Raw genomic sequence first — 129,282 nt, forward strand, 5'->3', positions numbered from 1 at the left:
GAGGCAGTTCTGAAGGCAAAAGGGGGTCCAACCCGTTACTAGCATGGTGTACCTAATAAAGTGGCCGGTGAGTGTATATATATATATATATATATATATATATATATATATATATATATATATATATTATTAGCAGGACGACCTGGCTTCGCACAGGTATATTACATTTCATGTTTGTGCAGTGGGGCCCCATAAGAATTGTCCAGTTTTGCACTGGTGTATATTGTATGTGGTTTGTCTGTATGCCCATAAGCGTCATGTGATTATGTGTATCTCATTTTGGATATCAGTGAAAAAACTGTGATCAGTTGTTATGGATACCTGGAGTAAAGCTGTATCTAATCCTCCCCTGTGGGGTATTGTGTGAAGAGGCACGTATCTAATCCTTGTTGGTGTAGTACTGTGTGCAGATGCACATATCTAATCCTCCGGCGTGTGGTACTGTGTGCAGACGTGCTTATCTTATGCTCTGGTGTGTGGAACTGTGTGCAGACGCATGTATCCAATCCTTTGGCATGTGGTACTGTGTGCAGACGCGTGTATCTAATCCTTCGGCACGTGGAACCGTGTGCAGACGCACGTATCTAATCCTTCAGTGTGTGGAACTGTGTGCAGAAGCGTGTATTTAATCCTCTGGTGTGTGGGACTGTGTGCAGACACGTGTATCTAATCCTCTGGCATGTGATACTGTGTGCTGATTTGTGTATCTAATCCTCTGATGTGTGTATCTCAGTTTGAATATCAGCGTTGGATTGTGCATGTGGAGTGACCGTGTGTATTGCAGTTGGAATATGAGTGAAAGTCTTGCAGCTTTGTATTGGCTAAGGGGGAGGGGGGCATTGTGTTTGGAATGCTGTATCTCAGCAACGGTACGTCCGAGCGAGTTGGAGTCTTGTCTTAAACCTTCCCGGATACCTGAAGTATCTCTGTACCAAATTTGGTGAAGATCAGGACAGTCGTTTGGTTTGCAATAGAGAACAGACAGACGGACGGACGGACAGACAGACAGATAAAAATTCATTTTTAGAATAGATATAGATATATATATATATATATATATATATATATATATATATATATATGTATAGGCATATTTATGAATAGAAACATTATAATAAATCGAGTGCCAGTGTGGTCCCGTTCATGGATGACGCTGATGTAAGTACGGTGCAGCGTTGGGAGACGTTACAATCATTTTACGGTAGCCGAGCATTGATCTAGTCTGATATTTCCTATCCACTGTCTTTCGTGAACAGCATGTTACACGCTTATCTTGTGCTCAGGCTGCTGATACCAAAGATAATTTACAAGGACTTGAAAGAAAGACAATCAGATGTTGATAAAATTGCGACTACTCTGCAAAGTTTTGTTTATCACAAGAATGTCAAAGGTTCAATAATGATCCAATACCATGTCTGGTTTATATTTGAGTAGGTTACAAGGAGGTCCCTGGCCGTGTGTCCAACAATTCTGTAGAACATTCAGGATCCCGAGCGATGTTTGACAATCATAAAATAAAAGCTGTCATGCAGAGGGGGTAGGTTTAGGTATTCTACACCACATGGCAACCTCTGAACTTAAAAAGTTGTGTTACGTTGGTCCTCCTGGGAATTTCTCATCCAGTTGTGTACGCGGAACTTGACAACTTTCTTTCGAAACAAACAAAAATGTTACAATTAGGCAGATGAGGCTTGCTCGGTGAGTCTGCCATATATAAACTACCAATCCACAGTTTCAGACCGCAAAATGCACCGTGTGATCATGTCCTTATGATAATTTTTACATTTTTTTATGTAGATTGTGAGCCCCATATAGCCCATACAATGTATTTTTTTCCCCCTATCAGTATGTCTTTGTAGAATGGGAGGAAATCCACGCAAACACGGAGAGAACATACAAACTCCTTGCAGATGTTGTTCCTGGCAGGATTTGAACCCAGGACTCCAGTGCTGCAAGGCTAACCACTGAGCCACCCCTAATTTTCACATTTTTGACATGTCACTTGGAGTTTTTATTTCTGCCCCACGAAATCTATGAGCAGCGTCATACTGACAGTACAAGCCGTCTAGCCTTCTACATATATATGTATACTCAGATCTGTCCCTTTATATAAATAGGGATAGGGGAAATAGCGATAGTCCTGAGCTGACTATGAATTGGGGATTTTAGATGCCACCATACTCCTTAAATCCCTGTCTGACCCCGACATTTATCTAATGTGTATGTCCAGCTATGGTTGTGGCACCGTTGTTGAGAATGACAGCTGGAAGCCAGAGCAAGATGGACATCTGTGCAGAAGGTGACTTGGAGAGGAGAAGTTGTGGTAGCCACTGCTGAAGGTAAATAAATAGCCCTCTTTTATTTACAATCACTCCCCCTCGCCATCCTTCAAGTCCTCTCCAAGACAGTCAGCAAAACTGAATGGTGCAGAAGGCTTGATAAAAAAAGCTGTCAGCCCAGCGGCCACTGGAGTCGGGATAATCCAGGGACTCAGTATTGTGTGTATTTAATGAGTAACTAAACTGACAGCATGCATAGTAAAAACTCACATTCCTCTACGCCCCCTGACACCATCCCTATCACCCCTTTCATTATGTCGCCCTCCCCCTGTCTGTCAATCTCCAGCAGAGCCTGTGTTTGGTACCCTGTGACTACATACCCTCCACTTTATAAGACGTGCCGACCCACCTTGTTCTGACATGGTGGCTACAGGATACAAAAGCTGGAACATGAGGCCATGAAATGCACATTCCTGGTTCTAATTTTGGTCTGGATTTCGTAAATTAGAATTCTGGAGCATTTGGTGAACACTACGATGGGGATTATGTTGTGGGACATGATTCCAAGTTTTGGGAAATGTCTATCGCTTTTGTTTTTCCTATCAGTGTGTCTTTTGTAGAAAGGGAGGAAATCCACACAAACACAGGGAGAATATACAAACTCCTTGCAGATGTTGTTCCTGGTGGGATTCAAACCCAGAACCCCAGCGCTGCAAGGCTAACCACTAAGCCACCGTTTTGCCCGTCTATCGCTTTGATCACTTTTTATTCAAATTTTTATCAGATGCAAAATGGCAATTTGATCATTTTTCTGCAATTTTTTTCTTTATTTTTTTATTTTACTGATATTTTTACTTTGTTTTTTAATTGCATTTATTGGACCCCTTAAAGGTCCAGATCGCTAATGCAATGCAATGCTAATGCATAAAGCAGCCTGTCATACAAATGCATGCCAGACAAGCCTGGGAGCCTTTAAAAGGCTACTGACTGTCAAGGCAACGGGACACCGGCCTTGGATCTCTCTCAAGAAATCGGTGATACCCGACAAAATGGTGGCGACAAGACAATGCCGGCAAATAGCAGCAGGTAACGGTCCCTATTTACTTACCGATCCTCGCGCCTGCTTACGGCCGCATGCGCTTCCCCTTCCTCGGAGGAGGCTTTGAGCAGGAGCCAGGATAGGTAAGTGAGGCTGCGGGCCCACAAACATTATCATTATACTTGGGGGGGGGGGGGGGGTCTTTTCAAACCCCTAAGTATGATAGGAGGCCCAGGAGTGGTGAGGGAGCATAAAAAACACTGTTACTTACCTCTCCTGACTCCAGCAGGCTTTCGGGCCTACTTGGTGACGTCATAGACGTCACGTGGGCTGGGCCTGTGTCCTTATGCATTGCAACGCAAGCCCTGGCTCAAGTGACGTCTCTTCCATCATTTAAGATGGCCGACATCAGCGGGGAGTGCGCCGGAACCAGGGAGAGGTAAGTAACAGTGTTTTTTATGTTTGTATTTTCCCCTGGGTCTCCGATTATCATAATCTGGGGTCTGAAAAGATCTCGGTCGGTCGAAGTTTTCAGGAGGTGGGGGAAGGGGCCATGTCAAAAGTTCACCACCCGCCATTCCTACGCCACTGTATGGAATGATTGTAACTAATGACCGGATTGATGTAAATGTGAATGCAGCTGAAAAGTCACTGGTACTGTAATGAAATCTGACTCTGGCGGGGTAGGTTTTCTTAGGTTTCCATTTTTGGCTAGTTCTCTTATCTACCCCACACAGAGTCTATGTGCGATCACAACTAAAAAAAATTCCTTCTGGTCTGCTAGTAAACTTCGGTTTCATAGACAGCTCGAGTCCAGCGTATCAGCTATCACATACTGATCTAATACTCCATGATACTTGTATACTTTGTCCTGGGACGTGGCGTACGGTATACAACATGTATTTATTGTAATACCCTTTACATGCGGTGTTACTATTGGGTTTTGAAGACAATAAACTTCTTCTTATACTTTTTCTCATCTCTGTTCATGTAAAAGATTCAATCTACATAAACATTAAAGTAACGGCAATGTTATCATTTTACAGGTCCCGCGTTACATCCCATAAAACAGCCAAATGCTGCAGATTTCCACTGGTTGCAATCGTTGAGAAACTCATTGACAAACATTATTGTAAGTTTATCTGGCATCAGGTGAAAGTAGACAACGCAACACTTATCGAAATGCAACTTGGAGAGAAATTTTAGATATTGAGCCAATGTGTTTGGAATTGTCAATCCTTCCACGAGTTGTGAATGTCACCAAACAAGTGGAAGATGAGACTCCACGGACTGTTATACCCCAAACCCCCCACCCCATATAGCAGTCACCAACTAAGAGGAAGATGAGACTCCATGGACTGTTATACCCCAAATCACCCACCCCACTCCCCCATATAGCAGTCACCAACTAAGAGGAAGATGAGACTCCACGGACTGTTATACCCCAACCCCCCCCCCCCATATAGCGGTCACCAACTAAGAGGAAGATGAGACTCCAAGGACTGTTATACCCCAAATCAACCACCCCACCCCCCCATATAGCAGTCACCAACTAAGAGGAAGATGAAACTCCATGGACTGTTATACCCCAAACCTCCCCCCCATATAGCGGTCACCAACTAAGAGGAAGATGAGACTCCACGGACTGTTATACCCCAAATCAAACCCCCCCCCCCATACCCACCACTCGACTCCAACTCCCCCCCACACACTTTACTAGCTTTCTCAATGCCAAATATCTATTCGGACGTGCCAATAAAGCTTGTTTGATTTGATTTGAGTTGAATGCAGTTCTAGGCTAGAGCGTTCACACAAGTGTTTTTCACAGGGTTTTTCTGTGGCCAGATGTTGCATGTTTTGCAGTGGTGTAACTAGGGATGGCAGGGCCCCGTGGTGAACTTTTGACATGGGGCCCCCTCCCCGACCAAAGCCAAAGACCTCCACCAACCGCCCTCCCCTCCGCATTTCTGCACACACTATTATGCACCATGACAGGGGGGCCTGTGTCACGACACATATGGCTCCCGGTCATGTGACGCGCAGGACGTCACACAAGTAGGCCTGAAGCCTGCCCGGAGAGGTAAGTAACACTGTTTTTTATGTTCCGTTACCTCTCCTGGGCCTCCGATCATTATTATTATCATCTCACTGTGTGGGCCAACTCATCATGGCTGACTCCGAACTTTAATTAAGGCCTCTTACAGACGACCGTGGCCTTGATTAGTGCGCTATACATGTAGTTCACGGATAGCACACCGATCCATTCATTTCTGTGGGCCGTGAATTACACGGTTAAGTGTGTGGGCCGCAAACTATAGACTAGGTCCTATTCCTGTCCTATTTTGTGGCCCTGCTTCCATGGCTCCACGGTTGTGTTCAACTGGCCTAAGGGTGGGTGCCCGTATAACTTGAATAGATGTCGCCCATCTCTGCAGGCAAATTATCTTCAGGGGTATAAAAGGATCAGCACTGAAGTGCAATATGATTGTTTGGAGGACTGTTGGGGGTCCCCATGCACATTAGATGGTCACCCGGTCCCACGGAAGGTGATCAGCATAGCCAACTTTTCTCAAAAGTGTATGAGGGCCTCAACAGAGGACAATCCAAGTGAGGAACTCTCCTACATTAGCTCGCCATGGCCTCGTAGGTGTTGTTTCAAAATATTCGAGAGAATTTAGTGTCTTCATATGCCAAGGATAATTTGCCATCTCTTATTCTCCTGTGAAATCTCAGCAATGTTAATATGTTGATGTATGGCTACAGCTACTCCACCCAGCAGTTTAAAATACACCCCAAATGTGACATTCTCTTCATACACAAAGGTCACCACATTTTGTTTGGAAGAACTTACTTTCTCTTTGGTTTATACATGGCACCTGTTGGTCATCACAGAACCAAGTCAACGTCTCCAGCCTTTGATTAGAAAGATCTAACAGGCCCGGCTGCCTCTCAGCTTTCATGCACCAAGACTTGTGCTGGTCAGGACTGTAGGAGGCCAGAAGGTCTAAGCTCAAGTGACCATCCTAGCACGGCCAGGGGTCTGACATCAGAGGGAATCTGGAGTCTGACAGATATAACACAAGGTGACAAACACAAACATATGTCAAAAATACAGTAGCAAATAGCTGGTAAAGAGAAGATGCCCTGCACTATCCATTAGGCAAGACCCTCTTTAAAGTGTCCCATTCATAACACAACTATGCCTCTCATCCTTCTTCTGTCCTGCTGGGTGGATTCTCATGTTCCCCTATTACAGTTTTGGTTTTCATGACCTGTTCTCCTCATAGTCATGGAGGACCATACCGTTTTACTAATGGAAGGGGATATACTATTTAACCTAAAAAACAATTCAGTTTTCGGAGTCCTTGAATGGGTTAAAAGAGGCCTCCTGTTATAGTGATCTGTAAAGAAAGCAGCAGGAGATACCCTTAGAGCCTTGCACGATCCATTTTTTGCTAATATTTGCAAGGTTCGACTACTCTTAATATACTCCGTAGCTTCTTCAGTTCTCAGAGTATAACACATGGAGATCCAGGGGAGGTGCTGCCATATAACATGACACCGGTGTAAAGAAGAACAAATAGTAGGTAGGGGGCACTAGTAGAGATTCTGCATTGGAGTCTCCATTTATTTAGTACTGAGCACCAATCCTCACTTCCTCAAACAGACATATCTAAATATTTGCCGGCCATTGTCACCCCTGGGGTGCCCTGTTACTATACACTTGTTTATGACTCTTTGGGCTACTATTTCTCCTTTCTGAGATGCCAAATGACATAGGGGGTCTGACAAGCTGGAAATGTAGGCATATTAGCACCCTCGGAGACAAAAAAAGATGTGTTGCCTTATGGCAAGATTTACACCTACAAGGTAACTCTCACTACAAGACATTTATAACTACTTAGACCAAATCCTGAAACAGGATTAAATTGTGAAAGGTCTTTGTGGAAAAAAAAAACTTTATTCATCTATGTCTGGAGGTTTATGGAGAAAAGGTCTCTCCATTCTGCAATGAATAATGGGTTATGATTGTATACATACAGTATGGAGAATGGTTTACTTACATGTGGCCACACTACCAAAGTGTCTATAGCTACCCATTACTCCAGTTATATGTTTTACCATCTGCCATTATGAGATGGTATCACAGGACAGTAATAGGAGGCATGATAGTAAGATAAGATAATCCTTTAATAGTCCCACCATGGGGAAACTTAGCAGCATGGATAATACAGTAATATATAAACAATAAAGAACACATACAAGGTCAGAATAGCAGATAGAGAAGATACTAGGAGTCATAGCAACTAAGAAGAAAAAGAAAGACTTCAGGATCATTTAGTTCTCTGTGAGGAGTGATCTTCACTTAGCCTGATGTTGATTATACAGCCTGACCGCGGTTGGGAAGAAGGATCTCCGATAGCTCCTTCTCACACTTGGGGTGAAGCAGTCGGTCACTTACAGTCCTGCCAAGTGCAATCAAGGTCTCATACATGGGGTGGGATTTATTCTCCAGCATGGAGGTTACCACAGACAGTTCCTTCTGTCACCCACCACCTGTACTGGGTCCAGGGAGCTCCCCAGGACAGAGCTGGACCTTCTAGTCAAATCTATTTCTGTCCCTGGTTGATATACTGCTCCACCACTAGGCCACACCGTAAAAGATGGCTGAAGCAACCACAGAGTTGAAAAAAGCCCTAAGAAGTGCCCCAGCTCATCCAGGTGATCAGCCCAGTCCAGCTTATTACTGAGGAGCACACCCAGGTACTTATAGGTCTTGTATATCTCAATGCAAGTACCCCGGATGTCCTCTGGATTCCGAGTACACCTCCGCTTACTAATGTCCACCACCATCTTCTTGGTCTTCTCAGCATTAATCCTGAGGTGGTTTCGCTGACACCATTCCACAAAGTTATTACAGTACATCTCTTTGTAGGCATTATACTTACAGAATTGGCAAAAGCAGTAAATGCTAGTTTTTGAAGTTCCAATGTGACCAACTTGTACCAACATATGGAATTTACCATAAAGAAGATGGAAACTCACAAAGCGGAGACCGGGCGCAGGTGTGAACCCGCCGTCCTATAGGTTTCTATTGTATAGTTGCTTATCTATCCCAATAATGACTAGGTTCAATGTCTGCATATTGACATTATGTACATCCTTAGGCTCCAGGCCCATGTCGGTGACTTGTAGAACAGAAATACCAGGATTCTTGCACCACCATTCAGCTTCTTGTACTTGGCTCTACCCTTTGCCTGATACCTTGTGATGCTTATATTGCATGGGTTGGCAGCAATCCACCTAACCCCACCTTGGCGATGGAGAGGGGGCGATAATTATTTGCTTTCTCGTAGTAACAGTTGTTGTCTCTCCCTTGGATTATTCCTCTGACAAGTACTATATATTCTATTACTGCCATACAGCGTCAAGCTTTATTCTACTCGGATTTCTTCATTGTTCTCTTGCACCTGTCCATGTTGTACTGTAGTAAAATATGTCTGTTGTTAAATGTAGTTTATGGCCGTGATTGTGAGAGCCGCGGCGCTTATCTTCATCATACTCCCACTACTTTACGGCTTATGGGTCCAGTATTTTGCTGCCATATAACGTGTCTGTTTCTTCTGGTGTAAATGTACAAATGCATTAGTTACAAGTCAGATTGTAATTGGTAACATCTGGAGGGATTAATTCTAAACCCCTTCGGTAATTGAAACCCTCCCTGAAAATACAAACACTGAAAACAGAAAGACGCTACACATGTGCTTGGAGGAAAGTTTAACATAATCGAGGGAAAGTCCTTAAAGAAGCTTTTATGTGTCAATGGAGCCCGGCGCTCCGAAATGGCCAAGTGGGTAATGGTATTGCTGCCCAAATGAATGAAACATATCATAATCTGAGATATAATATCCGGAAGCTGAGGCCAAAAAACGGGTAGCTGTGTCTGAATGCTGGTGCACTGCAACGGCATCCAATTGCGCACTACGCTCCGGATTAGTCCCAATGAATGGGCCTAGTCGGGAGGAGGGAGTCAAAGACAGAATTATAAAATCGAAAGGGGAAAGTAAGGGGAGAATATAAATTTTAAAGCCAACCTAAATCAGGGGAGAAAGGAGATTAAGTAGCACCATAGTTTACATGGGCAACAATAAGTAATATCCAAGGATTCGCCCGAGGGGGAGGGAGGTGGTGGTGGGAACTCAAACCAGTCATATGACTAAAGCTGAAGGCAATATGGAAGTCCTGGGATGCGAGACCTGTGGACCCAAGGTGCCCATACCTTATAAAGACCGGGCAGGTATCAGAAATGATGGAATTAAGCATAATGGTATCAACCCGCCTCATGTCCTCAGTCACAGAGAGCTAGGATTTTCTCCAGCTAGCGGCAATATGGAACTGAATGGCCAATAGAATATACTGGAGAAACGTAAATTGGGCGAATTTCAATATAGAAGGCTTAAGATTAGTGTAACTGCTGGGTAAGTGGACCCGAACTATGGAGAGCTGAACGCTACTGTGAACCTGGTGTAAGGCCACATGCTGTGAGTTTGCAGTGGGATTTACATCGTGGACAACCCTCCGTGGACCAACCTGAGCCAGAATCAGCCAAAATCAGGTTTGCATTGCAAAGACCGAAATCTGCGGTTGAACACACAGCAATGTCACATGTCGTGCTATTTGCGTGCTATTACACTTGTTCTGTACTTTGCAGTGAGATAATTCCAGGGGTTGGGGGTTCCACTTTCTCAAACACTGAAATATAAACAGGGCTGCCCCTTATATTGGAAGATGGTTTGCCTGGCCCCCTTTAATGGTGTATGGTCATGCAGTACCTCCATATAATTTGGTGCCCGGGTAGTAGTGTCATACATTGGACAAATATCACCGCCATTAAATTGCAATGCCAGTGATGCGGACAAACTTTAGTAGTTATTCCTAACTGAGAGTTGCCCAAAAATAGAGTAGCAAAAAAACACGAGAAGTCAGTTCAGAGACGTCAAACTATGCAAAGAATGTAGATGATAAGTTGGTATAAAGTAGGTGTCTGCAGAGTGCGGGGAAGTGAGTAATACTACATTGTTTGCGGACAACCTATTAGGACGTTACACTGCAAGCTGACAAGAGAGACAATGACCCAGAGGAAATGTCAGCAAAGTGTGAAGGTTTGTCAATATACTGTGTGATGTCAGGTGCAAAAAAGAGAGGGAAGGGGACGGTAACAGGTGGACCAGGACAGGTTCCTTCCTATAGACCATGCCTCAGACCCGAGGTGTCAGTTCCCCTGCCGCTTTGTTGCTGGTGTTATGTAATTACACCATTCTCTTCATAGTAACTTTCCAATTTCCAAATTCTGCAGGTTTCTGGTGGAAGACATCCATTGTCACGTATTTAATAGTTTCTACTGAGTTTCTGTTTCACTTGTGGGACCTTCAATACTCATCGGTCTAGGCAAGTGACATGGAAGACTCTGGAATATGTGGGATAAGAGGATGAGAATGTAATTCAATGACGCTAGGGGGCAATTTGATAAAGTATAGACTCCAGACGTTCTTCAGGACTGTCTATCACTACGACTTCTAGGGTCACCCCCAACTATCCTTATTGTGCACACACCGCTCTTATACCCAATGTTTACTATCACAACACAATGGCGTTCTATTCTTATTTGTTACAGTTATAGGTTCACTGAACGATATCCTATTTTCCTACTATATTGCACAGATATTTGTAGGAGAATTTGTGGTTGATGCAGCTGCTGCAAACTTTTTTATTATTAGTTTTTATTAACATTTTTGGGGGATCCAAGTAAAAAAAAAATCATAATTTAATCATTATCTTGTGCAATTTGTTCCTGCGTTCACTGCGCATTAAAAATGATCACTCTATGTGGCTATTTCTGGGGGAATCTAGGTGGCCAAAGTACAAGTACAGAAAGTAAAAGTACGGCAGACTCTGCATGTCCTGTGGCCTGGTCCACAATGACATTTTACTATAGCCCATTGGTAGTGCCACAGCATTGGCATAACCTCCCCACCCCCCAAAAATTTTTTTTAAAAAAAATTGATTTATTATCTGCTCCAATAAAGGATATTTTTGGTATTTTTTTGGGTGAAAAGTCACTTCTTCTTCATCATTTTTCAATCTGACTCACAGTCACAAATGTGTCCCTCAAATATCAACTAGCCTGTATTACTTATAAGTCATCAGAGAGGACAATGTACCATTGCTTGTTGCTTCCTGTAGCTTTTAATCAGTTCCTGGATCCTGGATGAAGGGATTTTGGACCATTCCTCTTTACAAAACAATTCTAGTTCAGTTCAGTTTGATGGTGGCCGAGCATGGACAGCCCGCTCTCATATCATCCCACAGATGTGCAATGATATTCAGGTCTGGGGACTGGGATGGCCATTCCAGAACATTGTAATTGTTCCTCTGCATGAATGCCTGAGGATTTGGAGCGGTGTTTTGGATCATTGTCTTGCTGACATATCCATCCCCGGAGTAATTTCAACTTCGTCACTGATTCTTGAACATTATTCTCAAGAATCTGCTGATACTGAGTGGAATCCATTCTCTATTGCGCAGGTGCAGGTTGAAGTCAAGTAAACATGAGACAGCGGTACAGAAGATAGTGATCTTTGTGACAAGAAGACAAGTATGATGAGGCGGGGATGGGTTTGGAAGGTAGGGCTAGTAGTTCGCAGGCTAGCTAGGGAAACAGGGAGGGGATGTGAGAGAGGGAGGGGGTGGGAGTGAGTGGGGGGATCTGAGTGGACGGTAATGCATAATGCTAGTTATAGGCTAAGACAGGAGGAAGACACCCTTGATAACAAATGCAGCGGATGCCGCAGAAACCCAGAAATCATTCAAAACACTGCTAAAGGTATTTCAGTGCGCTTATTAACCCTTTAATAGCACTAACAGACCTTTTTTTAAATAAAAAATAAAATTTACCCGGAAAACCTCTTTAAGTTTTGGTTTGAATCTAACTTATAAGTAAGCAAAGACGTTTTCCATTCATTGACATATAAAGTATAATATATTGCATATGTCTTATTATCTGACACTAGCATAACCCTGTAAGGAGTCGCGGTTATGCCAGAGATAGCCGAGCGGTGTACTTGGCTTCTGTTTAGAAATCCCATAGAGATAAATGGAGCGGCATATGAGACATAAAGTCCAGAAGGATTATTCACAAGATGGATATCTGATATACAGAAGAATAGGAAGATCTATCTGAGCAGCTTCAGTCTACTGCAAGACACGCAAACATTAGGAATCACCAAGCCCCGTCCTTTGTTCCCCAGAGATAAGCACAGGGGTATTACAACGATGCTAATTCACCTTCCCCTGTGCTATAAACATATGTACGTGAAATGCAGATGTGTGAATGAGGCCTAAGCCTGGCCAATAATTGAATACTTTTTTTTATATATATATAATTTTTATTTTATGCTTACTTGTATAGCGCCATCATATTGTGCAGTGCTTTACTTTTCGCCAATCATGTCAAATGTGTATAACAATTATAGGCTGTGCTCACACGATAATTTTTTGCCTGAAAAAATAAATAAATATACAAAACAAATGCGTTTTCTATCTATCTATCATCTATCTATCTATCTCTCTCCTATCTATCTATCTATCTATCTATCTCCTATCTATCTATCTATCTATCTATCTATCTATCTATCTATCTATCTATCTATCTATCTATCTCCTATCTATCATCTATCTCCTATCTATCTATCTATCTATCTATCTATCTATCTATCTATCTCCTATCTATCTATCTATCTATCTATCTATCTATCTATCTCCTATCTATCTATCTATCTATCTATCTATCTATCTATCTATCTATCTATCTCCTATCTATCTATCTATCTATCTCCTATCTATCTATCTATCTCCTATCTATCTATCTATCTATCTATCTATCTATCTATCTATCTATCTATCTATCTATCTATCTATCTCCTATCTATCTCCTATCTATCTATCTATCTATCTATCTCCTATCTATCTATCTATCTATCTATCTATCTATCTATCTATCTATCTCCTATCTATCTATCTCCTATATATCTATCTATCTCCTATCTATCTATCTATCTATCTATCTATCTATCTATCTATCTATCTATCTATCTATCTATCTCCTATCTATCTATCTATCTATCTATCTATCTATCTCCTATCTATCTATCTCCTATCTATCTATCTATCTATCTATCTATCTATCTTCTATCTATCTATCTATCTATCTATCTATCTATCTTCTATCTATCTATCTATCTATCTATCTATCTATCTATCTATCTATCTATCTATCTATCTCCTATCTATCTATCTATCTATCTATCTATCTATCTCCTATCTATCTATCTATCTATCTATTGTAGTATCTATCTATCTATCTATCTATCTATCTATCTATCTATCTTTCTATCTATCTCCTATCTATCATCTTTAGGATGAACTTTCTATTGTGACTACACATTGGACTGTTGTCCTGATAAGAAATAGATATCCGGCTGCCTTTATAATGGATCTTGTATATGGGATTATTTCTGCACACCTCTATGCATATCATCTGTATTCTGTTATATATTATGGAGATATGTTTGTCTCATGTCACTGTTTGTATTACCAAATTGCTATGGGAAAGTGTTACTATAATAATGTGTATGTACTAACAAAGCTAAACTGCCCTCTACTGGACCATGTGTGTACTACTGGCTTCAGAATATTCTAGTTATACTCAATAGAACAGCAATAACCACCTATGAAATAATAATGCTGTAAGGTAACTTCACTTTCTGCAGACACAACTATTTTTAGGTTTATGTAGTCAATTATTATTTCCACGAATTTCTGCAACAAATCTGCTACATGTGAAATATAACCTTAGAAAAAATTCTGGTGGAGGTGGGGGAGATTTAATAACTTATATTTCCAAGTTTTCTGGACGTGTCCTTAGCTTTATAAGCTGGCTCCTTCTGTCTGAGTTCCTGCCACAAATACTCATACACAAACTGCAATGCCCCCAGAGATGTCGGCCATATATACTGCCATATATACTGCCATATATATGGCAGGGGCCGGGATTGGTAAGTGACGGTGCGGGCCCCACAAGCACTATTATACTTGGGGATCTTTTTGGACCCCCAAGTATAATGATCGGAGGCCCGGAAGAGGGCCTTACCTCTCCAGGCTCCGAGCCTACTTCGGCTACTTCGGCTTATTACCTATGTCACTATGTATCTACTAACATTATTATTATGTTTAGTTCTTTGCTACATCCTTATCACCTACTGACCTTTAATATTGATTTTATACTTCTGAAACAATTATTTGTCTTATTATAAGGTAAATTCAAATGAGCATTTACTGCTCCACCAGAGACTCTGCAACAGAAGCTCCAACACAAATGTGAACATCGCCTCATCTGCTAATTCTTTCTGTTTCTCTTTGTAATGTTTTATTATATAAATGTTTGTCCTTAGGCTTGGACGAGGCGTCTTTCCAATATTGACATATTTAAAAATGAAATTAGATTTAATACTCTGTCACTCTGATTATTGTGACACCCTGGCATCTTCATACAGCTGTGATGTCACCTCCCGGACCAGATGTTGGCAGCAGCTACTATCTGCCTTACCAGCACCACAATACCAGGTGAGGGGTACGATTTGCAGAAATGCAATTTATTTTCTGTACTGGATTAGCCAGAATACCATCCACTTTGCAGCGTTTTTGCAACTATTGGCCATGGCCTTAAAATCAGCCCCTAAATTTGCCCCTGTGGCAGCTCATGAACAATCATTTGCTAAATATTACTGTAAGTGACTCAATCCTGGAATCAGCACCTTTCAGATAGAGCAACATAAACCTGGTGACAGATTCCTTTTAATTATAATTTTTTTTTGTGGTATCCCTTTATAGTGAACATCTCGCACCAGCAACACCTGCACGAAACAAGGTCACTGCCAAAGGTGTTGCGTCATGAAAAATGTAAAGCAAGTACAGGCACCGGCAACTCCATGCCGTGACTCACTGCCAGCAAATCATAGATAAAACAACATTTTACCAGTGTTTAACAGTTTGGTTACATTCTCACCAGCCTATAAATCAGGCATGGATATTATTCTATCACCTGGTCATGCCGTTGCCCCTCCTATAGGTCTTCCTGGCAGTCTCCCCGAGTGCGAGAACCATCCCATCCCTTATGCTGTGCAGACTTGCTTCATTGCCTGGAGAACATGAGACATTATCTGGAAACATTGACCCGGTGTTTATGTATCAGCATTGTGTCAGTCTTCAGCCTAGTTTATAGCCTGTGAGGTTACCACTCTTTGTTTTCCCCATATTTTGTATATTTTCCAGCCCAAACCAGAATGAAGAGATTGTAGAGGTGCCAACAAGTTTGGGAACAAATATGCAAGAAAAATCACACTTCCTTAAAGGCTTATGCAAGATGTATTATGTATGGCCCCAGGTTAAGTAAGTGTGCCAAAATTCCTGCTTGTCAACTGCTGTTTGCTGTGCTAGAAACAAGCTACAAACTCCGTCTTCAAAGCCAGCCTTTGCATAAGATTACTTGGGAGCTTTTTGTGGGTTTGTACTGAACATATTGTGATTGTACTTACACGTCTCGTACATTCTGAGCGTGTTGCTGTAAGTAACCGTAAACTCATCGCATGTTTGGTAAGCGGCCTAATTGCTATTTCACGGCAGAAACAGTTGCCAGAATTTTTACCAGTTTGCCATTAATTTGGTGATATAGTTACTAATTTTGCATTAACATAATGCGGCTGGATGGGAACAGATTTAAAGGTATAACACAAAATATGTAATTGTATAATTGTATATAGGATTTATCTCCTACTCTATTCTTCAGATCCGAACCCCTGGCTTTGGCTCACTCCTTGTCTAAATATCCTTCCTGGTTTTCACCCACTAAACCCCATTCAAAGGGATCTGGTCTTTGTTGCAGAGACTATCAGGTCTGGTCGAGGTATAGATGGCAGCTGGCCAAAAGCAAGAGAAACATCAATGTCAAGCACCAGGGGGTCAGACAAAGAGCAGTCAGGTATGGATTGGAGATCTTTGGCAAACAACAGGTGTGTAAAGACATAAAACAAGCCAAAAGGTCTGGATGGGAAGCTCAGGTTCAATGTTCAGGGACAGGGAAAGGTTGTACACAAAACAGAATCAGGAGCAAAGTCAGAAAACAGACCGAGGTCAGTAAACGGCGAATGAGCTTCTAGCAGAGCAGAGAAGACTACGCAGGCACACAGGCCATGGGAAAATGGCCGCTAACAATACTGTGCAAGCGACCATTTTCGCAGTCTGTTCTGCCCAAGGCCTAGAAGTTACAAGCCTGCAGCGGAAGAAGACATTGAAGATGACGCTGTGGACAAAGAAGGAGGCAACGCTTGGAGACACTTCTCTGGCAGCGGTGGGGAAGCCTCCATCGCTGTTTGAGCACTGGGGCCCGCCCCCATCGCTGCAGGAGAACTCATTTGCATACTGGTAAAAAACGGTATTTCTAAGGAAGACCACGTCTAAAGGTAAGAGACGAATAGTCTTTCTAAAGGCTACTCCAACGTCTTATCCACAAAAAAAGGTTTTAATGGTAGAATCCCTTTAAGGATTGTCACCTTCGAGTCCTACCTAGATTCTCATCTAAGGGTTGCTTGTCAGTCAGAATGCATCCCATATTTCTTAAATATTTTCTTTCAAAAGGACTCAGGCCTGGTGTTACTTTCAGCTGCGGAATCACATGCGCTTTCTCTGTATGTTTAATAGGGGAAGAAAAACTCAATGAAAAATCATGTCAAAAACACAATGCATATTTTTTACGGTCTACAGTCTCTCACTTAGCCAGACTAGTTTCCCTACGCTGTGCTGATATATCGTCTCATATCAAAAGATCCCACCCCCTTGTCACCAATAGTGTTCGTGAGGGGTTCTGATACACTACAAAACATCTGGTATTAGATTCTAACACTGAATTATTCCAACAAAAAACCTTTCCTATCACCCCAGTCTTTTACATACTGCCCAAAATTAATACCCCCCCCCCCCAACCACCTGGTAGACCCATTGTTGCCTTTACAGGTTCAACCCACTCTCCTCTGGCAATTTACCTGGACAACTCACCCAACTATCCACATCTTTTCTATTAGACATATGTGATTTCCTCCAGACGATAACCCTTCGGGTTAACATTCTCCCATGTAGCATACTTGTCACCATGGATATGAAAAGTCTGTATACATCTAATGACCATGGAAAAGGCGTCTCTACTACCTATAAACTATTACAGACCTATTCACACTTGTCCAGAGAGCAAACAAGTCTCTGCCTATCCCTCCTCAAAATTATGCTTGAAGAGAATTTCATCTTTTTGGGGCTGTTATGTGCAAAAGAGGAGTACAGTAATGGGCTCCAATGTAGCCCCCCATTACGCCAATGCCTACACGTCTGCTTTTGAGGAACAGGACGTCTACACAGACCCATCGTTTCAAAAACACTCCTTAAAATTGCTACGCTACATAGACGATGTTTCCTGTATCTGACATTCTTACTTCCCTATTACAGATCTGTCCCTGATATATCCATTGCAGTCTCAGGCCTTACTATAACTCCTAGGCAGCAGGCCCGCTGCCTCAGGGTCATGGTTGACGCAGACCTTTCCTTCACCCCTCATATTGAATCACTCGCACGTTCATGTCACCTCCACCTCAAAAACATCTCCAGAATACACCCTTTCCTCACCAGAGATACACTAAAGACACTTATTGTCTCTCTGATTCATTCTCGCCTTGACTACTGTAACTCCTTACTAATCGCTCTTCCCCTCACTAAACTCTCCTCTCTACAATCTACTCTGAATGCAGCGGCCAGGCTCATCTATCAGGCTAGACGCTACAGCGATGCCTCCGGTCTGTGCCAGTCACTACATTTGCTGCCTATTCATTATAGAATAAAATATAAAGTTATCCCCCTCCCCCACAAGGCTCTCCATAATGCCGCACCTCCCTACATTTCCTCCCTCATCTCTGTCTACCGCCCAACCCGTGCTCTCCGCTCACTGAATGACCTAACACTTACATCCTCTATTATCAGAACCTCCCATGCTCGTATACAAGACTTCTCCCGAGCTGCACCACTTCTCTGGAATGCTCTACCCCGGACAATCAGATTAACTCCCAATTTCTACAGTTTCAAACGCAAACTAAAGACACATCTTATCAGGCAAGCCTATCACAATGTCTAACGTAAACCCTTAACCCTCCTCTGTCCCCGCTCCCACATTACCCAACATGATATGAGGCCATCTCAGGATAACTTTATAGGCCCAAGCTCCATCCACATGTTACAGGACACGACTGGTGACGGCTCATAAAGTTTTATGTTTGTGTAATGACAGTCTCCTCTATTACAGAAGTGTCTGACCTCTGTATAAGCAATACCGCCCCTCTACCTCATAGATTGTAAGCTCTTGCGAGCAGGGCCCTCAGTCCCATTGTGTGAAATGACGTTCTTTGTAATGTAACTGTCTGTATCTGAACCCTACAAATTGTACAGCGCTGCGGAATATGTTGGCGCTATATAAATAAAATTTATTATTATTATTATTATTACAATTTCGAGACTTCCTCAATAATGTCTGACCCGAATAAGGATTTAACCTCCACCATGACACTCCTAGGATTGACTTCCTGGACACCACCATTATAAAGACATGACCGACCACATTACCCTCCATTTATACAACAGACTAATCGCAACAGCTTACTATATTATACTAGCGGTCACCCCCTTTCCACCAAAAACTCTTTACCACCAAGTGGTGAGGGCTGATATAGACAGTACCTCTAAGGTTACCGTACGACAAGTCTTATGGACACAGAAACAAGGCACCTTTCCATGCCTAGGGTGTCTATAATGTCCCCATGTTATCAAAGTGGACAAGGTGATGCACCCATACACTGGGCAACCGTATCTCACCTCGATACACCCCATTCACGGATACTACACTGGTGCCTTCTCCTATGTCCTGCTTAAGTGCCCCTGTGGCCTTGTATATGTCGGTGAGACCATCCAACATGACTGGGGCCTTAAACCATGATAGTTTACAGACAATTATCTCTCCCGAGTCCCCATGAATAAGCATACTCAATTCAGATAAGTTTGCATATTTATTTCACAGTACAAGGGGAATAGGCTGCTGCCAGATATGTCTTATCCAATGGACATACAGATCCAACATGGACGATCTTTCTCCCATGCCCCTCACTATGAGATCTTCCATCAATGCTGCCACCCTTGATAGGTTTGGATTTACTCTAGCGTGGTTGACTAGCTTCTCGTGAATGGCCACTTTACATGTAGCAATATCACACGACAACACAAGATGTCGCTATAAAAGCAAAAACTAAGGCCGGATAGTGTGGGAAAAGTGACAGCAACTCAGGACTCGAAACAATGTAACATCGTGTGAAACATGCTGAAAAATTCTCACAAAGGAATCTCGAATATAACGTGAGTAATATGTTGACTATTTGTATTCCTACAAAGGCATGAGGACCCGGCGCTGGAGGAAAACCTTCAATCCTATTATTTTGCAATTTGTAAGACCATGCCAAGCAGCGAAGACCACCATAATACATCTGACAACAGCGTGCTGCACACATTATACCGCAACTTACTATGTACTATGTTTGTTCATTGTGAAGTAGTTATTTCATCTTATTTTACTATGAGAAAATGGGGAAAACATAGTTTACATCGCTCAGGAATTGCCATGTCCCTACTGAATGATGAAGATCGGCGGCCACAGCTGACATACACACATACACAAGGAACAGCTTCAGATATAGATTCCTTACAGTGGGGGCAACTGCAGGGGGACATTTAACTGTGGGAACAGTTGGAGGGAGACATTACACTGGAGGCAGATGGAGGGGGACATTACACTGAAGGAAGATGGAGGGGAACAATACACTGGAGGCAGATGGAGGGAGACATTACACTGGAGGCAGATGGAGGGGGACATTACACTGAAGGAAGATGGAGGGGAACAATACACTGGGGCAGATGGAGGGAGACATTACACTGGAGGCAGATGGAGGGAGACATTACACTGGAGGCAGATGGAGGGGGACATTACACTGAAGGAAGATGGAGGGGAACAATACACTGGAGGCAGATGGAGGGGGACATTACACTGGGGACAGATGGAGGGAGACGTTACACAGGGGCAGATGGAGGGGGACAATACACTGGAGGCAGATGGAGGGAGACATTACACTGGGGCAGACGGAGGGGGACATTACACTGGAGGCAGATGGAGGGGGACATTACACTGGGGCAGATGGAGGGGGACATTACACTGGGGGCAGATGGAGGGAGACATTACACTGGGGCAGATGGAGGGAGACATTACACAGGGGCAGATGGAGGGGGACATTACACTAGAGGCAGATGGAGAGGGACATTACACTGGGGACAGATGGAGGGGGACATTACACTGGGGACAGATGGAGGGAGACATTACACAGGGGCAGATGGAGGGGGACATTACACTGGAGGCAGATGGAGGGAGACATTACACTGGAGACAGATGGAGGGAGACATTACACAGGGGCAGATGGAGGGAGACATTACACTGGGGACAGATGGAGGGGGACATTACACTGGGGACAGATGGAGGGGGACATTACACTGGGGGCAGATGGAGGGGGATATTACACTGGGGGCAGATGGAGGGGGATATTACACTGGGGGCAGATGGAGGGGGATATTACACTGGAGGCAGATGGAGGGAGACATTACACTGGAGGCAGATGGAGGGAGACATTACACAGGGGCAGATGGAGGGGGACATTACACTGGAGGCAGATGGAGGGAGACATTACACAGGGGCAGATGGAGGGAGACATTACACAGGGGCAGATGGAGGGAGACATTACACTGGGGACAGATGGAGGGGGACATTACATTGGGGCAGATGGAGGGGGGACATTACACTGGAGGCAGATGGAGGTGGACATTACACTGGGGACAGATGAAAGGGGTCATTACACTGGGGACAGATGGAGGGAGACATTACACTGGGGACAGATGGAGGGGGACATTACATTGGGGCAGATGGAGGGGGGACATTACACTGGAGGCAGATGGAGGTGGACATTAAACTGGGGACAGATGGAAAGGGGTCATTACACTGGGGACAGATGGAGGAAGACATTACACTGGAGGCTGATGAAGGGGGGCATTACACTGGAGGCAGATGGAGGGGACATTGCAGGATGAGGCCTAGAAGTTAAGAATGGTAGAGCAGGATGCCAGCAGCTTTCTTCTCTACCATGTACTTCAACTGCATCTGCAACTTGCACACGCCAATGCAATTGAAATTGTCGCTTGCCCCTTCCTAGTTATGCCTCTGGTTAGAAGATATTGGAGTAGTGTCAGTACATCATGAGCATTGTTGAATTGTGTTGAGTTTCACACATTTGTTTTCTTGGATAATATAAACCAATGTTTTAGGATTTATTAAAGTTAGGTTTTATGGGTGACTATTAGTTTAATCCCCTTTGCCCCGATCACTAATGAAATGATGAAGCACCTTTTTGTTTTTGGCACGGCCCAGTCATAGTCATGATAGGACTTCTATTTGTTCTGCTTTTCCCTTGAGCACAGGCACATCTTGTGATTGGGAGTTTCCAGCGAGGGCAATAAGGAAGCTCACAGCTGTTCATTGAGCATTCAGACAATGTGGTCTTGAATGAAACTATAATCTGCCCGCAGGTTATGACACAGTCCCCGCAGCCCACAGAGACGCATGGGAAAGTTCTCAGATTCCTCACACTTATTTTATGAGAACTAAGCCGTGACCTGGCTTTGCAAATGTAGAAGTAAAAGTCAAAGGAAATGCCAACATTAAAGATGAATGCAATGCAGAATTGTGAATGAAAATATAGTATATGGAACTTGGCAATCTAGTCATTTAACCCATTAGTGACTGTGATTATTTATCATCTCTAGTGTAAAGGACGTCAGTTAATGGACAACTAATGAAAGTATTCTATTTTTTTTTTTATAATGTAGATTGAGCCCCATATAAGGATCACAATGTACATTTTTTCCTATTAGTATGTCTTTGGAATATGGGAGAAAATCCATGCAACCACAGGGAGAACATAGACTCCTTGCAGATGGTGTCCTTGGCAGTATTCAAACCCAGGACTCCAGCGCTGCAAGGCTGAATCACCGTGTTGCCCCTTGAAAGTATTCTGCTAAAGACCCCGCACGCACCTTCCTGCCTAGCGCCATGATAGGCTTCCCCGTGCTGTATGATGCTGGCTACATTATACACTTCCCATCCTCTTCTAACATGAGCTCAGCCCCCACCTCTGTGAACTCACTGGCACCTCCACATCACAACAAAAAGCCCTGAGATGTAACATTGGTAGATGGGGACATTGCCTAATAGATTGTCAGGGTAACACCGACAGATACCTGTGCATCGAAATACTGGAATTAATTTAATGCAATATGGAAGCAGTCAAAATACATAGTGGGAATATAAAAAATGATGCAAAAACCTCTTTTTTTGTATATTAAAAATTATTTTATTTTGTAAAAATAGTAAATGTGAATATATATATATATATATATACTGTATATATATAATATAATACACTATAATATACAGTATATATAATATATATAGTATTATATATATTATATAATATATTACATTTTAATGACCTGTAAATTAAAAAATAAAATATAATTGACAGTGAAAGGGAAATATCAAAATCAATGCAAAAAATGCAACAAAAAAAAGCATTTTCAACGGTTTTTTTTCCCACAGCGATTCACTACCTTGAGCCTTATCCAAAACCACAAAACAAAATGAGCGAATTGCTGCACCCCTTCCAAAAAATGTGTTACATGACCTGAGTTGTTCAATGGTACGGCCCATGAGCTCCTGCTGGATTTCTCTTCATTGACACTTGCGCATCCTTCACATGACGTACATTGAAGTTCACCTTAGGATACGATCGGTTTCATTCACATTTGCAATAACACAAACCATTTAATAGGTTGTTTTTAGATTCAGCTCATAAAACGAAAAGTAATGATTTCTGTACATTCCCAGGGACATCGATTGTGCGGAGAGTCTTTGTTATGTTACTAGACAATGAGAAGCCTTGAAACAAGAAACACGTCCCTGCCATTCATGGAGCTGACTTACTGTATAACCTGGAGACTAACACCAGCCATAGTTGGTGGCTTTAGCTTTCGTGTCAAGTTGGAGATGTGAGAAAAAATTTTTTTATTACTTATTTTTAAAATTACATTTTAAAGAGAACCTGTTGGGTCTATTGGGCCACTAAACCATCCACAAGTCCTAATGGACTGGTTGCTTAGTGTCCCAAATTGTCTTGTTGGGTGCCTGTATTTTGTCATCGGACTCATCTTGGGTGCTCCTGTGATTCGGGGACATCCACCTATGACTGCAAGCACCCGAGATATGGCGATTATAACAGGGACACTAAACCATATTTTTCATTCCTTTTGTGGCCATTTTTGACTTTGGCTTAAAAAAACGTTGCAAAATCTGCAATAAAATAAGCTGTGTTTTCGCAAAGTGGGGCCTCAGCCTGATAGTATTTTTAAGACAATTTAAGACCAAATTTCTACAGCCCGAAACAAATCTTGGTCCCGAACCACCCAAGATAAAATTGTGAGCCAATATAGGAATCACAATGTCCATTTTTTTCCCCTATCAGTATGTCTTTGGAGTATGGGAGGAAATCCACGCAAACACGGGGAGAACATAAACTCCTTGCGGATGTTGTTCCTGGCGGGATTCAAACCCAGGACTCCAGCGCTGCAAGGCTACACTGCTAACCACTGAGCCACCGTGTTGCCCCGAAAAGAATCTTGAGAGGTTTGTCCATCTCTAATCCCAGACCCTATCTCTAGGTTTCTTATAAAACTGATCTACCTTCCAAAAGGTGGCATAAGAGACAATCTTCCTTTTTGTAACAAGGAGAACTTACTTGCATATTTCTTTCCCAGAATTCCTAGTACAACATGTGTGGTCTGTAAGAGTCTACATCCTGCAAGGTGGCCTGCTAAGGGCTCGTTCACATCTGCGCCCGGTCTCCGTTCTGCAGGTTTCCGTTTCCTGCACAAAACAGAGGCAGAGGACGGAAACCTGCAGGACTCTTTCATACCTTTTCATTTGAATGGGTTTGAAAGGTGTCCGGCCGTGAGCGGCAGTGAGCGTTATATGCTCACCCGGACCCGGTCTGTGGTTTCCGTCTTCTTGCATGCAGAAGACGGAAACCACAGAACGGAGACCCGAACGCAGGTGTGAACCTAGCGTAAGGCAACATCTTCCTAAGGAGACATATTATCCCTTCTGATTTAGGTGCAACCTTACATCTGCTATGGGAGGAAGGAATGATGAAGTAAGTTGGATTGCTGATCATGGTGAGGCATTAGACATGATCTCATCTCATCTCATCTCCTTGGGTGGAACCATGAACTAGGACTTATCTAATGCATATGGCCAGATTAATATTCACTCGAATGACTCTTGTCACCAAGTCCCTTTACTACTGACAGTGAAGCACACTTGCTTTCCCTTAGATTTCATTGTCTGAATCTGTGCGGAAATTTCCGAAGCTATCTTGTTACGCCTAGATTTTCTTGCAAGACAAGCCTTTCGGATACCCAGTGTAAAAAGGCATAATATTAGGAGAAGAAGAAGTACCATTAAAATGATGATGCCAATTGTCAGGAGGCTTGGTGTTGTGTGCTGGCGGCAGTATTGGCTCGCGATATTAGTGTTATTGAGCGGGACACTTATGTTACTTTGTGCGTAGATACAATATGTGTTTTCAAGGTCTACAATATTGATTTTAGAAACCAAAGGGTCCGTCCACCTAACGGAGCAGCAGTCAAAGGAGTTGCCACTAACAAACACCTGATTCAGACCAACCATCCAGGTAAGAACTGTCCTGTCGCCAAGAAGACGCATAGAATTATTCTGAAGATTCAGTCTTTCCATCGAAGAACACGGTAGATTGGCTGGGATTGAGGTCAGTCGATTACTGGACAGATCCAGCGTCTTGAGCCACTTTAGACAGGGGAGGTTAGTCTCTAAGTCATTCATCAAGTTTCTTCTAAGCGACATTATCTGGAGTGACTGCCGAACCTCACGTAGAGCGCCTTCATGGATGTTTAACCCTATATTGTCTGACAGATCCAGAAAATATAAAGGCGTGTGTTGGAAGACGTCGGGCGGAAGGTGCCGAATGTTGTTGCCTTGCAGACTTAGATAACGCAGATGATAAGCCCCGGAGAACGTAGTGCAGACTTTTTCCGTTGAGTTGTCCATTTCTTCTGGAAGACAAAACCTAATGTCATTGTTTTTAAGATTAATTTTCTCAATTTGAGGCAGCGAATCAAAGAATCCTTGTGGGATGTAACGAATAGAATTTCCATGGATATCCAGTGTCCTCAAGGAGCGCAGAGCTGTAATCCGATTTCTGTTGCTCCGATGTGACGTCTCAGGGTAAGAAACATCTGTAACGTTCCATAGACAGTTCTCAGCCATGTTTACATTTTGGAGCGAGCTGACATGGGATAGAAATTGCCAAGGAAATGAGGTCAGTTGGTTGTAACTAAGATCCAGATCCATTATCTCTGTTAAATGGGAAATTGCGTTTTCTGCAGCACTAGGAAAATCCAGGTCGGCAACGGTGCCATACCAGGAGGTCATCTCCAAGTTGTCTTCTGTTTCATTTGACAAAGGGTACAAGTCAACAATATTATTTCTTGAGAGATTCAGATGTTTTACCACGTTGTTTTGGGGCAGAATTGGAAAGGTCATCAGGTTATTTCGGCTTAGGTCTAGGTTCCGTAATTGGTAGAATTCGTGAGACTTTTGACTTAGAAAGAACTTAAGCGAATTCGAACTGAGGTTCAGCAGATGTAGCTGAGGGAGATCAAAGCTTGAAATACAACCAATGGCATTGAAAGCAAGGTTTAGTACTCTTAGATACCGCAGGGAGTCAAGTGTACCTCGTTCTATCTCTGCTATGTAATTGTTGGAGAGATCCAACTCTATCAGCCGTGGAACCCCATCAAACATACCGGAGAACAATATTTCAATAGCGTTCCATGACAAATCCAGATGAACTAGAGAAGTTATGTCTGACAGATAGCAGCGCACCATATCTCCATCCAAGTTATTATTTGCAACATTTAATCTTTTTAGAATTTGCAAACTGTCAAGAACCCCTTTGTGAAATAAATAATGCTTGTGCAATCTGTTCGAGGCAAGGTTAAGAGACCGAAGCCGGACTAAAGCATGTAGCGCTCCGTAGTCAATGGTTTCCAGGTGATTATGTTCAATGTTCAGATGCTCGAGCTTGTTGAGATTTGACATAGATATATTTGTTAGCTCTTGAATGAGGTTATGAGACAGGTCTAGTGTCTTCAGATTGTCTGGCAAGTTCCTTGGCACAGATTGCATGGCGAGATGTTGGCATTTCGCTTCAGATAATTGCTAGGAAACAGAAAACACTTTAGAATTAGAACCAGATTTGTGAAAGATCAGGACGATCAGGAATAGGAGAAGAACCAAGACTAGAATAGGACAAATAATTTGCTCTGATATGAAACGCATAACTACCCGTTTCCAAAGAAGGGGACAGCGTCCATCATATGCCATTTGGCTAAGCCATTCGTTGTTACACATTGGCTTATATTTTCTCCAATATATAGATAATACAGGTATATATACAGAAATGTTACGCTGTCCACTCCATTGCATTGGTCTTCATTGTCATGCCCCACTCCTGTATGACTGTATGTCAGCTGTGTGTGCGGTGAGAACAGTCAATCCGTCTTTATGTAGTATATTAGATATGGGATACTTAATACTGTACCACTAGTGGTATTCTTCACCCCCTCCCCAATGTCAGGGAGGCCAATACGTTATCCATGTTATTCCGCTATTGGTAATGTGAATATATGCTAATAAGGTTCCTAAGAATTGCCTTCATATTCCGTATTACATACTTCTCCAGTCTTTAAATGGTCACTTTATAACAAACTGTGCAAATATCAGTAGTATGAGCAAAATATAAGACATTAATCCTATCATGTTTATTATTTTTAATATTATAAAATACATTTCCCTCTACTTTTTGTCTAAACTTCTTAATCACTCTAAAATCTCTACTGAATTCATTTTGGTTTCCCATGATGGACTTTCAGCATACTGAAATATCAAATGATGGCTGACAATTGAAGTCTATGGAGAGGGGAGGGAGGAGAAGCAGAGTGAGAGAGAAGCAGAAAGACACACTGAAATATGAAATTATGGCTGACAATTGAAGTCTATGGAGAGGGGAGGGAGGAGAAGCAGAGTGAGAGAGAAGCAGAAAGACACACACTGGAATATGAAATTATGGCTGTCAATTGAAGTCTATGGAGAGGGGAGGGAGGAGAAGCAGAGTGAGAGAGAAGCAGAAAGACAGACATTGAAATATCAAATTATGGCTGACAATTGAAGTCTATGGAGAGGGGAGGGAGGAGAAGCAGAGTGAGAGAGAAGCAGAGAGACACACAGACATAGTTTTGCAGCTAATAGTAAGTTTTCTATCTTTCCCCAAGTGCTTTATTCACATCAGTTTAGAACTTTCTGGTAATGTCCTTTATAGTGGTGATGTTGCTTCTGAGATTTAGGCTTCAGGTCTTCGGCCTCACATTATGTGGTAATGTTATTTGGGACAACTAGTATTCCAGCTAGTAGGCAGCCAGCAGTAAAACCAGGGCTGCAGCTATAGGGAGTGCAGAGGTGCTGATCACACCAGGGCCTAAACGGTCCCCCTACCCAACATAATGAGACTGGTATTGTTATCAAAATGTAAAAGTTACGGGTCCTGTTGCAGATTTTGCATTGGCGCCCAGAACTTACCCATTAGACTTTGACAAACATCACAGCTTAATAACATTGCATTGTGGTCTTATACTCCGTCCTTGTTACCTATATATGTTATCTGGATGATATTTATGTAAGTAAACTTTAGATTTTATTTACTGACTCTGACAATAACCCATAGAGCCATCTTTCCTTTATTGGAGATAGCGTCGCCTCCTTATTCCTGTGTAGTATCACTTCTGTACACATTTCCTTTGTGAAAAGAAAGAATATAACCACAGCCTTATATAGCTGCCTGAAAGTGACCTGATACATAATATAGAACATTATGCTATTTTCCTTGATTTCTTCTCATTTCTATAATTTCAGGGCTCACAAAGTGGAATCATCACATGAACACTCCCTCGGCACTCATGGGGTCCATGTATGAGCTGTATATTTAGTGTCGGGACAGATCTCATAACATACAATCAAAAATGTCTGCTCCAAATAAAAACAGGTTTGGTAGGGCTGAGCTGAGTCCACATCATAGGATCTCATCCCAATCTTACTGCTAAATTTACCTCTCATACGCTACATGCACAAAGATATTTGCATCAGTTTACCACTGTGGATCTGAGTGTTACCTCATTGGGGATATCAATATTACCGTATATACTCGAGTATAAGCTGAGGCCCCTAATTTTACCACAAAAAAACTGGGAAAACTTATTGACTCGAGTATAAGCCGAGGGGGGGAAATGCAGCAGCTACTGGAAAATTTCAAAAATTAAAATGGTCGGGGTTTTTGGGTGCAGTAGTTGCTGGAGAAGGGGAGGGGGTGTTTTGGTTGTCTGTCTGCCCCTTCCCTGAGCTTGAGGACTGTTTTTTCTTCCCCCACTTGGAATTCAGCCTGGCTGAATATAGGGGATCTGCAGCGCTCCTATTAACTCCTCCGACGGAACAGGAGCACTGCAGATCCCCTATATTCAGTAGACCGGGCACTTTCAGACACAGGGATACCTAATGTGTATGTTTTTTTTTTTGCTGACTCGAGTATAAGCCGAGGGGGGCTTTTTCAGCACAAAAACTGGACTGAAAAATTTGGCTTATACTCAAGTATATACGAGTATATATACGAGTATATATACGAGTATAAGTTCGGTCCAGGGCCAGAAAACTCAGGACGGGTCCTATTCCTGTCCAGTTTTGCGGCCGTCCCCATTGAATGAATGGGGCTGCAGAAGAATGTCTGGGGCCGGTGGATGGGCGGCACATGGATGACACAGCCCTTGCAATGGCCACACCGTTCAGTCGCGGCCGGCACACAGTCGTAGCCTTCTTATTCTCGGAAGCTTCCTATCAATCACATTTTGGTTATTGACCATTAGTGTTTATTTCTATAACCACTAAACCTAGACATATTACATCACTGCGGACACTATGAACATGTACCAAACATGTGCAAACTCAGAAAATGCTACGAACCGGTTCGGTTACTTGGTTCATAGCTGTCTCAGGATATCCTAAAAATAATGGCAGTGGTTGTACAATATGCCCTTTAATTGGGCCTGATTACGGTTGGTGGGGTCTCCTATTCTCCTGTGGACTCCAATCTCACTTGACTTTCAACTACATATTGCAGAGCTGGACACATATTCCCCTCCATTACAGTTTTTGGAAAATATGGAGAAACCCAAGCCCATAGACTTCTACAAGGAGGGCACATGCATAAAAAATGGACTGCCTCATTGGTTTCTAGTAAAGCTGCCCATATACATTAGCCTGAAGATAATCTGTATCTGATAAAAGTTATGAAGAATGTCCAGGTCATGTTTAACGTCGTCAAACGAGAGATCTTTCCAATATTCTCATATAAGAACATACCTGGACACACATTTGGGCAGAATCAGCACTAGCCATGTCCCCACATATGAGAGCAAGAGCGATATAGACCATCCATACGTCCCATCCCCGCGTTGATCCTCCTGCAGCCCTGGCGAGTCTCATCATAGCATCTGCATTATCTCTCGTCTCCTCTTATTATGACCATGTCTTGGAGGAAGGAAGTGTGTCTGGAAGCATCAGGAGCGAGGAGAGAGTCACCACTTGCTCTTGTCGAGGATATTTCTGTTTATTTTCTGCTGGAAGTTTTACACGATATATAGGCGTAAATAGCAGAAGGAAGAAGATGGCAATATCACCTTACAAATTCATACTAAAACCGAAATAAAGGAACATCAGCTGAATCGAAAGCAAGAACTGTAACTTCTCCATGTTTCATGTGTCACCTCCACATGTCCTTTGGCATTGGTTAGTATAGTACAGGACCTTCAGTGTTTTGGATGATGTCCAGTTTTGTCCAAGACAATTTGGACAGTTGTATGCTTATAACCTTATGGGGCAATATGGGAAGGCCTTTATTTGTTCCAGCATGACTATGTCCTACCATAAGGTCCAGGGTCAGTGCAAGAACTTGAATGACCCGCACGGAGCCCTGTGGGATGAAATAGAATATCTTTGGGAGTAAATGGAGATTGGGAGACAGATCTCTGTCTGACCTAGATGAATGACCAAATGCTATTGTGGGTGTAATATAGAACTGTCCCAAACCTTTGACCCTATCAGGGAAAAATTATTCTGCCCCCAACTAAAAAAAGTAAATCATTTTTTTTTTTTTGCTGACTCGAGTATAAGCCTGTGCTGAAAAATTTGGCTTATACTCGAGTATATGCGGTAAGTTCCGTATTTCTCCTTAACATGATAAGCCGCAGCTTTTGAGTTCTAGACAGCAGAATCTCAAGTTTTCTCTGAGTGCTGTGTAAGGGATAGATATATCATATCAGCAGGTCATATAATGGCCAGACACAGGCAGAGCGGCTTATCTTACAAAGGTTAGGATGAAACGCCGCCAGTAACAAGCGCCTGGATACGTTATTGTCATTCCGAAATATTTCATCCTTTTAATCTGTATTGTAATGTTGTTGTCGTCGTCATACACAACACGGCTGTTCTTATTTGTACAAAGGATACCATGTGTACAATGCCAGTTATCACGTACCTTTACACTGATGATAACCTCATGCCATTCCTCTTATTATACGACTTGGAAATCGAAGCTCAAGGATATAAACACTTTGCTTTATGCTTTTATTTAGGACCCATCATCAATCATTGACAGCAGTGTTTGGTTTCCAAGTCTTCTCCACTTTGGACATAACTTTGTGAAAACATAACGGCGGTCAGAGTCCAATTGTATGTTGTGGGGGGTGGTAGCTCGGCAAAGGTGCGGACCCAAACAGTCAAGACAGGGAGACTAAATGTGCAGCGAACTGGTTTATTTAGAGAAAAACAGGGAAGTAAATAAACCTAAACCTTGACTTCAGGTGCAAAATGAGCAAAACAAAATACAGCCTTAACTTCAGGCAAAAACTAAATAAAAATCCTGCTCGTCTGAGCAACTAACTAAACAGAACTGATAACCTATATATACCAGTAAAGGGGGCAATATACTGGGGTGTCAGTAAAGGGGATATTATACTGTGTAGCTGCCAATAAAGAGGATCATTTACTAAATAAGTTCAAAGAGGACACGTTGATCCAGGGTTTATATTGACTGCCAGATTGGAGTCGGGAAGGAATTTTTTTTCCCTGAAATGGGGCAATTGGCCGGAGCCTCATGGAGTTTTTTTTGCCTTCCCCTGGATCAACACTGTAGGGGATTGTAGGTTATAGGTTGGACTTGATGGACTGATGTCTTCATCCAACCTCATCTACTATGTAACTATGTAACCATGTGTTAAGGTTCTGTCTATATATATAATTTAACGGAACCTCTTGACTGCGTTAGTGGTTGCAGACGAGGTCCACAAGCCCCAGGAGGGTGGCCGTCTGCCTAAGCACGGCAGTAGTATGTCTGTGCGGTTCGAGTGTGAACAGGGAGCAACACACATTCACCAGTTAACTTCACTGGATGAATGTGTCTGCGCAGCTCCCAATGTGAACAGACTGCAAGGAGGCTTACGCCAGTTGGCTTCACTGGGCAAGTGTATTTGTGCAGCTTTAGTGTGAACTGGCTGCAATGCGTCTTACACCAGTTGGCTTCACTGGGCAAGTGAGTTTAGGCAGCTTTCAATGTGATTTGGCTGCAACAAAGGCTGCCAAGGGTTAAATGTCACCCCTGGTCAGCAACACAAAGGCTCCACAAACAGCTTTGGAGCTACAATCCTACTGGACAGTTCAATCAGGCTAATAGTTCACTACTGGCAGTACCCAGGAATCCTATCTAGAATCCCTGAACTGACAACCTGCCTTTCACAGGAACCTAGCCCTGACCTCCTGTCTCAAAGTTGATAGTCAAAGTGTGAGCACCCGGCGGGCGTCGGCTCACATCATATAAAGGCAAGTCCCCACCCACAGGGCAGTGGCCATAACCTCACTGGGCATGCCCAGTATGGGCCGAATGGGACTTAGCCTCTGAGCGCCTCCAAAATGTCTGAGCATGCTCAGTAGGGAGAGAATGAGACAGCCTCAGAGCGTCTCCAAAAAGTCCGAGCATGCTCAGTAGGCCAAATGCTGGACTTAGACTCCACGAACCTCACCGTCTGACGCCGAGGGCGACCCGCAGGTGGCGCTGTGCGCCGGAAGAAAAACCTGCGGGACCCCATCCTAACACCATGTAACTATGTATACTGTGGTGGCTAGTAAAGGGGGCAGTATTGTAGAGGGTTAGCAAAGAGGATAATATACTGTGGGGACCAGTAGAAGAGGCATTATACTGAGTGTGGGACAAATAAGGGGATTTTTTTTTGGACCCAATCACAGAACTAAAGATTAACAGGTCAGACATTTTGAGAAGGGTGTCTTTCTATAGGTCACCTCCGACAGCAGAGGCTTGGATCACCCATGGGTATATAGGAGTATACATGGGTTGCAGTATTTCTGACTAATATATGAAGAAAAAAAAATCAAAAGGGCCAAATTGCCTTTTTTTTCTGATAAAAATTTAATCAAAAAGTGATTAAAACATCACACATTCCCCAAAATGGTACATTTGCCCTGCAAAAAAACCCTACAGTCTGCAAGTCATGGGTGACGGAATATGGCGTCTCCAAGAAAAAAAATTTTTTGCAAATTTTTGGATTTTTTTTTTTTTTTAAAACTATATAAGGCTAAGTTCCTACACAGTGAATTTTTGCAAAAAATACTGCAGAAAAGACCATGGTGGAAGCACGTCGTGTTATATTTCCGCAGCATTTTTCACAGGTTTTTCTGCCCCTTTTATACTTCAGGATTGCCAGATGGCTGGATATTTGCTGAAAATGGACATTACAGGGTTTTCTGTTTCTTTTTAATCTAGATGGTGAGCCCCATATAGGGATCACAATGTTATTTTTTTTTCCCTATCAGTATGTCTTTGTAGAATGGGAGGAAATCCACACAAACACGGGGAGAACATACAAACTCCTTGCAGATGTTGTTCCTGGTGGGTTTCATATCTAGGACTCCAGCGTTGCAGTGCTAACCACTGAGCCACCATGTTACCCCAATGGACATTACAGTTTCTATGATTGTTAGATACCAGTGTTTGTATCCATCCTCAATGAGGGCTAGTTATCATCTGCTCCTTCTTTAGCCATAATTTTTGCAAGTGCACCTTGTTTTTTTTAGACAAGTTTTACTGCAGTGCTGTTTATGATGTAGCTGCACCTCCTGGCTATTCTATCTAGTGGTATAATAAATGTGCTCCATTGACTTCAATGTTAAAATCAAAACCTTCTTTTGGAATGATTAAACAGAATTGTGTTGTTAGCGCAATATTTGGGTGCCACATTTGATTTTTTGGCCCAGGCTCACAATATGTAAAGCCAGTCCTGCCAGTAGTAACCCAGACTGCACAATGAACAAACAAAATAGCCCGGCCCCTAATAAAGGTGCATTTTATAGATGTGACTCTTGATTAAGAACGGCTTTCACATGATCAGTATTTGATCAGTATTTGTTAGCGAATACCAGAAGTTGGTTCTCAACACAGAAAATCTGGAAATATTTCCATGATGCTTTTTCTCTGTATAGGTTCATCTACTGATTTTGTTTTCCAAACACTGAGACACCAAATACTGACAGTGTGAAAGGGCCTCAATGGATTGTACAGCACATCACTGCTGATATAGTCGGTGTCTTTGGTTAGGACTGGTATTGTACTAGGATGATGTGTTATTATTCCGCTGTATATCCTGTGTTTCTCACTTGGCGTGTATACAGACATCTTTACTATACAGACATGATACAATGTGAATATCTCAGTACAAGGCTCCTATTTCCTTCCTTATCACATCTACAGCAGGTGTGCCACGTGTGTCCACCAGGTGGAGATCAGCCTTTAGCTTTACCCTTGTCCTGCTGCACATTGCAGCACATCATTTACCCAGGACTAATGATCTGCGTGTTCTGTAGATGACGCTGAATTATTGTCCGCTGAAAAGTTTGCCTCTGTTCACACTGGCGTCATATAATAGGACAGATCACGCAGCAATTGTTAACTACAAGTTCTTGTTTTAGGCGAATGCCACGCGGTACGGAAACGCAGCCGAAATAAACGTTGCATTTTACAGTAACAGCAAAGGGAATGAGATGCCAACCGCATCTTGCAGAAAAAAAAATACACTGCAGAGACGCTGTGTTTTAGAAAAACACAAAAAATGCAGCAAGTCAATCGTATCTGCAAAAATGCAAACATTTCCCCTATAGATCTAACAAGGGAACAAACATAACGAAATGCACTGCAGAAAAAAAATGCAATGCATTTCCGCACTGTGGAAAAAAACGCGGTGCAAAAGCAATGTGTCTTTTTTGGGGCAACACAGTGGCTGAGTGATTAGCACTGCAGTCCTGGGTTCGAATCCTGCCAGGAACAATATCTGCAAGGAGTTTGTATGTTCTCCCCGTGTTTGTGTGGATTCCTCTCATACCACAAAGACATACTGATAGGAAAAAATAAATAAAAAGCAATGTGTCTTTTTTGCAGCATTTTTTTATTGCAGTTTTCATACAGTTTTGGAAACAAATTAGTTTGGAAGCGAATCGCGGTTTTTCCTGCAGCGCTTTTTACCGATTGTCAGCAGAGGTTTTCTCCGCGGACTTTCTCCTTCAATTATACCTATAGGGAAACCGCTGGCATAGGTCTAATTGACATGCAATGATTTCCAAAAACGCAACAGTTTTGGAAATCGCAGCATTTCCGCTGTGGGTATTTTTCTGCAATGTGCGGATGGGAACATCCCTCGGCTGAAAACAGATGCAGACCTAAGTGCTTTGTGTTTTCCTCTATTCGATGAACGTGAAGTTAGGCTAGGTTCACATCTGCGTTCGGGGAGTCTGGGGGGTCCTCATAGACTATAATGGGGTCCGTGTGGTTGCAGCGCTGTTCTCTCTGCTTTTTTCATGCGGAGAGGGGAACGAAATCCCGCAGATGTGAACCTGGTTATAAATGTGTGGATATTAAGCAGTGTATAAATAATAATAAATATTATTGCTAAAATATTTTTTTTATATATTTATGACTTTTCAATGTATTATGTTTACAAAAATGTTTCAGTGTTTTTTGATGATTTCACAATGTCATCAGGTTTCTCAGATCCCAGTTGTTCCCGTGGGATTTTGGCTGAGCAGAGATGCCGTCCATGTGCGAACATGGCAGTCCGGCGACTGCGCCAATTTGATCACCAGTACAGACATATTTTGTACATTAAGGCAACATAGCAGCCTGGTTATATAGCTGCAATCAGTGGTGTAACTAGGAATGGCAGGACCCCGGGGTGAACTTTTGACATGCCCCCCCCAACCGAACCCCTCCCCCCCCCCACATTCTGGCGCTCTCTATTATGCCCCATAGTGGCCCCTGCACACAGTATTATGTCGCACTGTGGACACCCATGAACAATTATTATACTCTGAGGTCTTTTCAGCCCCCAGGGTATAATAATCGGAAACTGAGAGGGGATACCAACGTAAAAACCACTGTTACTTACCTCTCCCTGGCTCCGCTGCACTCCTCGGTGGTGTCGGCCACCTTCAATGACGTCCAGGACGTCACATGAATCGGGATGCAGGCCCAGGTCATGTGACATCAGGGACATCACAGAAGTAGGCCTGAAGCCTGTCTGGAACCCGGAGAGGTAAGTAATACAGTTTGTTATGTCCCCTTACCTCTCCCAGACCTCCGATCATCATACTCAGGGGGGTCTGAGAAGACCCACAAGTATAATAATAGTGTTTGCGAGGCACGCGGTGTCACTTACTGATTCCAGCACCTGCCAGGATCGGTAAGTAAACAGGGCCCGTTACCTGCAGGAGCAACTCCAGCCGTTAATGGCCTATTAAGAAAAAAACCGCAGCGGTAGCGGCTGTCGCCGGGCCCCTAATGTCCCGGGCCCTGTACACTACAGAGGCATTCCGTTGCGGCTATGTTCACACGCAGAGTCCATTTTCTGCCGTGTGAACATACCCTAAGGCTCCCAAATGTCTAAGGAACTGGTTGGCTCCTGTGAAGTCATGGCGAAGGCCTGTAACAAAAAAGATATGGGGCCAGTGGGGAGCAGTTATAATACTTGGGGGGGGGGGGAGGGTCACACTGTACATTACAGCAGAGACTCGGTACAGTATCTGTGGCGGCTGCTCTGCAATACAGCAGCCGCCATCTTTAAGGAACCCGAATCTGCCACAATGTTGCGAAGGGGCTAAACCTAACTATAACTTATTTTTGGAGAAACACAGGTATAAGTGCAGAGCCACTGACTGATCTGACAGTCTATTTTTTGCACTCTAGCACCCAAATTCTGTGAGATTGTCAGTCTGACAACTGAAAACCGAAAACACTGGCCTGTATTTACTAATAGTTAGACAGTGTAAACTTAAGACAGTCTGAAATTGTGTCGGATTTATCACAGTGCTCGCCCATAGACGAATATTATCAGGAGGGGAGGGGGCGTTCCTCCCCACTCACACTGTACACCGCGATAGGCGCTGTTGTGAAGAAGGACGTACCTGACTGACTGTAAAGAGCTCTTTACCCGGAGCACAGATCGGGAAAACCGACAGCGTGCTGAATTCAACAGCATATAGAACTGCCTGTGCCCAAATTGGTGAAAGGTCCTTTAAGTATTTTTTGCAAAAAAACCATCCAAGCTGACTCACGCAGTGTGTTTTAGTCTAATACGCACTGACAAGGTCACTTTTTTGTTAACAAATACAGAAAAAACTCCAGTCTGTCTCACACAGTATGTTCTAGTCTGTTTTCAAATAGAGTTTAGAGTTTGTTTTTGTCAGAATTGTCACCAATCACTATGATATTACCAGCAAAGTAAAATAACTGCAGAAACAGTGCAGGGGACAGGCTAAAGGAGACATAGGAAAGACCACATGGTGGCTCAGTGGTTAGAGTTGTAGCGCTTGGTCCTGGTGTTCAAATCCCGCCAAGGGCAAAAAACCATCTGCAAGGAGTTTGTATGTTCTCCCCGTGTTTGCATGGATTTCCATCCCATATTCCAAAAAGACATACTGATAGGGAAAATGCACATTGTGAGCTCTATGTGGAGCTCACAATCTACATAAAAAAAGGAGAAGTAGGAGGAAACACTTGTGCTACTCACACCATTAACCAGTGCAAGTGCTAATAGTAAAAATGTGGGTGGCAACATCAACACTACTTCTGGTCTTGGCAGTGCTGTCAGAGATTTTAATTACTTTGGCATTGGCAGGGACCTGCACCTCACCAGCCAGTGACATCACTGACCTTATACTTACTGCAAAGCAAAAATCTTTTGACTCTCTTACCTTATAAACATCCGAATTCACATCATAACTATCCCATAGAGTAGACTTTATTGCAGCAGCGTCTAGATGGAGCTTACACGGTGTAGAAAACAGATTTGATTTACGCAATAGGAGAAGAAAATCGTTCCCCGCTATGAATTCTAAGAGAACATAAGATCTACCATTTCAGTAAAACTGACCCATAATGATCTTTGTAGGAAAAGTTCAAACCGGTGCTCAAACATCTTGAAAGAGTTGGCAAGTAGGAGTTTTCGAAGATCAAAGACTGACTTGTACAAAGAGTAAACTCTGAAAGCCCCCAAGGAACACTTAAATTAGAAGTGAATCTGATTTGGCGATTACAGCATACACCTCCTCAAGCACTTCTAATGGCTAATACCTTCTGCTTAATAAGAAAAATTGAAACATTGAAGAAAACCCTGATAATACATAAAGAAGAGCACGCAAGGCTGCATTCTAGAGAGAAGCTATCGTGTTATTCATTTATTGTGTGTAGTTTGGGGAAATTGAATTTTGCAGACCAAAGATCCTAAAAAAAAGAATATACAAGGAAAATTCAGTAAAGATAAGGGCCCTGTTCTGACCGGTATAAGCACATGTGGTTATCATAAATGACGGATCCAGGCAATTGCTGTACAATAGAAATGTGGGTGTTCTAACATGAGACTCCAGCACACAGCCCTATCGGGGGTCCAGGGTGGATGTATATTTCACGTTAGCCCTTTGTTTTGTTTTGTATCTACCCTTACGAACTGTAAGCCCTATACCCGCAGAGCCCTCTTTACCAATATACCAGTTTTTTGCACAAAGTCGGACATGCAGGACTTTGTGTCCATGCAAAAAAATCAGTTTCCCCGCGGAGAGGCTGCATACGGACTTTGCTTTAAAAACCCATTCAAATGAATGGGTTTTAAAACTGACCACTGGGAAGCCGACCTGTGTACAGTTTCCCTGGGGAATGGGACAGAGACCTGGTGGTCAGACACGGGCGCCCCCTTACTCTTACCAGTCTAGGTCAGTGAGCCCGAACTCAGAGCCAAGGAGTTATATCACTGACGGTCTAAGAGGACTTTTGTGCTTATTTTGAGGTTGATTCCATCTCCATTAATAATGTAATAACATATGGAAATATATTTAATTCTAAGCATCTCGTTCCTGCCGTGGATTCCTTGGCCGATTAGCCCCAGTAGGATGGGTTCTGCAGCGGATCAGCAAGTGAGATCTGCAGAAGAAAGGTGAAGCTCCAGAGGGTTGGAGTACTCTAAGGGTAAATTCACACAGAGATTTTTTGTCAGGATTTTTAGGATGTGTTCACCTCAAAATCCTGACCAAAAAGACGGCTCCCAATGAAGTCAATGGGAGCCGTTCAAGTGTTTTTTCCGGGAGCCGGATTGCCGGGAAAAAGAAGCGAGATGCTCATTCTTTAGGCTGAGTCGCCTCGCGATTCGGCCTGAAGACACTTCCTCATCCCGACTAGGCACATTCATTGGTCCTAATCCGGAGCGGAGTGCGCAACGTTCTCTTACCTTTATTATTCTGATCCGCGCCGCTGTTCCTAAAAAATTTCTTCTTTCTTCCATATGTAAATGAGTTTTCAGACAGCACATCAGCATCCCCTGTGTTGTCCAAAAACTCTCCAACGATGCCTCTCTCTTCTTCTCCCGACCGCCTCTTCACCGGATCATCGGCCACATCTTCAGCCAATAGCACTGACTGCCCTTGTCCGTCGGCCATTTTCCTGTGGCCTTTTACACCAGCGCCCGTTTGGCCACAGAAAAATGGGTGACAGACATGCGCAGTTGGCGCTTTTGGCTGAAGATGTGGCCGATGATCCGGTGAAGAGGCGGTCGGGAGAAGAAGAGAGAGGCATCGTTGGAGAGTTTTTGGTCAGCATAGGGGGCGCCCTCAGTACTATCTGAAAACTCATTTACGCTGGGGTCACACCAGCGTTCGGTCTCCGTTCTCAGGTTTCCATCTTCTGCTAGACTGGGTCCAGCTGTGAGCGCTGGTGAGCGTTTTATACTCTCCACAGTGAAACCGTTTTTTTTTTAAACCAGACACAAAGTCCTGCATGTCCGACTCTGTGTCTGGTTAAAAAAATCGGTTTCACCGCGGTGACCGCAAAACGCTCCCCAGTGCTCATGGCCAGACACTTTTCAAACCCATTCATTTAAATGGGTTCAAAAAACGCCTGCAGGTTTCCGTTTCCAGTTTCAGGCAGAAAACGTAAACCTGAAAGCGGAGACCCCGGGCGCAGATGTGAACGAGCCCTTACATATGGAAGAAATAAGAAATTTCTCAGGAACGGCGGCGCGGATCAGAAAAAGAATGGTAAGAGAAGGATAGACTTTCTTAAGGCTATTCTGACATGTATGTAGTTAAAAAAGGGATTCTAATGATAGACTAACTTTAAGGACACAAGGTAGTTGGGGGGTCATGGCTTGCCGACTTTTTCATTACGATGCCAATGCACTGAAAAATATTGGCACTTATATGGCATAGGACAGCCAAAAGATGGTCATGCCAGACAAGCCTGGGTGCCTTCAATAGATTATGGGCTATCATGGTAACAGGATGCCAACCCCGGTCTATGAAGAGGGGAGGGAGAGGAGTGAGCAGGACTGCAGGAGATAAGGGAAGAAAGACTCTCAATAGAAGAACACACTACTCACATCGGGCCGTCTCCCTACAGTCATAGATGTGGCTCCATACTCAACTCCTGCCATCTACTCAGCGGAATGGAGTATCGCCAAGGACCTGGTGCAACCATCCATTTGAGTGCATATGTGGCTACGTGCAGATTCCCATTCTTAGAACAGTTGATGCCTGTGGTTTTGGCAGCCTGACCATGCTTCATTACACCATTCTGGATAGCCAAGAACAGAACAAGACCCCCAAGAGACAACATATTTTATTCTTATCCAACAAAACAGTGAATTGACCTCTAAAGTCATCTTATGAGTAATGTGTGAGTGCGACGGTCACCTATTAATAAAATGGTGCTAATAGCGAATATAAAAATAATACAACGATTCACCGATCACCAGAAATTACTCGATATTAACACCTTATATAAGCCACCACAGATCCTTCTAGGAGCCGGTGCAAAGCGAATCACAAGGATTTAATATGATGGTATGTTAATCTGGTCGTCTACAAAGAACACTAACAAGGGAGCGAGAAGTGCGCGGCTCTCCGCTTAGCCGTAAATGGGAAATCTGTGGTATGAAATTCATTCAGCAGAAACATTTTTAAACCAAAGGAATTCATGCGAGAGCTTTTATGGAAACACTTAGTGATCACTCACCACAACGTGTCGTACAAGCTCATCGAGAAGGAATGACACGGAGTGCCAGCCATTTGTTACCATGTCCGCAGACGACAAGCTACCATTAACCAAAGGCAAAGGAACAGAAATCATGGACATCAAAGTATCCGTAGGGGAGATCCTACCATCTTGTCAAGTTTCTTTAGGATTCCATCTGGCATGACTTAAGCAATGCAATGTTGTGTGGCTTTCCTCCATGTACTTCAATGGCTAGAACACGGCAAAGAAACCACATACAAAGTATGCGACTTTGGCTTCCAGTAGTAGCAGCTCTAGGAACATTTGTTACCACTGCTGTTTTCTGTGGCGAACAGTATACGATGGTGATGGCGTGCGGCCTTATATACTCAGAGACCGGATTCAGCTTCAATTCTCATCAATTTTTTTTTGAAGATGATTATAATAAAATCAGATTTACCCCATAAATGAACAGGATGCAGATGATATTTGCAACACATGAAATGTACGCCAGCTTCTCTCTATATTTCCTATGGCAGTGGAATCGATCATGAAGCCCTTTAAGTTCCCAAAATGTCATGGTTATGGCGGTGGTGTATACCGGCGGCCAGTACATTACTGCTATGAAGAGCCACTTGGGAATTGGTATAAGAAATATGGCACCGGCAATGTTACAATAATGACTATTGTGTTGTCAGATACTGATAGAACACAGTTACGTTACGCTCCGTCACATATTCCACCCCTAAATCTTAAAGGGTGTCCCGGGGATATCATGTACGGTATATTGCCAGCTTTTCCATACGAATAGAGCTGACCCGCACATTTAGTTACAATGTTTCATGTGTCACCACGGACCATCATACTAGAAGTCAGGACGTTGGTAGTGTGATAGATGTTATTAATCCATAAGCAGTGATACATTTGTGACACTTTCTAATATACTCATCTTATTGTCATCTTCCTCACCTCCCAGCAGGGGTGCTATAACCATAAGACAAATGACAGTGTGTCTGCCTATGGCAGCTCCCTCACCATTCTGGATCCAATGAGATAGTCCCAATGTTGTTCTGTTGTCCCAGTTAATAGGACCTCATTTTAATCCTATTTGCCCTCTGGGAGCCATTCTATTGTGGGAGGGCATTAAGTGGCCATTATAATGTGCAGGGCCACTAAGGAGGCAATATACTCTGGGCAGACATTATATTGTGTGTTATACAACGATGGACACCATTACTGTTTGGGGGAACAAATGGACTTGGTAGAAATGGGAGGGTCTAAGGGGGCGCACAAAAAAAAACCTTCTGCACGTCCTGGAAATGTTGGGAGACCCGTCTACGCAGTGAGGTGGACCATGTTTGATACCTTAGACCTACTTTCTGCTAGCAGAAAAAGGAACCCATTGAAGTAAACGGGAGGCTTTTTTTCAGCACTAAATTTCCTCATTTTGTGGATAGTGGTTGCTTAAAAATGTGCGCACCTACCACTGCGAACCTGTACATGAGCTGGATCATAGACTGAATTGGATGAGACACGGTATTCCTGTGGATTAGTCAACTCTATATTATTATATACTGAACTCAGTAACAGAATACAGTATACTATACGTTCCCTCTAGTGGCAAATGTAAGCAGCTGGAATAAAAATGTATGTATATACAGGGCACGTGAATGTTACAAAGATAGGGTGGCTCAGTGGTTAGCATTGCAGCGCTGGAGTCCTGGGTTCAAATCCTGCCAAGGGCAACATCTGCAAGGAGTTTGTATGTTCTCCCTGTGTTTGCGTGGGTTTCCTCCGGGTACTCTGGTTTCTTCCCACACACCAAAGACATACTGATAGGGAATGTAGATTGTGAGCCCTATATGGGACAGTGACTGACAATATCTGTAACGCGCTGCGGAATATGATGGCGCTATATAAGTAAGCATAATAAATGATAAGATACAGTCAGGCCCGGTTCACATCTGCATTGGAATGGAATGGAATAGCGAACACATTAAAAAGTGGTTAGCAGAGAAACCACATGGACCCCATAGACTATAATGGGGTCCGTGTGTTTTCCATGCAGTGTTGGTACGAATCATGCGAGAGAAGAGTACTGCTTGTGGCACTTTTCTCTCCACATGATTTGTGCAGAAACCACACGGGGAAACACATGGACCCCATTTTAGTCTATGGTCCGTGTGGTTTTTAATGTGATCGGTATTCTGTTCGAGGGGCCCCAAACAGTCTCCCTGAATAGAATACTGAACACAGATGTGAACCAGGCCGAAAAGTGGTTGTCCAGTTTCAGACCATTACTAGCAGACCTATGTTATTGTTTGTATAATGAAAAGTGCTACAGTTTTCTAATATACTTTCTGTGTCAATTCCTCACAGTTTCCTAAGGGGGCGCTCACATTAGAGCTGCTGTCCGTCCATCAAAAAGCGAGACAAATCTGTTGGGTGTCTGTAGCAGCCTCTCTGCCATGAAACAAGTTTTTTTTTGCTTTTTTTTGCACAGACACAAAGTCCTGCAAGTCCGACTTCGTGTCTGTGCAAAAATAATGGTTTGCAGGTGGAGACATTGCATATGGACAACGGCGGTTTGACGGAGTCACCAAGGATGGACAGCGGCGCTAGTGTGAATGTCCCCTTAATCTCTGCTTGCGGCTATTCTACTTACTTCCAATTGTTAGTCCATGATCAGGTCACATACAGCCCTTCAGTAACTGGACAACCCCTTTAAGAAGTTGATTTGGACATCAATCTGACCATAAGAGGTTGAGCTCCATGTTAAGTGTTTGGTCTTACCGTGTATATATTTCAGCACGCTGCTCACTTACATGACATTGTATGTACATATCGGCCATTACGCACTCGGCAGTGGAAGGTTTTATTAATGTGGTCTCATTTGTATTAGAGACATTTTGTCCTTGAGTTTGATTATTTCATGATGAATCCGCAGCCATCTCCAATCTCCGGACAATGAATAAATAACATTTCTCTCCATGAATACAGGGATCAGGACGTACTTTTCTGTACGAAACATCAAAAGCCGAATTGTCTAATAGTTCTAAAATATAACCAGGGAATGGTGGAATAAGGAACGAGCGCTTACCGGGGTTGTCCAGCCAATATTTTTGGATGAATCAATAAAAAAACGACATACCTCACCCATTCCTGCTCAGATGCTGCTCAGGTCTCCCACCAAATTTCCTGATCCCTCTTCGCACACAGAAAATCAGACCTTGTCTTGGGCCCTGTGTGCTCGGAGGGAACAGGAGGCAAAGGCAAGCAAGGGACAATGTCAGAAAACCAACGTATGCAGAAAGCGCCACTGGTTACCCCATACAGGGGTGGTATAAAGTATTAGTATAAGGTGTCGCCGGCACTGACCTATAACGGGCCCCATGGAATAGATCTCCTGTCCCCGAATTCAAAAATTAGACCCCTCGAGCCCAGGTCCAATCCATGAGATTGAGTTAAAGCAGATTATAACCTATATGAATATTTATTATGCTCCTGACGAAGGGGGCCTGGATGTATGGAAAATCTCCCAAAAATATTTTTTTTTTAGGGTGTTTTTTGTATAAAATTTTATTTTCATATTTTTCATCCTGGGTTATAGCTGCATTTTATGTAATACATTTACTATGGATGAACTGGGATGAATTTGGAAATAGAATATAAATATGACTTATAAATATAAATCCTAGTTTAATAAATATATTGCCCTGGCCCAGGTCGAGGACAGCGCCACCCTCACCTATAGTTTATGTAACAGAAGATAGGGGGCGACAGTGGTTAGCACTGCAGCCTTGCAGCACTGGAGTCCTGGGTTCGAATCCGCCAGGAACATCTGCAAGGAGTTTGTATGTTCTCCCTGTGTTTGCGTGGATTTCCTCCCATTCTACAAAGACATACTGATAGGAGAAAAAAAAAAGTACACTGTGAGCCCTATATGTGATCAGAAGATAATAGAGGATCTAGTAGAGTAAAGGAGGACAAAGACCGCTTTATTCCACTGAACAGATTTTTGTTGAATGCAGAAAAATAATATTTTGCTTCAATAGAAATTATAGGGATTGTGTCATGAAGATGTTTCCCATGCACAGAACAGGGGATAAGTGTCAAACAGCTGGGAACCTTACATTCACTACAATAGGAGATCCCTGTGTCCCCTAGTATGACTAGAGCAGCGGCTGTGCATATCTGCTTCATTTATCTCCAGGACATTGCTGAATACAGCCGAGCAGTGAACGCTTCCTCACTAGTAGTCCTATAAATCTGAATTGATCAGCAATACACGTGCGTGACTGCCGCATCCTTCTAACTGGGAGACGCTGGACTCCCACCAAGCAGATACTTACTTCTAGTGGCGGTCTTGTTTGTAGGAAAACCCATTTAAGGCGAAAGCCCCACGGGGTGTCCGCAGCCAATAAGCACTGTGGGAGAAACAGTGGCTGCAACAAGTCGCGGTTCTTTCTGGTTTTGGAAATCGTGGCATGTCTGCACCATGTTTTTTTTCCACAAGGTGGGCATGGGATTTGCTAGAATCCCATCCACTTTTCCCTGATTGTAAAACACCACGATTTTAACCGCCATGGGCAAATTGTAGCATTTACGTCCCGTGGGGCCCTAAGGCTGAGGCCACACAATGCGGAAACGCAACTTTTTTTTGTTGCAGATTTTGTTGCGTTTTTTTGAACCGAAGCCAAAAGCGGCTCCAAAAGGAATGTGAAATATATCGGAAGTTCTTATACTTCTACCTTCAGCTCAGTCCACTCCTGGCTTTGGCTCAAGAAACCGCAACAAAATCTGCAACATAAAAACCTTACCCTTAGGACCCGTTCACATGGAGAGCGGAAGGGCGGATTTTGGCACCGAGCCGTGTCACTCTCAGGCCAAAATCCGCCTGCCATGACTTCCGACAGTCGTAGCTTTTCCCTCCGGAGTAGACTACAATGAATGGGCCGACTCCAGAGGTTGCTGAAGAAAGGGCAGCTCGCTTCTTTTTTCCACTAGCGATTGCGAGACAACCATTGTGAGGGCGCGGATTATGACTTGGATTCCGCGCCATAATCCGCCTCCTCTGTGCCCGTGTGAACGAGCCCTAACAGTACACATTGTGGAAAACCAGCCTAAAACTCTCCATACGTGGACTGTCTGTTGAATATGCAGAATATACTCCGCTTTTTTCTTTTTCTAAATACAAAAATAAAACACACCTATGGTTTAGAAAATCCCGCAATCCATACGGTTCTCCGTTCCGCCGCTACACGTACAGAAAAGACGACAAACTGATCAGACACAGCCTATTTATTTCTTGTTACAAAGATTTCTGCAACGCTTTCCTATCCGCGAAAATCCATCCGCGGAGACAACCTCCTGTAGATTCCCAGTGGCAGAAATTCCTGCAACAAATCTGATCGCACCGTAAACAGCTGTGTAAATGCACGGACAGAGCAGGTTCACCTACGGCCTGCGAGTTGCACGTTGTTGCCTAAAAATTTTTTTAAAAAATGCAAAAACTTGGCGCCTCCAGAATTAATGAGAGAAATATGAATTTCCATTCACAGAATGTGTTTGATGTGCTTTATGCGTGTTGTTGTTTTTTTTTCTAAAAAGCAGCATGAGCTGTGACATTTTCCGTTAGAGCTGAAGTCCAGAGTAGGGATCGAAAAATTTTGGAAAGAATTTGATGCGCTGTATTTTGTATTAATAAAATTATTTCTGTTGTGTATATATTATTTATTAAAACATAATGCGGAAAAAAACAACAACAAAAAAAAACAAAACAGTCTGTATTTCATTTTAAATCGATAAAATTGTCCACCAGCGTTGATGATCCCTGGCATGGGAAGTGGCCGGCTAGTGCAACAAGAATCCCAACCGTACTGGCAACATGGTCCTGCGCCACATCCACAGAATGGTCCGTATTCTTCTGAGTAATGCCATATCCAGTGCCATTCTCAGCATCAAAACCACCACTGATTTCTTCATGTCCTCCACTACACCCAACCCATCACAGGCTGCGACTTCTGCTAAGTCAAGTGGAATAGTAACACTATGTGTGGGCCTTAAAAGTTTTTGGCTTTTCTAAAAAGTTTATGAGCCGGGAAACTCTCCTAAACGTATGGCTCCGAAAAACGTTGTGTGTTTACTCATGTTGATGGAGATATCCGCATGGACCATCTTGACTGCGATCTTCTGTTTGGCTTTTAGGAGGCAGACTCCGGCGGTGTAGCAAGTATTGAAGTTGGTTTTCCCGGGTTCTATACTTCGTGTGCATTGCAGAAATGGCTTCTCATCAATCATCACAGCATAACTTGCAATATCTGTAAAGTTGATATAGTAAACCTGTGAGAGGAAAGTGCTTAAAGTCAGTTTTAAAACATACGATCCATTTTACTGGAACCAAAAATGCAAACTGAGAAAACTTCTATTGAGATCACGTCACTACAATTTGGCATGTAGCGGAGGCCAGCCGAACTTTGGCAATGTGTTCCCAGGACTGTACGGGAATTCTGAACCAGAAACACCTTTAGGCCCCACAGGACGTCCTGCAGCAAATAGGCGCTGCAGGAAAAACCGCGGCGGCAATGCATTGTGGTTCTTCACGCAGTGCATTAGACAGAACGTTTGCAGAGGTTTCCTCCGCAGACTTCTGTTACAGTTATACCTATGGGGAACCACCGGCGTTTCCGTAGGTATAATTGACATGCAGCGATTTCCAAAACTGTGCCGGTTTTGGAAATCGTGGTTTGTCTGCAGCGTGGTTTTTAACGCAACGTGGGAACGGGATTTGCTAGAATCCAATCCGCTTTGCCCAGACTGTGATTTTTCCCATGGCAATCGTGGCACTTACATCCCGTGGGGTCCCGGCCTTATAAAAACGACATGAAGTGGTTTACTCTTCTACAAAAAGGGAGGTCACTTCCTGAAAACCCTACATGTGTTCTTTTACAATGACAATGGACAAAGGATAAAAATCCAGTTTTTCTTCAGAAGCCGCTCCAAAAACTGTCCTGTACATGAAGGTCGATCTCTTCATATACTATTGAGTACGAGTCATGGTGGTAGCCAATATAACTATACATCTATATCACTATCTTACTAGATTAAGGACTCACATACAAGACCTGAACTTGGTGTTGAAGACAAGTCTTCAAGAGTCTCACCACAGGGGCCTAAATAGTGTTGAGCGAATAGTATTTGATTCCTAGTTTCGAATATCTTGCTCCCATAGGAATGCATTGAAGCCGGCCAGCGTGTTTAACCCCTTCGTGATCGGCCGCTCCCATGCAATTCTATGGGAGCGGGGCTATTCGAATCTAGGATTCGGTTACTATTTGCTCAACACTAGACACACATTTTTGATATCTGAATGCCCCTCTCTACCCCACCCATTATTAAGAGACATTGAATGTCCTTGCTATCCTGTGACAACCGGGGGTACGGAAGACCACTAGGAAAAGATTAGGCACCATTGTAAGCACTAGTGTAAGAGGGGATGATGGACAGAAAAGACAACGCTGTGGTTATTAAAAAGCACAGCGCTCATGTACAGGGGTATGCTGCCAATACCGGGAGGCGTTAAGTATTGCACTGTATCTGTTTGTACTTGGGTTTTTGTGGATATCCTATGAGGATGCCATGGGTAGATGCTGCCAATGGGAAACACAAAGGTATGGTATTGACTCCTACAGGCTCCTGACTTGTATATCTGGCAGTTCATACGCGTCCTTCGCTCAGGCTCACCTCTCCTGCACTCTAACCGAAATACAAGCCATAAGACTTCATATTCAGATGAAAAGTGACCATAAAGTCGGGGCTTATTTTTGGTAGACTGCAGGACTAAAGCCATCTTCTCAAGCCATTCATTTATCGTAGACGTCCTTTATTAATCATTTCTGTTATTGGTTATTTTATACTGACTGCCAGATTGGAGTCGGGAAGGGATTTTTTGGGCGATTGGCCGGAGCCTCATGGGGTTTTTACCTTCCCCTGGATCAACACTGTAGGGTTATAGGTTGGACTTGATGGACTGATGTCTTCATCCAACGTCATCTACTATGTAACTATGAACTGTTATATGTAAAATCTTGCTTCCCTAGCAAAAATTGCAAGCTAAACTGCGAAATGTAAGTATCTTCTCCAACATATGGACCTACTAGTTTACCAACAAGGGTACAGCAAGAGAAGCAGGGACATACGGGATGAGAGTCATGCAGACATCACTGATGATGCTCCTTATAAGACACATATAACAGGTTCTAAGATGTATGGCTTGAAGAAATGCTAATAAACCAACGAGGTGCAGCCATTATGGGTTGTATGAAGAGCCAGATTGTTCTCCGAGGCCTGGTGATCATCAGAAGTGACATGAACTGAATACGGTTATAACATAGTACTGAACGTCTCTTACATACATAGATTATTTTACGGTAGGTGACGAAAAGAGGAGCTAGGCCCAAGACCGTACTCACTTCTACCTGACTATAGATGAGGTAGGTACCATCCACAAGCACCTCCAGTTCTCCACTGCGTGTGTGCAGCCTAAAAACCTTCTGGTTAATGGTTATCCGGGACCAGTCATGGAGAACTCCACCTGAAAGATCTCAGTGTGAGAGAACGGTAGTCACTCAGTACATGTCAGTAGTAACAGAGCATCAGCACATTGTCATCAGTACACATTACAGACAAAATCCTAATATACACTGTCCCTATAGTCCACCAGTAAACACAACAGCCCCTTACCGCCTCGCCAGTCGCACAAGCCGCTATTACATTTGCCTCCAAGTTCAATGGGGAAATGACTGAAATCTTATGGAGGCAAAATATAGGCAGCATATACTCACTTTTGTCAAAACTGCCTCCTTAGCCGGGGGTCCTGTACATCCCCTTTATGTATACCTTGCACAATCTAATGCATTGTTGGTCACTGACTGCACTGTTTAGGACTACAGCCTGCGGACATTGACCGAGTCTCACATCAATGTGATTTCTAATAAATGGCCCAGCACGCCACCAGGGAAACAAGAATCCGACATACCAATTCCTTGTTCCCCTTGGAGATAAATCCCAGCAGCGGTCTACCCCCCTCTCTGTAAGGCCGCAAGCTTCTAAATACAGCACAAAGAGTGAAGAAAAAAGAAAAGCAACAATTGGTTTCTTACCATTTTTGACTTGTATTGCAGAGTCTTGGCCATGTAGGTGAACTGCAGCTGGCTGCAAAAGAACCGGAGCGAAAAAAACCACATGAAAACGACTTACAACGTTATCTGCTAAAAAGTGCAAAATAAAAAAATTTCAAATTCAAAAATCAAAAGGTAAAATATAATAAAACCAATCTAGAACTTGTAAATAAAACCTCGCCGATGTGATGCTGATGACCCATCTTTAGAATCCTAGACCGTATATCTCTAAGACTCTAAGGGCGGGTTCACATCTGCTCCCAGTCTCCGCTTTCAGGTTCCCGTCTTCTGCTAACAGGAGACGGCCACCCGGCAGATGGTGTCCGCCCGTGAGCGCCTTGCAGTCTCTGCGGCGAAACAGTTTTTTTTTCCGGACACAAAGTCCTGCATGTCTGACTTTGTGTCCGGTAAAAAAAAAACAAAACCAAAAAAAAAAACACAGTTTTGCCGCAGAGACCACAAAACGCTCACCGGCGGACACTTTGCAAACCCAATCAAATTCACCAGAGCGTCACCTTAAGCCTAAAGAGGGAGAACGGTCACAGACATATTGGAATAAACAATTGATGCCGTGGTTTTAATAAACTGTCACCAAAGAGAAGCCTAAAAGGCCACATGTCTGACCTGTATCTCTCTAGGACTAGTCCTGTCTCCAGACCCTGGTGAGAGAAGAAGAAGGATTGGTCACACAAACCAACACATTGTACCAATACGTCGTCTCATAATGTGTACTTACTAGAAGGCCCTTGATCTCCAGGTGGTCCTTGAGGTCCTGGGGGCCCAGGGGGTCCAGGAGGGCCCATAGCATTTGATCCCGGTATACCAGGGATCCCTGGGATTCCGGGTGGTCCTGGAGGCCCTGGTGGCCCTTGAGGACCTGCAGGGCCAGGAGGTCCTGATGGACCTGGAGGTCCAACTTTTTTTCCTAAAAAATACAAAAAGACATCTATATGGTTATGGAGGCACTGAGAAAAATATCAGCGACATAAATCGTCCTGTGAATTCTAAGTCATATATTATCTATGGTTTACTATGTAAGGATTGACAGAATAATACAATTAGGAATTATTCACTGATGGGTATAGAGGTTACACACCCCAATACGGGTGTGAGGTGGAAGGGTTCTTCATTCTGAATAGTCATAACCATGGCACACTGGAAAGTTCAGTGTTACTAAATCTATGTATGAGCATCCCAATAGTTACAGCTAGACAAAAGGGTTAAAATGGAGTGAAAAGTTTCCAGATCGATCGAATTTTAACGGGTTATTACAAGAGCATCACTTATTCCCCACCCACAGAATAGGGGAATATTCATCTATATGATGGAGGTCTATCCATAGGGAATCCCACCGATTTCCTGGTCCTTAATCCTCCCATTTCAATGTGACCGCTCTGCCATTTAACCATATACAATGAGTGGAGATAACCAATGACAACATTCGGCTTAGCCTCTAAGCGACTCCGACCAGATTAGGAGTGACTCGGGACCCGTTTTCATAACCAGTGGGTTCCCTACGGTTGAACACTATCCGATTACACAATTTTCCTTTCCATCTCTTGCAAAACTTTTTGTTTTATTTTAACATAATAAATAAGGAAAAAAAAATAAAAATATTCAATTAAAACATTCTTCTTCATCTCTAACACCTCTTCCCTCCCCAAAAGAGGCAAAACTAAACTAGAGTAACACAAATCCCATAATACTTTACTACCACTGGGGATTCACCTTCTATACATCTTTTAAACATATACAATGTAGTCAACCCAAAATCTAGTCCATGGGGTCTGTGGCTTTCATTGCTCACCACTTTTTAATGCGTTCGGTATTCCCAAGCGGAACGGATTACCAAACGCAGATGCGAACCGGGCCTCACACATTATCCCCATGTAGTACAACGAACAACTTGAAGATTGGGCATATTATTCAGCCGAATAACCGCACTAACTTGCCCATACCATCTTGTGCCCACGGTGTCCAAAGAATCTTTCCAATCCTACGGCAGTGCCAATACAGAATTATCATGTGGCTGTCAGGGAGGCAATCGGAAACATAAGTCTGAATAAATTTCGCCCCAAATTTTTATCTTCTCCAACCTTGGGATTGGTGTGGATCACCATAGCTATTCAGAGATGCAGGGGTTAGATACATGTAACTTTGGGGATAGTATAGGGACCTCCCCTCTAGGTATAGGAGGCTTTAAAAAAAAATAAAAAAATAATAAAAATCCTTCTCTTGAAAGGTCACGTGAATACACAAACTCTTACAAAATCTTATCACCGCCAGCTCCTCCTGCAATAGATCTCCTAAACTTTCACAATCCGCACTTAATGGGCTATTCTGTACTTGGCTTAGTAGAAAGGAGCTGATCATGGTCCTGAAAATTAATCAGGAGTATCCGGGTATCCGGCTCCGTAGGTATGATGGAATATTATAGACTGCGATCCGCGAAAAGGGTCACACAATAATAAACCTAAGGAAAGGTCAAGGGCTAGTAAGCTCTGCAGGAGACGGAGCAGGTGAGAGTGCAGACAGTATCTTTCCCAGGATCGACAAAGGTAACAGGGAAAGATCATCAGCTGTTACCCGGAGTCGTCCGGATATTCTGATAAAAAATGGCGTATTATAGAGGGCGTTCAAAATGGCAGCCATGTTCAGAATTAATCATATGAGATTAATGGTGATTTTTTTTTTTTTTATACTAATGACTTATCCACAGGAGGCTGCCACCACAATGCTTCACTGTAGGGAAGCCTGGATTTTCCCAGACATGATACTTAGAATTGAGGCCAAAATGTTCAATCTGTATTGCATCGTAACAAGGAACCTTGTGTCAGGGAGCTCAGGGGGCGTCCCGCTGTGCTCCGAGCACCACAGTGTTATACTGTTGATGCCGCCTCCTGGGCCGTTCCTTCATGTAGATTAGCTCATCCTCTTCATTGGTTAGCAGCCGCTTGTCTTTAGCGGGATCTAAATCCCGCACATGTGCTGTTCACACATATAACAAGGTGGCCGGAGGAGCATGCACCGTGTGCTCGGCCCAAACCCGAAGTGGCCGTGTGCACAGCGTATGCGTGGGATTTGGATCCAGGTGAAGAGCTAACCTGCATCAAGGAACAGACCAGGAGGCGGCATCAATGGTATGATACTGTAGTGCTCGGAGCACAGGAGGAACGTCCCCTGTGCTCCCTAAGCATCCTGCTCAATCTTGCTGCAGATCCAATGGCTGATCAGCCCAGTGCCACAAGATACTTGGCTGAAAATCTCTACTCATCTGGTGCTAGTCAGAAAATGGAGAGGAATCTAGAGTAGAAGTCCAATTCCTCTTCATTTTCTGCTGCCTGTACAGGCCCAAACCCATTTTATAATCCTGGGCAACCCCTTTAAAAATTTCAGCAGTTACTGCCTCCTGTATGAATGGAACCACAGTTTAAGCGTGCATGCTGCTGCATTCACCTTCATGGGAAGACTTAAAGGGATTCTATCATTAAAATCACATTTTTTCTCAATCACACGTAGGAATAGCTTTAAGAAAGTCTATTCTTCTCCTACCTTTAGATGTCTTCTCCACACTGCCATTCGGTATAAATCCTGGTTTTCGTCTGTATGCAAATGAGTTCTTTCGCAGCACTGGGGGCGGTCCCTAGTGCTCAAACAGCACTGGGGGTGTGCCCAATGCTGCGAGAGAACTCTCCAGCGCCGCCTCTATCTTCTTCAGGAACAGCCTCTCCCTGCATCTTCTCCCGGAGCTGGGTTCAAACTTCTACGCATGCGCAGTTGGTTCTGCAGAGCTGACTGCACAAGCACATGGCCATTTTTTTGTGGCCGCTTACCCCAGCTTACTGTATAAGCGGCCACAAGAAAATGGCCGCTTACACCAGTCGGGCATGCGCAGTCAGCTCTGCCCGAGGCCAGATGGCAGAATCAACTGTGCATGCGTAGAAGCTCTGGGAGAAGACGCGCAGAGAGGCCATTCCTGAAGAAGATGGAGGCGGTGCTGGAAATTTCTCTCGCAGCATTGGGGACGCCTCATCTGCATACAGACAAAAAACGGAATTTATACAGAACAGCGGCATAGAGAAGACTTCTAAAGGTAGGAGAAGAATAGCCTCTCTTAAGGCTATTCCTACGTGTGGTTTTAATGATAGAATCCCTTTAAGAGAAGCAAAGCACCATCTCCAGCAGTTCCACTTAACTAAAAAGAGAAGCTAAGCACATAAGTGACCTGCTGTACTATTCATATAGGACACACGACACCTTCAATCCCATAATGTGGATAGGGAATAATCTGTGATTACCATAATAACCCTTTAATGTTCATATGATATTACTATGCTTTGAATATTATTCAGCTGTAACAGGACTTGTTTTATATTTGTATTCACATACGAAAGCTTCACTGTAATATACAGCAGTTCCCATAACATCCCTGTTGGATGGCTGTTGGATATAGGGAGACTCATTACCTGGTGGGTCTCCCGCACTCCTGACACTAATGTACGGTTTTCTCCCTGTACTTTGCACAAGGAGGAAGCTGTAAATCAGATGAGGAGGGGGGAGAGGGCATGTGCATGTGGAATTTGCAAGCTTATGACTACGTAGGACTCCAAAGTGTAGGTCATGTACTGATAGGGTATCAAGGTTTTCATGAAAAGTTGAAATATGTTCAGGGTCTTGCTGTGTAGTCTGTTCTATGGCCGTATAAACCTTCATAAATTGTGTGATATCAGTTTTTCTTCTGCTGATAGCCTCATTATGGCTGCACCACATTTTGTAGTTCTGTCTAAGCCTGTGGCTGTGTACAATAAGGAGCAGTCTGCCTCCCCTATCTATTACTACTACTACTGGTTTTACATGCAATTCTGCCAGGAGTAAGGGAGCCTTCACACGGAGTAAGGGAGCGCGTGTATTTTTGCAAAATACACATGTAAAAATAAGACTCCCATTGACATTTTACAGGCGCATTTTTACACGTGTAAAAAATATCATTGAAGTCAATGGGAGTCTTACTTTTACACGTGTATTTTGCAAAAATACACGCGTGTTTACTCCGTGTGAAGGCTCCCTTGATAGCAAACAAATGGCTGAGAAAAGCCCAAGAGAACATAATGTAGAAGATCCTGGGACACTGGACTGCAAATACAGAACACAATGCAGCAAAAAACATCCCTAACACAGGAAGAGAGAAATCTGAGTACAATAAAAGAGATTTTCTGTCTGTAACTAATATTCGATCTGCAATAACACAGCTAATCACAAATTTATAGAAGTACATACATTACTTTACAGTCTCCTTACATTGTAGAAACCGTAGAAATCTCTCAGTGCCTGCTGTGCACAAAGAAAGGAGTCTGCAGACGTGATGTGACACAGCACAGAAAAACCTAATGGCAGGAACAGTCTCTGCTAACACAGGAGTGGAATCAGGGTCTCTGTCACTAATGTATGCTACTCTCATGCAGGGCAGTATAAACCTGATGATAGATTCTATTTAAAGGGGTTATCCAGCTACTGCTTAGGAAAGGTCATCAATATTAGATCTGTGAAGGTCCAACACCTAGGACCGACACCGATCAGCTGTTCCAGGTCAGTAAAGCTTACATATTGAGAGCCGGGGTGCTCACTCCCCATACAAACTGTAGCAGCAGGTTTTGGTACTGTAGTGGTACCCCATTGAAATCAAATCTACCTTAACCTGCCACTAAGGTTTGCATGGCTGGTGCACTGCTTTGGTGCATTACAAAGTAGAGCTCTGATTAATGCACCGTGCACTGAGCGTCCGTGTCTATCACATGACCATAGACTGATCTTTATCCAGTGGAATTAACAATAAATGGCAACTAGCAGAGATGGCGACAAATTGATACAGGAAATAGATTGGAAAATTGTGGAACTTTTCAAAGCTTTTATGAAACTGTCTAATAATGTAAAAATGTATAGGTATGCTGGCTTAAAAGCGGTCGTCAAAGACTAGAAAACGGAAAGCCAATCCGTAGGATAGGTCATCAATAGGAGACTGATGGGTATCAGACACCTGGCACCTACACTGATCAGCTCTCTGCTCCAATAGCACAACATTGTGCAGCTGATCAGTGGGGGTACAGGGTGTCAAACCCTCCCTGACTGTATCAATATGTAGTCTTAGACAACCCCTTCAGTGACATGGTGACGGCCTATTACTGTCCACTTCATTAAAGTTCTTCAGTATAGTGTTTACCTTGTGTCAGTCACACTACAGACACCGTACGTAAGCCCGGCCTCTGACATTCTCCTTATGTAGCCATTTCCTAAACACGCGCACTTACCTTTTTTCTTGTTTCTGCCTGAACCTGGATCTGAAAAGAGGAAAAATATGAGTCACAGAAACGTTCAATACTTGTCACCGCCACCTCTCAGGGAGAATAAAGACATCAAAAGAACAGAGACTTCCTAGAAAGCAGAGTCTCCAAACCTTCATATCCAACTCTAAAGCCGGCGGCGGACAGAAGGTTACCGCACACCGCGGCACGAATTACAAGTGCTACAGTCCTATGAAAAAGTTTGGGCACCCCTATTAATCTTAATCATTTTTTGTTCTAAATATTTTGGTGTTTGCAACAGCCGTTTCAGTTTGATATATCTAATAACTGATGGACACAGTAATATTTCAGGATTGAAATGAGGTTTATTGTACTAACAGAAAATGTGCAATATGCATTAAACCAAAATTTGACCGGTGCAAAAGTATGGGCACCCTTATCATTTTATTGATTTGAATTCCCCTAACTACTTTTTACTGACTTACTGAAGCACAAAATTGGTTTTGTAACCTCAGTGAGCTTTGAACTTCATAGCCAGGTGTATCCAATCATGAGAAAAGGTATTTAAGGTGGCCAATTGCAAGTTGATCTCCTATTTCAATCTCCTCTGAAGAGTGGCATCATGGGCTACTCAAAACAACTCTCAAATGATCTGAAAACAAAGATTGTTCAACATAGTTGTTCAGGGGAAGGATACAAAACGTTGTCTCAGAGATTTAACCTGTCAGTTTCCACTGTGAGGAACATAGTAAGGAAATGGAAGAGCACAGGGACAGTTCTTGTTAAGCCCAGAAGTGGCAGGCCAAGAAAAATATCAGAAAGGCAGAGAAGAAGAATGGTGAGAACAGTCAAGGACAATCCACAGACCACCTCCAAAGAGCTGCAGCATCATCTTGCTGCAGATGGTGTCACTGTGCATCGGTCAACTATACAGCGCACTTTGCACAAATAGAAGCTGTATGGGAGAGTGATGAGAAAGAAGCCGTTTCTGCACGTACGCCACAAATAGAGTTGCCTGAGGTATGAAAAAGCACATTTGGACAAGGCAGCTTCATTTTGGAAACAAAAATTGAGTTGTTTGGTTATAAAAAAAAGGCGTTATGCATGGCGTCCAAAAAGAAACAGCATTCCAAGAAAAACACATGCTACCCACTGTAAAATTTGGTGGAGGTTCCATCATGCTTTGGGGCTGTGTGGCCAATGCCGGCATCGGGAATCTTGTTAAAGTTGAGAGTCGCATGGATTCCACTCAGTATCAGCAGATTCTTGAGAATAATGTTCAAGAATCAGTGACGAAGTTGAAGTTACGCCGGGGATGGATATTACAGCAAGACAATGATCCAAAACACCGCTCCAAATCCTCAGGCATTCATGCAGAGGAACAATTACAATGTTCTGGAATGGCCATCCCAGTCCCCAGACCTGAATATCATTGAACATCTGTGGGATGATTTGAAGCGGGCTGTCCATGCTCGGCGACCATCTAACTTAACTGAACTTGAATTGTTTGTCCAAAATACCTTTATCCAGGATCCAGGAACTGATTAAAAGCTACAGGAAGCGACTAGAGGCTGTTATCTTTGCAAAAGGAGGATGTACTAAATATTAATGTCACTTTTCTGTTGAGGTGCCCATACTTTTGCACCGGTCAAATTTTGGTTTAATGCATATTGCACATTTTCTGTTAGTACAATAAACCTCATTTCAATCCTGAAATATTACTGTGTCCATCAGTTATTAGATATATCAAACTGAAATGGCGGTTATAAACACCAAAATATTTAGAACTAAAAATGATTAAGATTAATAGGGGTGCCCAAACTTTTTCATAGTACTGTATATGTACTGTCTCCTGGGGAAAAATAACATGAATAAAAAAAAAAAAAAAAAATCTAATATTTTATATATCTGGACTTTGGTGTTTTTTTTTTGCAAACAGATGAACGTTTGTAAATCCTTTTAAAGAAATTTCGAATAATGGTTGAATGATTTTGACCACAACTTTATTTGTATAGCGAAAGACTTGCACACACCGAGTCATAGAAGTTAGGAAGTAATACGATTGGAGATGGACAAAGACCGAGAAGGTAAAAAACAAACAACACCGAGCCGATCCTCGTGTATTACCACTGGAAGAAAATGTGGTTTAAATGTAGAGACAAGACCTATAAGGTGTCTTAGATTCTTTCATGGGAATTGGTTACCGAAATAGTCGTATGGCAATCACATGAACAAAACCTCTTCCCGATCACTTCTTCCATTGGTGAGATATTTGGTTTCTTTTTTTCGGATATGCTAATGGTGCCACAAGGGGTACTGGAATGGCGATATTCATATGGATGCCCAATTCACGTGGTCTCCTCTGAACAGCCGATATGGAGCTTTGTCTGCTGCGTGAACGATAATCCAAACACGAAGGTTGATGACTCTACTAGACTCGGCCTACAACGTACAAGCGGTTTGACCCTCTGCCTTAGAACCACATAATATATAAAAGCATTATACCAAGAAAATAACTTATCCCAGGACCTTCACTAATCACAAAAATGGGGGTTCCAGATTCCCAGTTTGGTGGTTGCACACTTTGGCTCCATTTATCCCTATCAGGCAGCAGTTCTGTATTTGGCAGTCCCAAAGAGTGGCAATGTCAATGTGTGACTGCTCCATTGAACTGGCACGTCCATTCTTGGTCAGACCTCACCATCTCAGGATCCCGATCCAACACTTATCTCCTATTGGAAATGGATTCCCGTTATCCAGAATCCGTGCTCGGAGCATCATGAGGAGGTCAACAGAAGCAAATAGTGACTAGAGGAGGCAGCACTCACTACACGGAACTGAATCATGGCTGAAATATCTGCAGAGTCGCCGATTATGCCAAGGCTGAGCCCAGGGCTGAAGCCAATTAGGGGCCTTGGCTTATATTCGCGTCGGCTTATACTCGAGTATATACGTGTATTTTCATTATTATGCTTTCACATTTTACTCCAAAGCCCCATTTTTCGGCATTGCACAAGTCAGTGCCCTCATAATAATAACATTTACTTTATTTAAGTTTTTGTCTTGATTGAAAAAATTGAAAAAAATCATGTCACCGAATTTTGACACCCCCATTTTTTTTTTATACTTTCATGCACAGTATATAACATTGTAGGTATTTTCTTTTTCCTGCCATGGCGTCCAATGTACGGGATAAATATTTTTCTATTTTAACAGGGATTTTCTAACATGACCATATAGAAAAGGTTTGTCTTCATTTTTTTTTTTTAAATTTTTATATGCAAACTAAAGAAGACGGGAGATTTCAACTTTTATATTTTAAAACCATGTCTAGGCTAGGACCCCACGTAGCAAGCCGCAACCATAAAGCGCTGTGGGAAAAAAAATCAGTAGCAAGCAAGCCTTCTCCAATTCACTAAAAATTATAATGAGAACGCAAGAGGAACGGACCACAAAAAGAGGCGATTTGGCATCAACGTCATCTTAGTTGAAAGACAACAGTCAGATGACACCAGACAAAGTCGGAGCTGCAAAGGAAGAGATAGAAGCGTCTTGTGAGAACTTCTAAGGGGGCATTCACACTGAGTAACGATAACTCGCGGAAGAATCAACGCTGATTTAAAAAAAAAAAAAAACTCCCATTGACTTCAATGGGTTTCGTTTTCCGCACGGAACGCATTGAAATCAATGGGAAGCTTTTTAACCCATTGATTTCAATGTGAAAGACACAGAACATTGTAGGCACTTATTATGTACCTTATGCACTCACTATCACCACCTTAAAATGCTCAGAATATTTTGCACCTATAAATGCCACTGAAGTTGGATTAGCAATGTATTATAAAAATAACTTCTAACCGGGAACTATAGGCCAGTGCTGGCGAACCGAGAGACCGAGTGCCCAAACGGCAATCCAAAACTCACTAAATTATTGCAAAGTGCCAACATGGTAATTTAACCTTAATACTGTGCGGATCCACAAGTGCAGACAATTACAGACCTGCAAAATACAGTCGTGTGAATGGGGCTTTACAGAGCTTTCAATTATAGAAACAACTTTGTACTGCATTTGGTGTAATTTTGAACAATTAATGTTCACTACTTACATTGCACAGATCTGTTTTATAGTGACCATGCAATGTCATTATGATCTGTAATAATATCACGTCTGCTATAAAACCAATAATGTGTGATATAAATAGTGAATGGCCCCAAACTCAGTACAATCTGCCCCACAGTGACCCCCACACAGTACAATATACTCCACAGTGGCCCCCCCACAGTCTAATATGCTCCACAATAGCTCCCACACAGTACAATTTGCTCCACAGTGGCCCCACACAGTACATTTTGCTCCACAGTGGCCCCCACACAATATGATCTGTGCCACAGATGGGTGCCCACAGAGAGAGCTCTGAATACCACCTCTGGCACCCGTGCCATAGGTTTGCCATCACTGCTATAGGCCATCTAATAAACAATGTACCCTTTAAACGGTTGTTCCAGCAATAACAATTTTCCATCTATTTGAAATATAGGGGGTAACTTGCTGATAAGTGGGGGTCCAATTGCAGAGATCCCCACCAATCACAAGATCTGGAATTTTAGCACACCAGTTTGAATGGAGCAGATGCTCTTTGTTGGCACAGCCATCAATGTCTTGATCCCAGTAAACCCCTCTAACAACTTCATATGTCAAGAACATGCTCAATGGGCTCTACCCAGCTTATGAATTACTTTAAAGGGGCTCTATTATTGGGAAAAGTCATTTTTAACTAAGCATATACTTGCATTGCCTTTAGAAAGGCTATTCCACACCTACCTTTTGTATATTATTCCCCTCAGTCATTTTTGAAAGAGCCCGCTTTTATTTATATGCGAATTAGCCAACAATGAGCAGCGGAAGTCTCTGTGAGCACTGTCTACTGTGTGTGAGAGCACGGAGGATGCTGCAGCTGACACATCAGCCTTCCCTGCTCTCACACACAGCAGACAGTGCTCACTGAGACTTCCGCTGCTTGTTGTTGACTAATTGGCATATGAATAAAAACGGGCTCATTCAAAAATGACTGAGGGGATTAATATACAAAAGGTAGGTGTGGAATAGCCTTTTTAAAGGCAATGCAAGTATAAAAATTAGTTTTCCCAATTATAGAGCCCCTTTTAGTCTGATTATTTTTGGTTATGTCACAAAAAATTATTTGGGGTTAAATTCCTGATCAGTGGGAGCCTGACTGTTGGGAGCCCCACCAATACCAAGAACGTCTGTGATTTAGCTCTGTTCAGAACATAGACATGGATGTGCAATGTGCCCCCTGCCCCACCAATACCAAGAACGTCTGTGATTTAGCTCTGTTCAGAACATAGACATGGATGTGCAATGTGCCCCCTGCCCCACCAATACCAAGAACGTCTGTGATTTAGCCCTGTTCAGAGCATAGACATGGATGCGCAATGTGCCCCCTGCCCCTTTTTACTTCAATGAGAGCTCTAAAATTTGTTGAAGTACAGCACTTGGCGCTCTCATTGAAATGTATACAGTGTGAATGCGCATTGTGCACCAAACGCGAGGAAAAAACCCTGTCCTTGGTAGGGGTCAGAGCCTCACGATCAGCAATTTATCCCCTATCCTATACATAGGGGACAGATAATATTTATGGTATATACCCAATCTAGTAATTCCAAGAACACACACAATTTAACCCACAGTGGAAAGAGCCAAACCACAGAAAACTAACGCCGATGCCGCCATCGTTTCTCTGTTTCTTATGAAGACATGTCATCTTTTAATGTGCGATATGGAAAGTCTCTGGAAACCATATTGTGAGCTCAGTGATCAAAGCCTTCGTTCCCGCTGCAGAGACCGCACCTAGTGGTCTAAAAAGTACAATAAAATCTTCATTATTTTTTTACTGCTTTTTGACGTCGCGGTGAAATAACAAGCGAGCCCCGGCGCACAGATCACAACGTAGGACGCCATTCATTACCGCAAGGCTTGCAATCAGCAAAGTTTTCTTTTGCCATACCAACATATTTCCCCTCTTAACATAATATATAGGATGTGATTAATGGCCGCAACACTCTGCACACAATGCGCAACGTGGGGCAAGATAAAGGATCCTGCACGAATTCCACAAGCGTTCTGACATGCAAGATTTATTTTGCTTGAAAAGTCACCGAACATTTCCATCGTTTCACACAACGTTCAGAAAAATTTCGGCTACGATTTCACTTTCACTTGCAGACACGAAAATCCTAAGAGCTGCGTGCTGAGCGGATAAAATATCGCATCTTTAGATCAGTAAACAGTGAAGAAAACTAATAACTAAGGCAAAGTGAACATGTGTTAAATGGATGGAACAAATTAGCTTCAAAGCAAAAAAAAAAAAAAAAAACACGCACAATTTTTTTTTTTTTTTTTTTAGCAAATGACAAGCTCATGTTTATTACAAGTATTCGGCTGTACTATGTTCCGGAGCGGAGTAAAAATAAATACGGCTATTGAATGCAGACGCGCTTTCTAGTATTAGGAGAGCTTGGAGGTTAGAAAAACACCCGGCTGCAGAGGCTCGATGGATTCTATTTTAAGGAGCTGCAGGAGAGAGCAGACATATTTTAGCATCTTAGCACTTGCTTTGTGCCCGATTTTTCGGTCTACAGGGCTCTGGTTTGCAGGACCGGCTGATATTTTTATTGTTTTAATTTTTTTTGTTTCCCTAGAGCAAGTGGTTCTCACCCTTACTAATGCCAGTATCCCTGTGTCTGACAGTGCCCGGTCTACTGAATATAGGGGATCTGCAGTGCTCCTGTTCCGTCAGGAAGGGGTTAATAGGAGCACTGCAGATCCCCTATAGTCAGCCAGGCTGAATTCCACGTGGGGGGAAAAAAACTCAGTCGTCAAGCTCGGGGAAGGGGCAGACAGACAACCAAAACACCCCCTCCCCTTTCCCAGCATCTACTGCACCCAAAAACCATTTTAATTTTTGAAATTTTCCAGTAGCTGCTGCACTCCCCCCCCCCCTCGGCTTATACTCGAGTCAATAAGTTTTCCCATTTTTTTGCAGTAAAATTAGGGGGCTCGGCTTATACTCGGGTATATACGGTGATATAATAAAATACACTGAGAAATCGTCTTTGTTCCCCAATTTGTTCTGCAAGCTAAAGCCTCTATAGAAGGGTTTCAGAAAATACGATCTCTCCATCTTGTTAAGGAATTGGGTTAATGATGTCATTTTTGGAACATGATGCATTTGTATGCCTTTAATAAATCTCCATACGAGTGTGTTTTAAGAGCGACCTTGATCAGGGACAACTTTCCAGCACTACCTCACGGACTATCCATCACCCTCTGAACTCTGTTTTATATTGTATAATATACTCATTTTACTCTATTTTCTGCCTCTGATCAGACATAATCTTTTTAGATTTCACTCTGGTTTCTAGTGCTACGCTATCAATTCCATAAGGGATTCCAATTCCAGCAAGGAATCATAAGCAGCTGGAGCCATTCTCAAGACGGGTCTTTATTATCCCTGCCTGTGAGAACCGTGCACCTAAACTTCTTATTGACATACATTTCTGGCATAAATGATGCCAGAAATCTGATGTGATAAATCTGACAAGGGCCCACCATGCCCTTCTTCAATGACACTGCCATGCTGGGGCGCAACTACCAGGGTAGCAGTGGTAGTGGCTGCCACAAGGCCCAGGATGTCACGATGCTTTTTGTTTTCTTAATAGGCTGTTACCTGCTGGAGTAACAACCAGCAGGTAATGGGCCCAATTTACTTACCGATCCTCATTCCTGCTTACAGCCACCTGTGGTGGCGTCTGTGAGCAGGAGCGAAGATCAGTAAGTGAGGCCGCAGGTCTGCAAACCCCACAAACACTGATATCATTATACCCGGGGTCTTTTCGTGTGGCAGGGGCCACTATGGAGCAGAATACTGTGTGCAGGGGCCACTATGGGGCAGAACACTGTGTGCAGGGGCCACTATGGGGCAGAACACTGTGTGCAGGGGCCACTATGGGGCAGAACACTGTGTGCAGGGGCCACTATGGGGCAGAACACTGTGTGCAGGGGCCACTATGGGGCAGAACACTGTGTGCAGGGGCCACTATGGGGCAGAACACTGTGTGCAGGGGCCACTATGGGGCAGAACACTGTGTGCAGGGGCCACTATGGGGCAGAACACTGTGTGCAGGGGCCACTATGGGGCAGAACACTGTGTGCAGGGGCCACTATGGGGCAGAACACTGTGTGCAGGGGCCACTATGGGGCAGAACACTGTGTGCAGGGGCCACTATGGGGCAGAACACTGTGTGCAGGGGCCACTATGGGGCAGAACACTGTGTGCAGGGGCCACTATGGGGCAGAACACTGTGTGCAGGGGCCACTATGGGGCAGAACACTGTGTGCAGGGGCCACTATGGGGCAGAACACTGTGTGCAGGGGCCACTATGGGGCAGAACACTGTGTGCAGGGGCCACTATGGGGCGGAACACTGTGTGCAGGGGCCACTATGGGGAGGAACACTGTGTGCAGGGGCCACTATGGGGAGGAACACTGTGTGCAGGGGCCATTATGGGGCAGAACACTGTGTGCAGGGGCCACTATGGGGCAGAATACTGTGTGCATGAATGCAATTTGTGTGGTGGGGAGGTCAGGGGGCTGAGTAGCCTCATGTCAAACGTTCGCCTTGGGGCCCCGCCATTCCTAGTTACGCCACTGGTGCCATGCCCTTCACTTTATCTGTATGACAGGGCCTGTAGTAACTGTGATAGGAGTTGTCTCCTGTCGCTTGGTGGAAAGTTTCTGTCCAACAGTCTTAGGGCCCCTTCACACGGCGTAAGTGCGCCGCTTACGCCATGTGAAGGGGCCCTTAGGAATTTCACCATGGAGGAAATTTGGGTGCCTGTGTGAGTAATACAAAGATTCCCATAGATTCAAGTAAAAAAAACATGTCTCCAAAACCCGATTTTTTTCCCTCTTACTCTCTAACAGTCCCGATATGATTTATAGAGATAGAAATAGAACAGGTGAGAGACAGACACAAAGAATTTCTTAATGGAGCAGATGGAAAATGTTAGATTTGGGTGGTTTTCCTTTAACAGGCCAGGCCTAGTAGATTATTTTTATCTATGTGAATGATCCAATATTTCCCCATCCTGTGATAAATTAGGAAAAAAGAATCCAAAATAATTCCTCTGAATGAAAGGGATTTTTCTGTTCAGGCAGGGTTGCCGCCGTTTCAGCATGGAGTCTCGACAGTGACATCACGATGACATCATGTGCCTACTGCAGCCAATCAATGGCCTATGATGGTCAGAAAGAGCACAAAAACCCCCCACAGTCCAATCTATAACAAAGGCTTTAAATACGTAAAATGTATTAAAAATCCAGGGGAACAGAGGACCTAAACGTTACGCCGACCTCCCTCTTTGTTCCGAAGGTGAGAAACCGGGATGGAGATTCGAAACGGATTTAGTAACAGAACCTTAAATCAAGAGCAGCGATACAATGGTAGAAAAGTAGTGGAAAAACCCCTCGAAGTCTGACATCCCAAATGAAGACAATATGCCGGGACTATTTCATCTTTTACGAGGCCAATTTATAAGTGCGCTTTTCAGAGATGCCGCTCCGTCTCGAGTCATGTCTGACATGATGAAAGGAACGAAGCACTTAGAATTAAGCCATCGACAACATTTAGGCATTACACTAGGTTACCCCAAGGTGTTAAATCTCGCAGTTTGTCACATTTTACTCGGCCTTTAGCCTTACCTAAATGTAAGTCATTGAAACGAGCCAGATGGGGAATCCATTTATCTATTAAGATATTTCCCAGGTAAACCTTTTGCTTCCTTCTAGGGCCGTCTCATCAAAAATAAATTGTATTACACCACATGTAAGCCAGAGCTGCGCTCTCTGCAAGCTTAGCACCTCCGTGTCAGTAACACGTGTGAGATGGGCTAGATCTGACAAGTGCACATTAAGATCACGGGTTAGCGCGTAGAAAGGCTTACACCTTTATGTTCGGAGGAAGCACTTTATAGAGGCTCTGAATTACAACCATTAACAGTCATAAAGCTGGTTTTAAGGCTAGCGAGCAGCGCTCATTTCATAGGGGCCCTTAAAGGGGTTGTCCAGTTTCAAACCAATATTGAGAGACAAACGTTACTGTTTGTTTGATAAAAATGTATAGAATGTTACAATATACTTTATCAATTCCTCGTGGTTTTCTAGGCCTACACTTGCTTTAGATGAAACTTCTAGTGGATGAAATTCTGACCATGGTCAAGTGATATCCAGTCCATGGTCATGTGATATTACAGTCCATGGTCAAGCGAGGGATACACAGGTGCACAGCTCGATACCAGGCAGCCATCTGATTACTGTGCTGTGACTGTAACGAGCCATGTACCTGTGTGTCCATCATATGACCATGGACTGCATACCACATGACCATAGACTGCATACCACATGACCATGGACTGCATACCACATGACCATGGACTGCACACCACATGACCATGGACTGCACACCACATGACCATAGACTGCACACCACATGACCATGGACTGCATACCACATGACCATGGACTGTATCACATGACCATAGACTGCACACCACATGACCATAGACTGCACACCACATGACCATAGACTGCATACCACATGACCATGGACTGCACACCACATGACCATAGACTGCACACCACATGACCATAAACTGCATACCACATGACCATGGACTGCACACCACATGACCATAGACTGCACACCACATGACCATAGACTGCATACCACATGACCATGGACTGCACACCACATGACCATGTTCAGAATTTCATTCACTAGAGGTAAGCAGAACTCTAGAAAACTATCAGGAATTGATCCAGAAAGTATATTGGAAAACTGTACAATTTTTTTTATTATACAATCAATAACATTTGTCTCTCACTATTGGTCTGAAAGCAGCCATCCCCTTTAAGGACAGGATCCCATATGCGTGTGTGATGGTGTGGTTTCGATTAAAGTTTTGTGTATTTTGAAAAATTCGGAGTGAGCGTGGGGCCTTAAACTACTATTCCCACCCACAATACGAGGGGTACCGGCTTGATCTATCCAGTTTCCAGGATTTCATATGCGATACCTTGCAACACGCATTCCCGTCGGAAAATCGCTGCAAATATTCTGTCCCCAATTCTTGACCTTCAGCTCAGGACTTATGCAAACATCCAAGCAACGCTGCACCCTACAAATGGGAGCTATGGAAACAGTGTAGCCTACGTGCCTGTCAAATTGAGTTACGAAGGTGTAGAAATTTCATGGCATTAGTAACAGGACTGGTCAATATGTGTCGCGGTGATATCGCACCCCTGACGTCAATTTTGTCAGATTGCAGTGTAGAGTGGGGTCTTGTAGATTCCAGGAGTATTTTTAGCTACCCAAATCTGAGAGTTTACACAGCCGCAAAAGTGAAACCATGCCTCATCTGTAAACCATGTGACATCAAGAATATTTGGATTGTAGGCGATAAAGGCTTCCAACCAGCCTCAGTACACAAGGCGTTTGTTTTTTCGTAACTTTTCAATTCACGCACCTCATTCACTCAGAGTTTCTTGGAGGAGCCAACAATCTGTCTTTAATGTTCTGCACCATTTCTTGAGGCATTTTTGGTCTGTCTGTCCCATGAACGCTGAAAAATGTTCATGTCGATTCCAGTTTCTAAATACACGACGTTACTGAGGCCTTACTGACTTTATCTCACACATGCTTTTACAAAAGTATAGGGAGACATGGGCCGCAACGGCTCCAACCGACTACACGCCCGAAGAGGCAGTGCAGGGTCAAACAGGTGAAACAACTCAGGCGTTCATTTCAGTTCCTTACAAGGGAGTCCCGATTCTCATTGGGGTCTCTAAGGGCAAGTTCACACTGGGTTTTTTTTTTTGGACTGGAACCTGAGGCAGAGGCCGCCTCCGGTTCCGGACCAAAAAATGGGTAGCCACGACTGAAAGCTGGTGCACTGCATCCAGTGGCGCACTCCACTCCAGATTAGGCCCAATGAATGGGCCTAGTCCGGAGGAGGGAGTGTCTTCAGGCCGAATAGCGAGGCGAAACAGCCTGAAGAATGAGCATGCCCATTCTTTTTTCCGGGAGTTGGAAGAAACGGCTCCCGGAAAAAAAAAAAACTGATCGGCTCCTATTGATTTCAATGGGAGCCCTCTTTTTGGTTAGGATTTTGAGGCGGATACGGCCTCAAAATCCTGACCAAAAAACAGTGTGTTAACTTACCCTTAGAGGAAGGGGGGGGGGGTTTCTGGAACTAGGGCACTGAATGCTAGTTATATGTGACCTTCAACAGCACTATATAGCAGTGTGTTTCATTGCGAACATAGTGTTATTTGTGGACTCTATGGAGGGATTATTTAAACATTCTTTGGCGGTATTATTTTATATTACGTGGCTTTTGGAATTCTGATAACTGTATAAAACGGGGGTTAGGGGGGCTACTTTGCTCATTGCCCAGGGTCCATTATCCATAAATTGTGCTAAAGCATAAGCTCAGATCTCAATGCTATGAGAAGCACAAACCTGTCCGACTACTATTATAAAATTCGGAGCGGTTAGATCAGGGGTAGGGAACCTTTGGCTCTCCAGCTGCTGTGAAACTACAACTCCCAGCATGCTCCATTCACTTCCATGGGAGTTCCCAGAACAGCAGAGCCAGTATGCATGCTGGGAGTTGTAGTTTTGCAACAGTTGGAGAGCCGTACGTTCCCTACCCCTGGGTTAGAGGTTGGATTTTCAAGTTTTCAATAATCCCGTCGACAGGCTCCTGCTTTTCTATAGCAATTATGCAAGCCTGGAGGCCGACGACGTACAATACTCAACCTAATGTGAATATCAAGGAATACTGTCCCAGAGGACGCTCGATCGTGAAAAGTAAATATAAAAGAGGGCAAAGGTTTGTGCAAAACCCAAGGATTATAATGAATTTAATTTGAGGCCACCCCGCAGCAATGTTTATCCACATCAGGCTATTATATAAAACTTTGGATGCACTTTGCAATGGCAGAGCCGCCTGTTTAATATTATTCCAGAACTAATGTAAAAGAAAACCGCCAGCGTCCTTGGTTTTTTTTCTGAGAAATTTCATAATTGTTTAAAATTTCCAAAACAAGAAAAAAAAAATTATTGCCTAGGCCGTCTATAAAAAAAATTCACTTCTCAGCCAAGAGCGGGGCCAGTCACGGGTCTCAGAATAGGGCAATACAGAAAGAAATTATATTTTATGTTTTGTTGTGTAAAATTAGAAGAACATGAAATAAAAACTATATAAAAAAATAATCATTGTGCCATAATTGTCCCACATAAAAATGTTAAAATAATTTAAAATGCCGTTTATACCGCAACGTGACTTAATAATGAAGCCAAGAAAAAACACACACACAATACCCAAACAAATCCAGCCCTTCTATTACAATACATTATAAGTGCCCTTAGGAAAAAAAAACAAAAAAAACAAAGTACACCAGATCTCCAAATTTGAGGAATTATCTAGCTGGATAAGACATCTTCATCCCTGCTATAAACGGGTCTGGCATCCCTGGCTTGGATCTAGATGATCATTCGGATACTCCTCCGCGTTTTTTTTTTTTTTTTTTTTGGGGGGGGGGGGGAGAGGGAAGACCTCCCCCCTGGAATTCTCTCTCATCATCTTCTTCTTCTTTTTGCTTTTCTCCTCTTCTCTATCTCATCTCATCTTTTCTCCATTCCTCCCTTCTTCCCCTTAGCACAGACCAATCTTCCCCTTTCAGTTTAAAAACGGCCGACCCTATTATACTTAATGGAGTCCGTGGTGTCCAAAATGAGTAGTTTGCCTATTGTGGTCCTCTGACAGACCAGAGCAACGGACAGGTTGGCGCAGATGTGACGTTCGCCTAAGGGTATGAAACCAAATTCTGCCATGTGAACTTTCACACGGCTAGCCACGACAGGATGCTGATGAAGTTCATCGGCATTCTGTCGTGGCATCCCGCTGAGTCTCGAACCCCAGACTCAGCCACAGAATCCACGGCTAGATAGGTCATGTTGCTTTTTTTTTTCCCCGCTACTGGCTAGCGGGGAAAAAAAAAACAAAACGAGCGTCTCCCATTGAAGTCAATGGGAGCCTTTTTTGCAGGCAGAATTTGAGGCGGGTTCCGCATCAAAATCCGCCTGCAAAAAGTTTGGTTTGAACTAGCCCTAAGATGGGAATACCCCTTTTAGGGCTAGTTCACACGTAGTTAGGTGTCGAGGAATTTGGTCAGGAAAAAAAAAAAATCTACTTCAGGAATTAGGAAATGTTTTTTTGGAGCGTTTTTCTGCCTCCCATTCGTTTTTGTAGGTGGAATCCGCCTGAAGAAAGGTCATACTGCGGAAAAAAAAAAGAAAAAAAAAAGAAAAGAACGCTAGCAGTTTGCATAGGACTCTATTGTGAGGAGCAGAATTTTGAGGCGGATTCCGCGTCAAAATCGGCGCCATTTTGCCCCATGTATACTAGCCCTAAAGCCAGATACTCTTCTTTTTTCAAACCGATTTCTCAATACGCAATTCTCCTTGAAGACTCAGCCACGCGCTCATTCATTCGCAGGGAACTACTTGAACATACACGACCGCCAATGAAATAAATGCAATATCCAAAAAAAAAGCAGGAGACATATTTTACATTTCTACAGTGCCACAACTTCTTAAGCGATGACTGTCTTCAATAATATGTTCTCTAGTTATGCAGAGGCAAATGAGGCATGAAGCAATTCCTCACGTCCCACAAATGTCATGAATCTGAAATATTTGTGTACATGTTTTAGGCAGTTTTAAAAATAAAATGTAAAAAAAGCGCCGTGTGTGTAAAAATTTTTTAGCTAGGAAACCCCTCTACCTAATGACAATGGAGATCTTGCACGGTGGCTCAGTGGTTAGCACTGCAGCCTTGCAGGCCTGAAGCCCTGGATTCAAATCCATCCAAATACAAGATCTACAAGGACATTGTATGTTCTCCTGGTACTCTGGTTTCCTCCCACACTCCATAGACACACTGATAGGGAATTTAGATTATGAGCCCTATGTGGGAGGGTGTGGACCAAGACAAAGAGCTGTGGAATCTGATGACATAAAACCAATGTAAAGTATCTGGTCTGCAAACAGCATGAAAGGTGGAGAGTATATGATGGCTAGGGGTCTGATACCGGGGACCCCCACCCATTATGTAAATGTGGGTTCCCAAGTGTGAATGGAGTGGCAATGTTCATCCACAACCACTGCTCCATATATTAACAGAAGAATGGCAGAGTACTCGGCTGTCCGTGTAGATCTCGTTTCTGAGAAACGGATCAGTGATCACTCAATTGGTGATCACACATGTGGCACAGTGAAGGTTATAATCATGTCATGTATTGTAAGCCAATGGCTGGTCAGGTAATGGAGGGGGTGTACATCTCACCCAGACTACTAAAGTGGGTGAGATGAGAAAACTCCAGAAAGAACGTTTCTCAGCAGATAACTATTGTCTGCTGAGGGTTATTTCAGAGTTCTGGTTACTGGGCTGGATTTTTAGGAATGGCGGGTAGGTTGGTAGTGGGACCTGTCATTCCACCCCCCTCCAGTCCACACTTTGGGGATGTTCCAGCAGCAACTCATCTGTGGAGAGTCTGCTCATCAAGGAAGCTTAAGAAGCCAGCTCCAGCAGCAGATTTTGGCAGAGCTTGGCTGGAGAGCCAACAGAGAGGTCATATTTTTGGAGCTGTGTCCTGAATGATTCTACTGGCTTTTGGATTTCTGTTATTCTAGGTGAGGTAACCTATTCTATGTTTAGTTAGTGCCTAGCCGGGCAGGGATTTATTTTTTAATTGTTTCCTTTTGTTGCTGCCCTACCTTTTTAAGTGAAAATAAACTCTACCTTTGTTTTGGACTAAAGAAACTGGACTTTTGTGTCTATGCCGCCCCACCTAGCAACCCCAGACCCTGACAATATGAAAAACATTGTTATCCTTAAAAGCTGAATGCTAGATATAGTTGCTTATGCTTGAAACTGGTATAATGTCATATGATAAGATTGCGCCTGCATCCAGGATGGGTGCAAGAAAAACAAATGCTTGGCTTGTTACCAAAAGACAGCTCCCCAAGGTTACCACGCAGGACCGGGAGTAGCTGGCTATAGATGGAAGTTTTTAAACTTGTTCTGTTTGATTGAGATGTCCCATATGAAAACTTACGTTGTTGTCATCTCTCTTCCTTTCTCGGCTACTATTTAACCCCACGTTGTTTTAATAAAAGTGCGTCAGTGTTTCCTTCTTAGTTGAGAGAGGAACTAATCCCAATATAGTGTGTCTGGTGTCATTTCCTTACTGCTGGCACTCAGCCTAATTAATTAGGACGACGATCGTGACCCCGGATCATAAACAAGGCTTTGACCTTATCAGCACCACTTCATTTACAATGACGGGATAGGAATCAATTCTGTTCATGTAATGGTTTCTGTATGAGGTCAAGTGCAATAGTAACTGGATGCTACCACTAAAACATCAGAGGTTTTGGTCAGGGATGTCAAGGTACCCTCCAAGTACAGATCTGGGACACACAATGCAGCATAGGAGACGGGGAGACGTAGCATCCCGGAGCACGGAGCCGAACGGGAAAAGGAACACACATGCATAACATTTATGGATACAATGATCATCAGTCACCACTTGAAAAATAAATCCAACTGTGGAACAAACAGTTCAGATGTTAAACAGGATTTAGATGCCTGAGTGTACTTGTAATGCATGTCCCAAATTGAAGTGAGACTCATGTGATGACATAAGTATACTCTTAAGTAGATCGGTCTGGCAAAGTGTCCCCATGTTACTTTCAGAAAGTATTGTGGTGGTGGTGGGGGGGGGAATCCATTCAGCGCGCTCTAATTCTTCTTAGCCCTGGTAATAATATGTTTTATAGGAAAGGAAACTGACTTATGGGTTTCCAAATCTAATATATGGGATTAAATGAACTAGAAAATACTTTCATACTGAACATGAATGTTAATCTACAGACAAAGAAGAAAACGCACACACTTTTACCAGATTGTATGTAATAAATACTTGATGTTCCCGTCTTTGGAACCATGAAGACCATGTGCTTTCAATCTCCCCCAACAATATTTTAAGCAGAAGCAGCGTTATCAGAAGTGGTGCCAAGTTCTGCTCGCATCAAACACACCTAAGATCCATCCTAGTGCCGTACCAAGTGACGGCAAACTATCTATTCTCACATCCAATTCCTAACGAAGTCTTCTCGACAAGTCATGGTGACGAAGGCTTCTTAGAGCTAGAATGTGTAACGTGAGAGGAATCGCCAAGGAGCACACGCTCGCTTCTTCAGAAGTAGTGAATAGGAAGTATATGGTTTTGATTCAGTTTGATGTGGTTTCCATCATGATCTCACGGAATGATCTATAACTGGACATAAATTCAACAAGACCAACACCAGATTTTGGAAATTTACATGGGGAACCCCTCTAGAAGACAAGTTGAGCCACTATGCCCATTTCTCCATGAAGAACAGTGGATTATAAAGGACCGTAGCAGAAGGACCCCAAAGTTTGGCTAGTTTTCCAGATTCCTTAAGACAGTGGATGAGTATTGCAAACCAGATAACACTTGTAAATGCCAGAAATCTGCCTCACAAAAACAATCTGAACGTATCCTTAAACTGAGCTCTAAACTTCATCTACAATGTAGGGACTATAAACCTTTTTGCTTTGTTCCTGCAAGTGAACGTCTGTTCATGGCAAAGTGTTAACGTGGCAGTAATGTGGTCAGAAGTTTGCAGTAGTATTTGGGTTAGGAGTGCTACAATGTCTGAAAAGGATCTGTCCAACCTTTCCAAAGGGTTGGGGTAACATGCTAATCAGTGGATGTGGGACCAGGCACTTTGCTAACCTTGGCGGTCCTTGTACTGTGCGACCAACCGCTTCATTCAAACCTCGGTGCAAACACACCCCAGTTCTCATGATCCATGGAGGTTCCAGTAGAGTGATGCCAACCAATCAAGTTACCCCAGTCCTGTAGATAGGGGGTAACTTGCTGTGGCTGGATACCTTCTTCAGGTGTGCAAAGTCTTACAGTCCACTTATATTGCATCAGTATTTGTAAACCAAAACCGGGTATGGAAGGAAAAACTACAATGGAAAGATTTGCATTTCTTCCATGTCTGAGTTTATCTCCTGCTTTTGGCTTACAAATACGGGTGACCAATACTGACCGGACCCCTGTTCACGTAATCAGAGAGAACCTGAATGGTTCTGTAGATAAAAGCTGTAGATAGGTTTTATAGTAGAAAGCTTGATATAACCCCTCTTGGCTGCCTTACCACGGATATAAAGTCAGGGCACAAATCGTAGTAATGCTGAGAGTTCAATATATCTCATGGGCAAAGTCCAAGTCACCATCTTGTTCTGGTCTTACACCTCTGACCCATTGACAATAGTAAAGATCCTTAAGCCGCAATTCCGAATTATATTTTATAGGCTTTAAGTAAAGCTAGCATATCTGAGCAGTTGCCTTTATCATACCATGTAGCGTACACATCTCTTACATACACTTCTAGAAAAGAGTTTTATACACATGTGAAAAATAAGAATCGAACAACAATTTACATAAGCTTTAAATGGGGAATCTGTCAGGTGCACAATGCGTCCCATACAAAAAAAATTATTGGTATGAGAGGTATTTTGGAACTAACCTTAGCTAAGGCCCGATTCACATCTGTGTTCGGTAATCCGTTTGGGAAGTCCACATGGGGACGCCCCGAACGGACTACCGAACGCACTGGCAAGCGGTGTGCAGTGAAAGCACACGGACCCCATAGACTATAATGGGGTCCGTGTGCTTTCTGCGCAGTGTCCGCACAGAACATGCAGATAGAAAAGTACTTCACGATCTACTTTCCTGTCCGCATGACCCATGTGGACATTGTGCGGAAAGCACACGGACCCCATTATAGTCTATGGGGTCCGTGTGCTTTTACTGCACACCGCTTGCCAATGCATTCGGTGGCCCGTTGGGGGGGGGGGTCCCGCTGTGGACTCCCCAAACACATATGTGAATCGGGCCTTGGGCTCTTGAGAAGAATTTATTTAAGCAACATTCCTTAAATGAAAACCAACCTAGATCAGCTGACTATGATCCTGCAAAGCAGAAGACACTATGGAAGATGACACAATCTTACCTGCCGTATCCTTATATTACTCCTATCCCTTTCCATTTTCTTTTTAATCCTTTAAAGATATGAAGCCCTGGAGTAAAAGCAACACTTACTCTCAGAGCCTTCGCTGCCTTTGTTCCGCCTCGTCCTTCGTAAAAGCCTGATGCCTTCTTCCAGATGTGATCGGTCTTCACTACTCAAGCTATTTAATAGGGCCATCTGTAAGAAAACGCCAAAAGAAAAACATGTGACATAGAAGATTTGTAGATAGTGCTTCAGCACATTCAAGGAGAAAGGTATATTTGTATGGAAGTGTGTCCAAGAACAGTGAGTGTGTTAGTAAGGAACATACAGAGGGTTCCCAAAACCTCAGCTTGGTAGATTAAACTATAGACTATAATGGGGTCCGTGTGTTTTCCGCACGAGTCATGCGGAGAGGAAAGTGGTTCATGGAGTATTTTTCTGTCTGCGTATTTCGTGCGGAAAACACACGGATCCCATTATATAGTCTATAGGGTTTGCGTGCTTTCATTGCTCACTACTTGTCAAGTCCCCAAGCGGACTACTGAATCAGCTATGAACCAGGCCTAAGCTCACAGTTCTTTGCAAGCAGAACCCGCTTCAAAAATTGCTGACCAACTCTCCCATTCATTTCAATAGGAATCCACAGATTTTTTTTTTTGTTCCTTTAGTTAAAGGGGTTGTCCCATCACAAGGATCCTATCTATACTGCTAGTTTATGTGGATTTAAGACTTTTCCTAAATGCATTGCTTTCTCAAAACTGCTTTGTTTCGTCGCTATCTTTATTTATTCACTTCATTGTTTACACTCAGACCACTCAGTTTCTATGGCCCTTGGGATTATCTGCTCATTTGTCAAATGATGTAGCTGCCTGCTCTCAGGGGGGAGGGAGGGGCTGGGAGCAGCTCTGAGCTGTTTGTGTCTGATAAGTAGCGGAGCTTCTCAGATAGGAGAGGTGAGAGCTCTGGGATTTCTGAGCTCTTATCAGTCTGTTTAATTGAATTTGGCTGATAAGGGCTGAGATAGGGAGTCCGTTTCCTCTGTATGTAATGCAAACTGACTCAAATCCAGCTCTGCTACATCAGCTTTACACTGTGGTAATTCATTTACAACCAATCTGTGCAAGTGAAACCCCACCCACCAATGTGCCGAGAAAAGCAGGAAGTGAAGAGAGCACAACAGCCTGCAGGTTAGTGAACAAGCGTCATGGGAATACCCCTTAAAAATTTATTCAGCTAGAGGGATGCCCTTAGAGCACACAAGTCACACACACACACACGCAAATAAAACAACAATTACTGGATATAATAATCCTGGAAACCAGAAGAGCGGGGTGCACGGTAGGCAATAGTAAAACCAGGCAAGAAATCCAAGGCTCAGCCTGGGTTCAGCTACAAGGATGCAATGGATTTGTATATTTTATGTACATACCCTGGAAATCGACAAACATTTTAACATAAACCCACCTTTCTAAGTGATATCTGTCACAACGAGAGGATGTACGATATGATAACGTAGCATTCTACCAAACTAAACTCCAGTAATAAAAATGCATCGAATGAAGTAGATTTTACCCTCGAGACAGACCGACAAAGCAGGTCGGACAGTAACTACCTCATATTGCATCTCCATTTACCTAAAGTGCACCCAACAAGGACTAGAGAGTAGCGACCCCTGGTGGCGACTCCTGCAACAAACCACCATAGCTATAAGCAAACAAGTGTGATCCGCTTTAATTATCTTGCAAATGAGAGCGGCGGCGAGTTATTTACAGCGATTAGAATATGAAAGCTTTTGGAAAAACACTCCTCAAATTTTTAATAAAATGTCATTAAGTGCCCGTTAGTCAGTCAGTAAGTTAAACAGGTACTTCTGAAAATGTCAGCGCTTGTGCGTGTGCCAAGAAATGAATGGAAATCTGCATTCTTACATCAGGCTGAATATGAGCCGTCTCTGTCCAAACTTGAATGCAGAAAAGATTGGAAGCAGCTTGTTGTTTCAGGTAGCTATGGTGTATATGTGCTGCAATGTAAATACCATGGGCAAGGCCGAAGCACGGAAGTCATTACCATAAATCAGTAAATTGTTTTACATCCTTTTAAGGATGACGGCAACGTTAGAGAACAGGGATCCTGATCGTGTCATGTACCTGTAACCTCTATGACCAGAAGTGAATCATGTCTGTACATAGTGAAGGAGCGGTAAGTATAGTCCATACTAAACACTCACAGAGCCAATCTGATCACAGCGACCACTAGAATGTATTACAGGAGCTTTGCCAATTTATGTAAATGAGCCTGTCCGTGCACCCTGGGCGTTCCTCCAAGCCTCCGTGCACCCCCTGCTTCATACCGCCCCCTTTTTGCTTGTTCTCCGAAAATTCCTCCTCGTCTCTCCCTGTAACCGCCTCTCATATCGCTCCTGTACAATGTCATGCATGCGCAGTAACACTCCCTTCTGAGCGCTACTGCACACGCCCGAGCGCCATTTTCTTGTGTGCCTTCTTTCACTGTCCACAAAAAAACATGCACCGTATATACTCGAGTATAAGCCAAACCGAATATAAGCCGAGGCCCCTAATTTTACAACAAAGAACTGGGAAAACTTTATTGACTCGAGTATAAGCCGAGGGGGGAATTCACCATTGCAGATAAGTCTGGTCATGTGCATTGCAGCTTAGTAACTCCATGGGGATCATAGTAATAGCGGTTAACCCCATCATGTCCCTCACATTAACCCCCTGTGTGCCTCACATAAGAGTTACTGATATGTGGGACATATGGAGGTAATAATTAGGCATCTTCATAATTAAGGTCCTTCAAAGCTACAGCTACAAGGATGCAATGGATTTGCATTGGATTGGATTGCATTGGATTTTAAGGTCCCCATGTGTCTCACATATTAGTAACCCTTACATGGGGCACACAGGGGTTAATATGAAGGACATGATGGGGTAACTGTTATTAATGTGAGGCACATGGAGTTACTGAAACTAAATTAATAACCCCAAATGCCTGACATTAATAGGCAGAGTAACTACAGGAAGGTCCCTGTGTGTGTCACTTTACTGCAGCTTCCTCTCCTCCATACAACAGACATCTTCCATAAGACACAATGAATCCCGGCCACTCATCTGCAGGGGAGATGCTAAATGACGTCTTGACCATGTGATCGGACTCTGGTGTGGGCGGAGCTACTAGGAGTTAGACTCAACCTTATCTGCAGATGTTACATACCAGTGGCTACAGGACCTTTGATGACATCACAGTCACGTGATCTCATGACAAGCCAATCACAGAGCAGTATCACTAAAGGACCTCCCCCTTCCAGGTCCTTCCAGTTTTCTGTGCTCCGTGGACCCTGACTCGTGTATAAGCCGAGGAGAGTATGAAAAATGTGCTGAAAAAGTCGGCTTATACTCGAGTATACACGGTATTTTATTTCCTCAATTTGAAGCATTATGAAACTCAGGAAGTCATATAGGGTCTACAATGTAGCCTAGACAAGCAGCCAAGGGATGGAGACCACCCACGTTGAAGAAACGCAGCTTTTTTTGTTGCAGATTTTGCTTCGTTTTTTTTTGAGATACGCCAATAATGACTGTAAAAGGAATAGGAAATATATAAGAAGTTCTTATACTTCTCCCTTCTGCTCAATCCACTCCTGGCTTTGCCTCATAAAACAGCTACAAAACCTACAAATGAAAAAAAAAGCTGCGTTTCCGCAACGTGAGGCCTCAGCCTTAGATGGCTTTAATGACAGCTTCAAGGTATGGAAGCCAAAACATTAAGGCCAAGGCTCCACGTTGCGGAAACGCAGCTTTTTTTTGTTTCAGGTTTTAGTGCAGTTTTTTTGAGCCAAAGCCAAGAATGGCTAGAAAAAGGATGGGAAGTATCCAGGACATTCTTAGACTTCTGCTCAATCCATTACTGACTTTGGCTGAAAAAAGTGCAACAAAAAAACGCTGCGTTTCCGCAATGTGGGGCCTTGGCCTAAAGGGGTTTTGTATATCCTGATCACACAGATCAACTGTTCCGGCAACCCCTGAGCGCCAGAACTTACGGAAGTGGATAGTGAGGGAAGTAGAATGGTTCCTACTGGAGTAATAGGTCATCAGTATGAAAAACGGAATTGGAGACCAGAAAACCCCTTTTAGGCCAAGGCCCCACATTGTGGAAACGCAGCGTTTTTTGTCGCAGATTTTGCTGCGTTTTTTTTGTGAGGAATGGATTGAGCAGAAGGGAGAAGTATAAGAGCTTCCTATACAGATACAATGTACTGGATGTGATGGTTTAACTTCTCATCTACAAGTGTTCACCCCTTGCTTTTACTTGTTGCAACGTCTATCCCACCTACCGGGGGTCACAAGGGCACTCCAACAAATATATATAAAAGGTGGAGCTACAATAAAGGAAGCTTTTGATCAGAAATTGCTCTCCAGTAATGTTTGATGTAAATTCTTTTCTGCCCCCAAGGACTATTTTACAACAAAGACATCATTCGATATGAAACACCATCCTTCAAAATTGGAAAAAGTTTACTTGAGGCGTGCAGGGTTCTCAAAGTAGGAGCTCTATTAAGGCTGAGGCCACATAGGGTGGGATTTCTGCAGGAATAGTTAATTCCAAGGCGCTGTACATATGAAAAGGATTTACACACATATTAGAAAAATCTACCATAAAATAACTTGGTGACCAACTGGTACAATGGGAGAGCGAACCTTGACCCTGTGGGTACCCTGGTCCCGGCCACAATATCTATGTTCGTGGTATTGCAGTGCCGCAGTCAGCGCAATATAATAGTACAGCGCAGAGCGAGAAGAGGCCCTTGTGGAGGAAAAGCTGATTATTGTGTAGCAGATTATGCTGCAATATATTGAGCTAAAGTCAGGAGTGCATTGAGCAGAAGAGAGAATAGAAGAGCTTATTATACTTCCCATTCTTTTTGTGTCCAATTCTACATTTGCCTAAAAAAACCGCAGTAATATCTGCAACAACAACAAAAAAAAGCAGCAACGTTTCTGCAATGTGGGGCCTTAGCTAATAATGGTGAAGAACTACATGCAGTTTTAATTGCAATAATGATCCAAGTACCATTTTCTGACCCTTAAAGGAATCCTATCACTCAGATGACATTTTTTCTAAGTACCACGTCGGAATAGCCTTAAGAAAGGCTATAGTTCTCCTACCCTTCGTCGTCTTCTCCACGTCACCGTTTGCCTACAATCCTGGTTCTTGTCAGTATGCAAATTATCTCTCTCGCAGCACTGGGGACGGCCCCCAGCGCTCAGACAGCAATGGGGGCGTCCCCATTGCTACGAGAGAACTCTCTCCAGCAGCATCATCATCAGCAGAGCAGACTGCGCATGCCCACAGGCCCCGAGAAAATGGCCGCTTACAATACTGTGCAAGCGGCCATTTTCGCGTGGCCTGTGGGCATGTGCAGTCTGCTCTGCCCAAGTCCTAGAAGTTACAAGCCACCGCCGGAAGAAGTGGCTGAAGAGGACACTGCGGAAGAAGAGGAGGCGGCGCTGGAGAGAGTTCTCTTGCAGCATTGGGGACGTCCCTAGTGCTGCGAGAGAGCTAATTTGCATACCGACAAGAACCGGGATTGTAGGCGAATGGCAGTGCGATGAAGACAACGAAGGGTAGGAGAACTATAGCCTTTCTTAAGGTTATTCCAACGTGGTACTTAGAAAATGTCGTCTGAATGATAGGATCCCTTTAAACATCAACATATAACAAATGCCCTATTCACATCTGCTTTGGTATTCCATCCGTGGAGAGTCCGGGTGGAGCCCAATGGGGTCCGTGTGGTTTCCACACAAAAAATGTGGAGAGAAAAGTGCTCTTTGCAGGACTTTTCACTCCGCATTTTTCATGTGGAAAGGGGAATGAAATGGCCGAACGCAGAGGTGAACCGGGTCTTAGGATTTCCATTAGGACTGAGGCCAGTTTTTGAGCAGCGTTAACGTCGACTGTGGCTTCAAAATAAACATATGAATTATGGCATATATTATACATTTCTATAGCTGCAGAGCTTGTTGCATATTTACTTTCATAGGAACCTTCATTCGCTTCATGCTGCGTCTTCTACAGCCATTTATGAAGGAGTAGGAGTCAGGCTATTGCAAAATGTCGTGAGTTTGTGGACTGGTCTTCTGACTACACAGCCATGGTCTCCATTCATTTCAATACAGGGCATACCTTGAACTGAAATATGTGATACCTGCCAGTTTGCTAGTTCGTGCTCCTTCAGTAACTCTTTGCTGCCTGGTGTTGTAGAACGTTTAGTAAAACATAAATTGAGAAGCATCCATGTTAACCCCACATAACCAGATTTTTGAGCAGGCGTCTGGCACATGGTGATGCAACAACATTATGTAAGTTTGCATGTGGAGAACGCAGTCGCATGCACGTTATGTCAATGTGGATCCACAATGTTTATTAGCAGGTGCAAAGTTATTAAAAAACCATCCCGCTTTCCGATAATCGGCTTATTATTGGTACACCGCTTCCTTTACCAATCTGTGTTAATATTTAATTTTAAATCTAATTTTTCGATGAAATCCAATCCCATGTCCATGCAATGTCATATTCCAGATAAGTAACTCTCTCTATTGCTCTAGTAAGCTACAAGGAACGAAATTAAAGCGCTTCTGGAATAAGGTTCTCTTACTAATATAATAATATCCTCAGGGCGCACAATTCAATGAAACCGTCTCCAAGCCGAGGTAATACAACAACCTCCAGAGTTTTGTGTTGCAATCCCGAGCAGAACAGAGGGCGTTCCCAAAGCTGGGATTAGTTCATGCCTGAGGTGCGTGGTAAGGTCAAGGATAGTGTTGTATCATGCCACACTTACCAAAAAATTCATTACATTTCTGGAACTTAATTTGACTTCCTTCATTTAACTTAGTAGCAATGCTATAAAGTATCGGCATGATTCAGTGAGAAGATATACTATATACGGTTACTCTGTTTTCACATATGAGCCCCGTCAGTGGAGGCAGTTTTGGCAGTGCCTGTAGCCCCATGGAAATGAACATGCAACCATGCTGGCGCTTCACTAACGAGGGAACTTTGGGCATTTCAGGATACTGGCAGTGATTTGAATATATATATATATATATATATATATATATATATATATATATATATATATATATAATTTTTTTTTTTTTTTTTACTTAAAATTTAGCTCCTCCTCCCAGGGGGCTTGCATCTGCTATTATTACATTTCTTCTTCATAGACTGCAATAGAACTGTATTGCAGTCTATGTCAGAATGACTGTTTAACTATTGAGGACAGTCACAGGCAAGCCTCAATAGTTAGGACGGCAATGATATGCCTTGGAACTGTGAGAAGGCTCCCGACAGTCACGCACTAAAGGGCTCCTGTGATCTTGATCTGCAGAAGTTGTGTGCAAGGGGACAGGGCACTGAAGGAAGATTTGGGGAAGGGGAGGGAATTGCTCAGGTGCACTCAATTCACGAATCTACAAATCAGCCAAAACATTAAAAGGATCCTATCAGTCAGACACTATTTTTTCTAGCTATCACGTCGGAAAGGCTATTCTTCTCCTACCTTTCGTCGTCTTTTCTGTGCTGACGTTCACCTACAATCCAGGTTCTTGATGTTATGCAAATGAGCTCTCTCACATCACTGGGGGCGGGCCCCAGCGCTCAGACAGCACTGGGGGCGTCCCCAACGCTGCGAGAGAACTCTCTCCATCAGCGTCATCTTCAGCGTCTTCTTCCGGAAGTGGCTTGTAATTTCTAGGCCTCGGCCTTGGGCAGAGAAGACTGTGCATGCCCACAGGCCACAAGAAAATGGCCGCTTGCACAGTATTGTAAGTGTCCATTTTCTCGTGGCCTGTGGGTATGCGCAGTCTGCTCTGCCCAAGGCCGAGAAATTACAAGCTAACACTGGAAAAAGAGGCTGAAGACGACGCTGCTGAAGATGGAGGCGGCGCTGGAGAGAGTTCTCTCACAGCATTGGGCCCGCCCCCAGTGCTGCGAGAGAGCTAATTTGCACACCGACAAGAACTGGGATTGTAGGCAAACGGCGGCACGGAGAAGACGACAAAAGGTAGGAGTATAGCCTTTCTTACAGCTATTCCGACGAGTTACTTAGAAAAAATTGTGTCTGACTGATAGGATCCCTTTAAATTCAACTGCCTCTGTTGTGTAGGGTTTGCTTCATGCTACTAAAACAACTCTGAACTGTGGGCATAGACTCCAAAAGATCGCTCATGGTGTCATGTTATAGGAGACACCAATACTATAGCAGCATTATAGTCTATAGGGTCTGTGTGCTTTCATAAGCTCACTGCTTGTCAATGCGTTCGGTGTTCTGTTCGGGGAGTCCCCAAGCAGAATACTGAACGCAGATGTGAACCAGGCCTTATATACACGCATGACTATCTTCCATTACAAAAATAAACAAACATGGCGGAAGGCAGTGTCTATCATGTTGTTTACATTAGTGAACGGACATAGAATCAGTCTGTATCCATTCTCTGCGACAGTTTAATGTCCGTTGCTGTCATCCTATGAGTGAAGACAGCACTGGACATTAACAAAGTCAGCACCCCCTAGTTTTTGAGATCCAATTTTTGAAGCCAAAAACAGGTGCGAATGGAAAGAGAGAGAAGTACCATCTGTTATTTTTACGTGTGTCCTTACCGACGGTATTACACATCGGTTAAACACATGGGTCCCCTATGGATGTTAAAGTTGCCTAACAGAAGGGGGGATATGTATGGAAGTGTATCTAATATTGAAGTCAATAGTGTAATATGATGCAAATCATTACAAAGAGATAAAATAAAATATTATTATTTATTGAAAGTCCTACATATGAAGAAATAAAACAACACATCATTTAGAGATGATATTACAACAAACGGAAAAACAAAACCAGGAAGCTAAGTAAATTAAACCCTTGGCACATTCACACACAAGGCTGCTACATATGACTTGCAGATGGGTAACCCTGAAAAACAGAAATTCACCCATAGACAAAGGCCTGCAGAAACAAATAAGGCAGGAATTTGTGGAAAATCACTATAACATGAAACACTCCTTAATGTCTAAACATCTATTAGAAATAAATTAGGAAAAAAGCAAACAGAGATTTACTTGCGATGGCATGGCCCAGCTCTTAAATTCTTCAGTTTTCAATGGCAATCTACAAAGAAATGTGCTAAATAGGCTTTTAAGTATACTTTTATATATTGCTTTCATAAATCCATAGCGTAGGGGAAGGTAAGATTAGTAGTTTCCATTATTAAAGAAAAATGGCCTCCTTCTGCCAATGATCAAATCTGTACAATAGAAGTCTATGGAAACAAGGAGAAGCAGCAAAGAGAGGCTATTTGTCTCCTACCTTTAGAGGTCTTCTCTGCACCGCCGTTCCGTAGAAATCCCAGTTTTCGCTGGTATGAAAAGGAGTTCTCTCGCAGCACTGGGGGCGCCCCCAATACTGCAAGAGAACTCTCCAGCGCTGCCTCCATCTTCTTCAGGAATAGGATCTTGACACGTCCTCTTCCAGGGATTGGCTTCAAACTTCTAGGCCTCGAGGATATGGAAAAGCCAACTGCGCATGCCTGCTGGACGCAAGAGAACGGCCGCTTGCAATACTGTGCAAACAGCCCTTTTCTTTTGGCCTGTGGGCATGCGCAGTAGGCTTTGCCCTAGGCCTAGAAGTTTGAAGCCAGCACCAGAAGAAGACGCAAAGAGAGGCCTTTCCTGAAGAAGATGAAAGTCGCGCTGGAGAGTTCTCTTGCAGCATTGGGGACGCCCCCAGTGCTGTTTGAGCGCTGGAGCCCGCCCCCAGTGCTGTGAGACAACTCATTTGCATACCGACGAAAACCGGGATTTCTATGGAACGGCGGTGCAGAAAACACAATGAAAGGTAGGCGAAGAATATCCTTTCTTAAGGCTATTCCTACATGTTAGGGACCAAAAAAATTTCTATTTTAATGATAGGATCCCTTTTAATGCCATAGCCATATCTCTGTCTCTCTTCTTCTCCTCCCCACCCACCCACTATTTGGAATACTGTTATTTTATTTGCTTGCGCAGGGAATATCAATGAAATCACTGACATAAGAAGTTAAAGAAAGGAGAAATACATATGTATACAGCCAAGTTTGTTCCCTGTACCTCCACTATATTTTTTTATTTTTATGGAAAGATGGTGTAACAATGTTTGTAACACAGTACAGATTAGTTCCGCACAAATCCCAACATTCTCAGATGAGCTAAAGTCTGAAACTTCTGGAGGAATTCGAAACAAATTCAATTTGTGCCGAATCAATTCGCTCATCTCCGACGCCCACCTCTCCATTCGCTGCAGCCGTCACCGAGCCAGAATGGGAAGTTTTTAGAATTTATGAAGTCGCAGAGATTTCTGCAATGTATTTGCTGCAAGGGTGCACAACTCCATTTAGCAAAGGTCCATTCCCCAAGGTCTGCCATCAAGTGAAGGTTAAAGGTGATCAAGAGCTAAACATGTCCAATATTTGCAGTGTTTTTCATACCATAAGATGCAACACAGGTTTAGACCAGAAAGATTATTGCACATTATTTTAACCTACATATAGACTAATGCTCCTGCGTATCCGACCCAGAGCAATTCTCCTTAGAGCCCTCACAAACAAACACTAACAATGGTCAGAACCCGACCACTTCCCCAACTGTCCTGACCATTGCCCCCTAAGGTCTAATAGCATACATAAGCAGACAGTAGGGACCAATGTCAATCCCTGATGCTACGGTATAACGGCTTAGAGGACAGCAGGTGGGAGTTAAATGTTCTCTATAACATAATACAAAGGCCCCTAGGCAGGAGGTCGGACATCTGGCGGTTGCAATCCGCAGGTTGAGATGTGGTGAAGGCAATTTGCGCACCGAGCAGATCAATAAAGCCGTTGGTATAGTCCGTTAAGAGAGTTTCCAATTAAGGGGACTGTCCCAAAGTGTCTGGCGGGTAGAATACCAGCAGCAGTCATTCTGTCAACCCCGGGCGGGGATGAGAAATAGACCAACAATGTGACCGGCTGGGCGTCCCTCGATGGTGGAAGGTTTGCCCAAAAGATCATTGCACTAGAGCCGACTGATAGTAACTTGTTCCTTTATTGAAGACACATAACACAACGCTTCCACTAGCGTTTTGGGGTCCAAAATGCCCCAAAATTCTCAAGTGATACACGATTAAAAATGGAAGGACCCTACACAATGCACATATAAGGATCCAATTACATACTATACAATAAAGTAGTAGAAACAAAAATGACTAAATTCATATAAAACAGAGCACAATGTAGGGCCAGATGTCACAAGAATACAAGTGGCGTTGAACACATGGTCCCTTGCACACAAACAGCTAAATACATATAACAAGAGTAAGTCTTCATCTGGTTACATGTCCCCATATACATATACACCGTCACACTTATACAAACAATGTTACTAAACCATCATATAAACAGGAGTTTCATAAATAAACATAAAAGGCTGATGAAGAGAAGACCCCCGGCGCGATGACTCCCATCAACAGTCCTGCTTTGACTTCATCCGCGGTCCCCCTACCCCTCCACGACCCACCGGCGCGCTCACTCCGTTCAACAGTCCTGGGATCATCAACGTGGGATGATAATCGGTGCAAGACGCACAGCAACGGGGCACAGCATTTTGGAAATTACCCGAGAATTTGGGTTTCCAAGGTCAAGAGTGTCTCGGGTGGACCTGCAATATCCCAGAGACAACGTTGGCAGCCGTGTAAACCGGCGCCCCGGTTGACCACGAGTGTTCGATGCACGGATGTCACGTCACCTCCGAAGAGTCGTACCGGGCTCTCAATGGCCTAGTGTGGGTCAAATCGCTGCCGATTTGAATGAGGGTGCCAGGACTCAATTTGGACCAGGACTGTACGCTGAGAACTGCACCACATAGGCAGAGTGTGGCGTATGTCCCATGAAGCCATGGATCCTGCATGCCAACAGTGATGTGTCCAAGCGGGAGGTGGCTCAGTCATGGTCTGGGCCATGTTCACATGGTTGCAATTGGGCCCCATTGTCTGGGTGCAGGGATCAATGACCAGTACTCAATACATGCACCTTATGGCAGACCATCTGCACCCCTTTCTGGTGTTGGAGTACCCTGATGGGGATGCTGTGTACCAACAGGACAATGCAACATGTCATCACTCGGTGTCAGAGGACTGGCCTAATGAACACACCAGTGCCCTCATGACCCTCGATTGGCCTGCCCGACCTCAATCCCATAGAGCATCCCATGGGATGCAGTGGACACCAGTGTCCGCTCCATGGACCCAACGCAAACTACACAACACCAATTGTGGAAGGGAAGGACCTATTAATTAACAGCACCGCTATCTTCCTACTGTCCCTTTGACAGTACAAGTTTTTGGAAGAGTACTGTCAAAAGGGTATTCCTTACAGCCCAGCGATAATGGTGCGCTATATGGACCAGCCTTCTGACGGTTAGGAAATATCTGTGCTGAAATTAAAGGCACCGATATTTCCAGCAGTGGGTCGCATATGGGAAAAGCCGACAGTGCACGACAGGCAGACGCGTGTGTGTATGTGTTGCAGGGCCTTGACTGAATTCAGCACACTGCCGGCTTTCTAGCGGTATAGGAAGTGAAAGATGAAACAAACGCATCATAAAATTGCCCAGTCCGCAGTATACTCACATCTGCACCACTGCAGAAACCGGCACAGAGGGAATAATTCCAGAGGCAATTTGCTTGGACTGGATCATGTTCTATCCTATAAGAACCAGGGGCAGCTGTATAGAAAGCTACTAATAACCTATGCATATATTATCCCACAGAACAACAGGAAGAAAGTGTAAGATTCCTGAGAGATGAACCCAGGGCCGCAGCGACTGGAGGGTTAACCACGCTGTGACACTGCGCCGCACATGCTGTGGTTTTAAACTTTTCCCAGAACTCTTTCTAGGGAAAAAATATTTAACTCCTCAAAATGTGACGTCCATTTCCCTAGTAAATTAAAAACGTGAAAAACTAACCGACTCTGTGACGCTGCCCCCTACCTTTATATAGAAGTGGATGGGAATGGCAGGAACTGAACATAAATATTGTACGTACAAACCGGCACCGATTTCATATTTCGAGTTTGAAGCTTCTATGAAAAGGTGTACATCGGAATACTCTGGAGGATAATTGAGGTCTGAACAGTGCCTAAGAGGTTGCTTGTGACGTGATAACTCTTAAAGAGGTTGTACAGGCAAAACAATATTTTCTAATTAGGCCAAGAAAGACAAAAAAAAAAACCCAAAACACCTGTTTCCAATGTCCCCTCCGGGCGGTCCGGTCCTGCAGCTCGGCTGCCTTCTTGCTGTCGGATTTCTCGCCGGCTGTGACGTCTTGGCTCTCTTCCGCTGCGGTCAATCAGCAGCCCCAAGAAGGGACATCACTGCCTGTGAAATCTCAGATCCCTTCCCGATTGGCCTCAGGAGACATGTGATCGCTGAGACCAGAGGCCAATCCGCAGCCTCAGGAAGGGAGTCGACACATCACCGGTAGGGACGTCCCCGGTTCCCTACTGGAAGCCAATAATGGAGTTGCAGAACCAAACCACATGGAGAGGTCCCGGAGCACTGGGGACAGGGGAGTATGATTTTCTTTAAAGAGGGGCTGGGATGCAGTCAGCCAAAAACACCTGGGTACGGCCCATTACATGGTTTCCTTTTGGGACTTGCATCTATGACGTTGGCATTAAAATGTGGATTACTTGGTCATACAAAATAGAAGAATAACAACTCAAGTAGGCTTACTTTGGTATCCCCCCATCCTTTATCTTTAAGGGATCAAAACTGCTGAGACTCCTTTTAACCTTGTTTAATCAGATCAGCGTATGTATTGTATTTTCATGTATTTGATTCATATGACACTTTTCCTTTAAATGCCATTTATTACTATATACTGTCTGGTTGCAAGAATACCTAACTATAGTGGCCAAACTGCAATAAAACATCATTAAAACTCAACTTTTTCTGCCTACCACGTAGGAATAACCTTAAGAAAGTCTATTCTTCTCCTACCTTTAGATGTCTTCTCTGCACCACCGTTCGGTGTATAATCTGGTTTTCATCGGTATGCAAATGAGTTCTCCCGTAGCACTGGGGGCGGGCCACAGTGCTCAAACAGCACTGAGGGTGTCCCCAATGCTGCAAGAGAACTCTCCAGCGCCGCCTCCATCTTCTTCATGAACGGATCTTCGCATCTTCTTGCAGGGGTTGGCTTCAAACTTCTAGTCGGCTGCCCAAGGCCTAGAAGTTTGAAGCCAGCGCCGGAAGAAGATCTCTCATGAAGAAGATGGAGGCGGCGCTGGAGAGTTCTCTCGCAGCATTGGGGATGTCCCCAGTGCTGTTTGAGTGCTGAGGACCGCCCCCAGTGCTGCATACCGATGAAAACCGGATAATATTCTTAACGGCGGCGAAGAGAACACATCTAAAGGTAGGAGAAGAATAGCCTTTCTTAAGGATATTCCTACATGGTAGGCAGAAAATAAAAAACTATTCTAATGATAGGATCCCTTTAAAGAGAGCGATCTATCCGACAGCACAGCCTGCTACTGTTCAGGAACTCATCGGATCTGAACAAGAAAACACACCGATTCCAATGTAGTATGAAGACATTTCCTTGTAGAACGTAATAGAAACATAATATACAAAGTTGTGTCCTTTTTGTTTTATTTTTCTATCTTCCATCTCAAGATCAACAGAACTTAAAAGGTAGCCTGGAAACTCAAATAATAATAGACGTCAAAGCCAACAAAGCCCTCTGCCAAAGACATATTACAAGCAGACGTTATCCTCCTCCTATTCCTTGTATCGAAGGATTACTGCAAATTTGTACTGACAGTGCGCTCATTGTTTAGCTAAGAACTCTGTCCTATTTATTTCTATGGAGGGTCAATTAGATTGTAAGCTCTTACGGACAGGAAACTGACTCAATTCATTACCTCATTGCACGCTCATTTGTTTGGATTACTTGTTATTTTACTTGTGTAAGGCCAAGTTCAGATTTCTCTTTGTAAAGTTTGTTGCTCTCATCAGCCATAAGAACGCCGGACTTTACAAACAGAAATCTGAACTGAGCCTTAGTTCCCTCATTGTAAGACGCTGCAGAACATCTTAGGCTCGGTTCACATCTGCGCCTGCCACTCCGTACGGGGATGCTGTTCCCCTCTCCGCATGAAAAATGTAAAAAAGGGATTTGTAATGTAAAATTGGGGTGGGGTGAGGGCTAATTGGGACTTAGTTTGACTAATTGAATATGAGCCATATAATATGACAATCTTTCTAGAACTCATTTATATTAGTACAGTACTAAATTCTGCAATTTTCACTTTGGCCACTAAGCCTAATAGACTGACACGTGTCAATTCTGTAAGGGGTTTTGTTTGCAGCAGTCACCTCATTTACATCAGAGAGACAGGATATAAATAGAAGATAATACCTCTATAGAGGTGACCACTGACCCATCACTGCATCCACTACTGACAATGGTAGAAAAATGCATCTCCACATTAGAAACATGGCAAATCAGAAACTGACTAGTGCTAATGCTCTCTGTCTATTGGTTTTTGCATTATGTCAAATAAAACTTATCCTGGCCCTCCTTCCTCCATTGTGTTCCTGTCTTAAAATTGCTGGTAACTAGTGATGGAACCTCCCTAGTGACAGAGAGTGAACAGCAAATTAGCAAGAAGGGAAAAAAATAGCAGCAACTTGGGAGAGGTTTTCAGGCAGAAAACAGCAACATTCAATGCCTATGTTAGTCCAGAATGCTCTATTAGAGGAGACCAAGTTACCTGAAAAGTTAGTGACCATTTATACCTGATGTATCAGTTCTTTAGTAGTTACATAGTAGATGAGGATGGATGAAGACACCGGTCCAAGTCCAACCTATAACCCAACAGTCCCCTACAGTGTTGATTCAGAGGAAGGCAGAAAATCCCATGAGGCTTATGCCAATTGCCCAGTGTCAGCAGAAAAAAAAATTCTGATTCCAAATTTGGCAGTCAGTATAAAACCCTGGATCAACTTGTCTTTATTAATATCCAGGCCCTCTTTGAACTTGCATTCTGAATCATCACATCCTATGGCAGTAAGTACCAAAGCCTTAATGCTCTTACAGTAAAGAACCGGTCTATGTTGCTGGTGAAGTGTTCATTCCGTCAGGCATAAAGGATGCTCCCGTATAACACCATCCTCCCTAGATAACATGACAGGTGTTTGGAGGTGTTACACTTATCTACTCTTTGCTCCTCCCCCTTGCCAGATCCAATCCCCTTCACATGGAGTAAAGTGGCGCCGATTCTGGCACGATAACTCGCGGCAGAATCAGCGCTGAAAAAAAAAAAAAAAAAGACTCCTATTGACTTCAATGGGTTCCGTTTTCCGTGCAGAACACATTGAAATCAATGGGTTAAAAACCCTTCCATTGATTTCAATGTGTTCCGTGTAGAAAACGGAACCGGGAGTCTTTTTTCAGCGCCGATTCTGCCGCGCCTTATCGTGCCAGAATCAGTGCCGCATTACCCTGTGTGAATGCCCCCTAAAGCATTGCACATACTAGTTTTCACTTCACTAATGAGGATACAGCTGATAGTAATTCAGGACCTAATAGTTTGTTGCCTAAATTACAACGGTTTGGTCTCACAAAAGCAAACGGGCTCAGCTTCAGCTCACCATGAACACTTGTTATACCATCATATCTGCTCACTACACTGGCTACCCATTTCTTGGAAGGTGAAGCACTCCAGAATGCTGCACCACCATAGATCTCTGCAGCCATTTACAGTTACCCACCCACCCACTCACAATGACGTAGGACTCACATTCCCACTAGAATTCCATACGTGCCCCAGAAAATTACAAAAATAATGTTAGGAGAAAGCTTAAAGGTACACTTGATAATACAAGTACTGGAGTCACGTGGCTTTATTTAGACGGGTCCATGGCCTACACATTGCCTTTCCTGATCGCAGATATCTACCAATCCCATTTACATTGCAGTGTCTTATAGAAGGTTCCTTGTCTGCTCAGTTATTTTTTATTACATTCCTTTCAAAAGGTTGAAATAACTGGAATATGCTAAGATCCCTTTTACTGTAGAATATTATTCTATGGTAAAGGGCTATGGTGAGGGTTAGCCCAACTCCCCATACCATATACACTACGTGATCAAAAGTATCCGGACACCGGGCTGAAAATGACTTACAAGTTGGTGGCGCCCTCCATGGGTAATGCTGGATACAATATGGTGTTGTCCCACCCTTAGCCTTGATGACGGCTTCCACTCTCGCCGGCATACGTTCAATCAGGTGCTGGAAGGTTTCTTGGGGAATGGCAGCCCATTCTTCACGGAGTGATGCACTGAGGAGAGGTATCGATGTAGGTCGGTGAGGCCTGGCACCAAGTCGACGTTCCAAAACATTCTAAAGGTGTCCTATAGGATTAAAGTCAGAACCCTATGCAAGCCAGTCCATTACAGAGATGTTATTGTCTTGTAACCACTCCGCCACAGGCCGTGCAGTATGAACAGGTGCTCGATCGTGTTGAAAGATGCAATCGCCATCCCCAAATTGCTCTTTAACAGTGGGAAGCAAGAAGGTGTTTAAAACATCAATGTAGGCCTGTGCTGTGATAGTGCCACGCAAAACAACAAGGGGTGCAAGCCCCCTCCATTACCGATGGAGGGCGCCATGAACTTGTAAGTCATTGTCAGCCAGGTGTCTGGATACTTTTGATCACATAGTGTAGCATTACGGCAAGGAGTAAGGTGGTGTTAACCGTGTAAGGGCTAGTTCACACGGGGCACGGATTGGCAGATTTTGGTCCTGATTGTGACACGGGAAGGCCAAAATGCGCCGGCCACAACTTCCAACAGTCGCGGCTTCCCGCTCCGGAGTAGGCCCAAATGAATGGAGTGTGCTGCCGTGAGGTGATGCCGGGGCTGAATCCGCCGCAGAATCCACCTGATGAAAGGACAACTCGCTTCTTTTTTTCCGTGAGGGGCAACATGCTGCTCACGGAAAAAAGGTAAGCTAGCGGCCCACATAGACCTCCATTGAGAGGTGGCGGATTCTGATGTGGATTCAGCGCCAAAATCCGCCCCCCTCTTGCCCCGTTTGAACGAGCCCTAAGAGTATCAAGCCACCATATAGATGGCTTACCATAAACCACAAGTAAATGTAATACACGTTCAAGGAAAATCAATTACAGAATTCACACAAGCATGTATAAAAAAAAAACAACAAAAAACAACTTGCAGTCATAAGATAATGAAATATCTGAATAGACGTAGAAGATAATTACACACAAGAATCTGTGGACATATCTATAAAGGAATGGAATCGTTAAATACAGCCAGAAACGCTGGGAGGCAAAGCAACATGCCAACTATCCGAGGTAGCAACAAGGATTACTAACACTTCAAAGTAGGCCAGTCTCCATACCTTGCATCGCTGCTCAATAATTACAAGGGGGGGAAAAAAAAATAAAAAAAATTAATGTTTAACTTTCTGTAAAATTCTAGTTTTAGAATTGCAAATAAGTTCTGGTGCCATAAATTTGGTTCAGTATATAACCGCAGGGAAGTCTGGTGTTATGACCAGACAATTTAAAGGGTTGTCCGGTTTCAGACAAATATTATTGCCTGTATAAAGTTCTACAAGTTTCCGATACGCTTTCTATATTGATTCTTGTCATTTCGTTGTTTGTTTATTTTGGGAAAAAAAAAACATTCCATGGTCATGGACTTACGGAAAAGACTTCAGTTTGGTTTAAAGAGGAGCTTTCATGTCCTCACGTGCGCTAGGAAGCGGACAGTGCACTGAATTCAGCACCTTGTCAGCTTTCCCGGGGTGCGCGCCAACGGTGGAGATATTGGTGCTGTTAATTTCGGCACTGATATCTCCCCACTGTCAGAAGGACAGAAGGCAGGGACACCATGTTGTTCAAGCGGACATGGGTGGTATTTGCTTTGTTGAAATTGACCTTGCAGCCATGGGATTGACCATGTTAGAATTTGCCGGTCCAAGTCCCTGCATGATCATATGTATCACGTAATATTAATTTGCCTGCTCAAAAATACCCGTGAAACTAACCATAGTGCTGTGTAGGGATCTTTCATAGGATCAGACACCTACCCTATTGGCCACAAATTGATAACTTTTGCAAGTGCATTGGAGGCAGGTCTGACTTGTCAAATTTACCTCTGCTGGAATCACAGCCTACTGACAACCCCCTGGAATTACATTCTCAGAGTTGTCTGCAAAGCAATTTCCAAAATTAGGCCCCACCCCCAATGCACTTGCCGGAAATATATCATTATCTCAGAATTGCTTCATCGGTCGGTTTGGACCATGCCATGTAGGTTTGGACCCTACATGGAATTATTGGTTTGGTATTTGCAACTTGACAGACTCCCATTACCTTGCAGGGTAGCTACCTCCAAAGAGGTTGCACTACAGGACTGTTTTTGTTATTTTGCACGCTTTTTCCCTAGCCAATCAGACTCCATGCGGCAACTTGGCAGACTCCACAAGGAGAAACATTATCCTCCCAGATATCAGCAAGTTGACACATGCACTACGCAGATGGCATACACATGCACAATCCAATGATCTGAGTATATTATTATTTATGTATAGTATTTACTGTCCCTTTAATATTTATACTATTTGCATTGTCGCCACTGCCATTGGAGGACCTTCGATATGTATATGGGAGGTTTGTCTATACTAGAACATCTCTAGAGGCTTGAAGAAGGTGCCAGGAATCAGGTGCATTGTGGAGATAGATAGATAGACAGACAGACAGACAGACAGACAGACAGGGTTGTGGGATCCACAACCACCCAATAGCTTGTGAACCACTTAATGGAAGGAATGCAGTAACGGCCTTCATTTTAGCCTTGTTCTCAGTCTCCGGCCATAGAAGTTTAAGAAGAAAAAGTCAGATTGCCAAGGAGGATGAGAGAAGCGTTTCCTTATTTCCCAGTTTGGATCCATCTAAGGATGCAGTGACCTGACGTCTCGACGCTTTCTGTGCAATTTGGTCAATGCGCGTGCCAAGAACTTACTATTTCTGAAAAGCAATTTAGATAACATAGCTTGTATCGCCTATACGTGGCTCCAAACCACAGTTTGCTTGTATTAGAAAGTGCAGCGAAAATTTGTATTTTTACATAATATCGGGTTTCAGCAAGAAAGACAAATTCATGATTAAATTTCATAAGTCAACACTATGTTTTGCCAAAATCCCTGCAGTGTTTGTAAGGCTCCCAACGACTGAAATAAGGTAGCAACATGGCAGGGAAGATTTTACATTTTGGACTCAAAAACTATGTTCGGCAGGCTCAAGCACTTTTCCCGTGCCAGCTTTATTTCTGTGCGCAAGTCTATACGTTATCACTAAACTGAAAGTCTGAGGAGAACCGAGCAAAAGTACTTACCGGATATACTCGAGTATAAGCCCAGTTTTTCAGCACAAAAATACAGCACAAAAACCGACGTGCACAAAATCGCACCAGTTTAAGACACTCTTAGCTTAGCAAACGTCATGACATTTCTTTGATGCAGATGGATGTAGTGAGAACCATATGAAATATTCTCAGCACTGGGTTCACTGGGAAAAAAAAGTCACACAAATGGTGTCAAGTGCCGGGCCGTAGCCATCGCTGTAAAGCATGGAGGCTGCTGGCCTGCTCTATTAGCTGTGCCGGGTCCAGCGCTTTCCAGGTCCTTCAGGGGGAGGACCAGAACCCTTTGCAATAGTCTGTGGGGGTTGCCAGTCTCCTCCTGGGACCAGAAGCCGAACTTCCAGGGTCAGGGGGTCAGACGGCGAGCCAGAGGCTATTTAGGCCTGACACTGGCTCCGGCTCGCAGCTGGTTATACAGATTTCCCTGGTATCAGCTCACCCTGCGCTCCTTTCTGCCCCTGACCATGCTTGCCTTCCAGACCTCCGCTACTTAACCTGCGATTCGGAAACCTCGTGACCTCTAGCGTATGACCCGGCTTGCCTGAAGACCACCTCTCCTTGACCTGTGACTCTGTACCTTGTGATCTCCAGTTTATGACCCGTCTTGTCTGATTACCCATTGGCGTCATCCTTCCGTACCACGTGAGCTCCAGTGTATGACCCGGCTTGTCTGATTATCCATTGGCGTGACTTCCAGTGTATGATCCAGCTTGTTCGACTATGTCCTGTCTGACCCCTGAAAAATGCATGACCTCCTGCCTGCCGACCCGGCCTGTATGACTACACTGCGGTGCTTCCGCCATCTCCTGGCAAACTCCCGTTATCACACTCCCCTATGCTGACCAGAGCTCTTCATCTGTTTCTTCACCCACCTAGTTGAGTGGTTTTCGGATTTCTGGTTCCTGCTGTAACTTGGGGTGTGCTGTGCATGTGACGCTCTCTGGACAGCTGTGGTTCTGGGTTCCAGAATTTACCAGTCCAGCTCCACCATCAGGAGCTTTGGCAAAGACTTCTGGGGCCGGTTCTGCTCCAGTTTGGAGCGTGTTGGATGCTCAGTGCTGTTTTGCTTCGGTGTGCAGGGGAGTCTGGTTGCCCGGGACAAATGGGGGAGGAGGGGAACAGAAGAGGCACGTGCACATGGGCCATAATACAGAACATTAAAAATTAAACTTGTCCCCAACCTTTTTTCCACCAGGGACCAGTTTCAGCAAGACAATTTTTCTATGGCTCGGTGGGGGCGGGAAGGGGTGTGGATATGAGCGGGGTTAAGCATGGGACATAGATTAGAATCATGTACATATGAAAACACAAGAGAAAGTGCAAAGTGACGGACACTGCAGGTTATGAAGATGGCTACTGATGACGGATATCACTCCTAATACTGCTATTAAAGAGGACCTTTCATCAGATCGGGCACATGCAGTGTTATATACTGCTGGAAAGCTGACAGTGCGTTGAATTCAGCGCACTGCCGGCTTTCCCGATCTGTGCCCGGTGTAAAAGCTATCGGTCCCGGTACCGTAGGGCTTTACAGTCAGAAGGGCGTTTCTGACAGTTAGCCAGGAACGTCCTTCTGCCCCGCGGCGACTATCGCGCTGTGCTGTGTGAGCGGGGAGGAACGCCCCCTCCCTCTGCTCACACAGCTCGTCCATAGACGAGCATTATCAGGAGCGGGAGGGGGCGTTCCTCCCCGCTCCACAGTACAGCGCTATAGGCGCCGCGAGGCAGAAGGACGTTCCTGGCTAATGGTCAGAAACGCCCTTCTGACTGTAAAGCCCTACGGTATCGGGACCGATAGCGCTTTACACCGGGCACAGATCGGGAAAGCAGACAGTGCGCTGAATTCAGCGCACTGTCAGCTTTCCAGCAGTATATAACACTGCCTGTGCCCGGATATGGTGAAAGGTCCTCTTTAACTTCACTACAGCCTCACTACAGCTATATTACACGTCACAGGGACAAGTGACGTGTAATGTGGTTGCCCAAAGTTTAGTAGGCGAGTGCGGGGTGGAGCCAAGACCCGCTGTATGTCCTGCATAGTACAAGAATCCCGGACATACAGTGGGTCCCGGCTCAACCCCGCACTTTGCTCACCTTATCCCGATGAGCAACAACCAAGCGTCAGTGTTGTGGAGCCGGCTGGCGGGTCATGGCTCAACCTCGGGCACTCGCCAGCTGTTGACTCCTCGCCACCGATGCAACATGCCCCGCAGCCCGGTACTCAGGTGTCCTGAGTCTCCCCATTTGAATGGAGTTGAGGACGCTCTACTAGACTGCCAGATTGAGTCGAGTGCTTCACAGTGCATGTGACCTCCAATAGATACTGTATATGCTATGGCTCAGCTCAGCTCCCATTCAAGTATCTGCTTCAGTATCTATCTATACACTGTGAGGACTGGTGGTTGCGTTGACCCTTCACCAGCCTGATATTGATGACCTATCCTAAGCATAGACCACCAATATCCAGTTTCGAAGTGTTTATAAACCTCAATAATGGGCAGTCATTGTGTTCTGTTGATGTTCCGCTAAATCTACTCTTGCAAAATTGGACTCCCGCTGCTCAACAGGATTCTGTCAGCAGATCTGTCAACAGGACAACTATGCTTTAATTTATAGCTCCCATTGTTCTTCTCCAGAATCCCAAGGGACTGACTAGCAGGAAGTATTCTGTAATATTGGTTGCTGTGGTGCAAGTTATACAAGAAGCTTTTGACTAAATATTAAGCATTCATACGACGATGGTTCCTAAACCCCAAGTCCATACTTAACTTCTGAACCGTCAAAGACTGTTCCCAATTTCCGAAACTGACTGATTGCCAAACCGCAGATAAAACACTCCGACCAAAACATCTGTAAAATATGTCTAAAAACTAAAAAAAACCAAAAAACACCAGCACACAGTAAAGCTATGTTCACATCTGAAGAATTTAGAGTATCTATTGCAGAGTGAAACAAAAATTTTTAAGACCTTGCATCATTATGGACACACTACTCACCAAGGGGACCATCAGAAACCGTGTCCGTCACATGGTGGATCTGTGTGAAATCCACACAAACACGGGGAGAACATACAAACTCCTTGCAGATGGTTTGTCCTTGGCAGGATTTGAACCCAGGACTTCAGAGGTACAAGGCTACAGTGCTAACCACTGAGCCACCGTATTGCCCCATAATATGCATCTAATGTGTAGCGCCCCCTGTGGTTTAATTTCTACTGCTATAGGCAGCCACAGTAAGTCATCATTCAATGCTTTATCATCTGCCGTGTGATGACGGAGAAAGGTCCCTTCTCTGTGTTGACAAACTGTCAGGTCTAACCAAATCTTGCTATTGAGCACGGCATCCAAGGGGTTAACCCGCCAGCGTCGGAGCATCTTCCACCTCCTGCAGCTGCTCCGAGAGCAGGACGTAACGCCGCAGACACATCTACCGTACCTGCCGCATTACAGCGCCATACAATTACCGAGCTGAACGTTAGCTGTGCGCTCAGCGCGACGTAATAGTAAGGCTCAGAGCGGGAAGGGGTTAATTTCTGGAAAGAGTTTTTATTACATGTGCATTTGTTCGATACCACCATATTAGACCCTTGATCGGACTCCCATAGACCTGCACTACGAGTCTGATCTCCAGGGAAAAAAAAAACACATTGTGTACATCAAAAAGGCAGGGAAAAGGTCAGTACTAGAGGGAAGACGAACGCACAGTGAGGCCCCGTTCCCACAGAGTAACGCGCCGCTCATTCTGACACGTAAACATGTGTCAGAGAGAGCGCTGTAAAACAGATCCCATAGACTTCAATGGGTGCCAGCTTACGTGCACTACACATTGAAATCAATGGGAGGCTTTTTAACCCATTGATTTCAATGTGTAGCGTGCGTAAGACGGCACCCACTGAAGTCTATGGGATCTGTTTTGAAGCGCTCACTCTGACACGTTTACGTGTCAGAATGAGCGGCGCGTTACTCCGTGGGAACGGGGCCTAAAGCTGTCATTAGGTTATTCAATAGTCTCTTATAGTCATACAGATCTGTAAACGATAACAGGTGTGGACCGATTAGACCCTTGGTCTCGCCACAAGAGGGTGTAAAAGTGCTGAACTATAATAAGGCTCTAAGAGGCTACTCGTGGGTAGTAAACCTTTTAGGATTGGTTCACATCTGCTTCGGCGTTTCTATAGCAGACTCTTCTCTTCTGCTGATTTCCAGCAGAATCTGACAAAAAGTCCTGAACAAAGGATTTTTCTCTCTATAAAACGGCGGAAACTCAATGGACACCATTATAGTTTAGGGATACATGGGTAGACCCAAACAATGGAGAGCCCAGCACTAGTGTAAACCTAGCCTTAAAGGGGTATTCCCATGACACTTGTACACTAACCTGTAGGCTGTTCTCTCTTCACTTCCTGCTTTTCTCGGCACATTGGTGGGCGGGGTTTCACTTGCACGGGATTGGTTGTAAATGAATTACCACAGTGTGAAGCTGATGTAGCAGAGCTGGATTTGGGTCAGTTTGTAATACATACAGAGGTAACGGAATCCCTATCTCAGCCCTTATCAGCCAAATTCTATTAAACCAACTGATAAGAGCTCAGAAATCCTAGACCTCTCACCTCCCCTATCTGAGAAGCTCCGCTACTTATCAGACACAAACAACTCAAAGCTGCTCCCAGCCCCTCCCTCTCCCCCTCTGAGAGCAGGCAGCTACATCACTTGACAAATGAGCAGATAATCCAAAGGGCCATAGAAACCGAGTGTAAACAATGAAGTGAATAAATTAAGATAGCGGCCAAACAAAGCAGTTTTGATAAAGCAATGCATTTAGGAAAAGTCTTAAATCCACATAAACTAGCAGTATAGATAGGATCCTTGTGATGGGACAGCCCCTTTAAGGAGAGATTGTTTACAGCAAACCCAATCTAAGTATAAAGACAGATATCACTTCAATCCATCGTCCGACCTTTAGGCTGCTTGGACCTAGTTATGTGAGGGTACGCCTATATAACAAGCAGGATCGGAGGGCTCAGAAAGTCCACAAGAACAAAGGACCAGTCCAAGCAACCTTGTCCACATCCAGACCAAGGGGGTGCACGTTCATTACACATCCATCTCAGTAAGGATCATTTCCAAGCACTTAAAAGAAGAAAATTTGGAATTCCGTCACCTATTCCGTGTCCTGCTATTGACAGGCAGCCGCTATCACCTTCCATTGCAGTACTATCGTGAACGCAAACCCTGAGATTCTATGGACTGGAACCATATCGTCTGTAGTGAAGAATCCGGGTTCTGTTTCATATACTAAGTCCTCATGGTGGACACTTCGGTCTGGCCTACACAGTGGAGTGACACACTAGGGATGATCTAGGGAGCCATAGAAGTCAGTCGCCCCTAGAAGTGATACCAGGGACACTAACAGTTCAGCGACATGTGCAGGACATCCCACGTCTACATGTATGGCCTCACAGTGCTGGGCTTCCGACGGGCATTTTTTAGCAGGATAATGCTCACCCGTATCCCAAGAATGTCTCCACCAGATTGTAATACTTCCTTTATCACCAAATCAAGCAATGATAGGACTAGTATTTTATGGGCATTATTTTTTTTTGTCAACAAAGGTAACACAGTGGATATAGCATGCAAAGACTTTGTATCAGGAGCCCATATGGCGATGATCTATAAAAAAAAAAAATGCCGACGGCGAGCCACTCCTGCACGTTCGGAGAGAAAATATGTTCGCGTATACTTCCCTACATTAAGACACGATTTTGTACAGATGGACATTTAGGGCTACAAAGTCAGGTGCAACTTATATGAGCAGAGTCTCAAGCAACGCTGCATCGAATACAAAGATCCCAATATGGATGGAAATGTAATCGTTGCTCAATCCTCCATTGTGAATGTGTGACGTTGCATTGTGGCTGGACCAAAGCCTAAATGTGATCTCTGAATGAAGAAACCCTCTATAGTAGGCGCTGGAGGGACATTATACAATGGCCCAGACTAGGCAGTGCGAGGATATACCAGATTTATCTCGGGGGTTTCATAGCGGCTCATAGGTCCTATTTATACCACCAAAATCAATGCAAAATTTTGCAGCTTGCAGAAAAAGAAGTGCCCCGCACCAAGTAGTGTCGGCCACTACCGCCCATCTTATAGGAGGCACTTGCAGTTCAGATTTTGAGTCTGCGCCAAAACACACAGTGTGAACATCATCTAACACAATAACCTTCATCATTCTGGTGCTGCACAAGTATATCCCTAATACTAAAACCTTCATTACCTGGCGGCTACACATCTGTAACCCTAATACTACACAACCCTGCACACACCACCCTGGTACTACACATACAACTGCTATGGCCGTGCTACTCCAGCCCCTTCACTATCCTGGGGGCAGACCAACCCCCCCCCCCCCCCCCCGCTGTGGGGAAACTACAACTCATAGCAGACAGATTTACTCCCATAGAAGTGGATTGGGTTTGCTGAGAGTTGTAGTTTCATATCAGTAGGAGAGCTTAGCTATAGGTGTGACCCCTGTACTATACAGATCTGTAATCCTAATATTACCCCGGGACTGCACAGCCGTCACCATAAAGCTCAAACCTTTATTACCCGAATATGCAGCGACATCCCTATCACTATGCGCACTACCCTGGTAATGCAATATATATCTCAACCTATCACTGCACGTACACCATACATATACCACCCTGATATTGCACATATATACAACCTGGTACTGCAATATATATATATATATATATATATATATATAAACCTAACACTACCCTGGTACTGCAATATCTATAAACCTAACACTGCACGTACACCATACATATACCACCCTGATACTACACATCTATGGCCCTGAACTACAGATATAAACACCCTGGTACTGCATATCCATAACCTCACACTACACATCTGTAACCTTACACTACACATGTATACCACCCAGTACTACACATATATGCCCTCACACTACATATATACACAGTACTCACACTACACATATATATCACCCTAATACTTCACATCTGTGACCTCACACCACATATATACCACCCTTATACTACACATCACATGCACATATATACCACCCAGTACTACACATCTGTGACCTCACACAGCACATATATACCACCCTTATACTACACATCACATGCACATATATACCACCCAGTACTACACATCTGTGACCTCACACAGCACATATGTGTACACCAGCTTATACTACGCACCTACGACCTCACACTACATATACAGTATATCAGCCTGCTGGTACTACACATCTGTGACGGCACACTATACATATATACCACCCAGTACTACACACCTATGACCTCACAGCACATATATACCACCCTTATACTACACATCACATATATGCCACCCTTATACTACGCACCTACGACCTCACACTACATATACAGTATATCAGCCTGCTGGTACTACACATCTGTGACGGCACACTATACATATATACCACCCTGTACTACACACCTATGACCTCACACTACGTATATACCACCCTGACAATACATATATACCACCCTGATACTACACACCAATGACCTCACACTACATATATACCACCCTGACAATACATATATACCACCATGATACTGCACCCCCTGTATACCTGCTCAGTATAACGGTATATGCTCCGTATACACATGTGCTGCACAGCTGTCACAGCAGCAGCAGCAGAGCTGACAGATCCCCGGTCCCGTGTGCCTCACCTGGTCTCCAGCCCCCGGATGCTGCAGGTCAGAGAGCCGCACCGCCGTCCTCCCGTGCTGGGAGAAGTCCCCTTCGCCGTGGTTGGTCCCTGGGCCGGAGCCCCGTGCGAACTTGCCCGCTCCCATCTCCCGGCGCATCTCCGAGCGCAGCTCCAGATAGCAGCAGATGGTGACTATGTGCAATGACAGCGACAGCGCAAAGAAGCCGAGGAAGAGCCGGCAGCTGCCGCAACTCTTGGGACAACTGCACCCCGAGTGTGGTAGAGAGGAGGAGTCCGGGGACAGGGAGGGGTCCGCTTCAGGCTGCTCGGACAGACTCCGGGGTGCCATGCTCGTCAGGGGCAGTGGAGGAGCGCAGTCACCGGGGAGGAAGGCGCTGGCCGGTCCTCTACTTCACTCCAGCTCTCCCCTCTACGGCACCATGACTCTCAGCCTGCACATGAAACAACTCCCCGGAGCAAGGCAGAGAGCGGAGGAGGCGCCGCACACACGGGACAGCTCCGTCCTCCCAGCCTGTAGCCACACCTCCCGGGACCCTAACCCCTCCCCACAGAGAACTAAACAAGACCCTCGCGCGACGCCACGCCCACAGGCCCCGCCCACCTCCGCACCACAGTTTGGCTACACGGACGACTCTACTTTACCTCACGGGGGTGACTCCTCCCACATTTCACAAAGCACTAGCGCTACCTAGTGGCCACAAGTGTTACTGACACGCTGCCTGTTCTGTGTGACCTGAGGGGACAGGAGGAGGGAGGGGAGGCCACAGGGAGTCTGCAGGGGGCTGCTGCTCACACAATGAGGCTGTCGTGTCCTCCCCTCTCCGCTCTATAACACTAGGCCATTACCACAAGGACAAAGTGCAATTTATTTTATTCAATAATTTTCGGGTGTTTTTTCGTTTTACCTCACACTATTCTTACACAAGATTTTTTTCTGTCTTAATAAACCTATTTTGCACCAATAAAATACAAACATAAGGCTCTGTGCACCCGACAATCCCGTGCGAGACGTGTTTTTCACACTGACGTGTTTATATTCGCACGCCTGCGTGTTATTTACACGTAATATCACATTATTACATATGTGACGCCCACTCACCTCAGCATTCGGGTTTCCATTTGGCGAGACCGCTTGGTCACCCCCCAAACCAAAACCTATACGCATTAAAAAGAGGCTACCTGGGAAACCCCCGGACCCCATAGACTATAATGGGGTCTGTGTGGTGTCCGCGTGAAACGTGCTGAGAGAAAAGTGGTGCTCGCATGCGGAAACCACACAGACCCCCATTACGGTTTATGGGGTCCGCAAGTTTCCCAGGTAACCGCTTTTTAACACGTATAGGTTTCCGTTCAGGGGGTCCCCAAGCCGACTCCCCGAACGTTGATGTGAAGCGGGCCTGACTTATACTAGGTTCACACCAGCGCCCGATCTACGGTTTCAGGTTTCCGTCTTCTGCCGACAGAAGCCAGAAACCTGTCAGACCGTGAGCGCCAGGTAAGCGTTTTGTGCTCTCTGCGGCGAAACAGGGTTTTTTTTAACTTTGTGCCCGGTTAAAAAAAAAAAAAATGGTTTCGCCGCAGAGAGCACAAAACGCTCGCCGGCGCTCACGGCCAGAGAGTTTCCAAACCCGTTCATTTGAAGAATGACTACAGGTTTCCGTCTTCTGTCCAGTTTCGGGCAGGAAACGGAAACCTGCAAAACGGAGACCGGAGCGCAGATGTGAATGAGCCCTTATTTGTCTATATTTGCACGGATGCGCATGCTTGTGTGTTATTTACATGTTATAATGAACATGTTATTACACATGTAATTCGTGCACATGGCAAAGCTCCAGTCAGGTTCTACACCCGTTCATTTTGTGGCTCTGAAGAAAGGAGGCACGAGGGGCCCAAGGATGTCATCCATGTGCCATATGTGTCGTTTTGTCCTCCTTTCCATTACGGTTATTTTTACACCAGTCAGCCATAACAATGACCAATCTGTAGCAGAGCAGTCCCATAGGCACCAAGCTTTGACTCCCTGTGTGTTCGGACACCTCTCTATTATGGCCGGTAGATCAGACCTCACAACGTTCAACAGAAACAACATGGTAAATGGATTTTCTGGGATCAGTATCTTACAATAGCCATTCAGCCAGGTCAGCCCTGCACATATTTCAACTTTTCATGAATTCAGGTATCCTCTAATGCCACAATAAATTTCAGTTAAATATCCACTTTCAATTAGATAAATTCCCATTTTGGGACCCGCTATGAGCAAGTCACTGGCAGATGCTTTCAGGGAATCCTCATATAAGTACACGACTAAAGCTTATCGCCACGCTTTGCTTGGCTTAAAGGGGTTTTCAAGGGAGTTTAATTTTACTTACTTCCTCCAGCCGTGGCATAGGTGTGGTTTTACCGTGGACTGGGTACACGCAGACAGTTTTGTCCTTTCCGTTATGGTTATTTTTACACCAGGGATTTACTCCAGTCACCCATTACAATAAAACCTCTGACCAGTCTATAGTAGGGCAGTCCCGTATTCACCAGGCTGTGACGCCCTACGTGTCCGTACACCTCTCTATTACACCACGGACCTGGTTATTTTTACACCAGTTTGGACCTGGTGTTCTGGGCCCTTACCAGCAAAGAAATACCAACACAGTGTGACAAACATATGCCAACAAATATAATACCCTTAGGGCTCGTTCACACGAGAAAGGGGGGGCGGATTTTGATGCCGTATCCACCTCAGAATCCGCCCCCTCACAATAGAGGTCTATGTAGACCGCTAACATTCTTTTTTCCGCTAGCGGTTTGTTCCCGCTTACGGAAAATGAAGCGAGCTGCCCGTTTTTCAGGCGGATTCAGCCGCAGCGTCCGCCTAGTGACAGTACCCTCAGGACTAAGTCCATTCATTTGAGCCTACTCCGGAGTGGGAAGCCACGACATTGGTGGCAGGTGCATTTTGGTCCTATTCTGATGCGGCTTTGCGCATCAAAATCAGGACCAAAATATGCGGTCCCGTGCCCTATGTGAACTAGCCCATAAATATCTTCCAGACTTGACAAATACCACAGTGATACACAACACCTTACCCTAGCAGCACCAAATATCATCATGCAGCACAAAATACCTAAACAAAAGTACCACAGTCCAGCATGACTGTAGCAGCATATTGCCCAAGCAGAACCTATCCAAAATTGGAGAACATCATTTCCCAGTTCCCCACTTCCTACAGTGTAAGGAACATCCCACAACAGTGAGGAGATAAGAGAAGGATTTCCTATCTCCAGTATCAGTCTATGGTGCCTATGCTTCCAGATTAGAGCATTCATCTTGTAGACTCTGACTGGTCATGTCCTCCTGCATATGCGGTTTTATGTACCGCTAGAAAACTGAATTCAGCGCATGGTCGGATTTCCCGTTATGTGCCCCAGGGCTGGAGATATTGGTGCCGTTAGTTTCGGCACCGATCTCTGCCCACTGTCAGAAAGGCGTTCCTGAGAGTCTAGCTGGGCTGTGAGGAACGATCCCCCCACTTCTTTGACAGTACTGGTCCATAGCTCTTACCGCCCAGCGATGGCCCTGAACTGTGTGGAACATTCCCCACAAGTACTAGTCTATGGACAAGTACTGTCAGGGGAGCACCAATATATCTGTTACGTTTGTGTCAATGCCCAGACCAAGAATCTGGACTGCAGACTGCACCGCTAAAGGAAACAGGGGAAGGAGACTTTCCCTGACACTACAGCGGCTGGCTAGGCCCTGCCTGCGGGTGGTGGTCAGCTGTTCCCAAGCTAGCCTTGGCCCCAACAACTCCTGTCTCTCTAACACGAAGGCCTAGCTGACAGATAGGGGAAGAGCTACAAGAGAGTTAGGGACTGGGGATACTAAGGTGGTCACCCCTACCAAAACCAAGGTGCAGCCGCAGACAAAACAAACAGGATGGGGTGTGCTGGACAACAGACACACAGCACAACACAATACGCAACAAGAGAATAAGGAGAGGGAAAGTGGAGAAGTGAGCAAAGGGTTAACACAAGGCTGGCGCAAAACAAACTGGAACCCAAAACCTCACAAACCACAAGATAGTGTCAGGCAAACAGGACTGAAGGACAGGGTAGAGTAGAAGTGCGGAGGGGAAAACCAGACTCACAAACAAGGCAACACTCACACCACTTCCTAGTCAGTTGCAATTCTACCAAACAATAATCCTCTCCCGAGCCACGAGTTCTAGGTGGTAACCACAAAAACCAGCAACTGGGAAAGCCAGCCCTCCTCCTAATAAAGGCCCCAGGATAGTCCCATAGGATAATGGTAATGGTCCACACCTGAGGCTCGATCCATAGAACCTCAGGTATACTCAAAAGGCAGATGCCAACTGCCCAAGCAGATAGCCTAATGGCAAGAAAAACACCACAAGACCCCAGACCACCGGATCAAAACCCAACAGAAAACCACCAAATTTTATTAAACAATACAAGGTCTTGACAATATCCAGCCCTCGGGCACATAACAGGAAAGCTGACAGTACGCTGAATTCTTTCTAGCGGTATATAAAACCGCATGTGTATGACATGAAAGGTGTTGAACTGCTTCTGGGTGAAGGACCAGTGGACTCTCAGTAATCACAGGACATTTAGCCTTTCTAGCCACTGAGAGAGAATGGAGTGGTTAAAATAAGGGTAAGTTCACACAGAGATTTTTGGTCAGGATTTTGAGTCCATATCCGCCTCAAATTCCTGACCAAAAAGATGGCTCCCATTGATTTCAATGGGAGACGCTCAGGAGAAGTGAGGTGCTCATTCTTCAGGCCGAGTCGCCTCGCAATTCGGCCTGAAGATGCTCCTTCCTCCGGACTAGGCCCATTCATTGAGCCTAATCCGGAGCGGAGTGCGCGGCTGGATGTCGGTGCAGTGCACCAGCTTTCACTCGTGGCTATCCGGTTTTTGGTCCGGAACCTGAGGCGGCCTCCACCTTAAGTTCCAGACCAAAAATCTCTGTGTGAACTTACCCCAACATTACCCCCGCTGTGGCATGGATCCAGTAGATGGCGATGCCTTGGCTTTGGGTGAGTTAGCCTTGCTGCTAGCCCCTGAGAGCCCATCACAGCTAATGTACCCTCCACCTCGGCATTATTGGCTACAGGATGGTCAAAAGAAGAAACTAACTATTCCTCTCCTAAATGCAACCCTAGCCAGTTTCTTCTTTAGAGTTCTTGCTTTGTGCCTGACACAGGCAGGGACCAGCACATCACCAGTGAGGCCTACCTCACAATTTGAGAAGCTTTGATCTACAGTAAGGAGTCTCTGATGCAGATTCCGCCGAAAATCAGTGGAGAGAAAAGTCCTGCATGAAGGACATATCTGTCTGCCGGGTTCAATATAAAAAAGTCAGGAAATCTGGTGGACACCATTATAGTCTATGGGGTCTGTGGGTGTCCGCGGGTAACCACTGTTTTAGCAGACAGGCTCTCTGTGGACCTGAACGTCAGCCAAGTGCCCCGGCCTTATGCCTCGTTTACATCTGCATTTGATAATCCATTCGGGGAGTCCGCAACCCTTGCAACACCATTGTAATCAAATCATTTAAAGGGATCCTATCATTAAAACTCAATTTTTTGTCCCTAACATGTAGGAATAGCCTTAAGAAAGGCTATTATTCTCCTATCTTTAGATGTCTTCTCCACGCCACCGTTCTGTAGAAATCCCGGTTTTCGTCGGTATGCAAATGTGTTCTCTCACAGCACTAGCTCCATCTTCTTCAGGAACGGGCTCTCTTCGTGTTTTCTTCTGGCAGTGGCTTCAAACTTCTAGGCCTCGGGCAGCTGACTGAGCATTCCCGACAGCCACAAGAAAATGGCCACTTACAATACTGTGTAAGCGGCCATTTTCTTGTGGCTGGTGGGCATGCACAATCAGCTTTGCCCTAGGCCCGAGGCCTAGAGGTTTGAAGCCACTGCCAGAAGAAGACACGTGAAGAGGCCGTTCCTGAAGAAGATGGAGGCGGCGCTGGAGAGTTCTTTCACAGCATGGGGAACGTCCCCAGTGCTGCAAGAGAACTCATTTGCATACCGACGAAAACCGGGATTTCTACGGAACGGCGGCGCGGAGAAGACATCTAAAGGTAGGAGAAGAATATTGTTATGTGTTAGGGACAATAAATTGAGTTGTAATGATAGGATCCCTTTAACCTAAGGATGCCAAAGTGGGGACATTATGTTAACACAAAATGGGGACATTGATTTGGCACTACTATTTAGGGAGCTATGTGGATAATAAAGTCAAATTATTATTATTATTATTATTGGTAAAACCAACCCTTCATGTCTCTTTCATGTCTCTGTGCGTTGAATGAACAAGTAGTCTCTTTTATTATTTTACAAGTTTTGTCAGTAATTACAAAAACGTGCCATCGCTCTTTCTGCCAAGGAGTTTTTTTTCATAAACAAAAACCCTTTGCCTTGCTGTGGTATAGAGGAGACATGTTTCCACATAGCTGCTATTAAAATATTGAAAGAATTAAAAGTTAACAAAGTTTTACATAAATTGTCACATAAACAGCACATAAATCGTCATATAAAATATCTTGTTAAAACGTTCAGATCTACGTCATCTCCGTTTTTTTTTTTTACATGCCATTTAGTTAGCGTGTTTACAATGTATGTGAGTATAACTTAATTTACGGACCGGACCGCTTTCCTTGGTTCAAGATTGAATATATTTTTGTTTTTTTTCATACATGTGGTTTTGAGAGTTTTAACATTTTTTGTTCAGATATTCAAATAATTTTTTTATTTTACGTTGTTTTTATTTTTGCCTGGTTTTTTTTATTGTAATTGGTCCATTTGCACAAGTCTCGTTTGCACCTTGCGTTGTGCACTTGTATTGCTCTTCCGAAATTGAATAAAATTTGATTGCAACTGTTTCCCCTTTAAATGAAATAAACGAAACAAAAATTTGGCATAGTCTTATTTATCCCATTGGATTACTGAGGGTTCGAAGGAGAGTGGAAATCAAGAATGCCACAAAATCTGGTCTAAAACTAGAATTATCAAAATGCAACAATATGTGCCCAATTTTGGTGCGGTTTAAGCCAAGGATGAGTTGCAACCAAAGTAGCAAAGCTGCTCCATTGTGTTTACTATACCAATATTAAATGAGTTGTCCAGCAGAATAATATTCTTAGAATACATTCTCAGTAGCAGATTGGTGGGCTTCAGGCACCCTTGCTGATCAGCTGTTTTCTGTGGCTTCAGTATATTGGAACTAGCACAGCTCCATACACTGTGTAGTGGCCAGGGATATAGGCATGCACGCTCCCATTTGAATCCATCCATTCATGCAGATGTGAACTGGGCCTAAGAATAACAAAATTCCCCAATGTAGATTTTGCTGGGGGATAACATTTTAAATGGAATTAAACAAGTGCTTACCTATTGTACTTTGACTTGCCGCTATCTGTCACACTTTTTCTCATGGCTTAGTACATCTGCCAACGTGTGTCCGGCCAGGATACATGTGATCATGTGCTGCACATCCCATTTTTGTGCAGGTTTTCTTGTTTGCTGTCTCGCAGGTTTTGACATTTATTTTGCACAGGTTTTTTTATTAACATTAAACACATTTTTGTACATAAATTTTTTCCCAGAAAACCCCTATTATTTTGTATTCTCTAGAATAGATCCAAGTATTTAAGTGGAGAATAACTGCTCCTTTGTAGCCCACATATTATGTAAATTCAATAATGTTCTGCCGCTATTAATAGCTTAAGAATTCCATCTCACCCCTACATCTGTTTTTCAGGCATTGCAGTGTATTTCTTGTATTTCACAAGCAAAAACTGACTCCTAGTGGAGTGCTAGAGCAGCAGCTAAGCAATGCTACAAGAACTGCAAAGCTTTCACGTGTGTTTTTTTGGAGCTTGTAAAAATAAGGAAGAATTGCTAATAATTAAAAAAAAAAAATACAAAACATTTTTTTTGCACCACTGGCGGTTCACTGGTGTGCTGTGTTGTTCAAATTTCTCCTGCAAATATTGGATCCCACGTGACCTCTTCGGCAGTCAATTCACAAAGTGCATGTGTCTTAACCAGAATTCAGGACTCTCAATGCATTCCTATGGAAGTCTGCATTCGGAATACCAAACGTATTGAAAAACGGTGTGCAGTGAAAGCACACGGACCCCATAGACTATAATGGGATTCGTGTGCGGTGTCTGCACGGAACATGCGGACAGAAAAGTAGATCACGATCTACTTTCCTGTCCGCATGGCTGGTGCGGAGTCCGTGTGGAAAGCACACAGACCCTGTTATAGTCTATGGGGTCCTTGTGTTTTCACTGCACACCGCTTTCCAAAGAGTTCAGTAGTCCGTTCCCCATACGGCCTCCCCCAAACGGATTACCGATGCGGATGTGAACCAGTGTGTAGAATACAAAAATGATCCAGTCCGCACTCCAGAGATGACCTTTTTTCTAAAATTTAACTTTTAATTTTCCATACGTAAAAATGGGCAAATCTAGTACAAACAAAAAAACGTGATAGTGAAGACACAAAAGTGTTTTAAAATCCCATCATTCGAGACCTGGCTGACGCGTTTCCGGGTATGCTGTACCCCTTAGTCATAGCCTCATGATGTGAACCAGGCCTAAGTCTAAAAAGTTCTTTTGCTGAAAATACATAATCAAAAAGGTTCTTCACTTCAATTTCTTTAGGATGACAATGGCTCGGTCCTGAAAGGGTTAATTCCTTTTGGCTTTTTTTATGCCGTATCGCTTCTCCTAATGGCTTTTCCAACCTGTGGCCCCCATCATGCACTCCATTTTTGGTTGAATTAGCTCTGTACATTTTTCCATCTTCTGCTTTTATCCTTGCTACTTATGGTTACGGGGCACACTAATAAGATTCTAGGCGTCATTGGTGGGCGCTTATACATTTAGGGACAAGTTACAGTTTAGGAGAAGCCGTCAGACTTCTAAAGCAATTAAAATCCCGCAGAAACTATAAAATGATTAGGATTGGTCTTTAGTTTAAGTAGAATGTTTTTTTCAACCATGTAAGCAGCGCGCTTTATAGTGGAATGAACATTTAGATGTCACTGAGGAGCAAATATGTTCCATATGACATAAAGACGATCCAGTGTGACCTGGTCACAGATTCCTTACAAATTTCTACGTTTCAGTTTCTTGGACATTTACCCCTATTCAGTGACTATCGGCCACGCGATGGCTATTTTTTTAACGGCCACATTAATTTCACTGTGAATGGGGGCTAGTCACATGAACAATATTTCAATGGTCCCTCAAATATATAGATCATGTTCTATTTTTGTCCATTTTCGCAGATCCCTACACAAACTGCAATGTATGAGGGATTCGTGAAAATCGGTGCCCATCAGAAGCGAAGCGTCTTACTATAAACATGCATTGACTCTTGATGACCTGCACCTCTGGAGTATCACAGTGGGGTAACTACCACCTATTGACGCTGCCGATTTTTTTTGGGCATGTCCAACTTTGTATCCGTGCAAAAAAACAGTTTCCCCACAGAAAGGCTGCATATGGAAACTGGCGGTTTTGCTTTAATATCCCATTCAGATGAATGAGACTGACCGCCAGCAAGCCGTCCCCTATCCAGTTTTTCCGGGGCTTAGGATGGAATCCCCATGGGCAGACACGGGCGCAAGTGTAAATACAAACATCAACCACAGGTCTGTCAGTCGTGGGGGGGGGGGGGGTGTCGCAAGCCTGGGTCGCACAGGGGTAGGGAAGCGAGCCAGGGCACTCCAGTGGCGAAGGGGGAGGGGGGGGGGGGTTTGGGGGGAGCCAGGGTCACGGATGGGGGGGGGAACGAGAAGCTGGGGTCAGGTATGGGAGGGGGGTAGGCTGGGGTCATGTTTGGGGTGGGCCGGGGTCGCTGCGGGGGCCTGGGGTCGCGCTTCAAGGGGAGGGGAGGCTGGGGTCGTGGCGGCCACAGGGCAATAGGGGGCAGCCGGGGCCACGCTGCAGGTGTGTTGGGCACAGGGGTGCAGACGAAGTCGCGGGTATTGCTAGTACAGGATATACTTTAGAGATAGCGCACTAGCAATGTAGAAAGCAACATGTATCAATTTTACAATCCACATGAGATTATTTCCTGTGCAGGTTTTACTATTATTTCCAATCTGGATTACATTTTGCAATGTGTTTTTATAGTATATTAAATCAAGTATTAGGATTCTGTGCTCAGTGTGACCCAAATCTACATTTCAACATTTACTTACAGAGTAATTGTTTTTTGCAGGTGTCCAGTCCTCGCATCTGCTGCTCTGTCTTAGATCACTTCTTGCAAGCTACAGGTCAATGAAATGTTTCCTCTACAAGGAACACACAGATGTGTTTGCACCTTGTTAGCTGAGTGAGCAGAATAGACCTGTGCCAGATATCTTACTATGAACAGCTCACATTAACAATCAGGTCAATGAACGGGTGGGAGAAAATCGTATACATATTTAAGAAATGGAATCGCTTATCTTCATGGCAGATTTTTAAGAATTTCAAACAAAGGATAATTAAAAGGTTTTCTTCCTATTATAAAAGCTTCCTAGTCTGCAGCAAATAGCAAACACATTGTATCTGCTGGAACAGGAATCAGGAAGGTTGCTGTTTTCTTCCAGTTGTTGGAGTTTCCTGCTGATGTAACTTGACTATACAAGGTGCCATATACACAGACACAGTTGTGTGTGGGTCCTTGGAAAACCTAATAGATAGCACAAGGATGGCATACCTGTAGAGACGAGCGAGTACTATTCGAAACTTCCATTTCGAATAGCATGCACCCATAGGAATGAATGGACGCAGGGGGTTAAGCGGACGGCCGCCAGCAAAGTCTGCGTGCCGGCCGCTTCCATTCATTCCTATGGGTGCGTGCTATTCGAAACGGCCGTTTCCAATAGTACTCGCTCATCTCTACATTCCTGTAGACTCTAAAAAAAACAGTTGATATTTACTCACCGAGCCCGAGGGGTTACCTATACAGTAGAGAATGGCTGATTAAAAAAAAAAAATACAACACTATGGGGCCCCCTTATTCCTGGGGACCAATTGCTTGGGATGTGATATGGCTAAAGCCCCACCCGCAAGAGGGGAGAACTTAGAAGAATCTACCAAAAAATATACACAAAATAAATACAGAAGTATAACTCTAAATTAATATGAATGTAGGGGGCCATAAAGTGTGGGGTCCAAAAATGGCAACCATGTGCAATAGAGTGGCCAGTAAATGGAGGCAATATACAATGTGTAGAAAAAAAAAACAAGACAATATACTGTGCAGGGACCAGTAGAGGGGGCGTTATACTGTATGCGGGCCAGTAGAGGGGGCGTTATACTGTATGGGGGCCAGTAGAGGGGGCGTTATACTGTATGCGGGCCAGTAGAGGGGGCGTTATACTGTATGGGGGCCAGTAGAGGGGGCGTTATACTGTAAGGGGGCCAGTAGAGGGGGCGTTATACTGTGCAGAGGCCAGTAGAGGGGGCGTTATACTGTGCAGAGGCCAGTAGAGGGGGCGTTATACTGTATGGGGGCCAGTAGAGGGGGTGTTATACTGTATGGGGGCCAGTAAAGGAGGTTTTATACTACAGTATTTTGCTTGGGATGTGATATGGCTAAGGCCCCACCCACAGGGGGGAGAATTTAGAGGAATCTACCAAAAAATATACACAAAATAAATACATAAGTAGTATAACTCTAAATAAGTATGAATGGAGGGGGCAATAAAGTGTGGGGTCCAAAAATGGCGGCCATGTACAATAGAGTGGCCAGTAAATGGAGGCAATATACAATGTGTGGACAAAAAAACAAGACAATATACTGAGGGCCAGTAGAGGGGGCATTATACTGTGCAGAGGCCAGTAGAGGGGGCGTTATACTGTGCAGAGGCCAGTAGAGGGGGCGTTATACTGTGCAGGGGCCAGTAGAGGGGGCGTTATACTGTGCAGAGGCCAGTAGAGGGGGCTTATACTGTGCAGAGGCCAGTAGAGGGGGCATTATACTGTATGGGGGCCAGTAGAGGGGGCGTTATACTGTATGGGGGCCAGTAGAGGGGGCGTTATACTGTGCAGAGGCCAGTAGAGGGGGCGTTATACTGTGCAGAGGCCAGTAGAGGGGGCGTTATACTGTGCAGAGGCCAGTAGAGGGGGCGTTATATTGTGCAGAAGCCAGTAGAGGGGGCGTTATACTGTATGGGGGCCAGTAGAGGGGGCGTTATACTGTGCAGAGGCCGGTAGAGGGGGCGTTATACTGTGCAGAGGCCAGTAGAGGGGGCGTTATACTGTGTGGGGGCCAGTAGAGGGGGCGTTATACTGTATGGGGGCCAGTAGAGGGGGCATTATACTGTGCAGAGGCCAGTAGAGGGGGCGATATACTGTATGGGGGCCAGTAGAGGGGGCGTTATACTGTGCAGGGGCCAGTAGAGGTGGCGTTATACTGTGCAGAGGCCAGTAGAGGGGGCGTTATACTGTGCAGAGGCCAGTAGAGGGGGCGTTATACTGTGCAGAGGCCAGTAGAGGGGGCGTTATACTGTGTGGGGGCCAGTATGGGGGGCGTTATACTGTATGGGGGCCAGTAAAGGAGGTTTTATACTACAATATTTTGACCCCCAGACAAAATTTTACTTGGGGCCTATGAAATACCTAGTCTGCCCCTGCATTCTTCGAGGTAGACGATGTTACATAAATGTCTTATAGTCTTATAAAAGCCATTTCTATAGATCAGCACCACCAACATTTCCCTTATGTCACAAACAAAATAGGTTTTATGGACATGTTTTATTGTTAAAAAAACACACTGAATATCATAACAAAATAATAAAATCTGACCTGAGTGTAATACACCTCCTTGCTGCCCTGACACTCCGGTGCTAATGAGTAATGGGTCCCCGCTAGTCTCCAGTTTCTGGTTCCACTCAGCACACAGGACATAATGGCTCCGCCAATTACTGACAACCCACCAGCCAGCGATGGCCTAATTGGCATCTCCTGTGTATTGAGAGACCAGCAGGACCCCTGTAAGTGTCGGTGCAGGAGCTGGGTGAGTACCGATCTCTTATTAATTACTTACCTTAAGGATAAGCCATTGTAGTGAAGGATTAGACAACCCCTTTAACCAACTCCCTGCAGCCAGTCAGCCAAAACACCTAATCATAATTTTGGCCACATTACGAACTCTTTTTTTCTTGGCCCAATTAGTGCCCAATTCTGAACATCTTTGGGAAGACTTTCTAGGTTAATCCTATATTAGAGCCATATACTATGTGCACCTGCTGGAGTGCCCATTCCTGCCAAGCAACATATTGCTTAAAGGGATCCTATCATTAAAACTCAATTTTTTCTGCCTACCACGTAGGGATAGCCTTAAGAAAGGCTATTCTTCTCCTACCTTTAGATGTCTTCTCTGCGCCGCCGTTCAGTATATAATCCAGTTTTCGTCGTTATGCAAATGAGTTCTCTCGCAGCACTGGGGGCGAGGCCCCAGCACTCAAACAGCAATGGGGGCGTCCCCAATGCTGCAAGAGAACTCTCCAGCGCCACCTCCATCTTCATCAGGAACGGGTCTTCTTCGCGTCTTCTACCGGCGGTGGCTTCAAACTTCATTTACGAAAACCGGATTATGAGAGAACTCATTTACGAAAACCGGATTATATACCGAACGGCGGCGCGGAGAAGACATCTAAAGGAAGGAGAAGAATAGCCTTTCTTAAGGCTATTCCTACGTGGTAGGGACAAAAAAAAAAATCGATTTTAATGATAGGATCTCTTTAAATGATTAAGTTACAATGGTGTTGCAAGGGTTGTAGATTCCCCGAACGGATTATCAAATGCAGATGTAAACGAGTCATAAGGCCGGGGCCCCACATGGCGTAAATGCTGTGGAAACCAGCAGTCACAGCAAATTTAGTGAATCCTATCCCCACTTTGTGGCAAACAATGTGCTGCAGACTCGCGACGATTTGATGACGACGATGAGCGAACAGTGAAATATTCGAGATTCGATATTCGTTTCAAGTAGAGCCTCAATATTCTAATATTCGATCGAATATTGAATCCCATTACAGTCTATGCTCGTTTCAGGGGAAACCACTATTCGACTAAAGGAGAGTCACCAAGTCCACGAGTAGCAGGAGGAGAGTGTTTAGGAGGAGTGCTGTCTATTATAGTCTATGGGGTCCGTGCGCTTTAACTGCACAGCGCTTGCAGTTGCGCTGATAAAAAGTAAGCTTCCTCGTAACCGCAAGCTGCCAGCTCTCCCAACTAGCATAGACGAGCCTGCGGCAAATCAACACTGGTTCTGCAGCAGGCTCGTCCTTGCTAGTTGGGAGAGCTGGCAGCTTGCGGTTACAAGCAAGCTTACTGTTTCTCATAGGAATGAATAGACCAGCGTTGATTGGCCAGTGTACAGCATTCGGCCAAACAACGCTGGTTCTGCCGGAGGCTCGTCTGTGACGAGGTGGAGTCTAAGATCAGAGACTGCTGTGGTCCGATCTTAGACTCCGCCTCCTCACAGATGACCCTCCGACAGAACCAGCATTGATTGGCCGAATGCTGTACACTGGCCAATCAACGCTGGTCAATTCATTCCTATGAGAAAAAGTAAGCTCCCTCATAACAGCAAGCTGCCTGCTCCTAGCAAGGACGAGCCTGCTGCAGAACCAGCATTGATTTGCCGAATGCTATACACTGTATAGCATTCGGCCCATCAACACTGGCTCTGAATCGAATATTTACTGCAAATAGCGATAGTATTCGAACAAGTACGAATATTTTGAATACCGTAGTATTGGATCGAATACCTACTTGATGGAATACTACTCGCTCATCTCTATCTCTTATCTGTCCTCAGTGTGAAATAACATCAGACCATTCGCCACCATTATCATCAATTGGTAACATTTTATTTCTTTACTGGGTTAAACAAGGAGCAGAAAGTGTCTGCCCGAAGTACAACAGAACAGAAAGCATTACAGGTACAGATAAGGACTATTGAAACACAGACAGTATTAATATTATATTCTTTTTTTTTTCTTTAATACAACTCAATTATAGCATCATTTTAAACCATCTCAAAATAAAAAGAGGATCTAGTGCAAAAAGGTTCTATAACATTAAGCACAGTGTATAAAACGACATAAGAAGGAGGTCCTCGCAAAGAGGAGGTGTCGGCCTCATCCTTATGACGGAGTCTGAAATGATAGTAAAACAAGAATGAAAGAGGGAAATACAGGTCAAGACCGACAGAGAGAAAAAGGGCGAAAAAGTAGAAAGACCGCATTAACCGCTTCACAGCTGAACGGGCCTTCTCACTGCATTGTTCTGTTATGCATTTTTTTTTTTAAGCCTCTCTCCAGCAGAGAAATGGTTAAAAGTTTAGTTCCACATTGTCCTGTCATTTTTATTTTTTTTTTTTTTTTTTTTTTGTTATTTTTGTTGTTTTTTTTAATAACTAATATCGTTTTTTCAAACTTCTCACTTTGTGAAAAGATTTCCCCCTAGTCCGACTTGAAGGGACACCTAAAAATCCTCACAACATCTTGAGAAGGGTTCAGGCACAAAACAGCCTTAAAGACAGCGCTGGCGATGTGCATTATACCATGCCCGGATCTCCTGAACCTCTCTTCCTTCCACAGTAACCCCTTATCCTTGAGAGACTGAATTACTCCCAGTAATATTGGCATTAGACATAGCAGAACAATAGCTTGGCTCGCTACTATCAGTCCAAGTTCCCCCATGAACATTTCTGTTCAGCTCCATGTTATTTTATGAGTGCTGGCTTAGATAAGCGGCTGCCAAACACCTTTTAAGGCTGAGTTCACACGGGGTATACGGGTGAACACACGGATACGGCCACGAAGATGGCTCCCAAAGAAATCAATGGGAGCCGGTCGGTTCTTTTTTCCAGTAGCCGGAACAAATAAACAGATATGCTCATTCTTCAGGCGGAGTCGCCTCGCGATTCGGCCTCCTCCGAACTAGGCCCATCCATTTGGGCCTAATACGGAGCGGAGTGTGCGACTGAATGCCGATGCAGTGCACCAGCATCCAGTCGAGGCTACTAGAGATGAGCGAACACTGTTCGGATCAGCCGTTGCGAACAGCACGCTCCCATAGAAATGAATAGAAGCACCAGGCACGTACACTTTGCCGGCGGCCGGTCGCCGTGCCAGGTGCTTCCATTCATTTCTATGGGAGTGTGCTGTTCGCAACGGCTGATCCGAACAGTGTTCGCTCATCTCTAGCGGCTACCCATATTTTGGACCAGAACCTGAGGCGGCCTCCGGTCCAAAATACCCCCTATGAACCCAGCCTTAACCCCCTATGTTTCAGGGAAAGTCCATCCTGTCCAATCCACATCTTCCCTGACATTAGGTGGCAGCTCTGCAGATATTAGATTGTCCAAGTCTCTGATCCGTTTCGAGCCATTTTTGCTTTGCGCATTAATTTTAATTGACATTTTTGGCACCAAGAAGTCATTTTGGCAATTGGATCAACGTTGTGTAAACATAAGAGGCTGAAACTAATATGTGGGATGTTTGGTTTTTTTTTTACCAATAGTCCTATGTTGTTGTGTACATAATTAGAGATGAGCGAACACTATTCGGAACAGTCGTTTCGAATAGCACGCTCCCATAGAAATGAATGGACGTAGCCGGTACGCAGGAGATTAAAAAAAGTCTGCGTGCCGGCCGCTTCCATTCATTTCTATGGGAGCGTGCTATTTGAAACGTTCGCTCATCTCTATACATAATGCATAAATCTAACAAAGATTTAACTGTTACACGCCCAGCGGTGCACAAAAGAATCGTATGCCTGGTGTTGAAAAAGTTACATAAGGCGGCAGAGCTATAGCAGCCTAGCCCTAGATCGACAGGTTGCGAATTTATAGGTCATGACTCCATAGGATATGCACAAAAAATATATAGTTTAGAACCATTTTTCGATATTAGATATCAGCGCTTGATTCAAGTGTGGACTGTACTCTATATTGCTTCATTAGTCTTCTCAGGGAAAAGGGTATTCTCTGTGTTCACGTGAGTCTGCTACCGATACACAATGGAGGCCACAGTTTCGTTGACTGAAACAACGTTTCTAGAAAACGCTACTAGTGACATCACTGACGCATAAGGGACTTTGCATCAAATACGTCAGTGATGACAACCTGGTTACTTGTTCAGCCCACAAAAGAGAGGGCGCCACTCTGTGCGGGGAACAGGCCCACTTTAGTTATCCTTAAAATCTGTACCTTTAGACCTTTCCCTGACATTGCCAGGGGACATGGTTACACATGTGCAAAGCCACATTTACACCAAAATGACTTTGGTTTACTTTGTATATCCTTTGTGCACACTGGTGGCTCTAGAGGCCTATTTTTTTTTTTGCATACGTAAAAATATATACATTTTCTGTTTACTGACAATATAAGATGCATCGCTTGTCCTGTAGTAAATCGCTTTCATTTCTGATCTGATACCAATGATTATATACTTCCTATTCAATAAGGAGAGTAGGTTAGGGAAATATAGCATCATGTCATAAGGGCCCGGGGTGGGCTGCACAGAGCAATGTTCAATACACTTACCCAGTGTCACAAATAGCCGGCCTCCTATTCCCATGAATAGCCGGCCAAACGTAAAATGATGATGAGTTTATGCTAAAAGTTATGGAACCTGTTTGGAAATGGAAGTACCGGGTGAAGACAAGAAAACGTGATCAAAACACATGAAGTGTTGTGGCTTTGTTAGATGCTTTGCTGTGATAGTATCTGTCAATGACCACGTTCAAGCTTTGAGTAGGGGATGGCAAAATACAAGCTTAGGCCTCATTGTAAATGTTGCTTTAGTTTTCAGATCCATTCTGTCTTACAATGTTTTTTTAATATCCAAATCTGGAAGCGATCCCAGAAGAGGGAAACATTCCCAAAAAAAAAAGGGTCTGGTTTCCCTGGTTCACTTTTCTGGAATTTGTTCACAATTTTTTGCAATAAAGAACAAAATTGTGAACATATTTTCTTACTATACACATTCAGGATTGGAAGTATAATTGAATCTCTGGATTCTAAGATAATTGGAATGAATATAAACTGTACACATGGTCACTACATGCATGCTCACCATGGACATACTGTACCGTGCACACACTACGGACATGCACACTCCATGGACATAACATGCATATGTCATGGACAAACCATGGAGTAATATCCTGACCATGCACACACAATGGACATACTATATCATGCATACGTCATGGACAAACCATGCATACACCATAGACATAATCTACCATACACACGCCATGGACATACCGTACCATACATACACCATGGACATAACATGCACATACTATAGGCAATACATCTTTCTGAGGCTGCCAGTTGATTAGAACGTCCCTTTAAGAACCGATGCAGATATTACAATGACTTAATTAATCGTATTCTTGATGTAATAGGATGAAATAAAACATTGCAAATAAGCTAAAAGCATTTGCATGTATTATATTTCATATTCCATGTTTGCAATGCATTGCATGCTGTTATTCGCCTTCTCACCCTTATGATCAGACTCCTCTCACCTTCTCTTTCGCTCGGGGTTCTTGTAAAGTCTCCTTAGGAAGTTTCCTTGACTGTACGAGAGGCAGAATAAGCTCATGGGCTAAGGTAAAACCCATACACCTCTCGCCTCACCGTTGGTTGATGTATACCACACATATATGTTTAAGCAAATTGGTGACGGGGTAGATTAAGCAGAACACGTGTTGTAAATGTACCTGTAATGTCCGGGAGGGAGCCGCACGGGACAAGAGCGGACAATAAATGTCGGCACATCACTAAATTTCTTTCTGTGTACACTTTCTATAATCTACTGCATTAAGGAAAGCAAAAGAAATATATAGCAAGAGAAGTGAGCCTATGGAGTTCCCTATATTGTCTATAGTAATATGTTTTCAACTCATCACCTATCCAGAGTATAAGTAGTAGGTGTCTGACTGCTGGGATCTGACCCATGATCACAAAAACAGGGTACAAGGTTGCAGATACTTGCAGATCTGCTGCCTAAGTGGACAGAAGACCATCTTTTAGGGAAGGGTGCATTAACACTACTGCTGCTGTGCACCCCAGGGTTTCCATCCTAAACCCCAGGGAAACTGGACAGGGGGCGTTAAACCCCATTCATTTGAATTGGTCTTCAAAGGTAACCGCCGGTGTCCGTATGCAGCCTCTCCTCCTGGAGAGATACAAAGTCGTACATGTAGGACTTTGTGTCCGTGCATAAAAAATGGTTTCCAGATGGAGAGGCCGCATACGGACACTGGTGGTTACCTTTAAAAACCTATTCAAATGAATGGGGTTTCCCGCTGACCACCGGCACGCCGTCCCCTGTCCAGTTTCCCCGGGGTTTAGGATGGAAACGCCTGGGTGGACAGCGGTGGTAGAGTGAACTCCCTCTTACTGTAATGGGCTGAGCTGCAGTACCAGGCACAACTCTATGCTCATGGATGGCTACTACATTATAAGAGCTGCGGCACTAGCTACATTGTGGCCCCTTGTGCTGCTGATTGTGGTGGGACTAGAGCCTTCCACCAGTCTGACTTTGATGGTGCATACTAAGGCCTTGTTCACATCTGCGTTGGTAATCTGTTCGGGGGGAGTCCGCATGGGGACCCCCCCGAATGGACTACCGACCACAAATGCAAGCAGTGTGCAGTGAAAGCACAAGGACCACATAGACTATAATGGGGTCCGTGTGCTTGCCGCGAGATCTCTGCACGGAACATGCGGACAGGAAAGTACTTCACAATCTACTTTCCTGTTTGCATGCCACGGCAAGCACACGGACCCCATTATAGTCTATGAGGTCCGTGTGCTTGCAAATGCATTCAGTATTCTGTTTGTGGGGTCTCCCTGAACGGATTACCAAACACAGACGTGAACCAAGGGTAAGGCTTGGTCATCAATGTAAAATTCCTAAAATCCCACCCCTTTACGAATAACAAACTGAGCAGGATCTTGCCCGTTTCCCAATGACATCTGTAGCTCCTGGTATATATGGAGAGCAAGTCCATGGCAACTCTAACATGTGTATTCCTAACAAAACGCCTTTTATAAGTAAAACATAAGCATGTGGTGAATGTAATGGTGCAAACAACTGCAGTCTATGACAGGGGCACAAATTTTGCTTGTCACTGTTTACTAGAACAATATTTTTTTAACCAAAGGCTTGTGTAACTAGATCATTAAAACCCGCTCAGGTAATGGCATCAAATAGTTCTTGTGTAAATTATTCTACACGTAATGGACGTGTTTGTTTTATGGGTTGGGCGTCTAATTATTCTATGTTCAACAGGCTGAAACATTCAACCTTCACAAAGCTCCTTACACGTGGCCCCAGTCTGTTAATTGCTCAATGCATTTAGTCTGCAAGAAGGTCATCTATAACAACGACGGGCGCAAGCGCTGGAAGTGTCATTAAAACCTTATTTCTGCAATCACTATAGTCATTAATCTAACGCGGGCTCCGAGACATCAAATAAGCTAATAAGAATTAGAAAGCAGCCGACGCACTAATTATGTCTGTAGGACGGTCACATGACCACGGCCAACAATGGGTTGTTATTATTATATACCCCGAAATCAGAAACATCCGCCAAGCCAACACCAATGAGCGACGGCATGACGGGCATTACCTGGCTCCATGTGCGAAATGTTATCGTTAGAGATTCGATCCGCCATAGGAATAAACGGCCGAACACCAAGGGGTTAAGCACATCGAATATTCGGCCGCTTACACGCATTCCTATGGCGGCGAGGTATTCGATCGAATACTACTCACTCTGCTCTAGTTATCGTAACTAGAGATGAGCGAACACTAAAATGTCCGAGGTTCGGAATCCGATTCGAACAGCTGCACACTGTTCGACTGTTCGAACGGATTTCGAACCCCATTATAGTCTATGGGGGGGGGGAAATGCTCGTTTCAGGGGTAGGCAGAATTCGATAAAATTATACTTACCAAGTCCACGAGTGACGGACGGGCTGGATTCTCCTTGAAGTCTTGTCCCGGCGCAGCGCACCCGCAGCGTCTTCCGGCTGGAATTCACTCTGCCTAGGCATCGGGGCCTAGGCAGAGCCGACTGCGCATGCGCGGTCGGCTCTGCCCGGCCCGACGCCTGAGCAGAGCCGACTGCGCATGCGAGGGCATGCCCGCGCATGCGCAGTCGGCTCTGCCTAGGCCAGATGCCTAGGCAGAGTGAATTCCAGCCGGAAAACGCCGCGGGGACGCTGCACGGAGAAGACTTCTAAAGGTAAGAGAAGAACCAGCGTTGATTGGCAATGTATAGCATTCTGCCAATCAACGCTGGTTCTGCATCAAACCTTAAACTTCGAACAGCTAGTAGTGTTCGATCGAGTATGAGTATTTAGAATACCGTAGTATTAGATCGAACACCTACTCGATCAAACACTACTCGCTCATCTCTAATCGTAACATATCAGTGGCGGAGTTTTTATTTGTACTGTGGCAGGACCATGGACTGGCAGGATCGGGCACAAAAGATAGGCCGTAAAAACAGCAACAAACTCAATACATGTAGTTACGAAAGAGTATGGAAGTAAGCCAACGGCTGGATCTGGTTTCTATAAAAGCAGAGCACATGAAGACAGCGCTGACCCGTTACTACTAAACCTCAATTACCAATGAGTTACAGAATGATATGTGGTCTTCATTGGTCACCACATCATAGTCACGTACTGATGGTCTATAGGAGTTCTGGAAGTGATAGAACCGCTCAATCTAAAAATGGAAAGATTTGGAAAGTTAGGCTCTCACCTAGTTCACAGATGACAATAAGAACCCACAACCTAAATACCAATGTACTCATGGACATAAGAGGGTCATGCAACCAAAGACCACCATGTTGCTGATGTAAGTGAATGGAGTTACATTGCAACCACAACGGTGAAAACCCCCCAGCAGTACTCCATCTTTTTGCAACGAAAAAACTCGGATACGGCACTTTTGGGATGACAGTACAATTTCATTCACAGTGAAGGCGTCAAAGGGTAACACGACGATATTGGGTCACACAACAAGAGCTGGGGCCAGATTCCACAGAGCCAATAACTTATAAACAGAGTTACTAATACCATTATCTTATAGGTATGTATTATCACATATGTGTGGTGGTTCCCATCACTGGAGCCGGGACACATAGGTAGTGGTCACAGAGTAGGAGAAGTCTCTGGATCTCCCATTAGTCAATCCAATGAAGAACATTAAGTTCACATGTAAGTCTATGACAGTTTTTTAAGGCTAACATATGTATATTGTGATGGAGCTCCTTCACCTGGGGGAGTATTATGTCCTTGTGTAGACCACCAGCTGGTATAAGAAGCCTTATAGGTAGAAGACTCCCTGGTATGGGGTTTGCAAACTAACTTTCCTCTAGAAGGAAGAACACTTTGTCAACCTGTTGACGGTCTGCGCTTTCGTTTTGGAGGTTTCTCTGATTTAGCTAAAATGCCTTGTCCTGTTCCAAGGCTTGAACATTGACTTATAGGTAGGGTTGAGTGATCGGGATCGGAAAAGATCGGATTCTGATCGGTGATTGAGTAAATTTCACGATCGCGATCCGAATTCCGATCTTTTTAGGTGGGATCGAGGTCAGAGGTTATGTTAGCTAGGTCCCATAGGAATGAATGGATGCAGCTGACACACAGCCTGTGCCGGTGTCCGGCCGCCTAACCGTGCGCGCCGATTACATCCATTCATTCTAATGGGAGACTAGCTAACATCTCTAGTAGCTAACATTTACCTGCACAGATCGCTGGTCCGGTCCCCTCTGGGAGGAGAGACGTAAGTACTGCACTCACGTCTCCCCGCCCTGTACCCGCCCACACTTTCCTAAGCCACAAGCCCCGCCTTCTTCCTAGGTCTGTAACACTAACCTGGGAGGCGGGGACAGTGAGGCGAGAAGAGGAGCGAGAACAGCCGGACCAGACCAGCAGCAGCGATCTCTGCAGGTAAGTGGACACCAGGGGGGACTAAGTAGCCAGAGGATTTTTTTTTTTATCACTACACAGCATGGAGTCTAACAATTAAAGCGTTCAATTTTTAGACTCCATTCTGTGTAGTGAATAGGATCGTTTTTAAAATCCCATTGATTTGCATTAGGATCGGAATTGGGATCAGGATCGGGTTTGAATGGAAAATGATCGGAAATCGGATTTTAAAAACGATCCTGAAATCTCAAGATCGTTTCAACCCCACTTACAGGATAGATCCCACCAATAGGTAGCAGTAGAGAGAGTTTTCTCCCTCCTTGAGAAGTCATTGTGAGGACCTCTATGGCCACAACTGACTCTGCTGTATCCAGTTTTACCGATGTTCTACTTTCCTCCATTAGGCTGCTCATGTCTGTGACCATGTACAAGACGGTAAGGACGACCATAGCGAACAGATGGAGGGACGACATGTGGGACAAGTAATTCATGTCTGCTGTACAGCAGTCACACCATGGTTTGCGCTTTATAGGAGAACAGGCTTTGACTTTGAAGCTCTTCAGAAGGATGGCACAAAGTTTGCATAAATTAATGTGCCAAAGGGGTGTAATTGGCAAAATGCTAATTTTTTGATATTTGTCAGTAGTGTTTTTCTCTCATAGTTACACACGTGCATATACACATTCCTAACAGGCTTAGCAATGCGGAAAAACACTAATGTGAACTCATCTGATAGCATGTATGATCGCCTACTAGACTCGGAACTGGCTTGTCAATGATGGACGTCTTAGTGACAAAGGATACATGTAGGATTCCCGCAGTGCTTTTTTGCTGTGCTCCAGATCCGCACACTTTAGCCTTCGACCAAGCACTCTTTTAGATTGCCCAACTCCCCCATACACATATGCTGTATATGTTGTGAACAGAAAGAGGGGAAAAAGCCACTTCCAGGAACCTCTTATTGTCCCAAGAACCAGAGGATTGGACAGATGAAACCCACCTGCCCCATCCTTGTTTCACTGAAACCAGTAGCTCTGGTCTACACCTAATGTATGGGGCCAGCTGCAGGTGCCGGAGTCATTCAATGGGACTAATCCTTGGCAAAATATAAAGCAAGCTACAAATGTGTCCACCCTTATGTTGGCTTGAATCTAGATTCACCGTCTCATAAAACCAATTCAATACCATAGAGTGACAGATACACAAAACCCCTTGACAAGCTAAAATTCACAACACAATCCTCGGATGGCCAAACCTGGATATCAACTGGATAGGCATCTTGTGATGGACTAAATGTGGGTGTTCTCGTTGCACACATACACAGTCCAGTCATATTAATGTCACCACCGTCAACGTTAACTAACCAATCGCAGAAGGCGCGTGTCATCAGCCATCTGGGTGCACTCATCATTGTGGAAGGCACGATGGATCAGCACAAGTATGCACCTATCCTTGCGGACCATGTTCGCCCCTACATGTGAATTGTATTTCCTCAGGATGATGGCATCTACCAGCAGGACAATGCGACGTGTCATAAAGCTCGCAGTGTACGTGCGTGGTTGGAGGAGTGCCAGGATGAGTTTACCGTACTCCCTTGGCCAGCAAATTCCCCGGACTTGAACCCAATAGAGAACCTGTGAGACCACCTCGATCGGGTTGTTCGCGCCATGGATGCTCAACCACGTAACCTAGCACAGCTGGCCACGGCACTGGAGTCGGCATGGCTCAACATCCCAGTGACATCATCACAACATCCCCTCTCTTCCTGCACGTCCGCTCTGCCAAAGGGGGCTGTTCTGGATTTTGGCAGGTAGCCACATTAATGTGACTGGACTGTGTATATG

At 44.1% G+C, this 129,282-nt stretch overlaps 2 protein-coding genes across 3 annotated transcripts; both read right to left on the reverse strand.

The window, feature by feature from the left end:
- Positions 1-24,952: 24,952 nt before the first annotated feature.
- On the reverse strand, positions 24,953-39,853 carry LOC142184321 (transforming growth factor beta activator LRRC33-like). Its single transcript, XM_075259107.1, has 5 exons — positions 39,720-39,853; positions 38,281-38,407; positions 38,120-38,191; positions 30,735-30,782; positions 24,953-26,926 (listed from the first exon to the last, which is right to left on the reverse strand). The coding sequence occupies exons 1-5, from the start codon at positions 39,851-39,853 to the stop codon at positions 24,953-24,955; spliced, it is 2,355 nt and encodes a 784-aa protein (XP_075115208.1).
- Positions 39,854-47,187: 7,334 nt separating this feature from the next.
- Positions 47,188-104,919, reverse strand: EDA (ectodysplasin A). Of its 2 annotated transcripts, none has more exons than XM_075259853.1 (8): positions 104,423-104,919; positions 76,229-76,334; positions 56,890-56,919; positions 51,321-51,509; positions 51,209-51,243; positions 50,567-50,618; positions 49,877-49,998; positions 47,188-47,747 (listed from the first exon to the last, which is right to left on the reverse strand). In XM_075259853.1, exons 1-8 carry the CDS (start codon positions 104,750-104,752, stop codon positions 47,496-47,498), a joined length of 1,116 nt encoding a protein of 371 aa, XP_075115954.1. In that variant the 5' UTR covers positions 104,753-104,919; the 3' UTR covers positions 47,188-47,495. The 2 variants fall into 2 exon arrangements, with proteins under 2 accessions (XP_075115954.1, XP_075115953.1); XM_075259852.1 differs by having other exon boundaries at positions 49,877-50,007.
- Between the last annotated feature and the right edge of the window lie 24,363 nt (positions 104,920-129,282).

This window comes from Leptodactylus fuscus, chromosome 11, assembly GCF_031893055.1.
Source record: "Leptodactylus fuscus isolate aLepFus1 chromosome 11, aLepFus1.hap2, whole genome shotgun sequence".
In the NCBI taxonomy this organism is placed as follows: domain Eukaryota; kingdom Metazoa; phylum Chordata; class Amphibia; order Anura; family Leptodactylidae; genus Leptodactylus; species Leptodactylus fuscus.

Bases quoted from the DNA above. Each gene is read 5' to 3' on its own strand.
- LOC142184321 (XM_075259107.1), bottom strand. From the start codon at position 39,853: ATGGCCGACGGACAAGGGCAGTCAGTGCTATTGGCTGAAGATGTGGCC. The intron at 38,408-39,719 runs GTCTGAAAACTC...GGGGGCTTTCAG, and splicing joins ACAGGGGATGCTGATGTGCT to AGTTTACTCTTTGTACAAGT. The intron at 26,927-30,734 runs GTAGGACATAGT...TCTGTTTCCTAG, and splicing joins CACTGACCCTGGACCTTATG to CAATTATCTGAAGCGAAATG.
- EDA (XM_075259852.1), bottom strand. From the start codon at position 104,752: ATGGCACCCCGGAGTCTGTCCGAGCAGCCTGAAGCGGACCCCTCCCTG. The intron at 50,619-51,208 runs GTCAGACATGTG...GTTCTTTTGCAG, and splicing joins CTAGTCCTAGAGAGATACAG to CCAGCTGCAGTTCACCTACA. The intron at 47,748-49,876 runs GTGAGTACGGTC...TTCCTCTCACAG, and splicing joins TCATCTATAGTCAGGTAGAA to GTTTACTATATCAACTTTAC.